The sequence below is a fragment of the Telmatherina bonti genome (assembly GCF_933228915.1).
Source record: "Telmatherina bonti genome assembly, chromosome: 2".
Classification (NCBI taxonomy): Eukaryota; Metazoa; Chordata; class Actinopteri; order Atheriniformes; family Telmatherinidae; genus Telmatherina; species Telmatherina bonti.
Genome location: NC_136620.1, coordinates 18,589,404 through 18,722,269, shown reverse-complemented (window position 1 = coordinate 18,722,269; position 132,866 = coordinate 18,589,404). Strand labels below are relative to the sequence as shown.

Below are 132,866 nucleotides of genomic sequence, written 5' to 3'. Positions count from 1 at the left end.
TTTTCCCTTTTCACAAACACTTTTCACTTGCCCCATTTTCTCTGATGTTCTCAGTTTAAACATTTTCAGTGTCCTCTAGATGACGGACAGACAGTAACTGTGTTTTCTGCAAATGTAATTCTTGCAAGTTCTGGCTTATATTTGACTGTTACAAACATATAGGTTTCTCTTTAGAAGTTCATCTCCAAGGCAGTGGGATGTAAAGAAGTTGTTACATGTGGTGTTATGCACCTCCAGGTGCCTTTCCAGTGTACACTTACACATTTTATGCATAGCTAGATTTTGAATCACAGGCTATCCATATTTTTAAGCAATACTTGGCAGGCTTGTTGGGCATGTACTGTTGGAAAGAAAAGCACTGCCTGAATGAAATAAGGGAAATAAGGCGCTCATCAACAATAACATGCAAACCAAGATTGTACAACAAACCCATTTATCCCATTTATCCCATACATCTGATCACAGCTGGCCTGTCTCTTTCATGTCAATTGCTCTGGTGTCGTGGTTGTCAAATCAGATGACTCAAGATTTTTTGTCAAATGTCTCCAGAGACATTGTTGCTGGAAAGATCTTCATTCCACAGACTTACAGTACAGGGGTGAGTAAGTCTATCCCCAAGACACACCTGAGTGTCTGTGTATGAATGTCTATTCTAAAGCATTAAAAACATAAATATGCAATAAAAATTCGGTACATTAAAGAGAAATGTTTTACTCTAATAAGCAACTTAACCACACTGAAGTGTCTGGGTCAAAATGACTCATAACATCATCTTTGTATACAAACACTGCACAGATGTTCGACTACACATCAAAGTCTCTGAATTTCCCTCAAAAGTTCATAACCCCAGAAGAGGAAAAGTCACAAATGTTTTACTATATTATTTAAAAAATATCTCCTTCACATCCTTATTGCAGTCAATTAATTAAATGCTCTAAAAAAAAAAATTTAAAAAAATGTATACATACATATATATATATATATATATATATATATATATATATATATATATATATATATATATATATATATATATATATATATATATATATACACTACTCACAAAAAGTTAGGGATATTTGGCTTTCAGGTGAAATTTATGGAAAATGCAATATGTTCATGCTACAGTGATATAATATCATAAAAGTAAGACATTTAAGTAGAAGGATGCACTACTGATTTCCTCATCTCAAAAAATTCATTCAACACAAAAGGTAACAACAATGGTAGTTACACCACAACAAAAAATTTGAACGTCTCAATATCTCGTCATGTGCCCTTGAGCATCAATTACAGCTTGACAACGACGTCTCATGCTGTTCACAAGGCAACTTATTGCCTGCTGAGGCATGGCATCCCACTCTTCTTGAAGGGCAGCCCTCAGGTCATTGAGGTTCTGGGGTGCAGGGTTTCGAGCCTCTACTCGATGGCTCAGCTGATCCCACAGGTTTTCAATGGGATTCAGGTCCGGAGAGAGTGCAGGCCATTCCATTTGAGGTACACCAGTCTCCAACAGCCGTTCCCTGATGATGCGGCCTCGATGAGCAGGAGCATTGTCGTCCATGCTTTGGTTTAGATGACTGCTCCATATCAAGATTTCTATCACAGGTTTCTGAAAGTAGATAAACCAGCCAGGGGCCAAAAGAACTGGCTACAATATAAACCTGTACATCCATCACGTCATACCACAAACAAATAGCCATAATCAACAAAGAAATGTATTTGCAGTTTACACTGTGAAGTAAAAAGTTACACTTTTGGCATGATATCTACTATTGGTGACACTGCTGTAACCCAAATTCATCAATAGTAAAAGTTCTAAAACTCTATTCAACCATGGCATAAAAGTCATTAAACTGATATAAAGGTGATGCTTGTTCAGTGATGTTAAAATGATGTAATCAGCTTTTTCTAAGACTTTAAGAAGCAATAAAACCTCTCATTTTTCTTTTCTTCATTCTCTATTTGTTATCTCTTTGCTCACTTTCTTTTACTACCACCATCGCATTAATATTTAAATTCGGCAACATGGTAATTAAAATTAAAAAATAAAGCAAGCAGTTCAGTTTAGATTTGTTACGAGCACCTGTGAAAGATCCAGGAGTGGTTACTGTGGACACACCTTCGACGGTTTTTTCTTATTGGTTCACAGAGTGCCATTCCGGGAGCAAGCCAGGAAAAAAAGGACACTGCTGCACTTCGGCTGGAGGGGGAAGCAGCTGTCTGTTTCTGGTGGTTGTCACCCTCAACTTGGGTTTTGTGTTGGACATTTTGCGTGATGTTTACTTTTATGGGATTCCTTTGAGACCTATGTCTGTGGTGAACTTTATTGTGAATTGATTTGGGATTCAGACTTCTGTTTTGTTTGTTTTCTTGTGGTCTTACCCTGGTTGGGTGTTTGGAACGCCCTGGGTCGGGTTCATCAGACCTCCCTATTCCATTCATGGGAACAGCTGCATCGACCATGTATTTAGAGTGTGCATTTGCAGTCCTTTTTTTTGTCTGTTCAACAACCAACTAGCATGTTGCTACATGCTTGGCTACATTGTGTCGGCTATAGGGGTATAAAATAAAATGCCTTCCTTTTGCATCCATGGTGTCCGCCGTACTTTGTTGCGCCAACCCTCATAACGGGTCGTAACAAGATTCTTTGCATATATGTGACTCATCTGATTTTTCAACGACTGAGGAGCACAAATCTATTTTTTGTTTTTAATCAAACCCAAGCCACTTTCTTATGTGGTCCTATATCAGATTTATAACCTATCTTTGGCAAAGTGACCGCAGTCTGAAAAGTCATGCTACGTTTCATCCAAGGTTTATGTCATTGTAAGACAGATCACAAATCTGCACCGGAGGATCGATTGACATCATAGGATTATATGCAAACAATGGAAAGAACAATGTTAGATCTTTTTTTTCTTTTTTAGCTTTGACAGCACATCAATCCCAAAACTGATACACATGCTACAATGTGTAGCATCCATTTTAACTTCTGTTAACGCAGCATGCTGCATGTGAGGTGTTTTCCTCTGTGCATGCATGTAACTTCGGGCACATGTAGCTATCACATAACACACAAGGCTCTTTATGTCATAATCTTACTGTTATGAGCTGATTTTAAGGTTGAGCGTTACACTCGGTTTATAATTAAGTGTAAGTCACACATATGAAACTTAAGAGCAAAGCAAACTAATTGTTATTTAAAAAAAAAAAAATGTCTAGCACAACCCAGATGGGCAACCCAACTGAGCCCAAAGAATAAGATTCGCTCATACCTGAATATACTGAATGACCAAGTTATTACATAAATGAATTTTTTCTTCCCTGATGGCACGCGCACAATGACAGTGTGAAGATTCATTCATTCATTCATTCATTCATTATCCTAACCACTTAATCCAATTCAGGGTCGTGGGGAAGCTGGAGTCTATCCCAGCAGTCTTTTGGGCAAAAGACAGGGTACACCCTGGACAGCTCACCAGGCCATCACAGGATTCATCAGACTCAAATAGTAAAAGAGTGGCTCAGGGAGCATGAGAAATAATTTTTACACATGGGTTGGCCATGACAGAGTCCAGAGCTGAACCCCATTGAGAATTTTTGGGATGAAGAATGCACAGTGGTTAGACTCTCATATCACTCAAAGATTGTGGTGAAAAATAAATGGAACTCTGGATGGAAATACAGCTTGTGACTTTGCAGAAGCTTATCAAAACAATGCCACAGTTCATGTGTATGGTAAACAAAACTGCTAGTGATCAACATTCCCCAGGATAATGCAGCAGAAAGATGGTTTAAAGTTTCTCCTGATTTTCTTTGTTATAGTTCCTGCATTCTTTATTAAAAGTAACTGCTACACTTTGTGAATACTCAAGAACTAAAAAAAGAGAAAAATGAAAACAAAAAAAACCCTTTCAGCTTGTTGTTTTTGTATCCGTACCAGTGCATGCAGTGTGCGTTTTTAAACCTAAATGTCACTTTACAGCTGCTGAGGGGGTTTTTAGAAGCTAAAGGGAAGTTAATTAAAATAAAATGAGCTGAAAGTGATTTTAGATGCAACTTCATTTCATCAACAACCATCTGAACACTTGTAGAAACTTAAAAAAATAAAGGGAATAATACTTCATTTGTATACTTGATTAATCTTTCCAGAGTCAAATCTAATTTATCTTCAAAAAGAAAGATTAGTGAGCCAGTTTGCATTCATCGCAAAATAATACAAGTGATTCTTGCAGTATATGTTATCTGCAGCTGTTTTCAGTGTGGAAATCTTCTCAATTCATTAAATACCTCCATCTCAGCTCAGAAAGCTGTGATCTAGGAAATTTAGCATAAAAAAACAGTACAATCTTAATGATGCTGTTGTATATAAGATGAAAGCTGCTATCTCTGTGCACATACAGTTAATATTTTCAGCTGCACAAGCATTGCTATGTATTTTTTTTTCTTTTCAATAATGTCTGCCTGTGGTGTTTTCCATCTCTGTCAAAATTTTTGAAACAGCACATCATTACATTTTTTTATACTTACTTTATCCATGACTGGATCATGAGGAATCAAGATCTTATTCTTTCTGGCAAGAGGTGATGTATAACCAGGTCATCAGTCCATCACAGGGCAGGTACACAGGTTGTTATTGTAATGGTATATTCAGAAGTTAAAAGAGCATTGCTTTTGACTGCATTCATAAAAAATTTAACAGTATGCTTCTATACAGGATGTGGGTGTTTATTTTTTTGTATCAGAACATCATTGTTCCCAAGCAATCTTTTTTTTCCTCCAATTCATAGCTCTCAAGTTTATTCCTCCGGCTGAGTGAGTGAGTTACAACAACTATCACAGGTTATATAAATTATGGCCAAATAAAATACTAAGCCTAATATGTTCAGTGCTTTGAGCCACACTCCAAAAGATCCCTGTAATCTCACATGCACCTCCCAGGGGGTAAAATACCACTTTGCCCCTTTAAAAAGTTTCTTGTGCTTGAATCTGATGTAAAGCTTTGAATTGGAGGCAACACAAGTTGATAGGTGCCGGCCAGGATTACATCACTTTCTATTTTCCATGAGTAGCGAACTCGTTGCCCCAGTGTTGGACTGATTCCAACAAGGGATCATCTGTGTCAAGCTGCCTGTTCCAATGCTTTATCCCTAACATAACCTACACCTTTTGTTAAACTTTAAAAGTCTTTCAGTGTGAATTAAAGGTCTGACAATAGAGCAGAAGTACATATATATATATATATATATATATATATATATATATATATATATATATATATATATATATATATATATATATTTATATGTGTGTGTGTATATGGATCAAAAATATAATTTCTTTGGAGCTGGTGATCTTAAACTTCTAATGAGCATTTTCCCCTCCAGTTTTACAAGTAGCTTGAGGTAAGCAAAATCTTTTCTCCTATTGTCCTCATTTTTTAATTGGTTAGTCTTTTCAGATTTAAATGATCAGTTTACACACACAGGAAACTGCAATCTTTTCCATTTCGGCCAAGTTCATTTACTGATTTTTTTATGTGTAATGCGCCAGTACATTTAAAACCATAAATACTTGGTACAAACATGTAAACGGCTAACCGTCATTCACTTAGCCAAACTGATAAAAGTGAAGTGCAATACCCATTTAGCTCCATAGCTCTGTTTTCACCTCCACCAACTGAGACAGGAGATTGACTTAAGCTGTTAAGACTTGGTCACAACATTATTTACAAGAAAATTCCAGGCAGCCCTGTGGAAGGATGGATTTGCCAACAGAGGTGAAGTAAATCTGTGTGACAGTGCCTTTCATATGAACCTAAACCTCCTAATTTAAGACATTGAATAATATTGGGTTGTTTTGATAGCAGTGACCTTTAAGGGAGATTGTTTATTAGCTATGGTATGTTGTACTGTTCAGTTTCTTGGAAAAAGAGTGCTTCACAAAAGATCATTAGTGTTCAGAAAGACAGAAATTGATTGCACAAACTTTTACTATGAAGACCATGAAAAGATGAAAACAAAACAACTGCAAAGTGATGTCATGGTGTCCATTTCCTCGCAATAAGGCAATATTTAAATTTTGATTTTAAACTTGCTAAAATAATAAAATTTGGGGAAAGTGGCATGTCGGTTAAACACAAACTCATAAAATCTGGCTGATTTGGCGTTTCTTAAATAGAGTGGGGGATTATATTTTGATTGACCATACAATGTACCATTGACCATCAATCTTGTAATATTGTTGAGAACAGCTTTTACTTTGTTTAGCAGGATTAAGCTCACCATTAGTGGTAAATTTTTGAGAGACCAAAAATGAAGGACCATTAATCATTCTAATCAAATTCCTGCATTATAGACTTAATAAAGTGTCCTCTTTCAGATATTTCCAGCGAATCACTTTATCTAATCACTCATGGCTCCAGAGGACTGAGATGCCTGTAATGCCTTTGATTTACCTGCCATTTTCCTCTGAATCACATGCTTGTGTGTCGACAGACTGACTACAAGATATCAGATATGGATCTTGTTCCAGGAAAAATTTCAACCTAATTATTTTTGCTGTGGATTCCTCAATAATTAGCCTACATTTTTTTTCCTCAGAATTAAAAACCTTGGTCTTTTTATACCTTCCTCAATTTGTTCAGAATTCTAAAATTAATGGTCATTTACTGAATATTAGAAAAAAAAAAAACTGTTATTTAATTGTCATGATCTTCCCTACAATACAGTAGTCACAGTGAAATGTTTGAATTTAGGCTAACTTCAATCATGAAGCAGAATTAAATTAGCATAATAAAAAAAAAAAACATTAAAGAAAGATTATGACATACTCAAAGTTTTTTAAAATGTGACATTTAAAAACATTATGCAGAAACTGTCTTCTTTGTTTCTGGTGTTTGTTTATGTGTGTGTGTGTGTCTGTGTGTGTGTGTGTGTGTGTGTGTGTGTGTGTGTGTGTGTGTGTGTGTGGGCATCTCTAAGATGTTATTTCATCTTAGAGATATCTCTCTGTGGTCCCTTTTCACTCAGTCATGTTGCCAATCAACCTAATAACTTTCAACATGTTGCTCTGGCTGTTTCTTGTTAGCTCAACTTACTTTTTTTTTTTTTTTTTTTTTTTTATTTAGCATTTTGTTTGTTGAGATTTTGTTGTCCTGCACCTAACCTTTCCTTGAATTTTTGCTGTCATTAAAGACAACCCACCAGGTACAAGCCTGCTGAGAATATGCTGAAAATGTGGCATGCCATACTTATAATTAATACTGTGATTTGGTTGAGAAATGAGAGGTGAGGAGACATCTTTTCCACAACATAGAAAAAACACCTCTATCTGAATGAGATTGTAAACCTTTCTGATTTGTTAAAAAATGAAAAGATGTGTTTTTCATTTTATAGAAGAGATGTTTATCCCTTTTAAACTAGTACCTCCCCCCACCCCAGAAAAAAAAGTGGGATTATTTACCATTTATAACCATGTAATATGTCAAAATCATTGTAGTGTAATGTTCTGCTTTCTAGTGTCCATGAAGTAAAAGAAAACAAGAATCAGAATGTGTTCAAAAGGATTTTGAGCAAAATGTTTACCATAAAGTAATTCCAGTGAATGTAATGTAATGTAACTGTATCATAAGTGTCACGCTGGGCTCTCATGGATTAAATTTAAAAAAAGTTCCTTCTCTAGTTGTGTTTCCATTACACTGAAAATTGTGCAACGACTAAATATTGCAATAAAAAAAACAATAAAGGAAACATTTACATTTCGAATGAAAGTGTCTAATTTCTCTGAAATGTTTTTAACTCCCTTGTGGTGGCTTTTCCAGATTTTTCAATATAGGAATATATTACAAAAGTGTAATAGAAACACTTCATTTCCGGTAAAGATGGCACAATGGAACAAAGAACAGCAAATTTTTGAGTTTCAGAAATGCAAGTGTGGGAGAAAATCTTCAAAAAGCCATAGCAAATTCTCTGCTGCAAGTAGAAAACTATGTTATGTGGCTACCTTGCATGAGCCACAATCCTCGGAAAATCTCATCAACCTAACGAGTATTTATGAGAACTGAGTCTATGCGCTAAACACTGTTCAATGGAAACACCTGCAAATACCTGAAATTATTTGCCAAAACCTACAAATATTGCTTTTATTAAGTAAAGAAAATGGAATTTAAATGTAGCTACTGTCCATATTCACATTCACCAATGCAGGGTTGCAGAAGCTGTCTTGAAGCAGTCCCCATTCCATCATGGAGAGACAATAGAATTTCACTACCCCTAAGTGACCCAGGGAAAATCCACACACTAGAATAATGGGGATACATACAACCTAGTCTAGGATCAAACCAGCAACTCTCTATGGTAGTACCACCACACAGTGGGCCCCAGAGTGAAAGATGAGGACATGTATATCAAAACAAAGAAAATATATCCTCCCTAAGCCATCATCTTATCATGGTGGAGGGGTTTGTGTGTCCCAAAGATCCTAGCAGCTATGTTGTCTGGGGCTTTATGCCACTGGTAAGGTCACCCATGGCAAACAGGTGTCTACGGGAGGGACCAGACCTAACACGGCTCATCGACCTCAATGATGACAACAAACCTGGGCATAAATGTTCCCTTGCTCGTACGTGGGTTACTGGGACCCCCTTCTGGAGCAAATCATGGGGGTGGGGTATGAGAGTGAGCGTCTAGTGGCTGGTCCTCTGCCCGTGGGGCCCGGTCGGGTTCAGCCCGAACAGGTGACATGGGCCCCACCTTGTGTGGGGTCACCATCTGAGGGAAGAGCCGTAGGGGTCGGGTGCAATGTGTGCTGGATCTACAAGCCAGAAGCACGAGGGACAACTTGGTGTTTTCAAGGATTCCAGAACAAGCAGATGAAGACCCCGAGACCATGGTTGAAAACTTCATCCAGATTCATCTAAAGCTCCCGGAAGAAACGGTGGGGAACATCGCCTTTCACATCGCCTTTCACAAAGGAAACCCGGAGCCGGCCGGCCACGGCCTATCGTATTGTTTGTTAACTACAAACAAAAGGAGCAGGTGAAGAGTCAGGGTCGTGAACTTCGGGCCTCCATTATGCAGTTAATGACCAGTTTCCAAGAGAAATGCTGGATCGGCGGGGAGTCCTGTTCCCCATCAGGAGGAAATTCATCGCCGAAGGAGCTTGCGCTGTCATCGCCGTGGATAAATTATTTATCAATAGACTGTTGTACCACGACCCAAACATCACTCCGTGGCTCTACTGACTTGTTGGTATGTTCCTTAATAATCTTAAATCTTAAATAAGTTATGCCATATTTGTAAAACTGTGGTTTCAAAATAATTATCAGTATTTTCTCTACCCGTCTCTGCTACACCGTTCTCGTCACGGATGTTTCTTTTACATTATCATCTACCTTTGGCACAGTCACTTTTTTCTCTTTTCACTTTTCTTTGTTTGAACCCTTTCACTTTTATCAGTAATGTCACCTACTTTTATATTGATACGTTTCATGGCGCATGCACAAGATTAAACATCGGACACAACGTTATGCATGATTGACACATACACACACAGTTAAGTATGAGGAAAGCACACATTTAGCAGACATTTAACGTGCAGATCCAGGTACCGCACACAGCTGACAGGCGCCTGGGGATGGCTGCCGATGGCCCCGGTCTCAGGGGTACTCCTGACGTGCCTCTTGCCTTTGTGTGGGAGGGGTCACACTGGCATGATCACCTTTTCCGGAACACGTTCCACTCTGCATGTTCTGCATGTGACACAGTCACCGAGTCGTCACGCAGTTTTATTCACTAACAGCAGCTACTTTTCTCATTTCTGTTTATTTCCCATTTTTATTTAACTTTTTAGATTCATAGTTTAGTTACTATGATCTAAAGTTGGCTTGTATGTGTATGTATATGTGTTAATACTGGCGAGTGCATATATGTTTGCATGTATGTGTGTGCGTGCATAGAGGTGTGTATATATCTATGTGTGTATGTGTGTGTATGTATGTGTGTATATGTATACATCTGTAGGTTGTTTTTTTCTTTTTGTTTTTGGGTTACTTTTTAGGTTTTTTTTCCTCTCCCTTTCCTCTCTGTTTATCTCTTTCACTTTTCTTATGAGGTGTTTTTTCTCCTTTCTCTTTCTTTCTTTTGTCTGTCCTCTCCGGTTCAGCAGTACAAATTCTACAATTCAAACAAGAATACAAAATAAATACAGAAATAAAATAAAAATTCAGAAAGTCAAGGGGATCATTATATCTATAAAGATTCCCTTGGCAGAGAAAATTTGCTCAGCAGAACACAGCATCCAGACCATCATTCTGCTTGCCTAAATGCTGGACAAGACAAAAAAATTAAAAAAATAAATAAATAAATCTGAGACTATGGTCCTCAGCCAGAATGGGGTGGATTGCCCTCTCCAAGTCGGGAGTGAATCCCTGCTTCAAGTGGAGTTTAAACATCTCGAGGTCTTGTTCACGAGTGAGGGAAGGATGGAGTGTGAGATCGACCGACTGATCGATGCGGTATCTGCAGTAATGCGGACTCTGAGGCAGTCTGTCGTGGTGAAGCCAGAAGGCGAAGCTCTCGATTAACCAGTCGATCTATGTTCTTACCCTCATCTATGGTCATGAGCTGTGGGTCCTGACCGAAAGAACGAGGTCTTGTATGCAGGCGGCTGAAATGAGACATTTTTTTTGTTGCACATGGTATAATTTAAGGCAAGTCAAGTTTATTTACATAGTATATTTCATGTATAACACTGCTTTACAAAAATAAAATATGCATGATGTAAAAATTCTGGTGTGAGGAATTAACAGTTGTTTTGTTTCCTCTATTTTTTCTTAATATCTGGGGATGTAAAATTAAGTAGTTTGCTGCAATTATTACCCCTTTAAGTTATCCTGTAAAGTCTTTGCTATGGCATGAAATTGAGCTTGTTTGAGAAAAATATAAAAATTATCTTTAACTGTATAAATAATAATAATAATAATAATAATAATAATAATAATAAGAAAAACTCATTTTGCAGAAGAGCAAATGTGAATGCCCTTTTTTTGCTTGATGATTGATACAATTGAATAACCATTCGGAGAAGTAGCACATATGTAACTTAAGTAAGGATTGTAACTAAGTATGTAACTTATTTTATTATGATAATGCACCGGGATTCAAACCCACCAACAAGTGAACAAGAGCCCATTTCTTTAACCACTACACCGGCACAGCTCTCCAATGTGCCATGGCAGAATCACTCAATTTTTTTATAATTAGAATGGGAATGTTTTTTTTTTCTTTTTTTTTTTATACTTCCTCCAGTGTGGAATCGGCAAAAGAGCTTAAGATTTAAATGTGTAAAGTAGCACACAAGATCTATTAGATATAGTTCAGCATAGGGAGAAGAAGTACAACCATCTGATATGATTTACAAAAATCCAGCACCTGAATTTGAACTCACTTCCTTGTGAATGAAAGGCAATTCATTTTATCACTACACCTCTTCTTCACACCTTGGCAGGAGCGCTAATATTTTTTGCCATTGGTATGGGATTGCCTTTGCCACCAGTGTGTAATCAGCAGAATTGTAAAAAGATGTGAAAGGTTGAACTGCTGTCAAGAAGCCAAAGATTATTTTATATAGTTTGTAAATACAACTAAAATTCTGAAGTCAGTAGTTAAACTACATTAATCATTGCAGTAAATCATTGCAGAAAACCATTGAGAACTGCTTGTGTAATCAGTTAGAGACTTTATTGTTCAACGTGAGCAATGTTGTTTCATGTGAAGCATTTTAACAACAAAACTGTAATATTTTACTGTCATTTCAGCAGTTTTTTCCAGCCTTGCATAAATGAAACTAAGGCAGGCATTTCTTAAGGATGTGCTTAGAGAAACTGGAATGGGAGGCTCAAGGAAAAATGCAGTGAGAATGACCTTCTGGCAAGCTTTCAAGATTAGAAACAATAGAGTCTCTCACTATGAAACCAATGCCTGACAGGTATCTTTTGTCACAGCTTTGCCAGACCAAATAAAGGCTGGACCCAGCACAATACTCCTAGAGGGAACCTACTCCTGGGAAGTGTATTTCAATTAAAGAAGCTATGTCAATACTTAGTGTAAACATTTAATGTATTATAAGAGCTGAGCAATATTCTGGACAGGAGCCATTGGGTGTGGGCAGCATGGTTCTGATGTTCCAGCAGACAAGTTGCTTTCCTTAACCACCCCTTGGGTTGGATATATAGCTTTTCTTTGAAGTTGGCCGACCACGTTTGGAGATGCCTTTTAGCTGCGGTTAACCAACCAGGTATTAAGAGACAAAGTTTGTTTTTGGCAGCCTTTTCTATTCCCTTTTCAATCTGGAGCAAGCAGTGCTATCGGTACAGAAGGCTGCTTGGTCACTGAGGGGGCTGCCATATAATATTGATGTCCCAAGATCAACATGAGATCACCAGTATTTTGAACTGCTTACATGCAGAATTAAAGCTCCCAGTGACATATTTCACCTGCCATTTTAGTCCTTTTCCCATCACTATAGAACTTGAACTTCTTGTTTCTAAATATGAATGTGACCTTCATGCCTGTGTAGTGGATTTTTTAGGTGGAATTCAGATCTAGTGATTTGGCCTGATCTGACCAGCATTGTTAAGTTTAAATCCTTATATAACCTAGATCCAAGTTTCCAACAGCCATATGCCTGGTTCTTTGGAGAGTTTTAGATTTGGGCTTGACCTTTTACCTGTTCCTCTGTCTGGAGAAGAAGCCTCTAAAACAGAAGAGTGACAAAAAATTCAACTGGAATAAATTTAGATGCAGCAGAATTTTCTGTGTCACTCAGAATGTCACAAGAAAAGAAAAAGTCACTGTTTTAAAGTGTTTAATGTGCTTGCAATTAATGCAGTGCTGTAGTAACTAGACTGAAAACTTTCAGCTTTGGTCATGCAGAGAAACCTGGATTCTTTGCAAATTGGATTTTCCAATTGAATCTGTTTCTGTTTTTATCAGTCATGTGTTCTTCTTGCAGTCTTTCCTTTTATGAGCACTCATCAGACTGATCTTTCTCATAATGTGTGTAACTGATTTATACAGTAATTCCACGGTCCTTTCCCAGACATCCAAGCAGTTATGACGTATTTGTTAGCACTCTGGAGCACCCATGGCCGACACACATTTTTTCATGTCATGTGGAAGTGTATGCAGTGAATTTCAGGTTGTTTGTAAATCTGAAATACATTTTTGTTTGCCACTTCGAGGCACATAAAATTAAACATAGTACTGATAGATCAGTAATAAAATGATGAACGCCAAAGTGCTCCTTCAATTCATCATCTTGTTATAGTTGTAGTTGTTGTAGCTGTATGGGCAGTCTAGCCCAGCAATGACTGCACAAACCTCTACATAGGAGAAACAAAATAACTAATTCAAAAGCACACAAGAACTGGCTTTTCAGGTGAAGATTTTTGTAAAGATTTTAGAGAAGAGTGAAAGAAGCCATCAATGTTAAATGGAAAAACCAACAATAATAATACAATCCTAAGAACCTACAACAACAACCTCAAGTGTAAATAGCCAAGCAATAATTTATAATCCGGGGACTCCTCACCAGTCCGTTAGGAACTGAAGCAGCCTCTTAGATAAGAGGCAAAATATTTTAAAGAGACAAAAAGAAGTCCAGTGCCTTGAATTCAAGATTTTAGGATTACCATGCTTGAAAATTATGGAGAGAAATTTGTGTCTTTATTATCCAATCAAAAATTTTAGATTTGAAACCAAAATGATTTTTGAGAGCAAAAAAAATTTTTTTGTTGAGATGGAAACAAATTAGGTTCCAAATAAAAAATATATATATTTGAGAAAGCATACTTCTCCATCCACCCCCGGGACCTTGCCGCCAAGGAGCTTTTTGAACACCACTTCAGCCCCAGAGATAGGAGAGTCCACCCCTGAGTCCCCCAGCTCTGCTTCCTCATCGGAAGACGTGTTGGTAGGATTGAGGAGGTCTTTGAAGTATTCCTTCCACCAACCCACAATGTCCCGAGTTGAGGTCAGCAGCTCCCCACCTCCACTGTACACAGTGTTGATGGAGCACTGCTTCCCCCTCCTGAGTCACGGGATGGTGGACCAGAATCGCCTCAAAGCCATCCGGAAGTCTTTCTAAATGCCTTGCCGAACTCCTCCCATGCCCGAGTTTTTGCCTCGGTGACAGCCGAAGCCGCATGCCACTTAGCCTGTTGGTGTACCCATCAGCTGCCTCCAGAGTCCCACAGGCCAAGAAGGCCCGATAGGACTCCTTCTTCAGCTTGACGGCATCCCTCACTGCTGGTGTCCACCAACGAGTCCTGGGATTACTGCCACGACAGGCACCAACGACCTTACAGCCACAGCTCCGGCTGGCCGCCTCAACAGTAGAGACATGGAACACAGCCCATTCGGACTCAATGTCCCCCGCCTCACTCAGGACATGTTCGAAGCTCTGCTGAAGGTGGGAGTTGAAGCTTGCTCTGACGGGGGACTCAGTCAGACGTTCCCAGCAGACCCTCACAATTGTTTGGGCCTGACAGATCTGACCAGCTTCCTCCCCCACCATCTGAGCCAACTCACCACCAGGTGGTGATCAGTTGACAGCTCCACCCTCCTCTTCACCCGAGTGTCCAAGGCATGTGGCCGCAGGTCCGACGATACAACTACAAAATCAATCATTGAACTGCGGCCCAGGGAATCCTGATGCCAGGTGTACATATGGACACTCTTATGTTGGAACATGGTGTTCGTTATGGACAATCCATGACGAGCACAGAAGTCCAATAACAAAACACCATTTGGGTTCAGAGGGGAGGGACCATGCCTCCCAATCACTCCCCTCCAGGTCTCACTGTCATTGCCCACGTGAGCATTGAAGTCCCTCAGCAGAACAATGGAGTCCCCAGAAGGAGCACCCTCCAGCACTCCCTCCAAGGACTCCAGAAAGCGTGGGTACTCTCGCTGTTTGGTGCATAAGCACAGACAACAGTCAGGACCTGTCCCACCGCCCGAAGGCGGAGGGAAACTACCCTCTCATCCACTGGGGTAAACCCCAACGTGCAGGCACTAAGCTGGGGACTGATGAGAATGCCCACACCTGCTCGGCGCCTCTCACCATGAGCAACTCCAGAGTGGAAGAAAGTCCAGCCCCTTTCGAGGGTACTGGTTCCAGAGCCCAAGCCATGCGTCAAGGTGAGTCCAACTATATCTAGCCGGAACCGCTCAACCGCGCGCACAAGCTCAGGCTCCTTCCCCACCAGAGAGTTGACATTCCACATCCCTAGAGCCAGCTTCTGCAGCCGGGATCGGACCGCCAGGGTCCCCGTCCCTTGCTGCCGCCCAGCTCACACTGCACCCGACCCCTATGACTCCTCCCGCAGATGGTGAGCCCACAGGAGGGAGTATGGTTACATGGTGTATTTTAATTTGGAATTAATAATTAGGAATTAAATTATTCAGAATTAACTTATTCTCTTATGAGTTTACATGAAGATAATAATTCCGAATGAATGTTTACATAAAACACATCCTCACTTAATTCCTCTTTAGAGCGGCAGGTTGGGAAGGGTTCTGATTGGACAGAGGGTACCCGTGACATATGACGTATACCGGAAATAAACAAAATTGGCTCCCTGCGTCTTGTCTTTTCCTTCGTAACTTGTAAAAACTACATATTAAATACCATTTTCGCCGCAATTTTTATTACAATTTTGAATTAGAATTTTGAATTACCAGCTCAACACGAGCAAATTACTTCACTTTTTGCACCAACCAAGAAGAAGAAGAACAGACCACCGAGCACGGGAGGTAAAACAACGTGCGTCATCGGGACAGGACAAGGTAACGAGCATGCGCAGAAGGACCAGAATTAACTTAGAGCGGCATTAAAGTTTACACGACAGAGGAATTAAATAGATCGGAAATTAAATGCGAATAAACAAGTCACTTACATTGGAATTAAGTTTAATTCCGAATAGAAATTAGTCTTAGGAATTAAATGTGTACATGGTCGTTTTTCATCAGTTTAAAGCAGATTTAACTTTTATTCGGAATTAAACAGGAATTAAAACTCCTATGTAAACGCATAGAATGCCACTCTAGGACTTTCACCCAGAGATTAACATTAGCTACCCCAACTCAAGACATTCAGGTTCGTCATACTAAAAGCGGCATAAGAAAAGTGTCCAATAAAAAATTTTTATTGGATAAAACAAGTTAAAAACCAATTAACTGAAAAAGTCTGAACTGAGCTTACCAGGGATGAGTGGGCTAAATCATGGTGGAGGAACCCAGCAAAATTCCTCCTGATGTAGCCTGATGGTAAAATAAAGACCCGAGTGTAAACGCTGCAATCGGTGAGGGCGAAGCAGAGAGCTTCAGCTCAATGGAGCAGGCAGTGCATCCGAAAAGCAAGCTCTTGTCACCACAGACCACAGCAATCCTCAAAGCAAAGTAAAGCAGCAGCAATCAGTGGGGTGATCAGCAGAGGGGCAGCTAGCCATAGCACTGCAGCAATAGGATTGGCTGACTGCAGGACCACTGTGCTTTTAAAACCTCTCAAATTCTTCCCAGGATGGCAGCTTTAACCTCACAGAGGGTCTCTCAAGCAGGAGGCAACACGACTTGCAGTGCTACCACAGGTGTCAGGCCAACTCAGCTCTGAAGCAGCGAGGAATCTCAGTGACAATCGGAAGTTGCCAGGTGTGTCCCAGAAGTGCCCGTCAGAAGCAGGCTCACCTGCTTAAATATGTTGCCCTCATCAGCTGATTAGCTGACAATGCAACCACCCATCTCATACTGCCAAACTTGCAATTAATCATTATTACACATAAAAAGACAGTATTCATACAGCAAATTTGCCAGTAAGCAATAACCCATAACAATGCTTCAAGAATTGCCATATAAGCTTAAAATGTGACGTGTTTGTTATTGATCATACCAAGCTGCAAACAGCCTGCTACAGCTGCTTCATGACAGCTGTCGGGGAGAGTGACTTTGAACTACTCCATTTAGAAATAATTTAATCACGAAATTTGTCATAATTGTGGGCGTGTCCTTTTGATTGACATGCACCTCATATCTCGCCGCAAGACGGTAGTGTAGCACAACTGCGCTTTTTAGCTGGTTAACAGACTGATTTAGCCCACCAATCTCCATTAGCTGGTTTGCTCCTGTTCGCTCTGGGTTAGCATGGTTAGCACTTAGCTACAGGCAGAGTGGACTTTAGATTATAATCATCCACCACCACGTTCACAGTCCCCCTCTCAGCTCAACTTCTTTGACCATTTTTGTATTTTCCAAGACTAGTGACAGCACCCTTGATGCTGCTAAGAACTGCCCAATGAGCTATATTTCAGTTCTTCAGAACTGTTACAGCAGCTCCATCCATCTTTTATATACAGTCTGTGAATGACACCAAAGGTACAAAAGCATATTTCCTTGGCAAAGTTCGGTTCAGAGTTCAATTTAGAAAATTTATTGTCATTGAACCAGTCAGCACAACAAAATTAATTCCAGTACAACCCATTCAAGACTTAGACATACAACATACATGTGACATAAACAGGATCAGGCAGACTGAGGAGCAGGCATGAAAGCGGCGCACCTTTTTATGTAAAATGAGGAAAAGATGACATGAGGAAGGATGAGTGGGTGTTGAAAAAAAGAAATGTCACTACACTTCACCTAAAGGGGGAAGGATAAAGATTAAACAAAAAAAAACCCACACATCTAAACATAAGCACAAATTCAGACAAAAAACAAAACACAAAATGGGATGGGGGGTGGGTCAGGTTTCCCAGACAGCCATGTGAGGTTGCAGCCAGCCAAGCAGCACGCCCATCCAACTCGCCATCCATGAATGGAGCGAGGGGCGAGGTCTGGAGAAGGCAGTGAAAGATAGGAGAGTGTGTCTGTAACAGTGGGTGTGAGTAGGCGTGAGTGGGCGTGGGAGTGATTTTTACAATGGCATTGTAATACCTTTGTTTCTGAACACCAGACAATAGGAATTTTAAATGTAAGAATTGAAACATATGAGAATTATCATAAATAAGGAAGATAAAGCACATTTTTGGTGAATTTAGTTTTCTGCTCTTACAAGGCACTTACATGCCCAATGTAAGTTTTTATTGTGGAAATAATGACTCAAATTTAGATTTTTAACAACACATGAGCACAGTGTTCCAATGAGAGTGGAGACACTGCTATATACTTCTATAGAAAGAATGGAATGTGGAAGTCACATGGTTCATGGAGCTGCCGATAGTTCCAAATACCAAGTTTCACCATTGACCGTCATTCAGTTTCAGTGTTTTGGAAGCATTTCCTCAGGTAAGTGGCTGATATCAGGACAGTTTTTGGCATTCTGAGTCATTAGCTAAATATTCTGCAACAAATTAAGTCAACTGTGTTATTTACTTGGGCCAGTTTAAGTTTATTAGTTGAGTAATTAACAAGCTAGTGGTAGTTGAAACTGCGGTTAGCTAGCAGGAGCCAGACTGTAGACGTCATCAGTAAATCTGTTTTTATAATGAATTTATTGCAGTTATTAGCTGTTGGTTGTTCGCATGGAAAGATTTTTTGTTGGATTTTAGATTCGTCCTTTGGTGATGGCAAAATTATCTAGCTTGGTTTTAATTCCTGGTTGTAAACTAGATATTATAATATTAACTACTTACATAACTTTTTTTTCTGAGACTAATGAGGTAATTTAGTTTAAGTTATACATCCATGAAGAGACACAGTCTCAGCAACAGCAGCATTAATGCAGAGACAGCCTGGTCCTGCTGGATATATGAGTTTAAAAAATAAATGAGAAATATTTGATAGCATCAATGTGTGTTTAATGTTTTTCACCTCCAGGTTTCCTCTGCCTGATGCAGCTGCAGTACTTATCCACAGTCTTTTCCATCTTCTGCATCAACATGAAAAACATAAATGTGTTGCTGCTCCAGAACCTCCAGTCACATCCTCAGAAAGCTTCCCAGTTCCTCCCAGCAGCCCCACATTGCTGTGATTACCTTCTCATCCAGTTTGCACACATTCTACATCTCTGTCAGACTCTACAAAAAAATTATACTGTATAAAATATTTTATTGTTTTCGGTTTGATTGAAAGTTGTGTTTTTTAAGATGTGACAAACTGATTTAATGTTAGTAACCATAAAATATTTCAGATTAATTTTATATTTTTGTTAATACTTTACATTAGTTTTCTGGCTAGAACAAAAGAAACAGGGTTACATATGTATTTATTCAATTTACATAATGAAAAGTGAAATATTAATCATATAATGATTTGATAATGTGTCCTCTATAATTAATTAGGTTAGATTAATCCAAAAAAATGATCTAGAAATTATTCCCAAGTCAATAATTAGAATAGTTATTGATACATAAATCCCAAATCGGCATTTAAAGCATCTGCATACACTTGACCTCCAAATCATTAAAACATCTTTAAAATGATTCATTGAGATCATCTCTGCCATTCAGCCCATTTCCCATGTGACACCAGAACAGAAAGACTGAATGGTTTCCATTGCTGGAGCATTTGGAGACAGCAAATCCTGGCAAGAAACATTATAATGGGTTTTGTTCTTGTTGTATAATACTGTATAAATGTGAAGGTAAGATCAAACAGGTGCTATCTCATTCCCATGCTAGCATGCAGAGAAAATCTGTTTTAAAGTGGAGGTTGGAACAGTGTTTCACCTTGTACAATAAAAGACACATTACAGGTATTGCAGTACCTTAAAAATATACATATATATACAAATATACGTAAACACACACACACACACACTCACACACACACACACACACACACACACACACACACACACACACACACACACACATATAAGTTTGGACACACCTTCTCACTCAGTGGTTTTTCTTTTTTTTCTTTTTTTTCTTTTCTTAATTGCAAAGTGCAATGTAAATTGTAAAATTATGTAGTGAACAAAAAAAGTGGTAATAAACCAGAATATCTTTTATATTTTAGATTCTTCAAAGTAACCACCTTTTGCTTTGGTGACAGCTTGGCACACTCATGACATTTTCTCAATCAGCTTCATAAGGCAGTCACTTTGAATGGCTTATCAATAGTCTCAAATGAGTTCCTGGAGGTGTTGAAAACTTGTTAGATGCTTTACCTTCACTTTCTGGTCCAAAACATCCCAAACCATCTCAAGTGAGTTAAGGTCAAGCGATTGTGGAAGCCAGGTTATCTTATGAGGCACTCCATCATTCTGTTTCTTGGTCAAACATCCCCTACACAGTCTGGAGGTGTATTTGGGATCATTGCCCTCTTGAAATACAAATGATGGTCCCACTAAGTTCAAACCAGATGGGATGGCATGTTGCTGAAGAATACTGTGGTAGCCATGCTGGTTAAGTGTTCTTTGGATGTTGACTAATTAATCAACTGTTTCACTAGCAAAGATCCCCCATACCCTACCACGTCTCCTCCTGCATGAACCTCTATTCTCCTTTTCTGCATCTGACAAAAACATGGTGAGTGTAACTAAAAATCTCAAATTTGAATTCATCAGACCAGAGCACAGATTTCCACTGATATGAGGTCATTCCTGATGTTTCTTGGTCCTAATTGGTCTCTTATTCTTATTTTTCTTTCTCAGAAGTGGCTTCTTTACAGCAATTTGACCATGGAGGCCGAATTTAGGCAGTCTCCTCTGAACAATTGATGTTGAAATGCATTACCATCTTGAATTCTGTTGAGCATTTATGTAGGCTCTTATCTGAGATGCTGTTTATTTGCGGTTTCTCGGATTGGGGACTCTGATGAACTTATCCTATGCAGCTGTGGTAACTCTTGGTCTTCCTGTACTGAGGAGGGCCTCATGAGAGCCAGTTTCAACATAGTGTTTGATGGTGTTTGTAACTACTCCAGAAAACACCTTCAAACTTATTGAAATTTTCCTGATGTTAAAATGTCAAAATGGGTAAAAAAAACAAAAAACAAACAGTAGATGCAGATAACATTAATACATAATTTTGCAGCCTAGTAATTCAGAGACACAGCACCAATAAACCATTATTTTTCAACATAAAAAGTAGTCGCAATACTAGCTTTGTTTATCTTTTTGCCACCCACAGACATTGCTGATGTGCAAGTAATGTGATCAAGGACAAAAGTTGAAAATGCTCAATAACTTCCTGTTATATCAGCTCTTATCTCACCTTACAAAGCAGGCATGCTGGAACAACAATACTTTGCAGTTTAATCACAAGGAAATCTCTTCTTGAGAATTGGGAAATTGTTCCTCATTCCTGTTATGTTATAAAACACTCAGCAGTTGAAAGTTTCAGGTATCATTCTGGATACCCTCCAGCAGAATGTTTTCTTTTCAAATTTAATTTTGACTGGGGACAGACATGTTTGATTGCAACAAGGCATACAAAAGAAAGAAGAAAAGTAGGTGAAAAAGCAATATTGCACAATGATATTAAAAACAGAATAACAGCACAGCAACACAACAGAATTGTACATGTTTGAATTTATTAAAAGTGCAAGAAAAAATTTTAATAATTCCCAGGAGTAAGTCATAATGTTTTTGTGTTTTTGTGTTTTTTTAAAGGAACTCAACATAAAAACATTGTAATTTGCATGTTTTACAAGTTTTTAAGCAGTATTGTATTTCTTTGTTACTCTTTAAGATTGATTTTGAGAACGATTAAAATAATTATCTAATTGAAAGTCTACACAAAGTGTAAAATAAAAGAGTGAAGTGAGGATTCAAATCATCAAAATAAATTCTGTTTTTAGCTCTTTTCTAGACAATTATTTAAAACATCAACATCAACAAAAATCAAGGAATAATTATTAATAAACAAATTAACGTACTATAACAAAAAGAATGAACATCAGTGTAGTTGCCTTTACAGTGGTTACAATGAGCAGGCAATCTTAGAGACAACAGCTTACGGGTGGTTTCAACCAGATTCTAGTCCACCATCTGGTGACTCATGTACAGTAGAGATGGAGGTCTGTTGACCTCAACTTGGTAAGTTAACTTGTTTGTCGGTGGAAGGAATACACCGAAGACCTCCTCCATGTTACTAACATGTCTTCTGATGAGGAAGCAGAGTTGGATTCTTCTATCTCGGGAGCTGAGGTTGTTGAGCTAGTTAAAAAGCTCTTAAGTGGCAAGGACCCAGGGGTGAATAATATTCACCCAGTTTCTTAAGGCCCTTGATGCCATGGCGCTGTCCTGGCTGACATGCCTTTGCAGCATTGTGTGGACAATGGGAACAGTGCCTCTCGAATGACTGGGTGTGGGGCAGTCCCATTCTTCAAAATGGGGACCAGAGGGTGCACTCCAACTACAGGGGAACCAAGCTCCTCAACCTCCCTGGTAAGGTCTATTCAGGGGTACTTGAAAGGCGGGTCCACCAGGCGGGTCTTGGGTTGAGGAGGAATAGTGTAGTTTTCGTCTTAGTTGTGTAACAGTGAACCAGCTCTGTACCCTCTCCAATGTCTTGGGAGTTTGCTCAACCTTGTGCTTTGGGGACTTGGAAAAGGCATGTTAAGGGGATCCAGTTTGGTGGGCTCAGGATTGGGTCTTTGTTCTTTGCAGATGATGCTGCAATTTGTGGCCAAGTGTGAAGCAGCTGTGATGTGGATCAGCACCTCCAAATCCAAGACCATTGTCCTCAAAGAGAAAAAGGTGGAAAGTCCTCTCTAGGTCAGGAATAAGGTCCTGCCCCAGGTGGAGGACCCCAAATATCTCAGGAACTTGTTCCCGAGTGAGGGGAGGATTTAGCATGATATTGATAGGCAGATCAGTGCAGTGTATTAAGTAATACATACTGTGCTGGTTTATTGAGGTCAAGGAGGAAGCAAGCAAGAAGGCAAAGCTCTCGTTTATCAGTCGATCTGCATTCCTACCCTCACTCATGATCATGAGCTGTGGCTGTGACTGAAAGAACATGACCATGAGTTTCCTGTGCAGGGTAGCCAGGCTGTCCTTGAGATATAGGGTGAGAAGCTTGGTTATCCAGTAGGAGCTCAGAGTACAGACGCTTCTACTGTCTGTACTACTGCATTGAGAAGAGCCAGTTGGGGTGGCCAAGGTATCTGATTAGGATGCCTCTAGGACGCCTCCCTGGTGAGGTTCACCTGGGCATGTCCCTGCAGGAGGAGACCCCGGGGAGGCAAGACCTAGAACATGCTAGAGGTATTATGTCTTTCAGCTGGCCTGGGAACACCTTGGGTTCCCCCACTTGAGCTGGTAAAGATGACTTGGGAGAGGGATGTCTGAGTCTTTGTCCCTATACTGCTGCCCCCACAATCTGATCCTGGATAAGCAGCAGAATGAATAGACGGAAGTGGATGGATGGGTTTTTTATTTGTTTGCTTGTTTAAGGCAACAGATATTTCAGAAACAACGTGGAAAACTATCTTCTAACACATCTGAATCACATCACACGATGAACAAACTTTTAGGCTGGTAACATTTTTGGTGCTGACCAACGTTTGACTAATTGTGACCCATAAAAAACATAAATGACACCTTCCGGCTCACTGGGCTAGATTAGTTCATTGGGGTGTGCCTTAGTGTAAAGCTGTATAAAGTAGCTTAGCCAGGAAGAAACTAACCTGCTCTACCTTTTGCTTTAATCTCTGATGTGTTGCTCTTGGAGACATACTGTAGTTCTCTTGCTCTTCTGGTTTACCTTCAGTCCCTCGTCATACACTAAATTATATATATATATATATATATATATATATATATATATATATATATATATATATATATATATATATAAAAAAGATTTCCAGCCCACTCTTTTCTGGTCTTCATGTATACAAGGGAATGTTTGCATATTTTCTATAGGCATCGAAACAGAAAAGTACAAATGAAAGACATCTGTTAACATGACAAAAAGATTTTTCTGAATACTCTTATTTTAAAAATTATTGGGAAATGTTCCTGATTAAAATTTATTGATTGTTATTAATTAATATTTATTAACTGCTCATACTAATTGCCCACAAAAAACAGCAGCATGTTATCTAATGAATTACTGATCTGGACTGTAAGGCATACTTTATTTTCCACCTTTGATAAGTCTTCTATGTATCCAAAACTTTCAGCTCAGATACAGTTGGCAAACAGTTTCAGTCACGTTTCCAAAGGATGATAAATCCTCGGCAGGTAATTCCCTGATAGACTTTCTTTAATGCCTCACGTTCAGAACATTGTGGCCGAGGGTGCCTCTTCACTTAATGAACACTCACATATGTCGATACAACACAATCCTGATTAGCTCTTGGTAATCCTGTTAGATTTGTGCCAAAGGAGTTACAAGGCTAGACAATCATCATCAATATCTCTGAGCGAATAGCCTGCTCTTTGAGTGGGTAAAAGTCTGGTTGTTAGACTTGGCATTTGCCCCAGTCACATGGCTTTTACATATAGTACTGTGTGTGACCCCATTTTCATATGCTGTGTCACCAAAGCTGTTGGTAACATATGTTAAACCAAATGTAACAGTTGTAGGTATATTATCATGGTTCACACAGTTGGCAAATAATAAAAAAAAAGAACAGTAATTCAACTGCAATCCTATCCCTGAGATGAAACCTATTCATCTATTTGTATTCAATGTACCTCTTGCTGGGCATGTACTTTGTTGTCTGTGTAATATTTTGGGAATTATTTAAGTCAGTGATGATAAGAACACTTTCTTCTTTGAATATTAAAGCTAAAAGTCCAATCAGGTGTATGGTTCCATTTGCTTAAAACTTAAGTTTTTTCTGCATTAGCCTACAGATGAACAAGTTTTCTCCTTTATTGTGTCTCTCGTCTTCTACTTCAGCAATTCTTGATGGAACACGTTATTTAAAAAAATCTGATTCTGAGCAGGGAAATGTGAATGCAGTCTTGGTCCTACAAAACTATTGCACCCCCAACTGTACAAAGTTCCCAGTCAAATACAAGTAGACTATCCTGGTGTGTGCAGCATGAGAGAATAATAAAATATACATCAATATAGACCCCCCACCCCCAGGAACTTGATTAATTTGGCTGTATTAGTGCATATGGCTCAATCTTTTTGAAAAAAAACATCTCTCTTCAAAAATGTTTTAATTCAGTTTTTATATATATATATATATATATATATATATATATATATATATATATATATATATATATATATATATATATATATATATATACATTTTCTATAAATTTCTATAAATGTTTATGTCAGTGAATGGTTACAAGAAGAGTGAAGCCTTGCATCCAACTTTCATATGGAGTCATTGCTTAGTAAAAAGAAATTACTGTGAAGATATTTTTTCATGCTTTGCACATCAGTTTAATGTCACACTTAAGGGTCTTTAAATATCAAAGTTTTGCTATGTTTACCCTTTGTTTTAAGCCTTTAAAAAACAAGGCAAGCTCAGACAGACAGTGCCATAAACACCACAAGGGATTACACTGGTGATCCCCCTGATCATCCAAAATTTCTTGAGGTATCTGAGAAAAGCCAGAGGGGCTAATCTTTATTGTAGGATGGTGTATAGATCTTTCTCTGAAGCCACAAAGAGGTTTTGAGGATCTTATTTATCAGTAAAAGATGAAGACAAAACATGAGTCATGTGTAAACTTCAAAGTTTGTTATTAAAGAAAAGGGTTGGAACTGTGAAACCATGCAGACACAGAGTATATGCTCGCATGTGTCATAGCTATATGAAACACACATGTCGATGTCAAACCCCTTGTTAAGGTCTCTTAGCTCCACTCCCTAAACCTCACCTTAGCCACCACCACTAAAAGCCTAATCTTAGCATTTACGGTAACCCAATTAACCTTCTCCTCAGCCAATATCCTGAGTGTAAAATAGGAGTGGACAATGTGTGGCATTCAGTCAGATTTCTGTCATGCTGGCATATTGGGACTACAGGCACATACTAAACATATTTGCTTACAAAACAGATGTAATATATGTATATATATATATGGTTTTCACGATTAACCCCAGAAGTGTTTTTGTGTTGTTTAATTCTTACTGCTGGGGAGTTGTACAAGGTCGGAATGGGGTTTTGGGTGGGCAGGGGCAGGTGGGAAGCTGCAGAAAAGTGTGTATGACTACAATTCTACGTCCTGGTCCCAACTCCGAGTTGTCAATTAAGCTGACTAACAAAAGAGTCCATGTTGCTTGAAAAAAGAGCGGCTCCATCTAACGTGGGATGGATGCCATCTCTCCAGTGACCTCCCTGCCTGTATGACCTCCCTACAACACCTGGGCATGCTCCTGATGAGGCGTTGGATGTTCTCCTTAGGGATCTCCTCCCAGACCTGGACTATGGTATCTGCCAACTCCTGGACAGTCTGTGGTGCAACTTGGCGTTGATGGATGGAGCGAGACATGATGTCCCAGATGTGCTCAATTGTCAATTGGATTCAGGTCTGGGGAACAGGCAGGCCAGTCCATAACATCAATGCCTTCGTCTTGCAGGAACTGCTGACACACTCCAGCCACATGAGGTCTAGCATTGCCTGCATTAGGAGGAACCGCACCAGCATATGGTCCCACAAGGGGTCCGAGGATCTCATCTTGGTACTGGCAATAAGGCTACTTCTGGCAAGCACATGGAGGGCTATGCGGCCCACCAAAGAAATGCCACTCCACACCATTACTGACACACTGCCACACCGGTCATGCTGGAGGATGTTGCAGGCAGCAGAACGTTCTCCACAGCGTCTCCATACTCTGTCACGTGCTCAGTGTGAACCTGCTTTCATCTGTGAAAAGCACAGGGCGCCAGTGGCGAATTTGCCAATCTTGGTTTTCTCTGGCAAATGCCAAACGTCCTGCATGGTGTTAGGCTGTAAGCACAACCCCCACCAGTGGATTTCAGACCCTCATACCACCCTCATGGAGTCAGTTTCTGACTGTTTGAGGAGACACATGCATGTTTGTGGCCTGCTGGAGCTCATTTTGCTGTGCCATCCTGGATGAGCTGCACTACCCGAGCCACTTGTGTAGTGGTTGTAGACTCCGTCTCTTGCTCCCACTAGAGTGACAGCACCACCAGCATTCAAAAGTGACCAAAACATCAGCCAAAAAGCATCGGAACTGAGAAGTGGACTGTGGTCACCATCTGCAGAACCATTCCTTTATTGGGTGTGTCTTGTCAATTGCCTATAAACCTGTTGTCTATTCCATTTGCACAACAGCATGTGAAATTGATTGTCAATCAGTGTTGCTTCCTAAGTGGACAGTTCGATTTCACTGAAGTGTGGTTGACTTGGAGTTACATTGTGTTGTTTAGGTGTTCCCTTTATTTTTTTGAGTAGTACATATATATACAGCAGGGGTAGGCAACTCCGGTCCTCGAGTGCCACAGTCCTGCAAATGTTAGGAGTTTCCTGCCAGCAACACACCTGATTCAAATCAATGGCTAATTAGCAGACTTGTGCAGTTTGATGTCAAGCTCTGCACAAGTCTGCTAGTTAGGTCTGATGTGTGCCAGGTGTGTTGCAGTAGAGAAACTCCTAACATTTGCAGGACTGTGGCACTCGGGGACCGGAGTTGCCTACCCCTGATATACAGTATATATATATATATATATATATATATATATATATATATATATATATATATATATATATATATATATATATATATATATATACATATATATATATACACATTTTCCACACAACTGGTCAGGAGCATGTTAGAAAATACAAGATATATTTCTTTATCCTTATTACCTCACAATATCTTATCACAAGTCTAATAACTGAATTGAACTTCACAACGAGCCAGAACTGACATAATGCCATGTGCTTCTAAAATTTTTCTATAATCTTAAATGATCTGAATTATTTCCACAAATCCATAAGGGTTGCATGGTAACGTGGTGGTTAGTGCTGTCATGTCACAGCAGTGAGATTATAGGCCTTTATTTTAGATGTACCCATGGATACCCCTGTAACCTCCCACAGTCCAAAAACACACATGGTGATTCTTCATGTATCCATGGAGTCAGTGTGCTTCGGTGGCTGTCTGATTTAGTAGAGGTTAACACAGATAGAAAAAAATCCAATTATGATGCTCTACATGAAAAACTTAATATTTTTGTTTACATGTCATTTTGCTCTTCTTTCTTACCAGTAATAAATTTATGACTGCCAAATTATAGCAGCATTATTTACCAGTCATATGAAGACATTAATTTCAGCTCTTTCAGTTAATTTTTAATGGATTTATAGTTGTAGACTTTTGAATAAAGAACATGCAAACATCTGTCACCAATCAGTGGTTATGCCGAAAAAGGGGACATATTTCGAAACATTTTTATCTGTTTAACTTTTCTCTTTATTGGTGAAATCTAATGGAGTACTTGGCCCTAAGTCAAAACCAAATTTTGCACAAATCTTTACAGCCAATTATGAGAAATAAACCTGTCGAGTTTGAAGTTGAAACAAAAAGTCTTTTATTATGAATGCTGAAAAACACTTTGAAACTGGTGTTTTTAATCTCAGCAATATTGCAGCAGTTTTATGAGAATGAAAGAATGGTGAATTTTCTCAGATTAAAAACAGATTAAAAAATGGGTGAAGATAATGGAAAACAAGTCCAAAAGATTTACATTATTAAATCAGAGAAACAACTGAGAATAGAACAGGCTCTTGAGACTTTGCTGCTTAGGCTCGTACTGATTAAGTACCTGATCCTGACAGATGTCATATGCAAAGAACATAATACATACCCTAAAACTTCTTCTGCATTGTGTTTTCTGTCCATGCAGTTATAATATTCCAACATGAAACATACACATATGATTTGCGTAATCATGCTGTAAAGATGGATTGGATAAGAACAAAGTTGTGACCAATGAAATAATCTTCTTTTAAAATACTGTATTAACTTTGCAGATTTTTTACTAAATGGAAGCTGCAACACTTTTTGCACGGAAAACAATACTTACTGTGAAGAATTATGCCAAAGACATAAAGATAAGGTATTCTGCAAGCAATTAATATGATCAGCTATTTACCTTAAAAGTAAAAATGCAGAGTATTGTTGGAAATGAAGTAATGAGGGCGTTTGGCATTGTGTATTCCTACTTGAGTGCTCAGAAACGGTAAGCAACATTTCAGGAATTAGTGAGGAATGAGTAACTGTTTTCCTGATGTTCAGCTGCTAGTTTTCATAATTATGACTTGATGAAGGAAACTCCTGCTGGCTGTATTTCCACTTTTTCACCAAATAAAAGAAATATTTCTAAAATTTCAACAAACTACAATTGCAATTTGAAGGTGTTTCCATTACGCATAAGCCACAATTCTTGTCAAATCTTACTACAAGGGTGACATTTTATGAGAATTGCAGTTTTTGCCAAGTTGCCAGGTTACCATGTATCATCTTTGCAAAGTTCTTTACTTGCTCAGAAGGATTTGCCAAAGCTTTTTAAAGCCCCTTCTCCATTATTTTCTCTTTTATTTAATTGTAAAACCCTGCATTTCACTGTTGTTTGTGCTGTTGTGAACTGGTCACATGACCCCCTACATCACATACAGGGATGTGTAAATACAGAAAGTGTGTTTTCATTACACTCTTGCAATATGCACTACCAGTCAAAAGTTTGGACACACTTTCCCATTAGAATAAATTTGAAAGCATGTCCAAACTTCTTACTTTGTATATACTTTGTCTTAAAATGTCCTACTATAAGACTTTAAAAACTTTTCAGCGAGGTTGAGAGGTTTTTTTAAATGGAGGTGGCTCCATTGTGATTTTTTTTAGTGATATTTTTTTTCACAGTTCTAGGTGTAATTAAACTACGGAAGATGATTCATAAATGTTCATATGATTATAGTCATATATTGGCTTTGTTACATGGCACTTTTGAAGCCATGCATACATGTAGCTGGATTTTTGTACTGCCGTCATTTAAAAAAACCATAAAAACCCCAAAAAAATCACACACATTTTACATGTGCATTGGTAAGCACATTGAGTAGGCAGCCATGCTTTTTCTGACTAGAAATGCCAATGTGATGCTAAAATATCTTTGTTTTGTAAAAAAAAACAAAACCCTGCCATGTGTGGACAAGGCCTTAGTTGGTAATCTAATAGTTAACAGTTGCTTACTAGTGTTTTCCTCACTGGGACCCTACACAGCAGAGCCTCGTGCTGCTCATTTCATGGAGTCAGCACTGCAGTGAGCACCTGTGTCATGGTGGGCTGGTACCAATTTTCCACTGTCCTAATGGGTAGTGGTGGGCGGCCCGGCCTACAATGGACTGGGTGGGTCTTGCGGTGGTGGCCTCTGCGGTTAATGTCCTGGTGTGGATAGATCGCCTGGTGTTGGGGCCTAATGTTTACCTGAAGGGTTGGATGAGAGTGTTTTATATGTTTTACCTATGTGAGTGTGTGTGAACACATGAGGGGATGTGTTCAACTTTCAGTAACTTATATGTTTTTGTCTGTTAAGTTTGCTTTAATTGCATAAAGCACATTGTGCTGCTTTTGTATGTAAACTGCTATAAAATAAATTTTGATTGATTTTATAGCAGTGATTGATTCTTTTGATTCATACTATACAGACTCCCTAATAGTAAATTACTATTATTAATAGTCTTGAAAAATGTCACTTGGGTGATTTTTCATGATTATGTTCTCCAATCCCTTGTAAACTATTCAAAATGCTGTGCTGCTCAATGAATGACAAATGAGGAAACTTTTAAATATGTACAGAATTTATTCAACAACAGCCCTTTTACTTAAACAGATTGGGGTTGTTTTCATGTACAGAACAAAAAAATGTGAAATTGTACATTAATTTATTCGTAAATTGTCTACACCACTTAGTCCAATCACAGAGAAGCTGGAGCCTATCCCAGCAATCATCAGGCAGACAAACCCTGTAGAGGTCACCAGTCCATCACGGTGCCCAAATTGTACATATCTTTAAAAGTGACAATAATTTTTACAAATATCAGATGTATACATCTGTATAATGAAGCATGGAGGCAACATTAAACATAAAGCTGTGAACTTGATAATATTATCAGAAAGGTATAGTTTTGTAGACATCACTTCATTAGGTTAATATGAACAGTTGCTTATCTTGTTCTGCACGTTGCTGTTGTTTATGAGGTAGTAATGATCCTACAGAAGATTACAAGTTTAAACTCGTAACCACTCAAGCAGTTAATGCATGTTATGAAAATGGAGAAAATAAACTGCTTTAGGAGATTTGTCCAAAAAAAATCTTTTTCACAAAAGCACCACTACTCTTGAGCTGTTACAAATGACAACTAATGCTGCTGCTTCTTGCTGTTTTATGTAAGATAAAGGTGTTTTTTAAGCTACCAGTCATGCAACACTTGGTTAGATTCTAACTGTAACTGGAGCAGCTATAAGAGTTTTACTCTTTCACTATACGAACAAAATACACACAAACAGACATTAAATTTCATTTATGTGCATGTACTGAACATGTTGTTTTTTTATTGTCTTCAAGTCTTATATTACAAATAATACAAAGGATCAAGCTGGTTCCACATAAGTGTCCCTGTGTTGGCAGTGACCGTCAAGTCTGATAATTGGGTTGAATCACAGTGAAAGGTTAATCACTTTAATCTGAACAGCAGCAGCTTGTGTTAGTTGTATGGGATTAAATAGTTTAGACTAAGTTCTGAAAAATCAATAAACTTGCATATTTAAGACTGACTAAACTCATTGAAAAAGTCAACATTGTCATAATAGTCACCTCACTGTGAGATTTTATTGCAAAACTAATAATGTAAAAGCAATGGCCTTTAAGTGCTCATGTTTAGGCCCGAGACTAATAAGCTAGAGTCAGTGTTGCCCAGGAAAGTACTTTTTTACATGGATGCTTCCTCTTTTTTAGACTTGTAAGAAGGGAGGAAGGGCAGGTATTGGAAACACTTGAATCTTTTTAAAAGAGGGCTGCAGAAAGGAATGTCGTAGCAAGAGAGATCACACAGATTTTTGCTTTCTTCTTGCACCTTGTCCTGCCAGCTTTTAATGCCTCTCTCTTTGTCGGTGCCTAGAAAAAAAAAAAAACAAGGGCCATAATTGAGGGGCTCATTTGATAATATCTAGCTGTTAATATTGGAATTTTCTTCATACCTGGAATGGTGTTATCCAAAATGAAACCAAAAAATCCACCGATGAACATATGTGTGGTGAAGAGTACTACAATCACTTGATCCAGCTCTTTTATTCCTTTCGAAGGGGAACAAGATTGAAAAAAGACGTGTTACCCTTATGCAACTTGTGAAACAACACAAAAACTATAAATCCCAAAGGCCAGAGGTCAGATGTAAGTTGAGCCTATTAAAACAGAGAAATCAAAAAAGTCTCACTCAAAACTAGCAGCAACTGTAAATCATGTTAGAGAGAGCAGCAGCCAATCCACTCACGATCTGGCTCTTATGTGTGTGTTGGATTTATTTCATACCCTGCCTGGCCCCAAAAAATTGCCACCATAAAAAGGGTCATTCCCTTATATTTCATTGAACCGCCTTTAGCTTTGATTACAACAATATTTGCTCTTGCGTTGTTTCAATAAGCTTCTGCAATTTATTTCTATCCCGTGTTGCATTCGTGTTTCACCCAGATCTTGTATTGATGATAAGAGACTTCAATCACTGTGCAAAGCCTTCTACGACACAGCCCAAAGATTCTCAGTTAGGTTCAGGTCTGGACTCTGTAGTAGCAAATCCATGTGTGAAAATGATGTCAAATGATATTGCTCATCTTAGACCTGACCGACTGCAGGAACCCCAAATTATAGCACTGCCTCTTCAGGCTTGAACTGTAGCCATTACACATATTGGTTGCATCTCTTCATCTGCCTCTCTTCTTACCCTGATGCACTCATCCCTCTGGAACAGGGTCAACCTGGACTCATCAGACCACATGGCCTTCTTCCATTGCTCCAAAGTCCAATCTTTATGTTCCCCCTAATAAACTGAAGCCCTGGTTAGCTTCAATGATTAGTGGGTTTTTTTATGCCTACACATCTGTTTAGTCCCAGTCCCCTAAATTCTCTTCATACTGTGCATGTGAAAATGTTCTAACTTTCACGATTAAACATATCGCTGAGTTTTACTGGTGGGTTTTTATTTGATTTTATTGAATGTTTATTCAGGGTTTTTTCCAACCATATTTCTTCCTGGAAAACGTCAGTTCCCCACTTTTCTTACAGTTTTTAATAACATGATAGACTGTTTTTAACTCAGTTTGAGTCATTTCTGCAATATCCTCAGGTATTTTTTTGGCATGGTACATTTTAATAATTCAATCCTTCTTAATGAGACTGACAACTTTAACCCCACCAAGTGATGGTTTAAGAAACAAGAAGCTACTCATAGCACCAGCTTAGGTTATATAACTTGTCACCAGTTGAAAGATTACTGCCATACCAGTAATGATCCAATAGTTGGCCTGTAATTATTAGCTTAGTTAAATCTAAGTAGCGACTTTTTGTTTGGCCAGGCAGTGTAGCTATGCTTTGCAGACTAGTTGACTCAGAGCTGTATATTGTATTGATGAGATGTATAAACCTCTGGTGTCTTTTTTTTGTTTTTCTTTTTCCAAGTGTTTGTGCAAGAATCCTTTTACGTCACCTTCATCCTGCCTTCTTTTTTTTTAACAATAAAACAAAAATTATTTTTTTCAAAATTCACATTTAAGTCCTCACTTACTGGCTGCTTTATGAAATGGTCATGTGACATCTGTGCAGTATGAGTAAAGACATATATTTTTCAAGATGTTCACATGACCCACAGTTTAGCACATGAGCTTTTAGCCCCCTATCACACTTCTTGGTGTAACCAATCCCTTTGATTGCACGTGTGCCTTTGAAAATTGAACATGAGTTGCAAACATTTTTCACCTATTTACTTTGGAAAGACAAGGCAAGTTCATTTATGTAGCACATTTCATTCACAAGACAAACCACTGTACTGTTCATAATTAAAATAAACAGATAAAAAAGACATTTGGGGTATTGCAAATTACACAAAATGATATGATGCAAACAGGAAATACATTACATCACTATTTTAAGTGATTATATCCTAGAAAATGAATAAAAAAAAAAAAATTCTAAAGTATATGCAAAAAAAAGTGTGTGTCTAGTTTTAGGAAGAACAAATAAAAAGGTTTAAAGAAGTGGTCTAAATTAAGTGAAGTTTGGACCAGACTTTAGGTTTTCTGCAAGTTAGTTCCTGATATTAGAAGCATGAAAATAAAATGCCGACTCTCCTTGTTTAGTTGTAACTCTCACTATGGAAAGCAGATGATCTTGGAGGACTCAGTGGCTCATATGGCGTCAGCAGATCAGATATGTATTTTGGCCCAGAGCAGTAAATTTTAAAATCCCTTATTTGCAGCACAGAAAGCCAGTGTAGAAATCTGAGAACCAAAGCAAAGTTTTCCATATTATTGGGCTTTACGAAGACAGCAGCCTTTGGTTTTATTGCTGTTTTCTGAATAATGAATGGGAAAAAAAAAACACACAGTAAAAGCTCCTTAACAGTATCCAAGCAAGCTAAAAACTGAATTAATGACTTGTCTTAGTTTTACACCACGTCTACTCTTTATGTTTAGCTTTACTTAAGATTCTCTTTCACCCGTGAAGTGTGTGTTTTCCATTGACTCTGACAGAATTGTAATAATGACGCATGTTCCAGGATGCAGTGGAAAATAGTGTAGGACACCATAGTGTGATGAAGTTGTAAAGTGTGCCTCTTTATAATTCTACAAAGGCTTAAAGACCACACTTAGCTTAATTTGATTTTTGCTGCACCATCAATGTGACCTTACTTTGCTTAAGGTGATCAGAAATTGCTTTTTGCTTTCGCCCTGTCTTTTTTAGATCTTAGATTGGTTAATATGGAAATCCTTCCGTGCACATAAATATACCAGACAGTTGTCTCTTATACGAAAAAAATCAAACTGATTCCTTTGAGACACAAAGCACAAAGGTTCAGCTAATTTATGTGGTGGAATACTTGCTGTATATACAGCAAAACAACAGTTGTTACACTGGGGCACCCATAGCACTCGCTTATTAACCAAATGGTCTACAGACTGAGTCCTAGCTTCCCTTGGCTGTTTTTCTTTATTGTATTTAAAACTAAGTTTGGCAAGATACCAAACACCACCATAAATGTGTTTATTGGTAAATGCATATGGTGTAGCACAAAGAAACCATAGAAATGCTATATGAATGCTAGTGTGATTGGGTGAAGGTGGCATTTGGTGCTTCAGTCTGCAATGGCCTCAATTCTTAGATTTTCAATTGGATGCATGCTTTCCCACCCAGTTACCACAAAATGTTTGAAATTTGTGCTGTTTTACACAGTAAAAATGAAAAAAAAAAGGAGAACATTTCTCCATTAGTTCTTTAATAGTAAGGCAACAATTGAGGTGTAAAGTGGACAAATTGAGGACCAAGGCAAGAGAAAACAGTGCTTCCATTATCCATTAAAAATTTCATAATCAATTCTTTTGAACCTCTCCCTGAGCCGTCACCTGGTGGCCGGGCCTTCGCCCATGGGGCCCGGTCGGGCTCAGCCCGAAAGGGTTACATGGGCCCCACCTCCCGTGGGCTCACCATCTGCGGGAGGAGCCGTAGGGGTCGGGTGCAATGTGAGCTGGGCGGCAGCAAGGGGCGGGGACCCTGGCAGTCCGATCCCCGGCTGCAGAAGCTGGCTCTAGGGACGTGGAACGTCACCTCTCTGGTGGGGAAGGAGCCTAAGCTTGTGCGCGAGGTTGAGCGGTTCCGACTAGATATAGTTGGACTCACCTCGACGCATGGCTTGGGCTCTAGAACCAGTACCCTTGAGAGGGGCTGGACCTTCTTCCACTCTGGAGTTGCTCATGGTGAGAGGCGCCGAGCAGGTGTGGGCATTCTCATCAGCCCCCAGCTTGGTGCCTGCACGTTGGGGTCTACCCCGGTGGATGAAAGGGTAGTTTCCCTCCGCCTCTGGGTGGGGGGACGGGCCCTGACTGTTGTCTGTGCTTATGCACCGAACAGCAGCTCAGAGTACCCACCCTTTCTGGGGTCCTTGGAGGGAGTGCTGGAGGGTGCTCCTTCTGGGGACTCCATTGTTCTGCTGGGGGACTTCAATGCTCACGTGGGCAATGACAGTGAGACCTGGAGGGGAGTGATTGGGAGGCATGGTCCCCCCCCTCTGAACCCAAATGGTGTTTTGTTATTGGACTTCTGTGCTCGTCATGGATTGTCTATAACGAACACCATGTTCCAGCATAAGAGTGTCCATATGTACACCTGGCATCAGGATTCCCTGGGCCACAGTTCAATGATCGACTTTGTAGTCGTATCGTCGGACCTGCGGCCATATGCCTTGGACACTCGGGTGAAGAGGGGGGCGGAGCTGTCAACTGATCACCACCTGGTGGTGAGTTGGCTCAGATGGTGGGGGAGGAAGCCGGTCAGAGCTGGCAGGCCCAAACGTGTTGTGAGGGTCTGCTGGGAACGTCTGGCTGAGTCCCCTGTCAGAGCGAGCTTCAACTCCCACCTTCAGCAGAGCTTCGAACATGTCCCGGGTGAGGCGGGGGACATTGAGTCCGAATGGGCTGTGTTCCGTGCCTCTATTGCTGAGGCGGCCAGCTGGAGCTGTGGCTGCAAGGTCGTTGGTGCCTGTCGTGGCGGTAATCCCAGGACTCGTTGGTGGACACCAGCAGTGAGGGATGCCGTCAAGCTGAAGAAGGAGTCCTATCGGGCCTTCTTGGCCTGTGGGACTCTGGAGGCAGCTGATGGGTACCGACGGGCTAAGCGGCATGTGGCTTCGGCCGTTGCCGAGGCAAAAACTCGGGCATGGGAGGAGTTCGGCGAGGCCATGGAGAAAGACTTCCAGACGGCTTCGAGGAGATTCTGGTCCATCATCCGGTGGCTCGGGGGGGGGAAGCAGTGCTCCATCAATACTGTGTACAGTGGAGATGGGGAGCTGCTGACCTCAACTCGGGATGTTGTGGGTCGGTGGAGGGAATACTTCGAAGACCTCCTCAATCCTACCAACACGTCTTCCCATGAGGGAGCAGAGCTGGTGGACTCAGGGGTGGACTCTCCTATCTCTGGGGCTGAAGTCGCTGAGGTGGTCAAAAAGCTCCTTGGCGGCAAGGCCCCGGGGGTGGTTGAGATCCGCCCGGAGTTCCTTAAGGCTCTGGATGCTATGGGGCTGTCCTGGCTGACACGCCTCTGCAGCATCGCGTGGACATCGGGGGCAGTACCGCTGGATTGGCAGACTGGGGTGGTGGTCCCCCTTTTTAAGAAGGGGGACCGGAGGGTGTGTTCCAATTACAGGGGAATCACACTCCTCAGCCTCCCTGGTAAGGTCTATTCAGGGGTCCTGGAGAGGAGGGTCCGCCGGATAGTCGAATCCCGGATTGAGGAGGAGCAGTGTGGTTTTTGTCCTGGTCGCGGAACAGTGGACCAGCTCTATACCCTCTCTGGGGTCCTGGAGGGGGCATGGGAGTTTGCCCAACCAGTCTACATGGGCTTTGTGGACCTGGAGAAGGCATTCGACCGTGTCCCCCGGGGGCTCCTGTGGGGGGTACTCCGGGAGTATGGGGTACCGGACCCCCTTGTACGAGCTGTCCGGTCCCTGTACGACAGGTGTCAGAGGTTGATCCGCATTGCCGGTAGTAAGTCGGATTCGTTTCCGGTGAGGGTTGGACTCCGCCAAGGCTGCCCTTTATCACCGATTCTGTTCATAACTTATATGGACAAAATTTCTAGGCGCAGCCGAGGGGTTGAGGGGATCCGACTTGGTGTCCTCAGGATTGGGTCCCTGCTTTTTGCGGATGACGTGGTCCTGTTGGCTTCATCTGGTCGTGATCTCCAGCTCTCGCTTGAGCGATTCGCGGCCGAGTGTGAAGCGGCTGGGATGGGAATCAGCACCTCAAAATCTGAGACCATGGTCCTCAGCCGGAATAGGGTGGATTGCCCTCTCTGGGTCGGGAGTCAGGTCCTGCCTCAAGTGGAGGAGTTTAAATATCTCGGGATCTTGTTCACGAGTGAGGGAAGGATGGAGCGTGAGATCGACAGACGGATCGGTGCGGCGTCTGGAGTAATGCGGGCTCTGCGCCGGTCTGTCGTGGTGAAGAAGGAGCTGAGCCAGAAGGCGAAGCTCTCGATTTATCAGTCGATCTACGTTCCTACCCTCACCTATGGTCATGAGCTGTGGGTCGTGACCGAAAGAACGAGATCTCGTATACAGGCGGCTGAAATGAGTTTCCTCCGCAGGGTGGCCGGGCTCTCCCTTAGAGATAGGGTGAGGAGCTCAGTCATCCGGGAGGGGCTCAGAGTAGAGCCGCTGCTCCTTCGCATCGAGAGGAACCAGTTGAGGTGGCTCGGGCATCTGGTCAGGATGCCTCCTGGACGCCTCCCTGGTGAGGTGTTCCAGGCATGTCCCTCGGGGAGGAGACCCCGGGGAAGACCCAGGACACGCTGGAGGGATTACATCTCTCGGCTGGCCTGGGAACGCCTCAGGATCCCCCCCGCAGAGTTGGCAAATGTGGCTGGGGAGAGGGAAGTCTGGGCTTCCCTGCTTAGGCTGCTGCCCCCGCGACCTGACCCCGGATAAGCGGCAGAAGATGGATGGATGGATGGATGGAATTCTTTTGAACAAATTGATTTTATTCCATGTAATTAGATTTAATAATTTCTTTAGGAACTTAAACTCTTGAGAGTACTGGACTATATGTCTAATGGACAAAAAATCGTAAAGTACCAAAGGTGCTGAAAGGCACTAAAATCCTGAAGTCCCTCTTTGACCTTTGGTTTCTAGTTTTTGGGCTTCTACTTCAATGTGGAAGTAATTTGAGGGGATGTTATCATAGTGGGTGTTTAAGGTTGAGAAAAAGAGATGTAAAAAGACAAAAAAAAGGACAAACTGCATTGCGCCGTGAAACTGAGTCTCACAGCGAAAAGCTTTTGGATTTTTGAGGGCAATTTTTCAATTCTGGAAGCGCCACAAACAAAATTCAATTAACCTCCATAGTGTTGGTGCAGGCAGTAATCTCAAAGATGGATGTCTCAGACCTTGCCAAGAAAAACTAAGTCTCACTCTGTGGGTAAATAAAACCAAGTGAACGAGAGGAAAATACTTTTTGTAACTTGGATGAACTGAAGCTTGAACCTAAAGCATTCCTCGTGGTGTAATAAGGACATTCTCCAAGTGTTATGTACAGGACCTTTGAATAGCCGTGGCTGATCAAGAAAAGATAAAAGTAGGACACAAAGAGACAAATTTGCAGGTCATTTCTGTCTAATTGGGTGGAAGGTCACATGGAGAACTGCTTAGCTGTTGCTATATAATCTTTAGGCATCTGTATAAGAAAGTCCACTGAAGTTAAAAACAACAGTGTAGGAAGGTTGCTTGGTGGCAGAGGGGAAGCCTTTGTAATCACCAGACCACTGAGACACTAATTTCCTGAGTCCAACTTGGCCTTTCATGTGGCATGTGTGATCACCAGCACATGGGAGAATACAGAGAGCCATTGAATATGTGAATGCCTGCATGTCCGATGCCCTGCTTTCATAATGCTCCTCAGGCAATAAACTGCCTAATGAAGTTGTATCGAATTGAATCAAGGCCTGCAAACAGCGCTGACGTAGTTTTACTCTGAGCACACTCTTGTTCAAATAACCCACCCCTAAGCACACACACACACACACACACACGCATACACACACACACACACACACACACACACACACACACACACACAAACATGCACATACATTTTCTTCCCAAAGAGGCAACAGTCAAAAGTTCAAGGCACCCACTGAGATGGTTGTAAGTACCACAGCCTGTACATGTAAGAATGTCTGGATGAGCTGCACTTTGTTTACAAAGAGCATTGACATGACTACTCTTGTGGGGAGTTATCAGCTGATTGTTGAGGCTGGAGAAAGACTCTGGAGCAAGAGTGCTTTATCTGATCCGGGCAGATTACAGCTACTGACATGGGGGCTAGCCAAGAGGATTGAGAGGTAAGCAGCCTAGACCTGAGAAAACCAGACAAGCCCTCATGCCCAGTGTTGAACTCAGGATTAGCACTTTCTTGGGAGACACTAGCATCACATGACTCCTAGGCTCAAGGTCTTATGTCTACAGAGAAGAGCTTTTTAATCTTAAGGATTGCTCTTTTGATGGTGCTTTCATAGGCGGCAGCCACAAAGACTCCACATAGGCAATCAATGTATCATGAAACGGAGAAAATCATCAGCTGACAGCCTATGATTGATTCCTCACTGTGTCTCAGATCTCTTATCGATCATACTTGATTAAGATTGTCTCATTTCGCTTATTGGATTAATGTTTCATGGCTGGATTAGACTAATTGGGTTCTACCTGTTGTGTATGACCACACAAGTGCATTATGTTTATGTAGATCAGAAGACAATTTTGTAGGAGGGGAAAATAATAATGCACTTCTGTGAATGTTATTCTACCCTCTCCCATGACAGTTTCCACCCTCTGTAGACAACCAAACAGCAGTGTATGAGTGAAGCAACTCATACATACCCCACAGCCACTGCCATTAGCTACCACTGGTTCACACAAACAACCCAGAGGTACCTGTAAACCAGGAATTAACCCAGATTAAACCCTCCATAAAGATTACAATTTTAACCTGTCACCTGAGGACTGTAATTCTCTCTATTTAACCTTTTTAACTTCTTTTGTCATGCAATTACTGGTTTAATTACCTTACAGATGAATTCCGGCGGTGCAGGGGGAATAACGGGGACATTTTAAAAGCTTGATATGAACATACATGTGTGTATACTCTGACCTCATTAAATGAACCACTTAGTCACAAATATAATCTTCTGTGTAATGTTGAATAACTGAAACATATAAAATTAAACTTACTCTGATGATTAAAAAAAACACATGGTCCTGTATTGGATGTTTTTACTGTAACAAGTTGTTTTTCTTTACTTTTTTTCTTTAAGCTTAAACATCCTTTTTTAACAGTCCCCAACAGTCAGCACACCCCTCTGGTGCTAACTGTACTTTCCCCAGGCAGTTACTGTCATGTGTAATAAAGGACAGCTTGTCTGAATTGTATTTTTAGTTATATTCTCGAAGGGTCTGACAACACTCATATAATTATACTTGAAATAATTACAAGACCCCTATCAGCCCTTTTGCCCCTACAGTGATTGCAAGCAAAACACCATGTGTCAATGTGAGGAGAAAAATAATCAGAGCAAGAACATTAAAGTCCCAACAGTGCTCTCTACAGCCTGAACTCCTCCATACAGTTAATTGAACCTGGCTGACGTGGGCTGACCAACTAAACTAAAACCTGAATGAATTATCTGTCCTAATCCTAATTTGTAAAAAAGAAAAGAAACGGAAAAAAAAAGAAAAAACAAAAGAATATTTGGACTTGATCAGGTAAGACCCTTAAAAAGTTGTCCGTGTCACTTGGAAATCTAGGCTAAAGACCAAAAGTAAAGTGTTTGCCATCTGGGCCTGAGGGATTTGGTAACACCTTGACCTTAAGAGCTTAGTCAGGCAAAACCACTGCCATCTTTTTAAGCATAATCAGTGGTTGGATACACAGGAGCACATAGCCTCACACTCCCTGTGGTCACAGTGTATCAGCCTGATATGAATATGTTATTGTTTAATGTAATTCACAGATCCCTCATTGTTGAGCAATCATTAACAAAGATGATGTTTCCGGGTTTGGGAATTTTACCCCCAAAGCAACAAACAAAACAGTTTCATGGGAGAAATGTATCTAAATAAATGGTCCCATACAAAATCCATTCAGCCATCACAGTGTTGACTGATGGTAGATGAGCTTTTCCAATGTGCAGAATTTTTCTTTGTAACAACATCTGATGTGGGTATGACTGTGCAAACACTTTAAAAAATGTTTTAATATCTCAACCAAGATACAACTTCTGCTCTTTAGCTTTATTTCTTTGATGCATGGTAATAAACCAGTTCTGCATTATGACAAACTCATACAAGTTATTTGCGCTGTCCAGGTATGTGCCACTGGTTACAGATGTGCACTGGAGTCTAACCCATTCCCATGAGATTATGTGTTTATTAAAGGATAAGTAAAGAAATTATATTAGCATGTCTGTGACAGCTAGCATTCCGGGAAGTTTTTTGTTTGTTTTGTTTTTTTTCTCTCTTTTTTTTTTTTTATTTCCTTGTTGTTGGGTCATTTAAATTGGACTGGGGTCTCTACATTGAACCTTTCATGTCCTCATCAAATTCTTCAACAACAAATTTGCCTGTTTTCATCTATCAGATTTAAAGGCATGCGATGCTACAGTCTTCCACGACTGCTGGTAAACCTTGGCTCGCCATGAATCGGCCAGCAGATGGGTTAAATGTATACAAGTTTGGCAATCTTTGCAGGAGCTGTGGGATCTGAGCCTTAAAACTGAGCTGTTATTCACAGAAATAAAATTGTATTTTCCAGTGCAAGTGCATTCACACCTCGGCACGTCTCAGCACAATTCCTTTTCTCCGTTTAAAAAAGAAATTGCTGGCTTCACTAACTTGTCCTTTGGTTTGAAATATGAGACAGCAGGTGGATGGAAAGGTAGAAAGAAAAATACACGATCACTACAAAACTGTACTGCTATGTAAATGCAATATGAGGAAAGTTTCCTTTTTGTGTTAAAAACTGCAGCTGCTGACCTCTAGTTCCAGATAAACTGTACAGCAAGCTTAACGTTTTTAGCACCTCAGGAAGTTGGTGGTTTAAGCACACGATTGACAAAAATGGCAACATGAAACTAGTTCAGAGTTTACCATTTTGCATTTATTGTACTTTTTGTACTGACCCTCAAACAAAAAAAAAAACTCTGTGAAAGTATGTTTAAGGTTTTTATTGTAATTATCAAGTAAGCTGCACATTTCCCTTTGATTTCAAGGCTCAGAATGACTGACTAGCTGGCATTAAAACGTATCTTTGACTTGTGCTAAAGCCATTTGTGTCTTTTATAATACTTCTCAAAATAGTTTATAAGATAATGAAGTGATGAATATCATTTTATGGGACTCACGAAAAGTTCTGGAGATTTTAAACCATTAAAAAAATAAATAAATAAATTTTAAAAAAAAAAAATATATATATATATATATATATATACAGTCAGCCGATCGCCATAATTTTTCCAAAAAGAAATAAAAAATATGGAATACCAAACTGACTGTATTGATACTGGCTGCTGTGGCATTCTTCTTTTTACAATTTATTTACAGTCATGCAAATTGACCTTAAATCTATACAAAGACAATTTGAAATCAGGTTAGTATTGGGTCTCATTTTCCATTTTGGATCCCCAAATGTAATCAAGATTTGACACGTGATTGCAAAGAGCTAGCTGTTAGCTGTTTTGTAATGTTCTATTAATTGTATAATCACAATTATCTACTATAATAGCATGTTTGTTTGATTGCCAAAGCATTTTTTCTTTGTTGTACTGGTGTGTGGAGAGTGTTTCCATTCCTTTAAAAAAAATATTTGTCTCTTATTCAGCTAAATGCTTGAGTTTGCTCATGGACCTGTATATGACTGGACAAAATTACCTGAATTATCTGAGCATAATCTTTTATACGAAGTGTACAAATTCTCTATATATTGAGAAAAAGAGATATCAAGTTTCCTTCATGACCACTGCTAGCACTGAATGCACCAGACCACCTCTTATGAAAGGAGATAATATTATCCAATAATTCCTGTCCAAATTGGTGACTACAAGATCCAGAAAAAAAAAGTAATCTTTTTAACAATTAAACTGTTAATCCTGTGTCAGTTACACATGTAGAAGAACAGTATCAAGTTCAAAGCTAATTATAGGCATGGAAGTGAGTCTAGTGTTTATCATACTGGCTCTGTTGCTGAATTTTTGAAGAATATTTTTGATCTAAATCTATTTATATTAGGAAATCTAATATCATTTATACATACTGTATCCTGGCCGAATCTCTGATGTAGCATCAGCCTATAAAAGCCAAAGCCAATTGAAAATAGCACACTTTCTATTGCACACTTTCATACACTTTCTAAGCACACTTTCTATTGCTTAGATACTGTAAAATAGCCAATGGATTTTGATTATAAGAAAATTGATGGAAAAACCCATGGATGTTACATTGGTGGGGTTGAGTGTGTTTTAACACTCACTTTCTGTTCTCACATCTTGAAAAACAAAAAATGCACAGTTTTGCCACAAACATGGCCGCTCTGTGATGTATCTTTTATCCCCTTCTACTCCTCTTGTGCCACCTCTCTTGTAGTTCATGTTCACCAGAAAGAAGTTATGGACTCAACCTAAAACTATAAAGTTTCTGCAGCTGCATTTACATGTTCATATTTGTAAATAAAGTTTTGTGTTCCTTAAAAAACAAAAAAAAAACAAAAGAACACCTGCCTGAGAAATTCAAGTATGAGAATGTGTAGAAAAAGATTTTCATGGCTGCAAAAAGGATGGGTATTTGAAAACAAAAATAGTGCTTTTAACGCACGGCCGCAGTGTGCATCATTGTAATCAGTGTACCAAGAAATTATGCACTGATAAACACTACACAATTATTTTGTTAATTTTTTAACACATTCATTTTGCTGTAATCAAATAATTAGAAAAGCATTAGAAGAGTGCAAACCTCCACCAAAGCGTTTAAAAAGATCCATGATCCAAACAGTGATCCAGATCACCACCAAAATTAAATCAGTTCTTCCTTTTCACATTTTCAACAGCTCCTGAAAATTTTACAAAAATCCATCCATAACTTTTGAGTTAAACAGACAAACAGATAAATGCTGGGGGAAACATAACCTCCTTGGCGGAGGTAATTAACACAGTCCGACCCCTGAGATATATGCAATGTTCAGTTGTCACTGGCAGATCCTGCCCTAGCTTACCGTCAAAGACTGAAACATGTAAAAAGTTAAAAGTAGCATAACATGATGTAAATTCTAATTTAGAAACCAGCTGGATTTGATAGTTAAAGTACTTAAAATTACACTTTAATTTAGGTCTGTTAAATTTTGGTCAGGAATATTTTCTATTTTATTTTATTTTTTTTTGATTGTCACACAAATGAATAAACCTAATCTTGAGTTTACCGTAGTCAAGTCTGTCATTTGAGTCAGAAATTCATGCAAATACAAAAAAAGTTGCTTTGGCTGCAATATATTAATACAAATGTGCTTGGAAAACATACACATCCCAGCAATAATTGTGCCAGGGTACACTTTGGGATAAGTGAAGACAAACAGCCATTCATGCTTACTCCATTACATTTGTGTTTTAAATCTTTTTTTTTTTTTTTTTTGCATTTGTGCATGAGTTAAAATTACCCGTGTCAATGATGCCAGGGTTGGAGTGGAACCAGGTAGGTAACACTAGACCGCTGAAGGTAGAGAAGCCAAGGATGAGGAGGTTGCGAGAAGAGTTTAGATCAACATACTGGAGAGAGAAAAAGGGACAGAGAAAATATGAAATACAAATTGTTGAAATTGGCTTATTGACTCTCAGATGCAAACCATTATTTTGTTGTTGTGTCTCAACTGGTTGCCTTTGCTGTTTTGGAACTTATTTAGAAATGTGATTAGAAATAATCTGGAAATCAAGAAATTACCCAAATTCTATTTTGGTTTGAGATTCACATTTACTCGATCATGACAGTTTAGTAAAGGCCAGAGTTGGGTCAAGCCAGGCTAGTATTGTGTGCTGAGAGGTTGATCTAATTGGAAAAAAAATAGACTTTTTCTGTCTCACTAAGGAAGATTGACCAAGATTATGAGACAAGGATAGATATGCACACATGCAAGTGCAAAGAAATCTGCCTTGCTTTGGCTTTCTATCTGTTCATTTGCTTTCGGGTCTCATTTATTTTCCCATTAGTCTTTCTAAAACCTGAAACTTGATACTGGACTTTTCTGTCCATACTTCTTATGTAAGCACTTTGTCATTCCAATCAATACCTTTGCATGCTGTATGTACTAAACAGTTTATCTCCCAAGACTATGACATTGAGTGATACTCAAGAGAGTTGTTTTTGTTCAGTACAAACTAAATATTTGTTAGAATGGGAAGTGAAAATAGTACAATATTTCAACCTTTTATAAAGACAGAAAGGAGCTCTTTAAAGGAAAAATATCTTGTTGGGGTGGGACTCCCCACACTACTGACTTACTGAATTCAGTGTTTTGCAAGAGCATAGGAAAGATTTCTGTGCTTTGACTATTACTTTCTAGCAAATACTCCCTGCTGCTTGTTTTTGTTATCGGCCAGTAAAAAAGCAGCATGCATGTTTTACACACAGCATGGCTTTGAACACAGCCAAACGGTTCAATTCTTTCGCAAATAAATCCAGCAAAAAGTTATTTGCAGTTTTTATTGGCTATTGGAGAACTACAGTATTTTCCAGTTTCAACAAATGTTTTGCCAGTTTTCTTCCAAATGTGTCTGTTGTGGAGGAGGAAAGATTAACATTGTGAAACTTAGGAAGCATGATATTAAAGTTCAATAAATCATTTAATTGTATTGTAGAAAATATTTTTTCTTCACCATTAGAAAGTATTTATCTTTCAGTCATATTAAACTAATTTGACAGTAGCCTAGTGAGATTTCTGAATGTTTACATCCATAGTAAAAGACATATTCTAATAATTTTAAACAAGTCAAATCTTTGTTGGTGGCTTGAAAGAGCAGTGCTACAAGTCAAGACATTTTTTCGTTTTACTGCTGTAAAAATGCTGCAATGTCTTGTTGCAGGACAAATGACAACATAAGACCCCAGATTACTTGGTAGTTTGCAGTTTGGCCCATTTCCTAGCATTAATGAAAAATAATAGAAAATCTTTATTATTAACAAACATATGTTGTATTTTAAGCATCGTCCCTTTTGAGCTAACGAGGGCCTTACTACATAGGTCTTTTAAGAATTATCCATTGACATTCATATAAGAACTTCTGTAAATATTAGTGGAAATCAAAGTACTCTGCTGGTCGCAGACAAGGTACAATGTAAAATGTAATAGCTGTCTTGACTTCCACGAGTAAGTTACCAGTACTGATGTGTGCTACTTCATAGGTTCTATAAAGTAAAATGTAACTGCACAGTGAAAAAGTGCATTGACATTTGTATTTACAGTAAAGATTACATCGCTTAAGCATCTCCCACTTGATTATTTTATTTTAAACATAGCTAACGGGGTTTAAGTAACTTTCACAATTGCAATGAACACCATAAAATGTAAATAGCAAAAATCATAAAAGACTGACGTGACATGCAACTATAACTTTTTGTCCTTTTAAGTCCAACTCCAGCAGATATTTAAAGGGTAATGCACCTTGAAAATGTATTTGTGGGATGTAAACAACTGTCATGTTTTTGCCACCCTGATCTCCTGGCGCTCATCATTGGTAACTCGATCCACCTGCTGGCTTCCTAATTGCCTCTGCTACCTCATTCAGTTCACCTGGTTTCCTCAGTTGGATTGATCCTCAGTTGCCGACCTTCTGCTTTATGCCCCTGGATTACCCTCCTTGCCTTGCCCTCGACGGACACTGCAACTTTTCGGATCTTCTGGTTACCGACCCTGCCTGTCTTTGGATCTCTGAGCCTTGTCGTTGCCTGGACGAGTATTTTGCCATCCTGTTTACCTCCCAGCTGTTGCCTGGTTTCTTCTGCAGACCATTCCCCCGGACTGATCTTCTGTTCATACTCCTCCACCAATAAACTGGTCATTTGTCCAGAACTCCCTGTGTGTGGCTGTATTAAGGATCCTCAGGGTAACTCATTACAAACAACATAATATTATTAAATTATTATACAAACCACATATATTGTGGTTAAAGTGTGTCATTTTAAAATTTCTTTTAAAGAAAATTGATTTAATGGGTAATTTTTTTAAATGCCCTCTACAGGGTAAAACCAGGTGCTGTTTTATGTGAGCTAAAGGTAATCTTGATTCTCTTTTATATGACAAAAAATACATATATTTTAAAAGAGCTTTTCAGAGTATATAGCTGCAAAGGGACTGATTTGCGTTTTAGGGGAGTATAAAAGCAACACTGGACTTAATTTTTTTTCATTCAGCACTTCCAACACTGGCATCAACTTAATGTGAGCGCAACAGTGCTAACTTCTCAGATTGATATGGTTTGGGCCCACCTTGTTCTTCCACTACTGTGTTGTGTAGCTGAAGGGATTCTGAAGGGGAAAAATCTTCCACCTTGAAGACCATTTTGTGATGTTACTGCTTTTTAAATCTGTTGTCTTTGATTTTCATCTTTCAAGTGGCCCCCCTCCATCTCTTGATCCCCCTAGACCTAACACCCCTGAACCTGTTTTTCTGGTATGTTTTCAAAATTTTGCAGTGCCTTGAACGATGTAAAAGGTAGCAGGTGCACTTACACTTCAACCCATTAAATATCGGAGTGCCACGCCCGATTTTATGGATTTTTTCATATAAAAGTTTGTACAATCTGTTGGACGTTTCATATTTCCATAATGGCATTCCATCGTGCACCTCCTGGTCTGTCAGTAGCATTGAAATATGGTATCAATGCAATGCTATGGTTTCAATGGAGATAGTGTGTTTCTGATAAAATGACATATAATAACTGCATCTGTTTGATATCTGTAAGAGACATGTCTTCTAAGACCTTAAAACACATGCATTAAAAAAAAAAAAAAATCTTTGCACAAGACTATCATCTTCTTCACAACCCGCTGGTTAAGGTATTAATCCTGTGAAAATCTATCTGCGTTCCATAAAATATCTCATTTTAAAACCTTTAAAAAAAAAAAAGGACCTCAATGTTTTTGGTTTTTTTTTTCCACCTCATTCAGTCTCAGCAGTTACCAATAATTTCCTAACTCAGCGCAGTACCATCTTTTGCCCACTCGCTCAGCTGGGCCCTTAGTTAGCAGCTAGTGGCTGTCACCTGCTCTAGATACTGCATGCTAGCCCCTAGCTAAATTCTTGTGCCAGTTCTTATTTGTCTCTTCTGGGCTATATTGTGAGAAGATTAAATGTAAATCTTTCTCAATGTAAAACTGCAAAAATCTCACAATTTTTAGTTCATATTCAAAACACTCAGTATCTCAGAATCAGTATCTGTGATACTGGTCAAGGCCAAAGGTCAAAACTGGTTACTCGTGATCTTGGGACCCTTAGGCAGAACTGCAATAAAATTGGGCATTGTTTTGTACTGTGCTCAGAAAGACCAGCTTCTCTGGGTCAAAGGTCATTAAAATGGTCTGAGGCAAAGTGGAAAATTGCATTGTGGTCACATGGATGAAAATTGGGAATTCCTTTTAAAAAGACATTAATGTCCTGTCCATACTGAAGAGGAAAGGGGCCACCTAGCTTCCAGGAGTTAAACCTGACTGCCTGGTAGCGTAGAGTCAGATCTGTTAGGCAGATATAATCCTGCATCGGACCAGAATGGCACATTTCCATCCCAAATCTCCAACAACTGCTCTTCCTCACTGCATTGTGAACTACTGGGGATGCTCCACAATGGTTCATCAGCATTTTCTCCATTTATTGAGACATGTTGCTGCCATTATGGTCAAAATAAACTAATATCCATTCATTAATTTCTTTAGTCTAATCACAGGTCACAGGGAAGCTAAAGCCTAACTCAGAAATCATCGGGTGAGAGGCAGGGTACAAACTGGACAGGTCAATTTAGCTAATATGTTCCATGTAATTGTAAAATGTCTCACATGCAACATTTGATATGCTCTTCATATTCTAGTTGGAATAAAATATGGAAAACCATTTCATTCTAATTTTATTCATATTGTACACAGTGTTCGCCCTTATTAACACAGTATTTTGGTAAGGCAAGGCAAGTTTACTTGTATAGCACCTTCATTTACAAGACAATTCAAATTGCAAAAAGTATTCTTGGTATTGGGGCTGCCTGAAAGTTCCATTCTCTTTCTCTTTATTTCTTGTTCTCTTTAGACTTTTATTGTCTTTTCATTTGCTAGTTTTTATGCTTCAATTTCTTGTTTTCTAGCACACCCACTTTCATTTTATGTCTGGAAAATACAAGCCAGGATCATTATATCCCATATACCAGGTGCTTTACATCATAAAGCATTCACTCAAATAAAGTATGTCACAATAGTTCCTGTGTTTACCTGGAGGTTTGATATCCCCACAGCTGCAATCATTCCAAACATAACAAGGAACATGCCTCCGATCACAGGATCTGGGATGGTAATAAAAACTGCTCCGAACTTCCCAAAGATCCCCAGAAGAATCATCAGAATTCCAGTTGTCTGGAGGACCAATCTGCTGCCAACCTAGCAAGGAAAGATCTGGTTAGATAGGATAAACGAAATATTTCTCACCAGATGAATGTAATTTTGACTAAGGGCAGGGTATGAGGAAACAAATGGCTGGACAGCTGTGAAACTTTGGTTTTTACATGGATCTAGACATTAGCAACCTACACCAATAACCTAGAGCACTTAAATGATAGAAAACATGGACTAAGAAGTCTCTAATGAACTGTCTTTTTTTTGCATCATAAGATCAACCAAATGTGTGTGTTTATTTGAAGAAAAGATGGCAGTAGATATGCAAGTGAGTTTTTTTTGCATGCCTGAGTACAGCCCAATCAGAACATGTTGGTTTTCAGCACGCTTCATTCTTAACCGCCTGGAGGAACTCCAATACAGCCTGGAGGAACTCCAATACAGCCTGGAGGAACTCCAATACAGCCTGGAGGAACTCCAATACAGCCTGGAGGAACTCCAATATAGCCTGGAGGAACTCCAATATAGCCTGGAGGAACTCCAATATAGCTAAAAATGGTTTGCTCAGATTCATGCTTTGTTCTTTGATGTTTGTTTGTTTGGTTTGATTTAACTGACACACTATAACTGACTTTGCTGAGTTGTCACTTTCTTTCCAACTTGTTTAATAACATTTTCCTAAGTAGAATAAAAGTACTGGTTTCCCCGCTTGCTGTGACCAGCAATAAATTACTAGTTGCCTTTTTAGGTTTATACTAAACCTTGTTAACATCATTGTTAAAGTGATCTGGTTACACATGTTTTGTTATTTAGTATAGTCTTAAGATCTTATCTGTAAAAATAGGACATTCCGATTGGTGCTAATTATCATTTGATACAGGTAAAGCAACCTAGAATCATTTGTTTTTTTTAAATAAAGGCTTCATATTATTTAGATTTTTTAAGTCACTTTGGTTTACTTATTGAATGAATTAATGGGAAAATTGCCAAACAAGCTCAGACAAATCCAACTCATTGTACTGTCTGTTCCAAAACAATACACAAAGTTGGCAGAAGGAAAAGACTAATGGATTATCTAAAGCTCCAGAGCTAGATAGTAATACTGAAGACTTATAGTAGATATTAGACCTACCTTTTACACAGTGTAAAGGAATGGTGAGTGTGTGGTGAATAGCAACGTTTTTGCTCTAATGTGGTCAAAGATTAAAAGGACTGTCAGACTAATAGGGATTACTTCTGTATGCAAGTGTCATTGTGTACCTTTGTAATTCCAAGCGCAGCAATGTTCTGGCTGTAGGAGGTGGTTCCATTGCCCGTTCCCCACAGTGCAGCTAGAACGCAACCGATGCCCTCCACGGCAATCCCTCGGTTGATGGCATGAGTTGGAGGAGGAGGGGCACCAGACAACCGTGCACAAGCATAATAGTCGCCAATTGATTCCATGGTAGATGCCAAGACCCCTGCCATCATACCCAACACTGAAGACAAACTCACTGTGGGTAAACCCCACTGGCCTTTGGAGAGAGTACAAAGCAAACGTAAAAACTGTACTCTTGAAATAACAGATCTTGGTAGCACAATGATTGAATGCTCAGTATTTTCCTTTGGCTGAAGTCTTGGCAGGCTGCCACCTTGTGACTGAGGAAGCAAAGAAGACTGGTTTGTAAAGCATGAGAGATACATTTATTGCTCAAACCACTGAGAGATTTATATACAGGCAGCTATACAACATCAGCCAGATCCCTGCTGACTTTTCTCAATCCTTTATACAAATGTTTGAATAGTTCCAAACACCCTGTCAGGGTTTGCTTTTTTAATATATTGTAAGATTCTAATTTATTGTACTCCCCAGCAATCACAGCAGAAAAATATTAATTCACCAGCTGAATGTGAGATGCTAACCGTAGTCCATGAAAGTGACTCAGTTTGTTCTAAAATTTGACTGTTTTTGCCAAAATGAGAATGAAGGTTTTCAGTTACAGCATGGTGAATAACTATTTCCACAAAAAGTTTTCTTCTGCACAATGTAGATACAAGTAGAATAAAAAGATAGAAAAATGTAATCCTTTCTTTGTTTGTTTGTAATGTTTTTAAAGAAATATACTGTATAAAACGTTTAAAGTCCTTCTGCATTTTGCCAACCACCCTTCCCTCTCCAGTGAAGTAAAGGAAAAGAAATTAGGAAAATATTATAGGAGCAATTATATATTTTTTTGCAAATGCATGGGCTCTAAGAGGTTGTAGTACCATCATCTGTTAAACCTTAAAAATCTATCAAGAGGTATAATGGATTTACAGCTGTATCTACACTTTGTTCAGCATATTTTCCTAGACTAAATTAGAGATTACACTAAATGAAACTAAACTAAACGTTTTAAAAAAGAAAAGGCTACTATGTAGCCCTAAAACCTTGAGTTCTCCTGCACTGTGTGCACAGATATACATTTACTTACATTGTTAAACATTGCTGTTTTGTGGTTGAATTTTCCTCGATTTGACTTTGCAAGTGATCGCCAGTCAGGATCAATAAAAATTTCTTTCGCAATACGTTTCTTTGCTGTCTTTGCTGGCTTGATGAGGATCAGTATTTCTACCCTTCTGAAACCAACTAAAATTCTTCCCATGTTCTGTCTTGGGCATGGTTGTTTAACACACGAAACTGTTCACTGCTGCAGTTTAGGTTAAATAATTTGCTGACATCTAAAATATTTTTCATTTCTGCGAAACCTTTCTGAAAAGAAACTCTTACCTATATTTTTAGTTAAATCCAAGGAGTGACTCTTTTGAATCAGTTAAATTGCCTTCAAACCTATGTAGTCCAAGTTGTTTTTTATTAGTACAAAGTCATTCTAACCAAAAACACTCCTTCTGTTTAAACAATGATTTCTGGTTCACCGTTTATTTTGTTTTATTAATTTAAAATTCTGTTTTATTCATGAATAAAACCGGAAGAACGTCTCTACATATAAATGTGAAAATGCAAATCAGTGGAAGGAAAATCTCCCCTTTTGAAAGAATGCATTTTTTAAAATTCTAACCCTAAGTATATATGACAGGCAAGCTATTAACATCCAGTCAATGTGCATTTAAAAGCTGGCACAAGCAGACGTCAGAATATTCTACAAAGATAACATTCAACATGACAGCATCCTTTGATGCACGTACAGTATCACATCATCAGAGGTTGATGATGCAGATACTCATGGTTTTGGAATGTGTGGCCCTGATGCGGCACATTTCTAAGTCTTAAAAAGTCACGCAATGACACCGAAATTGGCTAAACTTGTTCTGTAAACTTTAAATGGTTTAACCCTTTATTACCAGTATCAATGTCAAACTGTTGTCTTTACAGTTAAAAGATTTCACAAAATGAATACTACAACATAGGGAAACTAAAAGATGAATAAGGTTCTCATTACCCTTTTTTGTTCTTAATGTTCCTAATGTATACTTACAATACAAAAGTGTAAAGGACATTGCAAACAGACAATTTAACACGGAGTGAGTTGGGCTTACTTTTATATATTTTTTATTCATTGTCATAGCCGTTATAGTTCTAATTGCAGATTGATCCCTGGTTCATATGCAAATTCCAGGTGAAACAATGAAATAGCCACAAAGCTGATATATTTGAGAAATAAAAACAATGACATCCAGCTTACCATGCAAGCAAATTTCCCAAACAGACAGATAGTTTAACAGGCATATGTATTTAATATTTTGCCTTAGGTGAAAAATAAGTTTTTATTGACATATTGTACCTATATTCCTATGACAAAATGAAAACCCCAGACCTATAAAGGCATTAAAAGGAATGGTTTTGAAATTAAATGATCAAAAGTTATCGAATTTTCTTACAGCAGCATGTGTCTTTGAAACATTCTCAATGCGCACATTCTGCATTGTTAATGGGTAAAGTCAACTAATGGCTCCAAGGCCTCTTGACTTGATTTTGTTGTAAAAATGTGTAATTTATCACCACCATCATCATGTAGATACCCACAAAGAATGCCAGCCAACAAACAAGCCAGCCTTGTCCTTTGCCATGCAGAAGTATATTAGCAAATATAAATATTGCGAGAGGTTGCGCATGATAACTCCAGTCATGCGTGTTTGTACATACTTATTTATTTATTTTCTATATTGCTTAGTTAAATTCAAGGCTGTGAGTGTAAAGATTTATATTAAACTTCATCCCTTTCCATTTAAGTTTTTGTGTGATTGCACTTACCTGGATAAGGCACGTGGAACCATGGGGAGTTTGTTACAGCATCCAAGCTTATGTCCGTCCTTGCTGAGTAACCATATTGATCAGACTTCGAAGGCAGGACATTGGAGATGGTCAGTAAAAAGCAGAGCAGCCAGCCTCCACACATCCCAAACAGAGCCTAGATGTTGTTATCAGACAGACAGTATGTTGGTAAAGTTTACAGTTCAACCACTTCAGAAAATCTTTTGAAAAACTCTTTAAAAACTAGATGGGTATTTGCTCAGAAAAACCTCACTGAGGATGTCGAATGAAGTAAAACTTACTCACATACTTTACTTCCAACAGTTCCTGTCAGTTATTTATTTCTTTGCAGAGGCCAGAGAAGGTCCAGATAAAACCAATAAGTCGATACCTCTGGCGCAACCACACCACACGGTAAGAATCATCTGAAGCACGTAGCTTGTTTTTTTCAAAGAAACTCCTACATCCCTCATCAACCTAAACGCTTGAAGATGTTGATGATGTCATAACCCTGTCAATTCTACACTTTAAATACACTGCCATTTGTGGTACTGCTTTGCACTTACACTGGGTGTGCTGCATATGGGTACAATATGCTGAAGACAATGTTGTATAGTTCTGATTGCATTTTAAAGGGGTTATGTGGGGGGAAAAAAAATCTGTGTTTAAGTAAGCATTGATCATACACAGGCTTCTTGAAAAAGACGCCCGAATTTCAACCCCCCCCCCCCCCCCCTTGAAAAAAAAGAAGTTGGCAAAAAGCATCAAATTATTCCCTTGACTTCCATTTTATCTGTGGGATCCAAGAAGAATCTTATGATGTGATTTAAATGGAAATAATGTGATACATTATTGCTGCTGCCATACCACATACAGTATGTGGCCTCATCTTTTCATCCTATAATATCTGGTTTCATTCTGTTAAACAATAAAGAGAAACACTTTATGCTTTTCATTGCATAAATTGATGACATTACATATGCTGACAGTTTTTTGTTTTCTTTTTTTTTCTAAATTTTCCTTTACCATCAAGAGACCAGTCAGGCTTTGTTGTTGGTTAGACTGAGTATTGCCTGTTTTTTGTCAGCACCCCAATCTGTTGATTTATAATTAATTCATCCTTCAAAGGGCTAAAACATTATCACACGCAACCAGTAAAAGGGACAAACCAGAGAATAAGAAAAGGAACAAGAAGACGATGACAGAAACTGTCAAATAAAAAGTACCAGAAGAAAACATTGTGTTTTGTTTTGTTTTTTTCTTCTACTTCTGGTGTTTTCGGACAGTTGTAAATGACATTATAGCAGTAAATTTCCACTACCCACTGGTGTCAAAACATGGAAGTGAACTCCAAAATCAACACTGTTCACTCGTGGATGAACTGACTTGACGACTCTGGCAAAACACATGAAAGTTTGAGAGCAGCAATGTTTTAAAACATTTGAAACAGACATCCACATTTATGCACGTAAGGGAGCAGAAATCGGCCTGAGCTTTTTCTTTTACGATCGGAAAATGTGTTTGTGTCCATTTTAATTTACCCATTAGGGTTACGGTTTGGATCATTTACCATTTTGCAGATGGTGGTTTTTTACAACTATGAAAAGAAATGCAAACGTAAAAAACATATTACCATTTACCTCATTGGCATCATTTTAAAACAGAATTTTTTATGTTCACATTATATTAAATATGTTGTGATGCTTCGGGTCAGGGAGATTTTTACTAGGGTGTGAAAATACAGTCAACTTCTTTTGAAAAAGCCACAACATTATCATAGCAAAGTGACTTATAAGTCCTGCTTTTGCTTTTGTCTCCTTGTGCATCTGCTGCATAGACTGACTGATCCCACATGTGTGAGGTTTTGTTGCCAAGTACTTGCTCAACGGGAAATTTGTGGGGGTTTTTTCAACGCACCTGAAGAAAACTTTTGCTCTGATTCCAATCTACATAAATATATTCAAGTGAACTGAAATGGTTTAAAGGTGCCTGGACAAGAGGATGTAGTTTCTAATGTGAAATGCCAAACATCCTATCATTCAACAGCTTTTATTCTGAACAAGTTGTTCAGCTGATGCCAATAATCTGGATCAAGCGTGATCAATCTGTTCATGAACAAAATCTAGTGCAATGGAGTAACAAGATAATGAATACAGAGTAACAAGATTACTGACTTTATAACCTAAAAACACAACAAACAAAAAGAAAAAAACATAAAAAACAAAGCAGACAAAAACATCTGTTTACAGTATTGTTTACAATAAAGAATATATCTGTTACTGCAGTAACAGGCCAGTAACTACTTTCTTTAAAATGTGTGTGTGTGTGCGTAAAAATAGTCAATTTATTTCAAGAGCTTAACATAATCAGCATTTAATGCACAACTAACTTCTTCCATTCATCAACAACCGACACACATGTAGGATTTGAATGCAAACAGAGCTATCTGAGCAGAGATTTGCAGATGTCCCTCATTCGTCGCTTCCCGAGAGAACATCAAAACATTCCAAAACCCACTGAAAGGTACAACCTAATCTCTCTAGCAAGTCCTAGATGTAACGGAAAGTCGACCGTTGAAACATGTGTAAACCGGTCTAGCTTTCTTTTAATTTAGCAGTAGAGCAATTCTAGTATGAGCCCATATGTGATACCCAAACTTCTCACTTTATCTGTCTAGGGAGCTGTGTAAGAGCTCAAGTAACCATGAAGAAAAACAACTTTTAGCTGCTTGTATTCACAGACTTGGTCTTTGATTCACTGTAAAGAGCTCAAGATCATCGATGAGCTTTGCAGACTGACTGGTAAATTGACAGTTTTTGCCTTTTGGTTCATCTCTTTGTTGCTACAGAGGCATCATTATCACTTTCAACAACAGCCTAGATCTCCCTGTCAACTTTAACATCCAGTTGACTGGGTCTTCCTGAGAACTGATCACCATCAGAAGGTGCTGAAATGTACAGTGTACAATAAAAGTGAAGACATTCACCTGATTTAGTTATTTGCAATAAACTGAATGGGCATTATCAAGCGTTATCAGGCCATTTCCATGGGACAATAGGGCTCTTTTCTGCCTCCTATAGCAGGTAGAGTAAGTCGATCATCTAATCTCATCAGTATTAACATCACTGGAAGTCTCCTGATACAAAAATCCAAGAAGTCTTATCTTTTTGCTCTTCCTGTTGACTGCTCACATTTCAATTATAAATGTCACGTGAAAGGTATAGGCTAGAACAGCTTACTGAAATCCATATATTTATGTTTTAACATCATAGACCATTGAGATATGGAATAATTGACAGTTTGGGTGTACATTCTTTTAGAAATATAAAGAAAGTTTTTGTTTTTAGACTTTATAGTTCTTGAAGAGATATTCTTATCCACAGACAGAGTCCCTGGAGTCCTATCACCAAAATAGGGAATATTGCACAAAACCCAACATGGTACATGTAACAATATTGCACAGAACACAACAACTCAGCAGGGCCTCTTGTTTAAGGCAGCTGTGACTATGGACAATAGACCTGAGCCAAAACAAACCCTTCTGCACTGACAGTATCCTTTAACTACACTCTGAGGGCAACGGGGAGAGGAATGTATGTAGCATGTGTAGAATCTTTTTCTACTGAGACTGCAGTCCGTGTGGCAACTTTACTGTTGCGATCAAAGAGGCTGGATGTGTCAAGACCAGTGACTTTTTACAGTTTTGCTGCTAATAAGATGAGGCTTGTATTCAACAGAGTCTGTTATAAAAAACAGGTGGAAAAGTACAGTAGAATGGACTGGATGATGCATTGGTACCATGACAGGACTGACGCTATCTACAGTCGCAAAACTTGAAAAGGTCTTTTTTTAATACAAGCATAAATATCTAAATAACATCTTTATAATTTATCGAAATATGTCATATAGTAGAACTCATTTGGCTTTATTAGATATTTGATTTATGTAACAGATATATCTTGTCGTAACATAGGTTAATCTTGTTCGAAAGACCGGAAGAAGTACTTTGATGGTGCTGATTTGCTTTCACCTGCATAGTGCTGCCATGGAGAATTGTAGTTTTTACATGATAGGAACATTTTGAGTTGCATTTAAAGTTGCAGATACTAAATAACAACATACCGGTTAAATTAAGTTACAAGAAAATTAAATGATCGATAGATAGATAGATAGATAGATAGATCGATAGATCGATCGAACGATAGTGTTACCCTGTCTCTCAGCTGTTTTTTGAAGTAAACAAAAAAAAAAATATATATTTTTTTTTAGTATGTTACCAGGTGCAAGTGCCAAGCAGGTTCAAAAAGCCGCATCAGTGCAGTACTTTTTGTGATTTTTAAAAAAAATCTATGTAATTATTTACTTGAGAAGTAAGTCAGTCATTCAGTCCCAGTCCACTGGGAAATGTCCTGCTAATCCAAAGGGCTAAAAAGGGTTAAAACAATACCCAACAAGCACTTTGAATTGGATTAAAGACTAATGTATGCAACCTTTACATTAGCAACTCACAGAGAAAAGCTTGAAGAGTGGATATTGGAAGACTTTCCACTTCTTGTCCTTGTACGCAATCATTGGGACATCAACTTTGCTGAGGTATTGGGAGAACAGGAGGATCAGGCAAACTGTTCTGTGGAACAAAAGGAAAAGACCAAATTAGTCACATGGGTCCAGTTTATACCTGGATATACCACAACAATCACAAAGACAGAGGTATTAATTCCCCTAGGATGTAGAAGGTCCATACTGAATTGGACTATACTCAGCTAAATTATATAAAGAAATTCAACTGAATTGGACTTAAACTGGAGTTAATTGGATTCAACTGGATTATAAATGGAGGAAACTAAACCATTGTCAAATTAGTCTAGAGTCAAATTATAATGTCTCAATAAGATGATATGAGACAACTTGGAATAAGACACACCAAAATAAAAAAAGGTATTCTGATTATCTAATTGAAAGTGAGCAAATCATGTTATATGGCATCTGCAAAGTGACATTATCTTAAGCTTTAGCTTTATGGTACCATTACCACTGAAGTTTCACAGACTGACCCACACTGCAGGCAGCTGCACTCATTGCCACCACAATCAACACAGAACATAGTGGCTTTGGGTGAAGATAAAACATTTTGGGAGCAAAGAGGATCATGTTTCAAAAGATGATCAAGGCTTTAGATAGGTAGAAACACTATAATGGCATACGGGGTGCATAAGAGTCAACCAGCAAGACAATGCAACACCATACGTGTACATGATCAGATTAAGCCTTATAACATTTAGAAGGGAATAAGAAGTATCTAGCTTACACCTTTATATCATAACATAAGTGTATCTTATTCAGACTAAGGTTGATAGTGAGGACATTACTGTGATTGTAATAAAAAACAGTATTCTATTGGCAGAGGGATGTATAAAAGGGGACAGGTGTGGGATTGCAAGGCGGGACTGGGAAGGAGAATGTGACTGGTAATAGGTCACAAGCAGTTTGGGCTGCGCCACTCTGATGGAAACTTGAGAAAGGACTGGTGCTGGCAACAGGAAGGAACAGCGATGATGTGGAAATGACTATGGCGGCGAAAGCCCGAGGAAGATGGCAGGCAGTGATGCAGATTGGAGCAAGTGGTGCTGCGAGGATCACCAGCTTGGTCAAGACAGATGACACAACACTAATTAACAGTTAAATTTGAAGGAAAGTTGGCATTTCTAGCTGTAGTGTGTATGTGTGGGCTGGCAGCCCCTACATAATGAGTGTCTTAGCCCTCCTCTACTGTGTTTCCCCCCACAGCAACTGTGCAGCTGAGACTGAGGCAGGCAGTGGTGTGTACACTGGGGTGCTTCGAAATGGACATGCCCCCATCTTATCTGCAGCAGATACTCCCCTACGAAAAGCTGAACTACCCAAGGCTGGCCCCACCTTTAAAGTTAGCATGGAACAACTTTTAAATGATCATTTTGAGGGAGAGACAGTTTTTATTTAGTGACTTTGAATAAAAAGAACCTCTATTCCCCTGACTTATTAGCTACGTTTACATGAGAGTTTTAATTCCTGTTTAATTCCGAATAAAAGTTAATTCTGCCTTAAATTGATGAAAAACAACCATGTAAACAGTTAATTCCTAATACAATTTTCTATTCGGAATTAAACTTAATTCCAATGTAAGTGCCTGGTTTATTCACATTTTAATTCCAAACTATTTAATTCATCCGTCATGTAAACCTTAATAATTCCGCTCTAAATTAATTCCGGTCGTTCTGAGCATGCTCGTTACCTCTTCCTGTCCCGATGACGGGTGTTGTTTTGCCTCCTGTGTTTGGTGGTCTATCTTTCTTTGCCTTCTCAGTTGCTGCAAAAGGTGACGTAGTATACTCATGTTGAGCTGGTACTTCCCATTTATAATAAAAATGGTGTCAAAACCGGTTCTTATGATGTAGGTTTTACAAGTTATGACTGAAAAGACGAGAAGCAGGGAGCTAACTTTATTTCCGTTATACGTCAGACGTCATGTGCTCCCTCTGTCCAATTAGAACTTTTCCCAACCTGCCGCTCTAAAGAGAAATGTAGTGAAGACGCGTTTCATGTAAATCCATTTGGCATTATTATTTTCATGTAAACTCGTAAGAGAATACGTAAATTCCAAATTATTTAATTCCGAATTTAAAAAGAACATCATGTAACCGTAACCAATCTGGCATCTTATTTCTTTAGCAGTGGGTACCGGGCTGGAATAAAAAGAACCCTGTGTGATATCTCTTTCAAACATTTGCATATATCATATCTCCCATAGTTCTTTGTGTCTTTTACGTTGACACAGTTAAGTCAGTTCATCCTACAGTGGACAGTGCTGAGTTCTGAGTTCACGTCCATGTTTTTACCGCAGTTGACAGCAGTAATGCACTGCTAAGTTGTTTACAATCACTGAAAAACACAAGAAGAATAAAACCACAATATTTATTTCTGGTAACTTCTGCTCCATTGAGTGCTTCTTATTGGTAGATTTCTGCATCATATTCCTTTCTGTTCTTCTCTAGTTTTTTCATTTCACTGTTTTCATGTCAAATACACAACTCAGCACTGCCTCCAAAATTTACATTTGCACTGCTCCATTTTCAAGAGGGTATTGGCTGCAGACTGGAGAATGAGGCGAGGCTGGATATTAGATGGGGCTGGATGTCCAACCCCGCCCTCTCAACATTTTGAACCCTCACCCTTTCTCCTTAACCCTAACTCTAACCCGATAACCACACCCATTACCAGTCTAACCATGCCCATTCAATATCCAGCCCCGTTCCATTCTTTTTTTCTTGTGTCTTGTACAGCATTTAAGTAAGTGCCCCGCCCCATTCTCCAGGCTGCAGACGGGGGTTATTGGCATTGTCTACATCAAGTGATTGATAGCTGAGGTCCTTGAAGTTAGACTGTGCATAAGCTTCGAAGGAGACGGACCAAACTGTCTTCTGTCTGTATATCTGTCTTCTGTGTTGAGCATAAAAAGGCTTTTAAAGGGAACTACAGGAATTCAAAATTCTTGTTGTCATTACTGTTCAGGTCCTTGTTTAAATGGAACAACAGAAATGTAAAATAAGCTTTTACAACATCTGAGATATTAAACAGGTTGTCAAAAACTGGGAATTAATATAAAAATTAAAGTGCACTTAACCAGCATCTTTTCAACAGAATTCTGCAGAAAAATGACAACCCATCTGGTTTATCCTCAATCTGACCAGCATTCATTTTATTACGAGACTACTGAATGCATACTGAGGAACTAAAAGCTAGTAACAGAGTGCTGCATTGGATAACCTATCCTCCACAATCACCTGATGTATTGGGATGTGTTGGAATGCAGCTTGGAGGAAAAGCAGCCAACAAGCAATAAGCATTTTTTGCTAAAGATCTTGTATTACTTTCTGAAGATTGAAAAACTGCTGCCATCACTCGATAATGCAGACTAATATCATTACTTATATACAGTATATATATATATATATATATATATATATATATATATATATATATATATATATATATATATATATATATATATGAGAGAGAGAGAGAGAGAGAGACTTTTTAGTGCTTTGTAGAGTTACTGCTTGACTTCTCCCACACTGCCTGCGTTTCCGTCTGATGGAATTACACACCTGTCCCTCATGCCCTCATCAAGCTTTCCAGATTAAAAACCCAGTGGTTGCAGCCACTTGTTAGCTCCATAGTAGTAATTTTTGTGCTACTGAGCCCACAATGGCCTTCATTGCTTGGATTTGTCCTTTTTTTCTTTTGGGGGAATTAACCATTCTTGTATTGGATCCCCCCTTGAGTCCTTCATGTGATCTAAGTCATAACATGATCTTAAAAACAAAACTATGTGGGAGGTACATTATTGATGGCATAAATAAACTTGGCTAAGGTACTTCGTGAAATGCTGCCAAAACTGTATTTTCACCTTGTGTTTGTGTACATACAACTTGTGCCCATATAATCAATGATATCCCATAGTGTTCATTATAATATAACTAAGGTGTTTTCTAACTTGTTGCTTGTATTTTTAAAGAACACATTTCCATAAATTAAAATTTTAATCACAAGTATGATAGCTGAGAAATGAACATTGTGACAATATATGTTCAAATGCTGAGTTTCTTTAAAGATTCACAAATGCTATCATGATGATTTAGAGACTTCCTCTTTTCCCGTCTGATGTTTTAGACGGGTCGCTGCTTTGTGTGCAAGCGGAGTTGAATTACAAGATGCATGCACACCTGTGGGATATTATGCTTAGAGTCTGAGGCTGGTGGGGCACCGAGGCTAAGAGGGACGTGACTGATTACTGTCATCAGGAGGTGGATGTGCTGGACCTTTTAAAAACCACAAGCATTACTTTAAGTAATGACATTAGTCTGCATTATCGAGTGATGGCAGCAGTAAATGAAGACAGATTTCATGGGGTCGGTCAGGACAGACACTAAGGTAAATGATAACAGGAAAGATTTTTTGGAACATTGAGTTACACTAAAAGCAGTTGTGTAAATTAGGTAGATTTACACGCTGGACATTACCACTTCGATGAAGAGTAAATTACTTAGAAAATAGGCAAACAAATGATAACTGAATTGGATGAATAGTGACATGACAATTAGATTTTGTTGACATGTTAACAGGAGAGATGGAGTGTAAAGGGTTTCTTTCTCTAGGAATATTTTTTTTTTTTTATGTTTTAAGTGTCTTATTTTGTTAAAAGGCTGGTTAGAAACCTGTTAATATTGCTGATAGTAAAACCTGCCTTGTGCCCAAACTGGTGGATCTTCAAAAATGTAGAGAACATTATCTTGGCTCACTTTGAGACCCTTAAAGCCAAGAGATCATGTCTGGAAAGCCAAGAGATCATGTCTGGAATACCACAGCCTATCTGAGAAGGGCTGCTGACCATGTGCATCATGTCAGTTTACTATCCTGTAATGGCTACTTCCTGCAAGAGAATTATCCAGGAGAACACTTTTGGGATGCACTATAGGCCAGGGGGTTGAAAGCATGAATAAGCAGCCATTTATTTCAAACTGGAGCAGAGCCACACAACCATTGCAAAAATAAAATGCTGGACATCAGTGACAAATAAACTATAAAAACGTGAGACAAATATCACACAGCCAAGCTGAGAGACTGATCAGGAGAATAAAAGTAAAGCGCTTAGTGAGGTAAGGTGAGGCAGGCTATTTAAGCATTTAAAACCAAATAAAATCATTTTAAAATGAACTGTAAAATGCACAGGACCCAGTGGAGTGAAGCCAGAATGGTTGTAATATGATCACTCTTACGTGCTCCATGAGAAACATATGTTATGAATTACGAGCTTTTTTTTAAAGAGAAAAAGGAAAGTTTGACCTGCTGTGGTTTTCCTGCTAAGTGTTAGAGGCATGAACATGCATGGACAGGTGAACAAAATTCATTTGAGAGACAGGGATTGAGGGAGTCGTGTTCTGTGTTCTAAGTAATATATACAGAACCCTTATGTTGGTCTGTGTAAACATTTGTGAGCTTTTAGTATAATATCTGATTGCAGATAAAGACAGAATTGTAGGTTGTGTGAACAGTCACTTTCTTAAGTCTGGTCATAACAATGTAACTGAAACTTCTTACTGTCACCACCACTGACCCATCATCCACCATTTAGCGCCCTCCTTTACGCTGATCGTTTCGTTTTCTGACTAGTTCAGGAGTCTAAAGAACAATATAGTTTCAACAGTTGGCAGTCCATCTTCTCTTAAGCATAAGTGAAACAAAATGTAAGATTTTCAGAAGACGCCCAGCACAGATGTAGCGCTCTCAGAAAACCTTCTTTCTGGATGATTCAGTTAAAAGTAACCTGGGCACCTGACTTGCCAGTTCCATATTCTTGGATATGCGCATCAGCAATCTAGGACCATTTATTTTTACAACCTTCTTTCATCAGCTCACTTAATGGTTAAAATGTCAATCTTTTCTACAGTTTACCTTGGGGACATTATGTCTTGAAATGCTTTAAAGAGTCTTCTCCTTAAGCTGAATATTATCTACCATATATCGTACTTCTTTTACAAGTTCTACTTTTAATACCCATTTCTATGATCTGCATTCTCTTATTAACTTTATTACCTGGCGTGATGACCATAACCACATACAGATTCATTTGTGTCAATTTATTTATAATACCTCATTTTCCAAAACCCATTCTTACCTCATTATGTATAATGGAGATTGTAATTTGTGCTCCAGTAAGTAAACTAACTTAGTCTTTCCAAAAAAAAAATAAATAAAACATACATTCTTTTGCCCTTTCTCATGCCAATTTGCAGCTTCTAATCGCTGGAACAAGTAACAACAGAATGATTGAGACCAGTTACACTAGAAATTCAATGCGAGTCATTCATTCCATTTTCTTCTTTTACAAACTTGTTTTAAAAGCTTGTCTGTGATAGCTGCTCTCAGTATTTATTGCTTCTCAATTAATACCAAAACAATGATTTTGGAATCATTGTTTTTATTGCACAGTTGTTGTTTTTTTTGTTTTTTTTACTTTTTCAAAATGTGCACATTGCATGTAAACTTCTGTCAGAGTGAACATACTGTTGCCTCTGCCCAAGGTCGTCATTGTTAATGAGAACTGGCTCTCAATTGACCTTTGTGATAAAATAAAGGTTAAATAAAAATTAAAATTAAAAACGAACTATTCTGGAGACTTGTGGTTGAACAACTTAATGAAACACTCACAGAGCAGCTATCCCCCAGTGACCTCCGCATTTCTTTCCAGCCTCAATGAACAGCGACAGGCCGATGAGGTTGATGGTTGGAGCAATAGCCAGAGGCCCGATGAATTTGAGAACAAGGCCTACCAGTCCTGAAAAGCCCAGGACAATCTGGAGCAGGGAGGACACCAGGATGGCTCCCTGGATCTGCGGAATACAAAACAAGAGACACTTCATTAAAACCCAATCCCCAATGATGTCTACAGTTGTCTACAGTTACACATGCCTCATTTTCTCTACCGTTTTAATGTTTATGTTTCACCTTAAATATTTCACTTTACAACTAGCAGTCGCACTATTGGGCAAAGGACCGTGGATTTCCTTCTCAGACAAATGCAGAACTAAGTAGAGTAAGTCATTTGAAAAAAAAAAAAGGTTCGGACCATTTTTCAAATGTAAATAAAAATAAGTTGCTAATGTCATGAAAGTTTCTCTTTATTTCACGAAAAACAGGACACAGAAATGATACGTTCCTAGTTTTAATTACAAATATGAGCTCATCTTAAACTTGATGGCAGAAGAAAAAAAACTTTGGACAGATTCATTTTTACCGTTGCATCTCTTCATTCTTGTTTTTTTTTTTTTTTTTTTTTTTTTAAAGACATTCCATTAACATCTGGGAAGTGAAGAGACCAGCTGCTGGACTTCAGGAGAAAAATTCTGTCCAGTTCCTGTTTGATATATGATTATATGAGTCTGCTGCTCAACAGCCCTGGGTCTTTTTGTCATATTGTGCTTTTCATTATGTGTCAAATGTTTTCATCTGGTGAAGAAAATTCCAGCACCCAGACGCTTCTACTTTAATGGCATATTAAAGCACCTTTCTATATGTGCAAGTGTCAAGTTCCACAAGTACTAATACAGCACTATGCAATCAGAGATGTAGGCTTTTTAAAATCCATTACAAACTGGGTGGTCCCTTTACTCTTTAGTTGAGAGGATGCAGTATCCCCAATTTCGAGAAAGAAAATTTTAAATTTCACCCTGTGATGGACAGGCGACCTGTCCAGGGTGTACCCTGCCTCTCCCCTAATAATTGCCGGGATAGGCTCCAGCATCCTGCAACCCTGAATTGGACTAAGCAGTTGAGAAAATATTTGAAAATTCAAATTTCACGTCATCTAGTTGGTCAAAGTTAGTTTACATAATCTTGGCAGGATTTCTCGATCACGCTCACATTATAGTTTATCTTTACATTATAGAGTTTTACTTTTATGTTAACAGAAGGGGATTTCTGGAAGGAAAATCTTTATTTTCTTTTTTGTCACACAGATTAGAAAGAAAAAGTTTTAGTTTTTTATATGTTTCGGTTTTAGAATTCTTAGTAGATGGTTGGATCTTAATAGTGTTTCTGAAAGTGTTCCTTATCAGATGCATTGCCTTTCCTGATGGTCATGTTTATAAATGCAGATCCACTCCTTAACCTAAAGATCATAAGCATCCAGAAATGATAAATGACGGTGTTCTTTACCCACAGATTTGTCTCTATTATCTTGGAAACTTTGGATAAAATTCTGCATTGTAAATGAAACAAATATTCAAAGTAATTGTTATTTTCACATTACTGCTCTTTTGTATGAATTGAACAGTGAATCTGAGAATGTATGGTTGATCTTTCTCTCTGCGTTGACCCCTGTGATGGACTAAAACCTTTTTAATCAATGGCAGCCTGAACAGAATCTATCCCAACTTTAATCATGATGAAGTGGGAACAGAAGATGGATAGACGGATTGTTCTGTAGAGATGTGGCACTTTTCTCCAGTTCAAAATGTGCTAACATTGTTCCTTTAATTACTTTTTTTAAATTTATTTATTGTTACTTGTATTCTTTTATTACTACCATTTAATCTTTTTTTTTTTTTTTTTAAATTGAACTTGTACTTGTACTTTTGATAAATTTGTTGAATAACTATATCAAAACACCAGATAGCATAAAAGGGCAATAATGGTAGTTATTTCCCTTTTACATGTAGTATGAGCTTAACTGTCTTCAGAGTGCACTGTAAAATTGATTGTATTTTATTTGAAAAAAGATGAGGTATATGATATACCTCATGATGCATTTTACATGAAGTATATGGTATATCCTAAATCATTATTTCATTTGGCTGCTGTTGCTAAATTAGTTTTTTGTTGCTGTTGTTGTTGCCTCAGAAAAAAAGTAAAACTCACAACTTTGCAAAGTTTCAGATTATAACATGACCATGAATGAATGGATAGATGAATGGAATGTGGGAAGAATGCATGGATAAAAAAATTGTCTGAAAGTCTTGATACAAGTAAACCTTTCTTTATTTTTTTTTATATTCTTTTTTTTCCCATTCTTGAAAGCTACATATGTCATGAGAATCAGTTTTTTGCGCCTTTTCTTTTCTTATGGCAATATAAACAAAGACATCCTTGGCAAGAGGCCCACGTGCCAGGTTGTTGGGCAAAAAAGGTGCTTCAAATATGAGCAAAACTCTTTCACTCTGCTTGTAGCTGCATCAATTCACGGCAACAGATGGATTTATGATTTAAAGCCTGGTGCTTTTATTCGCTCAAAAATAGCAGACTTCAGTGTAAATAAACACTATATGGTAGTAAATCTTGCTGAACAGATATTTTTTCTTGATGTCTATCATACAAAAATGGTAAATCATTACCCACACAGAGAACCAGTGCTCCGTCCATACTTCGGTATTTCCCTGTGAAAGGTTCCCAAAAATGTGATTCCTGTTAAGGCCACGGTTGAAAATCAACTGTGACTGAAAATATAATGTTTCTTGACACAGGAGGAAAAATATGAGCAGATATATAAGGCTGCAGTAGTTGACCCGTTGAGCAGATGATTCCCGAACATTTTTGCAGATCCGCCTTTCACACAGCTCTGTAATCAGCACAGTGTTTCTGCTCAGTGAGACTTTAGTTCTATTAAAATAAAAAGTTATCTTTGTTTTCCATTTCAACTAATCAATTAGTCAAGTAGTTGTAAACATTCCAACATACAATACAGTACAGTGGTTTTTTAGTTAGTGAAATGTTTCATCAATATTTGTCCTTTTATTTTATTTGAATTTTATTTGTAATTTTAATTATTGTCAAGTTCATGGGTCATCCTCTAGCCCGTGTTGATATTTAACTGACCTCACGTATCCGTGACATCCAGACCTCATCAGAGTTTTCCACCTGCAGTGGGCCGGTGCCATTCTGTAGCTGCATGGACAGCATCACTGGGGCATTTGGGTCAGGACACTTCCATTTGGGCAGGGCAAGAATGGCAAGAGTCGGAGTAATAAAACTGAAGGTTCCACCCTGGAGGATTGGTAACCTGCAAATCAGTAAAGCAGTAAGTGTAAGACCTTACCAGCACAAAGCAAGTTACAAAAGCAAGACTCATCATTATTTCCCAGTGACAGAGAGTAACTGAAGGTAATATTTCAGAAAGTATTATTAATGACAAAAAGAAATTCTAAAGAATAATTAAAGGGGTCTAAATGAAAAGGAGTGTTGGTGGAGATAGGGAGATGTCCCTGTTAGACTGTGTTTATAGACAGAAATATTTTCTGTGTAGCACACACACATGTGATGTGTTTGAATTATTTGTCTGATTCATACAAAACACTGTGTACAACTGTTTGAAGTGTGCAGTAAACAAAAAAGCTGGGGTAGGTAATGTTGGGGAACAAGCAAGATGTGAAAGTGACACCCTGTCTTGGCTCCTCCCATTCTGGTTTTGCTCCTTAGGTGATCCAAGGCTTCTTACCTCCTCCAAGGAGGTCATGTTTTTACCTGCATTTATCTGTTTCTGTTCAAGATAACTCAAAAAGTTATGGACAGATTTTAATTCAATTTTCAGCAGTTGTTTGAAATGAAATCCTTCCTGCATTTTCTCAGCCGTGAAGAAGCTTACAAAACATAAGAAATTAACAACTTTAATTTGGCCCGAACCTTTTGATTGGTCAGAGTTTTAACAGATTTACACTAAACTGAGGGGTCCAACTATATTTCTTATTGTTCGTGATTACAAAATGTATAGACTACTATCAGGATAAGGAACCATCTGCACCCACAAGCCATCTCGTGGCCATCTGCAGTTATGGAAACTAATATGAATACCAGCGTGCTATGTTACAATTTGAAATTAGAAATTAGAAATCATCAACTTTGGTTGACATTCAACTTTTTTTTTTTTTTCCTTTTACAGTATGTCTTAAAAAAATGTAGAAATCTGGTGTCTAAAGGGTTAACATGCTTATTATTCAATGTCAAGTGATTGCTTGGATCCCAGGTTTGGTCTCCTAGGCTTCTGCTGAAAGATGTAGGTTGAGAAGTCAACAAAAGCTCTTTAGCTCTTTGCACAGTGAAGACAGATGTGTATGTGGAGCTCTGTACTGTTTCCCTCACAGACACGGAGTGAAAAAAGTGAAGCATAAGATCAATGCATCCTTTCACAGACATTACAATCACACATTCTTCAGGATTTTACATCATTAACACAGCAAAAGTAAAGATACAAAATGAGTCATGTGCACCCTTGGGGGCACAAGTCTCATAACCTAGAACCAAGGCTGGCTGACAGCTCCACCCCCAACAAGGCAGCACATGTAGGAGGACAGAGATGTACGGTCAGATGATCCTCTGTAAATTGAAATTCAAATGCTTCCTCTTTATCAGCGGTGTCAACTATTCAGGGCAAAGGTGAAAATGCTAATAAACTTGAGCGTACAGGAAACGTTGTCATGTGAGACATTCCTTCAGTTTGCACCTGCTCTTCATGAGAAAATGATTAACAGCCTTATCACAAATATGCACAGCCACCCACACGTCCAGTAAGCAATGCATTCCACAAGATGGAACGTGCAAATGCATTATTTTTCCTTACATGTATTTTTTCTTTTTGTATGTATGTGTGTCTTATTGGGAGTGCTTGTGGGTAAATAATATGTGGTTAGGTGCTCTCGTTCGTGCGTCAGAAGTGACTTACCTGGTCCCGACAGCTGTTTGCAGCAGTGTGCATAGCCCTGACACAAAAAAGATGGTGGAAATGAGCTGGCTTTTGGCAACATTGTTGTCGCCTATGCAGAGAGGCTCGGCAAGAATCAGCGGGACTGCAATGATGCCACCAAACGCAAGTATGTAATGCTGTGGATAGAGGACAAAATCAGAGATTATTTGAAGGGCTGAAATGCACTTTCTTTGAACCATATGTATGGCACTGACTGCTTTCTTTGTTGTGTACTATTTTGTTTAACAAGATTTAAAACTGCTATTTTGAGCTATATGATGCAATAAGTACAAGGTGAAAGTGTCAAATAGAGACTTATTAGCCACATAAAAATACCTGATGCAAAATGTTCAGTGAAACTCAATTTACAGCAGAAATTACAAAACAAAGAAAGACGGTGTCCTCTGTACACTCTCAAAAATAGAGGTACAAGATAGGGACATTTCTGTACCTATAGGTACATTTTAAAGAAATGTTCTCTCAAAAGTACAATACTGGTCTTTAAGAGACCAGAAGCACACCTTCAGAGTATGAAAAAGGGTTCAAAGTGACATGAAGTACAAATTTGTACCATTTTAACCATAAGGGTACCTACAGCATTGAAAAATGTTTGTTGTGACAAAAACTATTGCTAGCAGCAGTGCTTTAAGTGGGCCGCTATGCAGCGGTACGCAGTACCGGCACTTTTAAATTCTATCCTTTTGCGTACCAGGACTATTTTTTACAGCGTATGGTGCATACTGGGACTTTTACCAGCTTTTCTTCAGCAATCAGTATACCCCCCTACAACTTCACCACATATTACAACTGATATTTGATGATTTTATTATTTATTTTTCATTTTTAAAACGTCGCCTCAAAAGAAATGTATTGTTAAGACCGGTTTAGATGCACAACACTTGCTGTAGCCCACAATGTCAGTGTTTTGAGTTTTTGAAGATTATTTCTAGATTAAAGATAAGATAATATTGCTAAGTGGCATGGACCAGGCCTAATGCTGTGAAAAATATAAAAAACATAACTTGATAAGGTACAAAAATAGACCAGAACTGAAGGGTACAGAAATGTCTCTCAAAAGAATACACCCCCAGCGACAAGCATTTGTACCTTTTTAGGTACAAGCTGGTACCTCTATTTTTGAGTGTGTGTCTATCAGAAGCTAAGTTACCTGATGCTCATCGTGGCAGGTCAAAATGTCAGGTTGACTAATGAAAAGAATCCACACTGCAGTCTCTCAGTTTCATTTGAGGCATGTAAATGCTTTAAATGAAATATAATACAAAGCAATGCAGACACACTTTCTGGCTCACACCAACGAGTCCTCCAGCAGGAAAACATTGTGTCACAATCCAACAAATGAAATCTGTTATCCTCTGCAGTGTCAACAAGTCTCTCAAAGTATGAAAGTAAACAAACCATGGTTTCAGAAAAATCTATCTGGGATAAAAATAGGCGTAAACAAGAAACTTTTTTTTACATCTTATAGATCTTCGGCTCAGATTTACTGCCATGCCTGTGTGGACATATGTGCTGAAAAGGGTGAGAGTGTTAGTGGTAAAGATTCCCATTGATCCAAAAGAGTTTGGAGAAAGGGAAAGAAAAATCAAAGACAGATGTTGACAGGCCACAGCAGATTTATGGGGGTACTTTCAAGCCTACCACTCCCACAAGTCAAAGGGAGATGTCTTTTCTGACACAGGAAACAGACTGGAGGATTCCTCGTGGAAGACTATGATTGACTCACATCCTGACACAAGTTTCCTTTTTTAGCGGTGCAATCTCTATTGTGTTAGCTTGAAAGTACAGGAAAGGGGACCTTCATGCAGGAGATGTTTCAGTTCACTGTGGAAGTACAGCACAAAGCCTCTAGCTTATTTTACTGAGTTTAAAAGTCTTCACTGCAAATACAGTGTAGACTGCAGTTTTAATGAAAAAAACCCAAAAAACATTAAGTATAAAGAGTTACCTAGCATGAGAAGAAGACAAAAATCCACTGAGATTTTTACATAAACAACAGACAAAGTCTCCAATTCCTCTTTCTAAATTACCCAGACACATGAAAGAAGTTACTAAAAGTACTGCCTAGTTACTTTATTAGATTACCAAGCTCTATTATAAGAGACATTATTTGATTCTGTCAATTACAAAACTATGAGCATTATCCTTAAACAGAAGCATGTGCAAAGCATGTGGTTCCTGGAAATAAATCAAAACTGTTGAGATAAGAAAATAAGGTGAACTCTTTTTCAAAGTTTAGCTTGTCCATTTTGTTAATAGCTGACTAAAGCTTAAGCTAATGCATAGTGGGATGCTGAAGGTAACTGTAGAGCCCACAGAAGAATCAGGTTCGAAAATGCCATCAAATCTATGGATGAGACAAGCTGATAATCCCCATATAACATTCCTGTCAACATTCAGATGAGGTGGCTGAAGAATGGACTGGATTTCCTCTGGAATTATCACATGCTATTTCGGGATGTGATTTAGTATAATAAATATGTATTAAGTTCAAGTTTCCAGGCTTTTGTTCTGACTCTGATGTGATCCAGATAACATGGAAATGTGGTCCTTGGACTTTGTTAACCCATCTGGGAATTACAGCTCATCCCTTTGGTTGACTCCTCCTCTTTTCTTTTCTTTTTTTTATGCCCCTTGTACCCCCCAGCTCTCACTCTCCACCATTCCCCCATCGACACCCCCCACACCTCCCCACACTCCCACCCAACCCCTGTGAAAAATGCAACCCTGTGTTAACAGACCTTCATATGTTCATTGCTGACATCTATCTGGTTTTCATTTCAAAGTTTCTGGATCTTTTCTTCTTTTCAGCACCGATGCTGAATTCTTTGGTTCTTGCTTGCTAATATGACAGATGCTGGTTAGATTTAAAATCTGCAGCGATCTTAGGAAACCTTACCTCATGACAATAGTACTTCCAGTTTCATGGATTTAAGATATTTTAAAAGTCCTAATTACAAATACAGAATTGTCTTTCTTTTTATCTGTAAAAGTCCAGAGAAAGGGAAATAGTCCCATTCAAGTGTTTATATGTGAAATACTTAAAACAAAGTTTACGGGAATACATTTATAGAACTTGATGATTTTAAACAACGTATGCTCAGTACCTGAATTCTGAACATACTACTCCTTCAAGTGTTGATACTGGTTTTTTCGAAGCATGTTCAATTAGACACAGTGGGATGACAAAAATAAAAATGTGCTATAAAGTGCACTGTAAAAAATAAAAAGTCTACTGTAAGGCCATCTTTGTGATGTGGAAATTAAGTTGTTACAGCTGCAAAGTAATCTGACCCAAATGGCTGCAGAAAGAACACAGTATCCTCAGGTGGATGATAAACATCTCTTCAGTTTCTTGTAGAGACATTTAATAAAGTCTCTGAAGACAGTTCTTCTCATCTTTGTCAAGTTGAGAAGATCCAGAGCACCGGTCCAGATCATGAGAACCTTCTAAAGTGGCATTACTGGGAGCATCCTGAAGTTCTGCACTACCATGAGGTGCAGCACATAACAACATTCCACCGTTCGACACTGCAGCACATTGTGAGAGCAGCTGAGAGGACTGTCAGTGCATCTCTGCCCACTCTTTAAGATTTCTGTGACACCTTACCCACAAGCCACTCTGGATTGTTGGCAGTTACACCCACCCATGTCACAGCTCCTTTAACCTCTTGCCTTTAGACCGGAGATTCTGTGAAGATTCCAGTCCAGAACCAGCAGAATGAAAGATGGCTTCATGGATCAGGCTTACACTCTGGACTCTCCACTTCCAACCACACAAATTACATTAAACCATCAGCAATCAGTATTCTGAATTTAGTGGTGCACCTGGTCTTTGCACTAGACTAACTCCGTTCCTCTAGGGCTGCAATCCTGCAATTGTTTGGAGTGTCCCTGCTGCACGACACATAACTCAAAACATAATGACTAATTAGCAGCCTAGGGCAGATTTTAAAGCTGGGGTAGGTAATCTTGCTCATTTTTTTTTTTTTTTTTTACTCTGTGTGAAGTGGTTCCTCATCCTGATAGTAGTCTGTACATTTTGTAATCACGAACAATAAGAAATATAGTTAGAACCCTCAGTTTACTGTAAATCTGTAAAACTCTGACCAATTAAAAGGTTCGGGCCAGATTAAAGTTGTTAATTTCTTATGTTTTGTAAGCTTCTTCACGGCTGAGAAAATGCAGGAAGAATTTCTCCGACTCAGTCTTATGTGTGTCAAGTGTGTTGCAGCAGGGAAACTCCAAACACTTGCAGGACTTTGGCCCTCGAGGACCAGAGTTGCCCACCCCTGCACTACACACGTAACAGTATGTTGTGTTTCCTCTGCTCTTTAATCATCATGTATTCTATTTATTCTTCATTTTATTTCCTTTTTTTTTTTAGCTCGCCTTTTCCTGTTAAGTTATTGTGTACATGTTTATTTGGCAGCACCTTTAGAGAACAGCCATTTCCATTTTCTATATGGACTTGGGCAGATGGTGAACTGACAATACAAGAACTTGACTGAGCATTTTTCCATAAAAGTCAGTTGCCTCATATGGCAGCAGCATAGACCTCTAATGTGAAAGCAGTGGGCCCCACAAAAACAACAGAGAGTCTGGGTTGTTCAACCACTGTAATTTTGCATGAACATTAACAGTAAGAATTTGACTTTGAAAAACTGGTTAGCTGCTTCTAAAACTTTTATTGCAGATGCGCAAGATTTGTTTATGTGGTTTCAACCCGACATATCTAATAAGTCCCGATAAGTCTATAATGCTGAGTGGAAACACATGAACAGGACCACTGTGGCAAAGCCTGATGTACAAATGCAGCGGACCACCCATTGCAGAAACAAAACCACAAAGCAAGACATTTTCTGCCCCATGTGGCACTTCTCAACAAAGTAAGATGGCTCCATGATGCCAACAATTTTGATAATATAGTGCAAGTATCCATTTCCACAGGCTGAAACTGAAGCCAATGAAGATGTACCTTAGTTAAAATACCACTGAGGCCCGCACTCTTAAACATTTCAGACACATATTCAAAAAATAACCTGCTTGTATCATAAAACACTTATAAGTTCCTTGCCTTCTGCATTCTTCTCTCTAACTCTTCCGTCATTCTTCGCACAAGCATGACTTTTGCTTAACTTGCCTCCTCCCCATCACCAACTCTTCCTAGTACCTCAAGGGCCTCATCAGAAGTTTCTGTTAACTTCTATATCTCCTTATCCAACACTAGCTAATAGATCAGAGATGGGCAACTTAGGCTCTGGAAGTTCACTATCCTTCAGGTTTCAGTAGTTCCCTACTTTAACAAACCTGATTCAAATTAATGGGTCATTGTGAAGAACCTGACAACGAGCTATGGATTCATTTATTTTGAATCTGTTGTATTAGAGCAGAAACACATCTACAACCTTAAGGGCCCACCCCTGGACTGCATGGGGGTCTTTTCTTATAATGCCTCTAAAATATGCCTCTCTTCCACCCTTTTAATATTTGTAATCCTCAATTTCTTTCATAGTCTCCATCTCTGCTTTTGAAGACCATTACTTAAGTGTTTGATTCAGCTGTTATCTCTTCTGATATGTTTCTTCCTTTAACTTTAGAATTATCATTAAGCACATTATTCATCAGACAGATGTTCATATCCAAATAAGTTTACATGTGAGGAACCTTTGTATGCAGTGTGGGCTTGCTTGCTAGTATCTTCCCCAGTACCACTTTGGTGTGTGAACTAAGCAAGTTGGGAATCTAATCTGCAACCTTTTGACTGACTAATTTCTGAGGTACAGCCTAACTTTATTGAAAAGTAATTATTCTTATTGTGGTCATTTGTCATTTTTCCTAACCATATATCTATTTACTTGTGCAGTCTCTGGTGTCATCACTTGTGCTTTATAATTTCCAAATGTTCTTTCATCGTATGAACATTCCTCATGTCTTGGTTACATCCCAGATACCACAATTGCTCTGGTTTAGTTCTGGCTCGCTCTGTGTACTTACACTCAAACCACATACTGCAAAAATGACAACCCTTTGGTTGCCCACATCTGATTTGCCAGAGGTGGCCCACACATGGCCCAGCACAAGGCCAGTTGGAGAACTAGCAGTCCTGTGCACTCCCGGAACAGTCTCAGCGGTGGTACAAGCTGTCTATATCTTAATTAAGCCAAGTAATAATGATATGTGCCGTATTAAGATCAGATTAAACATTTTCTTAATAACATTACACCCACTTATTGTCAATATCTGCTTATTCCAGTGCAGGATCGCAATGTATCACAAGGCCAACACAGACAAACAAATAATTACTTATACTCCTAGAGGGAATTTTGGAAGACCTTCTAACCTAAAGAAAATGTTTGGAATTTGGGAGGAAACCAGAGTACGTGGAGTTACATGTGCAGAAAGGAATGCAATTTCCTGCAGAGATTTGAACCAAGAAAGGTCTTGTAGTGAGGCAACAGTACTCATAACCACACCACTTTGTAGCCCCATAACAATAAGTATGAAACTAAAATAGCTGAAAATCAATTAATAAATAAAAGAAATATAAATGATGCCTGTTCATATGGGACAGATATTGGATAAATCAGAGCAACTGCAGTCCGACAACTTTTGCCATGCCTCCATAAAAACATTACCAAATTTGCCACACCTAGCCAGCATCCTGTTGATACAGCAGTTGCCATGTCAGTACACTGGCAGCAGTTCCAGCTTAATGCCAGATCTGGCCCAGACCAGCCTGCTGCGTGGGAATTATTGATATTTTGTGTTCCTCCTCACGCTATGACATGATGGCTCTTGGATTAAAAAAAAAAGTCTTTCTATATCTCACCAACATTGCTCTTACTGGTTTTAATATTTAGCCTCATTATGCTATTCATTCACATGATAGCACATATGCTGTACAACAATTGTGTTGATGCTGATGTGTTTAGGTTAAGGTTTCTAATACAAACTTTAGCTTGGTTTCTTTTCCAGATTCATTCCACTCTCCAGTGGGTTTCAAAAGAAGAGTTCAAGTGGTTGTTGTGTCTGCTGAGCTATAATACTGGGGAAAAAAATCTTCCAAGGAAGTTTACGTGACTTCTTTTTTTCCCTTGAACAACAGGTTCTCCCCATTTTAGACATATTTCTGGGTTTCTAAGCAAGTTAAATAGTAACGGTAAGATACTGAGACAGCAGCCTTGTTTGTGGTGTGCTACAAAGCACAATTGTGCAGCCATATGACTGCACATTCATTTCCTGCATGATACACATTTTTAGGAAATATTTTACTGATAAATGGAGCGAATAACTACTAAAATTATTAGTCCATTATTAGCAGTTGGTGGTTTCCTTCAAAAGTGATCTCTGCCTGAACAAACTCCAGCAATAACTTCTGTTGTTAATGACGAGGCATGCCGTCAAAGCTTTATGTTAGCACCATGCCTTTAAAATGCTGAGAATTACATAATTTTATATGGATAATGTCAAAAATTGTTAAGTGAACCTGCAGTGCTGCCTCATAAGTGCAGCAACAGTACTCTGTTGTCAGACATCTGCCCTGCATGTGAACACAGCATGCAGAGTGCAGTAACTGGGAGAGAGGTGGAGCCTAATTAAACTTTGTTAGGTAAGCCCACAGAAGAGGAAAACTTTGACAGCATCTGACAAGCTTATTGCATGTGGAGTTTTGAGAGAGGAAAGATACCGGCTGATAAGTTGCTTTAGATTTTACATGTTGACTAGACGTTCCAATGAAGACCATTGGTCTTTCACCATTGGTACCACCACACTGCAAACTCTGCAATCTGTGAAAAGCAATACTTTAAAGCTATTATGCATCATAGCATAGCATGCATACCATTGAAAGAAGGATCATCTTCTGCAATAATGTACACTCAATGACATATTTGACAATGTTTTTTATAGGTTGCGCTGCAAGTTGCATTGCCTTCTGCTTACGAGTCCTCTGTGAGGTTAATGCTGCCATTCTGGTATGTAAATCCTATGTTGTGGGCTTGTATGGAACACTTACATAACTGTTCTGTTTCTAGGGGGAAATCAAAGACCTTTTATCAGCACAGTGGTCCTGCAGGCAGTCGATTCATGCTGCTGCAGCATGCACTGGAAGTGCTACGGCTAACTGCTGCTCTGTTGATCACCCCATCGATTGGTGTTGCATTGCTTTTCTTTGCTTGATTTTTAAGGATTACTCTGCTTTATATTGTTTGTTCTACAGGTACATTACCTGCTCCACCGCGCTGGAATGCTCGCTGCTTCGCCCTCACCGCTGCAGCGTTTTCATTTTTACCGTAAAGCTGCAAAGATTGTATATTGGATGTGACGCCTTAGCCTTCCAGAGCCTCGCATTTAAACTAAGACAGTTTAGTACATTTGTGCTGTTCTCTCTTTTTTAACAACTGTATTTTTGTTTTTAAATGTTTTAACATTGTACATATATATATATATATATATATATATATATATATATATATATATATATATATATTTTTTTTTTTTTTTTTTTTTATTTTATTTTATTTTTTTTTTAATTTTTATTTATTTTTTTAAATTTTATTTTATTTTTTTTATTTATTTATTTTTTCTATTTATTTATTTATTTATTTTTTATTTTTTTATTTTTTCCTGGGACTGTGGTCAGGGAGCCGGTCACGGCAGTGGTGCTCCCTCGGTGTTGGACTTCTTTTTGTGAGATTACCCACTCCCTGTTTTGCATGATTATCACAAGTGTTTGTGTTGTGTGTTTCAAATAGTAATCAGACACTTGTCTCATGCCTCTTTTAGTATAACAAACCTGAACGTCTTGAGTTGGGGTAGCTAATGTTAATCTCTGGGTTAAAGTCCTAGAGTGACATTGTCAGTGAACTCTTGTATTTACATATACCCCTATGTCTTGCCACACACAATGTCACTATTTTAACAAATAAAAGTAAGTTGTAAATTTAACTTTGGATTTATCTAAATGAAGGACTCAGCCAGAACATTATATTTATGGAGCAAATTGGACTTTGAAAGCATAAAACCAAGCACGATTTTAGTGTGGGGTTGGGCAATTGGCATATGACTTTTGTAGGTACATAAAGGGGGTCCTCAAAGAACATAGGAACCACTGTCATTTATCATTCAGAAGGACTTATTGGTTTATAAAACATTCCAAAAAATTTTAATTTGTGTCAGGAGCACTTTAAATGTAATGGAAATCCCAGAAATGGGATATGAAAATAAGAAATCTGGATTGCCATTTGAATTCAGGGATTTTTTAAAGTGTTCTTCAGTATTGAGAGACAGGGATAATTTTGCCACTAGAGCTTCTAACAAAAAAATAATGTCCACAATTGTAGGCAAAAAAACTGCAATGACTTGGCCATAGTCTTGCGTCCAGTTTTAAGTGTTAAATATGGCAGTTTTACATTTCTAAATCCAATTTCATTTCTTGAAGGCATTTACCTGCACACTTTCAATGTGTGCCTTCAAAAATATGTGCCATTAAAAATTATCTGAATATTTCCTCCATCGCTGTTTTCACTTTGGTTTGGTTTGACTGGACCAACAAGAACAGAAGGCAGAAGAAATCTGAGAATGTCTCACTGTGAAAGTGTCTTAATCGCCGATTCGTGACACTTTAGAGGTTATTACCCCAGTATAGAGCCTTGCTCTTTATCTGCCTCCCTAACTTTTAAGTCTTTGAATTATCCTTATAAAAACAAATTACTTGTATGTCCAAACACCTCTCACAAGATTGTCATGAAAGATTGAGTCACAAAGCAATAACTATAAATCTAATCTTAAGGCCCTCAAAAACAGATGCAGCGGTGCATTCCAGACATGTTGGCGGCCTGTCTGCAATCAAACAGAGTGGCGTGACTGAACTGCCCAACTTACTCCAGGTGAAGTCAGTTTCCCAGGTGATGTTCTAACACACGAGGCTAAAGGGCAATGAAATTAGGGATAAACAGAATGTCTGCTGAAGGTGATGGATGGTCATCCATTTATTTCTTGCAGACGTTGACTTGCAAGTGATCTGTGGGAGCATATTTACCTGGTTAGTTGTGAAAATGGTAAACGTGAGAGCATTTTATAAAGATCGTTAATAACTGTTATTGTTGCAGTTGTTGTTCAGTAGCTGAAACAATGAGCTAATCAATTAAAGCTTGGCACTTATAACTCAGTTATGGTACTGGTGAATGTTGTATGAGCCATTTTGGTTTAGATTATGGCAAGTCTCCTGTGAGCCATGTGTGGATTATGGATTATGGCAATTATTCTGTGGACAAGAAGTAGCCCTAATACAGGAAGCCTTCCTTATGGCAGTTTTCTTGTGGGTCAGATATGGTGGTCATGCGCTTGAGTATTCAGAGCTACACTCACATTTGACCAATGCTATAGGCCATGACTGCATTTGAGCCAAACACATTTTGCTATCAGGATAGATTGTATGGTACAGTGTGTGGTGTCCTGCATATGGCTCCATATGATGCTTGTACTCAGTGGATGAAGCAAGGCTCCAGATTTTATAAGTAGATCATAAATAGAAACTAGAGGGTTAATAAGTAGATAGGTTTGCCCTGTTATAAACTGCTTGCATCTTGTACCCATAAGTGCATCATATGCAGTCAGCATTCAGGATGGCAAATGACCGAAAAAAAGAAAAGAACAAGAAGAAAACGCCTTGTAGAGAGAAAGAGAGAGAGTGATAAAGAAAGAGAAAAACGTACAAACATATGCATATACATGCATATATACACACATACGCACCCGCCTATATATACACATACACACAGATCATTAGGACTCTAACCATATGAGCGTTGCTCCCTGTACTTGATCACTACTTGAAAATGTGGGCTAGACAGGAGTACCAGCCCACATAAAAGGCCTATTTGGATTTAAATGCATGAATAGAAAACTTGTGGGGCCAGCTTAAGAGCAAGTGTAATGCCATTTATTCAGATTAGTGATGTCTATTGATCTTTGAGAATACAGAAAAAAGTGACATGAATGTGAAACAAGTTTCCTTAACACAAGAACTGCCAAGCGGGTCATTTTTACTTCCTTGGCTCTTCAAACACTGTTAAAATAAAATCCCTATTTCTCCAAATTCATCACTTTTCCTGAAATGGGTCCAGTGAACTTAGAGTGAATTTTGGTGAGTGTGTGATTGCAACAAACCTGAGCATAAATATCTAGAACCGCCAACGGGGTAATTTCTACCGCCTAATTAAATGCATTGTTTTCATCTGCCACTCCCGGTTGCTTCGTAACGCACGTGAGTTTGACAGCTGTCAAAGAGTGAGTAAGAGGGTTTTATGATCGCTGAATTTGAGAAATGGATAAATACAAGAGATATATGAATGCCAAAGAAGCTTGGTTATTATTTCAAAAACTGAGTGATGGAGAACTAGCTTTGGATGACGGTGGAGGATTCTGACAAGATGGTGGAGGAATCCGTGGCTGGAGAAAGTGATGATCCGTCTCTTTTACCTGATAACGGATCATCTTGTGAGTAGGAGGAGCTGATCACACATTGCCACAATCACACGTCGTGTTTGTATGCGAGTGAATGAAAAATAAGTTGAAGAGTAGCGTTTATTTATCTTACTGTAAAATAATTAGAATATTGAGATATGATATTTTGTTATTTAATATGTTTTTTACTGTTTAGCTAGTTTTTTTCTCTTTTTTTAAAGTCTCAATTGTAACTATTAACATAATTAATGGAATGGGGTGGTAAAAATTACCCTTCACTGCGGTTCTAGGAGTATTGGAATGTTGGCGGTTCTAGAGTGAAGCATAAAAAAGACATGTTAAAAAAGACAAAAGACATGTTGCGTCTATTGTGTCATATCCTATCCAACCCTATCAAAGTTAATTGGAATGTATTCCATATGGTGTCTAATTTATAATCATTTTCTTACATATATGTATAGCCTTGTACACTGAGGTGACTGGGTTAAAAACCCTTACACCTCATTTATGCTGAATGTTAAATGTGTATGTGCATATGCTGGATGTGACTGTTTTATAAAGCATAAATAAATATTAAACTTTGGCTTTTCCATCCATTTTCTTAACCACTTGGTCCAATAAGGTTTGCAAGGAAGCTGGAGCCTGTGCCAGTAAACATTGAGTGAAAGGCAGGGACACCCTGGACAGGTTGCCAGTCCATCACAGAGCCAATAAAGAGAGACAAATAACCACTTACACTTTCACTGCTGGGGAGAATTCATAGCGACTGATTAACCTAACATGCATGTTTTTGGATGGTGGGAGGATCTGGGGAAAAGCTATGCATGAAGAGGACATGTAACTCTTCACAGAAAGACCACTGTTGCAACATTTTATAGCACAGTGCCAAACAAGACAATAATTAATTTACCTGGAAGCCAAGCAGAATGCAGAGGTACCATGGTGGCTTGTCGTTGAGGGAGTAAACCAAATCTACACCATTGTCCACTGTTTCTTCCAGAGTTTCCTCAGTGTTTGGCTCCTCAATGTCAATCCCCAAGCGTGGTTGTTCATCATTACCCTTGTAAAGAAATACAGCAAATGTGAAAGTGCCATCAACTAAAAATCAAGTAGATTAATATTTAAAAAGGGAAAACACAATTAAAAAATGTATGTTTACAAAAAAATAGAAAAGAAAAAATGTTTAAGTTTTTCCATTCTGGTGCTGGTGTATAAAATCCACAGATTCCGTCATCATTTGTGTGTGTTGATCATAAACTGTATATAAAGAGATGGACGGAGCTTCTGTGACATCACCCATAGGTTTCTGAAGAGCTGAATTGAAGCCCGGTGGGCGGTTCCTACCGTCGCCATGTTGGCAGCGTCATGCGCGTCGTCTCACCCGGAAAATACGAATATGGTCAAAGAGGTGGAGCTGAGAGGGCAGCCGTGAGCGTCATGGTGGATGATTGACATCAAGCAAACTCCGAGCTTTCTGTAGCTAGAAGCTAACCGAGCTAACCCCGAGATAACGGGAGCTAACCAGCTAACAGAGGCAACTGGGCTAAAACTAAGTCACGTTGTTAACCGGCTAAAAACCGCAGTTGTTCTACATTCCTCTTACTTGAAGCCGGAGATTGGTATCTATCAATCAAAAGGACATGCCCCTAAATTTGCCAAACTTCAAGATTAATTTACTTTAAAACGGGCGAGTTTGAAAAAAATTCCCTCCCCCCAGTTGTCATGAAGGTAAACCTGACCTATAAACCAAAAATGAGTTTTTGAACCAGGCTGTAAACATGTTTATTTCTGCTGTGAAGTTGGCCTTTTTTACATGGAAGTCTATGGGGATTTGTTCAGCCCCTAGTGGATGAAGGGGGAACTGCAGTTTTATGCAGTTTAGGCTTCACTTTTAACCGCTGGCGGTTGCTGCTTGGTGTTGATAGATGGACCTTAATATATTTAGTGGTGTCCTCTGAAACTAAATGCCATTCTATTTTTTTTTTTTTTTTTTTATTACTTTCCCTTTAATTTATTATTTTGACAGCCTTGTTTATGCATGTACTCGACCACATATTGTAAGTGGCAACATATAGATGATATAAATATTTTTACATTGACTACATCAGATCTTAGGAAGGAATGCATGAATGTGTGTATATGTCAGTTTTGAAAGGGGGGTGGCAGTTATATTGACTAAGTCAAGGTGTGTCAGTTCCAAAGACACTAATTCACTCCGTTTTTAGTCATGGAAAATTTGGTTCTTTTTACTGACTTCAATCTCTAAAGATTGAAGTCTTCAATCTCTAAAGATTGAAGTCTGTCTTTGCAAAATATGAGTCACTGAAACTGTGACTAATATAGAAGAGGATCTTGGTATGTTCCCAAAATTCTATCATCCAAACAAGTCTATTTTGTAGTTGCCATAGGTTCTGTTTCTCCATATTCCCACATAATAATTCAGATATGTCAAAATAATTGAAGAATAAAGAAGATTAAGTACTTTTTTTAATCCAAATCATGAACTGATTTAGCTAATACTGAAATATTTTTTGCTGTATTTGTTTGTATATATATTCTAGATGTGGCCAGGATTAACGATTACACCAAAAAATTTATGATCATACTCTTTAATTACACCCTATATTTTCACATGTATTTCATTAGTTGTACTACAGTTTCTACATAACATAAATTGAAGTTAAAAAGACTAAACATCTGGTACTTTGGCTACAAACTGTTCAGAGGTGGGGGACATACTCAAAGAGTTCGAACAAAGTTTGATACAGCTAAAGACATCTACCCGTCAAATGTAATCAATTTTGTAATTAATGCTATTATCCCATGTAATGCAAAATATGTGTTTTTTTTGTCTTGATTTAATACTGCTGCTTCTTCCTTGTAACATTGTGTTCTCACTGTAATAATAGTCCACATCTTTAACCTCACCAAAACATGACAGAGTGTGGGAAGTGGATAGAAGCAGAATTTATCAGATCAAGGAGAATTATGTAAAACTTTTATTTTTGTGTAAGGTTATTACATTTCAGGGAAAGGTTTTCCTAAAATTGATGCATTCTGGAAGCGCGCTCCATCTAAAATACACCTGGTGCGTGTTTTTAGTGGAGAGCTGCGATGAGGCACTTCTGGGATGCACGTAACACAGACTGTAACATATCCGGTGTAAATCAAACTGTTGAACAGGCTTCAAACATCATCATACTGCTGGCCAACAGTAATTTGAAATGGAATGCAGCCCATTTACAGCAGAAAGCAGAAAATAGGATTGGAATGTACCATGCATGTAGCAGCATCCAAAGCGACCAAATAAGCAACCATTTTCACTACACCTGAGAGAATCTTTACAAATGAAAACAAAAATACCGTTTTAATTTTTTTTATATTCAATAAACTCATTTGTTTATCTTCAAATATAAACATTTTGATTATTGTTCGTTTGCTCATAGTAACAGTTTAAATCGGCCTACTTAATTATCCATAATTTTTCTCGAAGTACACCATAACGTTGAGGATGTGAGGTCAGGCACCAAAGATGTTAAAACTCAAAAACCTCCCAGATGAGGAGGTTCATGTAAAAGCCATAAAATCTATAATAAATCTCACTCATTATAACTGTGAAGCCTGCACTATGTACTTAATCATGGGGGTGTGGCAAGGGTTAGTTAGAAGGCTTTCTGGATGCCTCTCTGGTAATGTGTTTGCAGCCCAACGGAGAGGAGTTTCTGAGGAATACCATGGGCAGCTCGAGGGATGGCATATGGAAACGCGGAAGGATTCCCAAATTTGTGGGAGTTTCATGTAAATCTGTTTAGTTACTCAGTATATCCAAAAATTATGAAAAATGGGTACGCTGAGAGTCTGCACATAGCACTCAGGGACCTTGCACCTCATAGAAGGGCTTCAATAAGCTGAGGCAAATGCTCCACAGCAATTGGAAAACCCTGAAACATGCGACATGGCTACCTAGCAAAGCTGCTTACATAAGATTTGACAAGCACTGCGGCTCATGCGCTAAACGTCTTTCAATGGAAACACCTAGAAATCGCAATTGTACTTTGTCAAGTTTTAGAAATATCACTTTTATTTTACAAAAAACTGTGATGTCAAGGGAACTATCTGTACTAGGATCAACTCCTCAGAGTGGACATGAAACTCTTCCCGAACAAGATGATTGACAGCTTCGATGCAAAGAAACTAAAGAAAGAAAAGCATAAGGAAACATACTAACGGTGTGTTCAGACCAAAAGCGTTTTTGACATTCTCGACGCTGGTCACATGGAAACCTGCCGCTCTTGACACTCAAAACACATTTGGTCTGAACACACCGTGACACAAGAAAAGATAAAATGTATCGGGAAAATATAAAGAAATATATGGAGAAATTAAGGGAAGAGATAAGTTAAAGAATGAAGTCATGTGAATTTATATTAAGATATTCATATTATTTGTCTATATATTTCCTCATTTATTTCCTTATTCTTTTCCAGAAATATTCTTTTTTTATGGCACTTTTATTATTCCATAGAATCCTGCAGCTGGGATAAGTTCTAGCATTCATACGACCATGAACTGGTATAAGCTGACAGAGACACCGGATGGATAGAGTTTCAAAGTCTTTCTGAAAACAAAACTTTTTCCACATTGCCCCAGTAAATATTAAATGACCCTTGGCCAACGGAAGACAAAGGCTGTATTTCAGGATCATGTTCACAATTGGCTTGTTTTTAGCTTGACAGCGCTTTAAGCTGCATTTCTGGATGACACACGGATGTCTCCAGATTTACATTTAAATGACATGACTTGTTGACCTCCAGATGATGTCTTTATGGGACCAAAATAAAAGGTTCTTAAGACTTTGCATCTGGACATTGCAAAGCCTACAGTAAAAAGTTATGGCAAAAACAGATACATCAACATTGTCAGAGCTGTTCTGGATGTCAGTTTTATGACACTTTATGGTACACACGCCCAAATCCTCTCTTACACATAACATTACATGTAGGAATAGACTGGGGGCAATTTGTTGGTACCACATTGACAGCATGCAAAATGGCTAACCTGTGTAATGATACAAGTACCCTCCAATTACAGTCTAACATACATTAAACTTGATATTTTCTTAAATATCCACCCCAAGCATGTATTGTCACCTCATGCATGCTCAGGATGGGGGACTGGATGGAAGTCAAGATTCAATGGAGTCTTCCTCCAGTTTTTCCTTCAGAGTTTTCCTTAACTAGCCTAATATTATAAACTGGCTTGAATTGAGCTGAGATTATATTATTATGAATATTCATTCATTCATTCATTTTCTGAACTGCTTAATCCAATTCAGGGTCGCAGGGAAGCTGGAGCCTATCCCAGCTGGCTTTGGGTGACAGGCAGGGTACACCCTGGACAGCTTGCCAGTCCATCGCAGGGCCACACAGAGACGAACAACCATTGACCCTCACACTCACTCCTATGGGCAATTTAGAGTGACCAATTAACCTATCATGCATGTCTTTGGACAGTGGGAGGAAGCCGGAGAACCCAGAGAGAACCCACGCATACACAGGGAGAACACGCAAACTCCACACAGAAAGCCCACCATCCGAACCTCACCCCAGCCAAGTATCGAACCGTTGACCTTCTTGCTGTGGTGCAGCTGTGGTACAGCTGTGGCATTAGATGCTATGCAGTACTGTGGCTTTGGTAAAGTAAGCACAGCATCTCAGCACAAACACATACTAATTGTTGTCCATGGTGGTGGAAGGTTGATGATGTGGGCTTGTTGAACAAGAATGGAAATATAAATTTGTCATATTTCCATGTAATGGTTTTAAACTGAATAATTGGAATAATATATACTGCACTGTATCACCATATAGTGAAAGTATTGGCTATATTGATTGTGGATGTTGCATATTAAGTTTTTCTATTTTTAGTTTCAATTCACCCATTTTTCTTAATGTGCTTGATATCTTTAGCCCTATGGCATATCTGTCTAAGTTATGTTTTAAGGTTTTCATGAAGTATAATATACATTATACATTAGGAACATATCTTTGGTAAAAGATTTGATGTCTCAGCAGTACCTAAAAAAAACAAGTTTATAATTTCATCTTTGTAGGGCGGTCCAGTGCGGTGACAGTCTCAACTTTGCACTCTATTGGCTGCTGGACATGGGACCCTCTTGATCTACCCCTGATCCTTGTAGGGAGTACAATCACATTTGCATGATCACTCAACCAAACTCACCCCTTATGTTAAATACACATGTGATGGGGTCAAAAGCATGTTTTTTTTTAAATGGGATTGTTTTATTGCATGTGCTTTTAACTTATTGCTGTGCCACTACTAACCCCCCCTCTGGAGGCCAACTCCACCCTAATTGTACAAATGTTCTTAATATCATTTGGATTTTACCTGGATAAATAATGATAAAATTAAATAATATCATGCGATGATTCAATATTCAGATCATATTTAATCCTGTAGGCCTAGTGAACGATAATTGAAAATTGCGTCCTGCATTTTTGTAAATGACAAATGAATTTTTTAACGTCTCGTGGTATTAAGCTTGTCATGTTGATCTTCTTCTCTGGCGTCTCCATCACTGTGCACGGTGCACTCAAGGTGGTAGACTGTGATGGCACTTCTCTTTAGGGTTACTCATCATATATATAAACAAATGGAAAATTCTTTGCTTAAGAGGATGTGTCAGATTATGATTGATCATAATATACCAATGATAACACATATGTAAATGCAGACATTTAGTTGGATGTAAACAATTAAAATTACACAATGTCCATATTAGACCAGCTTAAGACCATGTGTCTTTCTTTTCCCTTTTTTTTTTTTTTTTTAATGTATGTTAAAACATGGTCATATAATGTTTTAGAGTCTGTATGTTATCACCAGTCTGTCTTGACCCTGGCTGGACTCTCTTGCCAACTCCAAGCTAGTTTTTACGTAATTTATTTATCCTAATAGTGTTGGTTACCTTCATCTGCCTCCCCCATGTTTTTGCTTGTTCACTTGCATCAGTTAGAGTGAAAGTCTGCACTGACAAACAGGCTTCTTGTTGGTAAGAACTGGCAGCAGCCTATGTTACAGCTGTTTTGTGTCGTGTGGAATTGATTTGCTTTGTGTATGGATGTGGTGTATGTGAAGTTTAAAAGGAAAAGCTTAGGATTATTGAGGCTGTTCTTTCTCAATTTTTTATAGCACTGATAGTCAAGAAGCCATTTGCAAAAAAAAAAAAAAAAATTGAATAAGAGTAAATTAAACATTCAATAAATCAGTCAAACTTCACCTGAGCTTTTCTTGCAGAAGATTTGCAACGCTGTGTTTTTAGTTGAGTTGAACAATAAAGGTCAACACCACCAGCTGCCCCGTGTTATTATTTGCCATTTTGCAGTTGTGCACGACTGGCTGACTGACAACATGACTGTTCATGCGGCATTCACTGAAAGTTACATTATCCCTGCGATGCATGAATTATTAAACATCGCCACATTTTCTTCACACACAGCATTTACACTGACATCACAGTATTGATTTATTAAAATTATGATCATATTTCAATTTCTATTTTTTTTTTTTCCATTTTTCTATTCTGTAAAATATGTATAAAACCATACATTTATATATCTATGCTGTGATAGTATAATTGTCTTTTTTTCTTTCCCTGTTTATCATTAAGGCAAACTTGGTATTTATACTGTATACCTACTCTATGCCACATGAGTTTTTCCTGTGCAACAAGCCTGTTGAAGAAACTGTATTTATTTCTGTTGATCCAGTATTATTTATGTAAAGAACCACTGGAAGTCAAGAGCTAGCAAGACATGTTTTGCATGTTTCAAAATTCTGTACTCAGGTTCAAAAGAAATGTTAAAAACCATTTTTATAATGTAATTTACAGAAAGAAGCTTCCAAAGTTGAGGCGGAGGTCCTGTAACGTTTTCCATCTGTTTTCTCTTTAAGGGAAACCCAGACATAATATTTTAGATTTATTCATTGTATACAGAGCAGAGGAGATTCTGTTGGAATGGGACTTTTTACTTCACTTTGTTGCTTACATTGTTATGTTGGCATGAAAACACAGAAATAAATACAAGTTAAATCACATGTTCATGCGATTTGACACAATTATCATTTTTGTTGAATTACTTTAAAACATATTAATGTTGATGTGATTCTTTTTCTGTCAATGTACACACCAACAAAATCTAAAATCACGAAGGCCTTGGAACAACGTGACTCTTATAGTCATTAAAAGAAACTTTTGTCCTCAAAGTATCTAAGTCTCAGAAGTACCCTCCACCTGCCCATGAGAACCCAATATTAAGTAGAAGCCGTATTTCTGCCCTTCTGCATTACTGTAACTTCAACATTTTTGTTTTTGCCACAGACAAGCACCCGACAGACCCATGAGATCAACACATGCCTTGTGCCCCCAACTGTGTCAACAGGACTAATGGTTTGTTCACAAAATGGGAAGCTGTATTTATACTTGTGCATCGCCTGCATGATGAAACTCCAGCTTATTAGTCTGACATGATGTTTAAACACATTTTCAGTCTAACAGGGAAAATGATGTGCAAGACAACCTCACTTACACACTCTTAGCACACTGTAACAAAAACTCACATGTACAGGTGCAAATATATTCTTCTGTAAACTATAATTAACCCAACAGGTGCTGGTCTCTCTATCATAATTTGAGTCACTTAAACGTGTATGAGGACATCCATGCAGAGCACATATTCCATTGCAAAGACACAGCAGCTTGTCACACAAATCATTCATTAAATTATTTATGTTTTTGCCTCTCAGCCCTTTAAGGTCCTGGTCTGCCATTTTGTTAGTTTGCAGTGACTTTGATGAATTTCTTAAATAATTGTAGAAATAAACCTGTCTGAGCCACCTCCACCAACTGGTTTGGGTATGTAAAACTGAAACTAAGTGTTTGCTATAACACTTCATCCATTCTACTGTTCTGGCCTTCTTGTTAGTGTGAAAGTTAAAGGGTTAAAGTACTTCTAGCTGCAAGAAAATCTTCAAAATCATGAAAAACTTTCAGTTTCTCCTCCTGCTTCAGTCTGCACATAGTTTTGTTTGACTGCAGGATTTTTATTTAGTTGCATCTGCTTTTTTCTACTCATATCTACTGCATTTTTAACACCAACATTTTCAGCTCATTCAGGAGAAACAACTATTCCTTTTTCATATATCTGTCAAGATATTAAACTTTCTTTGTAAAAAGATTAATTTTTTAAATATATTTAAGCTTCCACCTTTAACTTAGATTTTAGTTGAACTGTGTCTGTTCTGCATTTTTTACCCTGGACTACTTTAATTCCCCATGTCACCAACAATATTGTAGCTTCGACTTTCTCCTTTTTTTGAATGATTAAATAAACATTTTGAAAATCTTAAAACACTATCCTTATGCTTTTGCTTTAAAACTCTGGAATTGTTTCTGCAAAGGTTTCTGCAGGACGTGTTCAGCTGTTTTTCCACAAGGCTTCTGTAACTAGACTCTCCAGCATGCATTCAGCCTACAATTTCCACACTGCTGGTTTGCAAGCAACCATTTTCATTCATGTTACTTGTCGCATGCTACAGCTCAACTTCAGGAATAAATTTAGAAACATGGTCTTACATGACTTCTGCTCATCAGCCACAATCAGTAAATGACCTGATTTGACAGAAAATTGTGGGCATTTTCAGCCTCCCGTAAGACTTTAATGTTCAGAAATTGTAAGCAACACTTTCTCAATATTTGCTTCAAATGTTGTGCAACATGTGCATCTATTTTACAAAAATGTCATGGTTTGCAGGTTCCATCTTCTGTTGCTGTCTCTTCGTTTCTGGTCCTTTGATGTTTTATGAGTCATGTTTTATTTTGTAGAACTTTATTTTATTACATCTGCTTCCTGTTTTTTTTAACCAGGCCTTCTGTATATGCTGCAGGTTTGCCTTCATCCATTGCCAGCTCAATGTTTGTTAGCTGGGTTGTCTAGTAGTTTGCTGTTATATCTTTTGTTTAACAAACCGTCAGACTACCTCCACCCGCCTCTCCTGCTTCAGTCCTGCAGTTGGGTCCCTGTTCTTCATTTCTAGCTTTCACATTCCTAAATTCCAAATTACTTAGTGAAGCTGTTCCTGCAGCTCCAAGAGGGCTACAAGGCTCCCACAGACACCTTCATGCTGCCATAAACCATGCAGCGCCAGATCTGGTGGAGAAGTGGTCACTATTCAGGGGAACCAGATTGGTGATCTGGAGACCTCCACCTGGAGGTCCTGGCCTCCTACTCATCCTAAAAGGAGGAGGGGGGTAGGGGTTGCTGCTCTGCCATGTATAGTTTATGTTCCTGAGGGAGGGTGCTCCACATTGCCTTCCTGGGTACTGTCATGATCTGCTGGTTTTATGTTTTGCTGCTGGTTTATAGTCTTTTATTAATGTGAATGCCCATGGGGCATTTTCCTCCTCCTCCTACACTCCTCCTACACTGTTCAAGTCACTTCAACCATTCACAACTTAAACCCTGCAGCTCCTTCAGGAATAGTGTGCTATGACTTTTGTCATTTCAAATCTTTTTAGTTTTTGAGATATTTCGCATTTTGCAAAAATTAATTCGGCCTTGTGATTGGATGAAAGTCTTTCAAACCCACTGTCCATTGGACGTTGCAAAAATTCAGCTCTGCGATTGGTCAGTTTTTGCATAATGAGCTGAAAACTGCTTCAACAGGGTTTCGGAGCTCTGCACCAGTTTGCAGTGTTCATCAAGTTCCCGTCCCCATTGTCTTTCCTGCAAAATGTTTGGCGCGTTACTCCTCCTACACCTTTTGCCTCACTTCAACTATTCAAATATCAAACTGTTCAGCTCATTCAGGAGACATGTGCTATGACTTTTGGTCTTTCTAACATGTAAACTTTTCAAGTTATTCACATTTTTGCCAAATGTTAAAATCCTCTACAGTTATTGGACAAAACGGAAGTCAGCTCAGCGTTTGGTCAATTTTGTGCACCAGTACACAGGTACACATACAAGGCATGGGTTCAAATGCAGCATTTAATATGCATTTCTCTTGTCATTTGTTAGCTGTTGCTTGTGTGATAGCATGCAGTTCTGCAGGCTGCTCAATGTGAACTATTGCTCTCAGCTACACACTTCAAGGAGCAAAGGAATTTATTTAAACATGAAGGATTTGTTCCAAAAATGCTCCCTGCAATATTTCAACACTTTCATAAATCTTAAACACGTTAAAAAAGTTTTTCACATTGAACAGTCTTTCACATCATTACTGGAGTTTAGTTGAACCTTGCACATGTTTTTGCAATTCCGCTAATTACACCCTGCTGGAAGTTTTAAAAAGGCATGTCCATCCCAATTGGAAAAAATTTTACTGAGCAACTGAGAGTACTAGTGGTGTAGTGAGTAAGCCAGTGTGCTTCAATATCAAAGTTCATAAGTTCAATCCCAGTGTGGGGCAGTTAAAAAATGTCAGTTGTGCCTTTTTTATTTTTCAATTTCTTATACTTATATAAGTATATATACTTATACTTATGCAATTTCATTTCAGTCATTCAGTATAGTTCAATAAATGGGCATTCACAGTTGCTATTATTTCAATAATAGCTGTTTCTAGTTTTTTTTTTTTTTTTTTTTTTTTGTTTCCTGTTTTACTCTGTAGAGTATTTTAACTCTTGTGTATTCTGTTTGCTGTGCTTCCTGTTCCCAGCTTCTGGTCCGTAATAGTCACACCTGCTTCTTGTTTTATAGCCAGTCCCTTTTCATATCTGCTTCAGGTTTTCCTTTCTTGACCTTGCCTCTGGTGTTTCTGTCTTGCATTTGGGTCCCACTTCCTCACATCCAGCTTCAATGCTCTTTGATGAATACACAGTGATGACGGAATAGTAAAAAGTAGACGAGATAATAAATATTCAAATTTTGCTGAAATGAAGGAATACTTTCAACACTGCTTCTGAAATCCATCGATCCAACCTTTGTCAACGTTACATCCGCTTATTTCAATGCAGAGTATTGAGGCTTTTGATATCAAGAATTTAAAGTCAAATTTTCTCTTTACTTGCATATATATTTTTGTATCTTTAATAAATAATCTTTTGGGGATTGCACAACATTCTCTATGAATGTCTTATGTAATGCACATTCGAGCCAGCATCTGCAGGGTGAGGCTGGCTGTCAGTTAGCTCTTCACACAAAAGCGGACACCTTATGTTGAACATCTCGTCGTCACATCAGTATCACACAAGGATCCAAACGACTCAGAGTGCAGAACTGCAGAGCCATATGCTCTACATTTCCTGCACGTGTTTAATGGATCCTCATATTACAGGCTCTCAGCAGGTAGCGCACGCTGACTCTGGCTTAGGATATAATATGATTGTCTGCCTCCATCTAGTGGCTGCATGCACACCAACCAAGGCGCATCAGTGAGTTTGCAGAGATCACTGCACAGTTTTTTTTTTCTTGATTTTAATACAGTGTCCCTGAATTCTTACATATTATGGTGTTGTATTTATTGCTGATATTACAGAGACAGCACTCTCATAATTTTGGATAATCTACAAACATTATCACTTGGCCAGCAACAATATTCTCTGCAATGTGGATCCGGTCATTATGACAATGACCATATCGACAATAATTGTGATCACATTAGTTCTTCCAGAAAAAGCATGCTCAATAAAGAATCAATTTCTGCCTTTAACTTGCTAAAAAGACATAATTGCAGACATTTTTGCCTACTATGAAGTAATTATAAAGTCAGTATTAATAAAGACAAGAGTATTTCATTTGAACAGTTGCTAAAAGTTGCTTTACTCTTTAAGTTAGTTGCATCATTTAGACTGAAACTATAGTTGCGTTTTCAACATCTTTGTTCATTTAGTCAACACACTCAAAAATAGAGGTACCAGCTTGTACCTAAAAAGGTACAAATGCTTGTCGCTGGGGGTGTACTCTTTTGAGAGACATTTCTGTACCCTTCAGTTCTGGTCTATTTTTGTACCTTATCAAGTTCAACCTCACCTTATCAAGTTATGTTTTTTATGTTTTCACAGGATTAGGCCTGGTCCATGCAACTTAGCAATATTATCTTATCTTTAATCTAGAAATAATCTTCAAAAGCTCAAAATACTGACCAGCCATACACTTAGTTTGCAGCATCTGACCTTCATTGTCTGGTGTAGTAAATGACTGTTAAGTAGTACTACTGTCATCACTCAACTCTGCTCTAGTTTGTAACATTACAGCCATTAACATTACATTTTTCAATGCTGCAGGTACCCTTATGGTTAAAATGGTACAAATTTGTACTTTATGTCACTTTGAATCCTTTTTCGTACTCTGAAGGTGTGCTTCTGGTCTCTTAAAGACCAGTATTGTACTTTTGAGAGAACATTTCTTTAAAATGTACCTATAGGTACAGAAATGTCCTTATCTTGTACCTCTATTTTTGAGAGTGAAGATGAAACTATATGCAATGATGTTTCTAAGTGCTTTCTGCAGTTAGATCTAACACATTTAAGCTGATAGGTTTTTTGTTTAAAGAGAAAGTTGGAATTGTTTGCTATGAAGCAGAAAGCATTTAACTGTCTCAGGGATGAAGGAACACTCCAGCATAATTTGATATTCAAGGTAGATGTACCTCAAAATCGTCAAAATAACAGACAAATGAATGGCAGGGTGGCTGGACAGACGGATGGACGGACGGAAACAGATTATGTGTGGCTAATCATCACTAAATCTGGCCAGCGTGATTGTTCAGTGCACAGCATCATGTGCTGTAATATGTGCTTTCCAGCCATGACTGCATGAATGGGTGTGTTTGGTGTGAGAAAATCAGCTAGTTGCATGAATGATGTTAAAAAGAAAAGTTTTCCCAAGTCCAGAGTCTCTAAAACACACAGACGGAAACGGCAGAACTAGTTCAAGACAAGTTGTTGGCTGTTGTTTGGGGTGATTGATAAACCACTTCAGTTGTTTTGTTGATAGAGCTTTCATGATGTCAACGGGCGATGGCACTCCTAAGAAATACGATGCGTGTATTTGCAAAGGAAGCCGCAGGAATCAGTCTTGTGTCAGGAAGTGTACTTTGTACTTGGCGAGTTCACTGAACCTGAACACTCAACTCTGCCACTGCTGTTGCTTCAGCTTCTCTTCTTACCCCAGCATCACAAACTCTTTAAGTTCTTGCTTCATATAATTTTTGGAAAAGCGAATCTCTCCAAGCTGAACAGCAGAGTGAAACTTATTGGGAAATTACACAGATAATCACAGAAATATTTGTCATATTTACGAACGTTAGAAAAACTTTTTTTTACTGGATTATTTTATTCCAGTAACCCAAAGTCTAAATTGCTGAAATGATCATGTTTTTAATTTTGCATCTTACATAATGCAAATGAACAAAGAAAAAGCACAGAGGTGCAGGATCTGAGCTGCTGCATCAGAGGACAGAAAACCTCGCTGATGCGTGAAAGCCAAGAACATACCCTGCCTGATATGTGAAACCCAGCATGGACCAGTACCACCTAACTCCCTCCGGATGGCAAACAAAAGGCTTCTTGTGTAAAATGAAGGCAAAATAGCAAATTTCCTGCAAGCTGAACGATAGGGAGAAAAGACTTTTGTGTTTCACTGTACTTTACAAATCATATAGTTTTGCTTTAAATAAAATATATCTTGTAAGTTCACTGGCATTGGTAAATCACATTGTTGTAGACATTTTCTCATTGTTTTAATCTGTTATTCTGTGTGAATGCCAGAATTATTCTTTAATTTAAATTAAATCAATTTAATATTTCTATATTCATGTATTTGAATTTCTGACACTTAAATACAATCTTACTTGAGAATGTGAAGCGGTTTAATTTACTGCCCAACTCTGAGTGAATCTGGGATAATATTTAAACTCAGGACAAAAAGACAGATACATGGATTTACATGTAGACATAGCTCACTGATGAATAGCATAAAAAACAATGCAGCCTTATTTCTACCTTTTTTCTGTAAAGAAAGAGCTCTTGTGAAACATGTTGACAAATGAATTATGAAAACTGAATCTGGATGCCAAAGTTGGCAGACTCACGTTAATTAATTAAGTCTATAATCGCTAATTCAACATATCTGAACTGAATACAGGAAGTTTTATTGTCGAGCTTTTCTATACATGTGTCAGGTGGCGTACAATACACGGCTCAGCGTGATAAATGGGACGTCCTGCCTTTACATGTCAGCATGCTGACAGACTGACCTGCTCACCCGTCTGCAGAAGTCTTTGTTTTATGTTCCTGCTTTCCAGATTCTTCTTCAAATTTGGTCAGTAGGGACAAATAAAAAAAGAGGAAAAACATCGACCCTGGAGTCAGCTGTGAACACTTGCAAACCCCATGCAGTCTGGTGTTTTTAACATTCACACATAAACACACACTGTGTATGCGTCTGACATAACATGAACTTTAATTTATTGTCTGGAGACCTAACTCTCACCTTTAACAGTAAATTCAACCTGCCAGAGTTTTAATCTTTGTCCTTCCCTAAAGCCTAATATTGCGATGATTTACAATATTAACACTTTCTTCTGTCCCCATGAGGAAAACAAGTCCTCATGCGAGTGTGTAAACAGGATTACCTGCCCAAACTCTGGCCTGTTTTGGTTTACTTAAATTTCTGCTTTGAGATAAAGGTTTTACTATCTCTGATTAAAGCCTGAAGGTCTTTTTGCATAACTAAATATATCTGAAACCACATTCTGAACCATGCAGCCAAATCTCCTGTAAAAGCTCGTGTTTTGTAAAACACGTGCACAGTTTGGTAACTTTACATTCCATAGTGGCTTATATTCAGCTCTTAGCTGCAAGCTGAACTGTACCCACTCTTTCCTTGTTGTTCTTGAAATATTTTGGAAAAACTCCTGATTTTTGTCATCCCAGAGCCAAAGAATCACTTACCCCAAATGCTGGATTGAGCCCCAGCTCTATCTTGTCCTCTGTGGTGAGATGCATTCTGGTAAACAAAGCAAGGTGGTATATCTCTGCTTCTGTGGGCCTCTTAGGAACACAGGAGGTGCACAAGGCGAGAGTACGAGACTGACTGACCGCAGATGTAAGAGGGACCCCGTGTCACCAGGGAAACGTGGTAGTATCAGAGCTAAAAGAGAGCGGCTTGATAATTTTGAAATCTCCTCTCCCAGCCTGAAATGTTTCTGCTGCGCTGGTAAGCAAATGAAAGCTTTAGTTACTCTGACTTGTGGTCATGTGTCTGCTGAAGTGTGACGGTGGATCTAAAGAGGATTGAAGCACGTTTGTCACATGCATATCACAAACTCTTCTACTCTTACAGGCTGCTGTCATGAATGGTTGTACGATTTCATATTTTTAAAAAATGCACAGATATTCATACATACCCCTGCAAAATTCTAAGCCAATCAGTGACCACGTCATTGCAAGTCGTGTTGTCTGCAGAGCTGATCTGGTGCCAAAGCAACAACACCAAAGGCTGAAAAAGAGGAAAGTGTTTTAATATCTTTATCATAATTTCAGTGATTTAGTTTTGGTACAAAATATAGGAGTTTCATTGTCTATTTTTTTTTTTTTTGTGTGTGTGTGTGTGTGTTGGTGTATTTTTTTTTACGTACTCAGACCATTTTGAAAGACACTTGACCTAACAACTAAATTTAGTAATAACAAGATTAGGACACTGAATAATAACTGAATTGCTGCATTAATGGGCTCCTGACTCGCTTTCACTCAATTGACCCAACATCATCAGTGGACATCAGTCCATTCATACGGGACCGTGGGACTGTTATTTATACAGATCACTAATTGGCAGCATCGATACAATAAGATCTTAAATCCAGTCTCCAAGTAGACCTGAGATCCTCAGCATGATGGTGCATTGAAATAGATTGTGTCTATAAATAAATGAGAGCCAATAAAACTTTAATAATTTGGCCAAGAATATGTCACAATTGTGACTTAAAATGTGTGCAGATTAAATCTTGAACAATTTTGAACAATTACTATTTAAAAAAGATCATCAATATGAAATTATACAGGTCTGTAAAGAACACATCTCAAATTAAACTCTGCTGTAATTTATTTAATCAAAATAGACTTGCATTGAAACCCCAGCAAGACTGAAACTATATTTTGTCTAGTTTAAAACCTATTGTCTTCTGTAAACGGTTTTTACATTCCATTTTCACTTAAAGGAATACCGTGTAACTTTTTACCACACCATCGGCCTAAAGTGATTGATTATGGATGATTTCTGGGGTCAATGTAAAGTGCTTGATGCGTGTTGATGCTCTAACCCTGAGGATCTACTGAACGCCGAAGCACCGCCTTCGCAGCTGATACCGACAACACTTGTAAAAAGGACTGGTTTTACCACATGCACTGCGGTGCATTTCTAAAGTATCTCAGAAGCGCCACCGCTTTCCGCTTCTCTAAAATATGCGTCGGTGCCGCTTTGCAATCTCATCAATCTGGAGCAGAGCGGATTGTTCAGACAGGACATCAGCTGATGAAAACCAAAGTGGATCTCTTGGATTTTAAAGACTACATGTCTGCTTTGGATGCACTGGTTGTACTCTGAAACATCAACATTTCTTTATTACAGGTGGCACTGGCACCAAGCCGTAGGTGCGAGACGGTTTCACTTAATGACAGTGTGGAAAATGCGTATTAATATAGGTGGAGGAAAGCGGCGCCATTTTGTAACCTATTGTTTTGACACCACAAATCCCTACTATAAACCAAAAAAAAAAGGACCACTGGCATTTGAGACATGGTCAAACTAGTTTATTGTTCACTTTATTGTTCAAGCAGTTTTATAAAACATTTTAAGTAGGCCTACACCAGCTATGATGCACAATTACGCAATCCTCGTGTGAACCGCAACACAGACGTTCCGCTCTAAACTCTGCTGGTGAAATTGGGTGTCGGACGGAAAGGTCTTCGCACCAGCTCCGCACCGCTTCCACAATTCTTCCTCGTTCACTGGATCCCCGGAGTGAGAGTGCTGCTCTCTTCAGAAACCAGACATTGTAGCATCACAGGAGCGGGTCTGCCTCTTATAGGATCATGTGGCCTGGAGCGTTTTGCTTTACAGCTCACCTTCTTTAAACAGAGAGGGCTGTGTTTCGTGCTACTTTTTCCTTTGAATGCAAATTTATCATGGCTGAATGAAGTAAGAGGGTTATAACGGTGTATAAGGAGGCCAGAAATAGAAAATGGGAAAAGGGTCACTCCAGAGGAAAGACATGTGTCCACCATGGCAAAGAATAAGGTGGACACTTGTTAGAGTCTGACAAAAGAACAGTAATAAAAGAACCCGCTCAGTTCGCCTCAGTATTATTAGACTGGTAAGTTAGCTCTTTTCCAATGTCTGTACTTTTTCATAATTTTCAGCCAGTCTTTATTCAAAACAATGGAAGAGCCTAATGATCTGCAGAACATTCATTCATTATCTTAACCACTTAGTTCGATTAAGGAAGCCGGAGCCTATCCCAGCAGTCTTTGGGTAAAAGGCAGGGTACACCCTGGACGGCTCACCAGTGCACCGCAGGATCTGCAGAACATTGCAATATATATCTTTGTTTTTATTTTGCTGTGTTAAGGATGCAGGACAGGAGAGAAGCAGAGTGAAAAAAGGAGACTCAGCCTGTTTCTTCCAACTCTCGCAGATCTGAGATTACTAGCTAACAAAATAGATGAACCTGAGGTGCTAACGAAGTTTAAAAGAATATATGGAAATCAGTCTTATGCACTTTACAGAGACATGGCGGCATTAACACTTCCCAGGTTCTAATGCATCTGTGCTGCAAAACTTTGCAAGCGGACTACAACAACAAAAACAGAAAAAAGCTAAAAGCCGGTGGAATTGCTAGTCACATCGAACTGTTTGCTGTGAGTTTTCACCATATTATTCACACCAAAGGGATTTCCTGTGTTGTTCTGGTAGCAGCGTTGCATGTGGCGAAGCGGTTAGCACTGTGTCACAGCAAAAAGGTCACGTGTTTGAGCCTCGGCTGGGGGAAGGTGTGTGGGTTGTCCTGCTTCCTCCCATCATCCAACAACATGAATGCTATTTTAGTTCAATGTTTCTCAAATTCAGTCCTCAGGCCCCCTTGCCCTGCATGTTTTAGACATGTTCCCCCTCCAAATCACCTGTTAATGAGCCCTTCATTTCATTCAGGTGTGTTAAGGTAGGGTTGCCTATAAAACATGCTGGGCAGGGGGTCCTGAGGACCTGCATTGGGAAACACTGGCTTAATTCGTTACTCTACAGTGTCCCTAGGAGTGAGTCAGTGTGTATGGTCGTTTGTCTCTCTGTGCCAGCCCTGCAATGGACTGGTGTACCCATCCTCTCACCCAATGATAACTGGGATAGGTTTTAGTTTCCCCGTGACCCTTAATTGGGATTAAGTGGTTAAGACAATGAATGGATAGATTCAGGTAGTGGTATATACTACCTGGTATTGCTGCAGATGCATCTTATGATGTAATCAGCTAAAGGCTCCAAAAGTAGCATCTTAATACTAATCAGTAATGCAACTTTACCGGCATTTCAACAATTTGTTAGTTGCTCCACCAGAGAAAATAAGATGCAATGTTAGAAATCTATATAGCTGTTTTGCACTGCCTTGTTAGAGGAGAGATCAGATCATAATCTGGTTCTGCTCACCTTCAGCTACAAGCCAGTCTTTCAGCGGCAATCAGTCCTCACACAGGCTGTTAAAACCTGGTCTAATGAAGCTGAAGATGTTCTGAGAGGACTGTTTGAGGCTACGGACCGGAATGTCCTCTGTGAACTGCATTGAGTGGTCATCAGTGCCATGACTGAGTGTAACAGATTAGATCAGCTTGCCTATGGACAGCTTCGTCCCAACAAGAACAGTGAAATGCTTTGCCATTAACAACCCCTGGATCACTAATGACCTGAAAAAGCAGCTAAGCATTCAAAAGAAAGCCTTCAGAGAGGGAGATGTGGAGTTATTGAAGAAAGCACAAAAACAACACAAATCAAAGATAAAGACATGCAAGAAGGACAACAGGACAAAGAAAGTCATCAAAGACAGAACAACGTGAGGGCTCTTTGGTCAGGATTAAAAAAGATCACTTCAATCTAAAGGAGGATCGCTCTGATGGAAGTCTGAACAGAGCTAATAAGCTGATAGGTTTGTTTTACCCCTTGCCTCCCGCCCAACAGACCACATACCCTTTACGGTTCAAGCTGACTGCTGTCGTCTGCAATCTCACTTATCCATATATACAACTTGCTCAGTCAAAAATGTATTCAAGTTAAGGCACTAAAGTAGTTACTTTTACAAATAATTGAGTATTCAAATATGCATTTATCTAAAAATACTTAAGTATTCAAAAGTATTAGTTGTATTTCAACCATGAGTTATTGCATTAAACCAATTCCGTTATAAAGGTTAATCTCAAATATTCATTCATCCATCTATCCATCCATCCATCGTTAGACATGACACAAGGGTCCAATTAAATTTATCTTTTATTTTTCTGTACTGCGTAGTCCAGCTTAGAGTTTTAGGGAATCAAGAGACCATCCCAACATCTAGCACACAAGAGGTAGGGTACAGCCTAGACAGGTCACCAGTCCATCACATGGTCAACACAGTGAAACAAACAACTTTTCAGACTTACAATTATTTCTACTGAGAATTTAAAGTGATCAATTAACCTAGCATGTATATCTTTCAATAGTGGGAAAAAGCAGGATTACCTAGAGACAACCCACGTTTCCACAAGGAAAACATACAAACTTTATACAGAAAGTCTTCTGCAAACAGCACATCTGGGGAACGGTGGGCCAGTCCATAACATCAATGCCTTCGTGTTGCAGGAACTGCTGACACACTCCAGTCACATGAGGCCTGGCGTTGTCTTGCATTAGGAGGAACCTAGGGCCAACCGCACCAGCATATGGTCCCACAAGGGGTCTGAGGATCTCATCTTGGTAGCTAATGGCAGTCAGGCTATCTCTGGTGAGCACATGGAGGGCTGTGTGGCCCTCCAAAAAAATGCCACCCAACACCATTACTGACCCACTGCCAAACCGGTCATGCTGGAGGATGTTGCAGGCAGCAGAATGCTCTCCAGACTCTGTCACATCTGTCACATGCGCTCAGTGTGAACCAGCTTTCATCTGTGACGAGCACAGGGCGCCATTGGTGAATTTGCCAATCTTGGTGTTCTCTGGCAAATGCCAAAACGTCCTGCACGGTGTTGGGCTGTAAGTACAACCCCCACCTGTGGACGTCGGGTCCTCATACCACCCTCATGGAGTCTGTTTCTGACTGTTTGAGCAGACACATGCACATTTGTGGCCTGCTGGAGATCATTTTGCAGAGCTCTGGCAGTGCTCCTCTTGTTCCTCCTTTCACAAAGAAGGAGGTAGCGGTCCTGCTGCTGAGTTGTTGCCCTCCCATGGCCTCCTCCACATCTCCGGATGTACTGGCCCGTCACCTGGTAGCACCTCCATGCTCTGGACACTGACACTGACAGACACAGCAAACCTTCTTGCCACAGCTGGCATTGATGTGCCATCCTGGATGAGCTGCACTACCTGAGCCACTTGTGTGGGTTGTAGAGTCCATCTCATGCTACCACTAGAGTGAAAGCATCGCCAGCATTCAAAAGTGATCAAAACATCAGCCAGAAAGCATCAGAACTGAGAAGTGGTCTGTGGTCACCACCTGCAGAACCACTCCTTTATTGGGTTGTCTTGCCAATTGCCGTCAATTTCCACCTGTTGTCTATTCCATTTGCACAACAGCATGTGGAATTGATTGTCAATCAGTGTTGCTTCCTAAGTGGACTGTTCCATTTCACAGAAGTGTGGTTGACTTGGAGTTACATTGTGTTGTTTAGGTGTTCCCTTTATTTTTTTGAGCAGTGTATGACTCCTTTGTGTCCTTAGCAACAGTGTTGTGTTAAATGACATAAAACTAAGTAGCATGAGTAGTTTCATTCAGATAACAGTTACTTTTAGTATTATTGTGTTGACATTGGACTTATAGCACATAACACAGTTAAGAAAAGAAAGTTTAGTACACACAACTCTCACAGTGAAACGTTTAGTAAAACATGTTGTCATTTACCTCAAGTAGTCAAAAGGATTTGATAGACATAAAACAAATGTGTTGATAATGGATCATAACTTGGACAAAATATGAGCCCTTGTGATTTTCCAAACAACATGCGTTGACTGTGTATGTAACACATGTTCAAACAAGTGACCAGCATGTGCTACTGTAAGAGCTTAAATCTCTCATTGGGAAGCAGTTGGAGGTAATGCAGTGTTCTGCCAAAGAAAAGTTAAACAAAAGAGGATGAGCTGGACAACTGGAGAAAAAGTCAGGATGAAAAATAACCACAAAAACATGCAGTAATTTTGGTATTATCCTCATGTCAGTAAAGCTTTCGGAGATGAAAGATGTAAAATAAGCACTGGATTCAACCAGAATGTCACATTCAAACATGCAAATCTAATTAAATCTAATCAAATTTGATTTAAATTGCCCTTTTTCCTGCCAAAGGCAACACAAAGTACCTTACATGATAAAAAACAATTCATGCATAATAAAACAAGCCTACACACCGACGTAAGCAACATCTATTAAAAAAAAAAACAACACACCGATTAATCTTTCTCTCACTCCCAGTCACACAAACATCAACACACATGCTCAAACAGAGCAGTTGCAAGCCTGAGAACCACCCAGTACACAGATACAGCAGATATGAGAAGATGACGAGGCGATCTGAAGAAAAGCACAGGTGCAGCTAAAGGGCAAGATAGATGTCACCCCGGAGTTCTAACAGGTACTACTTTCTAAATGTATGATATTTTGAGTATTTTCCATTTGTCTGCTGGTTTTGGGCAGAAAATAAAACAGTCTTAAAACTACTGCTTCCTGTTTTATTCAAATGTGCAGTAATAATGAAATAAACATAAGCAATACAATAAAAAATAGAAAAATTACAGCATCAGCCAGTTGGCATTAAGTATTCACAGCACTGGGAATAAAACAGTGTGTGGATAAGATGGACAATAACACCAGACAGACAGACAGACAGACAGATAGATAGATAGATAGATAGAGTGACAGACAGATAGATAGAGTGACAGACAGATAGATAGAGTGTATGTGCCTGTATTGTTCAGGTACCAGAGGACCTCTGAGGCCGTGAGGGCTCATAATTTAATAACAGATCATCTACATAAAAAAGCCCAAGACCATTCAGACCTTTGTGAAGGAAGCAACTGTGTGATACTATCATGCCAGTATGGAAAAAAACTCTGAGGAATGTTTCCAAAATCTTGTTTAATCTATGCCACCAAGAATTTAGGCAGTTCTCGTAACAAGGACCTTATAAAATGGTCAATTATATTGATGACAATGAGAAATGTGTGTTCGATGTGAATGTTTTATGTTGTCTGAGGTTTTTGGCAGATTTATGTGACAGACTATAAAGTATTTACAAAAACATGGGTTTGAACCAAGATATTGCTAAAGCTTCGTTCTTCAAAAGCAGAACTACAGATTTATGAACAATTTCAGTTTTTTATCCCAGTTTCCAAAAAGGAATCTGTTCCTGTCCACATTTTAAAATAAAGTGTGGTGTAATGGTTACAGTTGTTGTTATTCCTGCCAAGTAAATTGGTTGTCTACAAGTCAGCTTCCTGGATTTATCCCTGCATATGAGTATTATCATATTAATGGCAGAGTAAATGTTTATTTTCATGAGAGCTCATTTTATGTTCATGGTGAAGGGTTCTGGAGTACAAACCAAAGTCAGAATTTTTCCAAACTGTCATTTAATAAAAGTAATAAAGTAATGTTCTCATAATCTTTGTGTATGTGTGTGAATGTTAAAGCTCCTCTGCTAAACTTGGCATATTTTTTTCTTTTAGTGCTCCATAACAAAAGCTAATTAAGTATGCCTAATGCATCCTGTCTCTTCTCCAAGGTCTGTGATTACGGAGATGGGATTATATAAGCTTATGCTTCCACCCACTCCTTTTGAATGTTTTGTGGGTTTTTTTTTCTTCAATTTTTGGGCATAGGTTTTATTTATTTATTTATTTTTTTTTTACATGTGTCATTATGTTCAAATAAACTTTCTAAAACCAAAACCTAAAGATCCCCTTGATTATCTAAATTTTTATTTAATTCGATTGTTTATTTTTAATAAATGTGTGTTTTACTGAATATACATAATACTGCTGAACCTGACCAGAGGGGACAGAAAAAGGAGGGAAAGAGAATAAATTTTGCGCCTTAAGGTTTTCTCATTCCTTTCCCTGTTTCTTTCAATAATGTTTTCTAGCATTTGTTTACCAAATCAGCTCACCCGGTCGTCTCACCCGGAAAATACAAATATGGGCAAAGAGGTGGAGCTGAGAGGGGGCTGTGAGTGTCATGGGGGATGATTGACACCAAGTGAACTCTGAGCTTTCTGTAGTTAAGAGCTAACCTGGAGATAACAGGAGCTGACCAGCTAACGGAGGTAAGCGGGCTAAAACTAAGTCACGTTGTTAACTGGCTAAAAACTGCAGTTGTTTTACGTTCTTCTGACTTAAAGCAGTAGATTGGGTACCTGTCAATCAAAAGAACACGCCCCTAAATATGCCCAACTTCGAGATTAAATTACTTTTAAACGGGCGAGTTAGACAGAAATTCACTCCCCCAACAGTTGTCATGAAGTTAAACCCGACCTATTAAACCGAAAATGGATTTTTGAACCAGGCTGTAAATATGTTTGTTTCTGCCATGAAGTTGGCCTTTTTAACATGGGAGTTTATGGGGATTTGCTCTGTTTTGCTGCCAGCCCCTAGTGGATGAAGGAGGAACTGCAGTTTTATGCACTTCCTCATAGGCTTCACTTTTAACCGCCAGAGGTGGCCGCTTGGCCAGAACGCAAAGTATAGCTCTAACATAGTACCTCAAGCTTGAAAAAAAAGTTGTGAAGTCTAATTTCTCAGATGAGGCATGATGCAGGGAGAGAACAGCCTCAGGAATGCACGTAATGAATGTGAGTCTGCCATCAAAACAACCCAGAAGCACAGAGGAGATGGGAAGTTTTTTAATGTTGCTTCCAGTACTAAGTTTTATTCCCATTGATCAAATTGATCTGTTTGCTTTGCCCTCAAAGCAAATCTTAATGGAAGGTATAATTGTGCAGTCCTTTAGAAATCAACAATGCAGACTATTGATCCAAATCTTTTCAGCTGGTGATAAATACAAACCAGGAAGGTCCAATGATGGCCAACAGCAACTGACATGATCTGGATGAAGTACCATAAATGTTGGCTTTGCAAAGAAAAGTACATCTTAATACTCTGTGACTTGAACCTATGCTTTGTTTTACAATGTATACTCTGTCCACACAAGTTATTTGTGTTTTAAAACAAAAACTAAATAAGAAATAAAGAATAATTATCTAAAAAAAAACAAAAAAACATTAATGGCCCTTCTAATTCAAACTGCAAAAATCTGCCCGATGCTTTGTCACAACATAACTTTCAGGTTTTAGTAATTGTGCTCTAGTTATTGCTGTGTCTTAGTTTCAAGTTTCAACTTTATTTATTTAGACATGTATCATATTCTGTGTAAGATTAATCAATTACGGTTGAGCCTTGTGAAATGGGTCTAAAACAGCCATGAAAGGCAAAAAATACAGGCCCCCAAAACAGACATAAAAGTCCATACATGAAATACATTAATACATTATTATATGCATTTAATCTTTAATTTATCCAAGTATAGTAACCGTAACACTACCTAAAAATATATAATGTATCTTGTTAAATATAACAGCAATATTTAGCATTAAGAACAATATTTTACTCAGTAAGTTTTAGAAGTCCATACTTAAATTGAAGGATCTAATTGATCATTGAGCCTGACCCATGATATAACTTATATGACTTTCTCCTGTAATAATACTTTCTCTTGGTAACTCAAATATATTTATTACATAAAGTAATTAAAATGAAGTTCAAAAAGGCTAAAGATTTTCAAGAAGACAATGCCTCAGTTTGTAAAGCAAACCAGCATGTTTAGATAATTTAGATGTTAGTCGATACGTTTTCTGAAGTTTAAATTTTTATCAGTATGTATATCTAAAAATCTGATAAATTCCGTCATAGCTCTGCCATTTCTATTAATCTGTACATGTTCAGTCTCAGGCAGAGCCATAAAAAGTTTGAAGCTGCTTGGCAAGACGACTTCTTGCCTTTTAACAAACCAAGTCTGAAGGTAAAAACTGAATAGTTCTTTTTCTAATCATTTAGTAGGTCCAATGCACCATGTAGAGCGACTCAAAGGAGACGGCAGCTGGCGACCGCGTGCTTTGTACACACTGCTCGACAGGAAGCTGAATAATGAACGATGAAAGTGTTCACTGTTCTGACATATATATGGTTCTCATGATCCTGTTTATTTGTTTACAAGCACCTATATTATCAACACAAAGAGACTTTTGGTCATAGTGTCTATTTGTCTCTTATTTGGCACTATGAATAACATTTTATGTTACTTTACACTGTTCCCATGTTCACAGAGCCCAGAAATAATGGCTGTCACAGTCAGCAGGAAACACTAACTTGACTAAACCTGATAATGTAATGAGTTAAATCGTCTCTTTTTATACAGTAAATAGAAATGTTCCTTCAATAGGTGGCTCCTGCTCAACTTTTCCACAACGTTGCTGCCAAGTTGCCACACAACAGGTGTGTAAAGGGATTTAAAATAGTGCCGCATGGACTAAAAGGATGTTTTTTTTGTACATTTAGCCTCCAAGTTCACATTGTATAAGAGAGCTGTAGTGTGCATCACATTATAAATCCAAAGCAGCAGGACTGTTTCCCCTATTATAAGAAAAATTACCCTTGGTGTCATTGTGTTGTTGTTCAAAGAGAATTTACGCTACAGCTCGTAAGACATTAAATCTTTCAAATAATGCAGAAACTGAAATCAAACCTGTTTTTATTTATTTATTGGATGAAATAAACTTTTCTAGATCACCAAGAAACATTAGCATTATAAATTGTTGCTTAACACCACCAAACAATCAGAGAGCTCTGCCAGAGACAGTGACCAATGAAACATGTGAAAAGAATGGATCACGGCTTAAGTTCCAAGCTCTGATGAGCCATGAATGCTGGTGATGCTCCAGACAAAAGACGTTCACACAGCAACCCGTGACCTGTGTGCAAACAAGTGACCAGCATGTGCTACTGTAACAACTTCCATCAGCTCCATTGATACAACTGGGAGTACCTTGGGTCTGACGGCTTCGTGAAAAGTCCCAGGAAAAATGTCAGGGTAGCTAATGTGCTGCCATGCATCTATAACAGGAGTAGTCATTCGTCCTTCTCCTACCAACGGTTCACACGAGGTTTCAGTGCTAGCTCAGGTGACCCAGAACTATTCTTTAGTTAAGCTGTTACAGGGCCTGGCTGATGGGCCACATCCTGTGATGCACTGACTGCATCTACTTTACTCCGTCAGTATTCATGCATCTATGCTATGAAGTTTATCTGTTTTCGGCTTTTAGTTCAGATTTCTGCTTTCCCTGCACTTTCCTGCAGGTACCTCTGGATCTGGAGCGGTGGTATCTGGCCTGACCATCTGTATATGTTGCTTGAATCTCTCTTAAGTCATTTATTTTTTCTGTGAATTGAAACCTGAATTGGTTCTTTTGGCCTAGTCACAGCAGATGGCTACTCTGTCTTTATCAGAAGTTTTCTTTTTTTTTTTTTTTTTTTTTTTTTCATTTGTTTCTTCCCACAGTCACCATGCGGTTCTCAGAAGGGATACAGGTTTATCTATGCACAATGCCCTGAGATGAATTCTGTTGTAAAATAGTTTGATAAACTCAAACTATCAACGGTGCATCTGAAGGATAAACTAGCTTAGCAGGTGCCTGACAAGAGGCAGAAGCTCTTTGAAACACCTGGCCTGGGGTTCACCTTGGGTTGTGGTTCAAGCCCTTGGCTACATGCCATCACACCTTACTCTTTCTCTGACCCATATTCTTTGAGAAACTTTCAAATAAAGCTCAATAGTGACCAAATACCCTTAAAAATATAGATAATAAATAAAATCACTGAACTGGTTTATTGCTTGAATTGTACTTTATATATTTTATATTTTGCATGGCTTTTTTTCCCCAAGTTTCTGCCCCCTAAGTTTGAGAATAAAAGCTGGTAGAATTTTATAAAACTGGATGAACATGAGCAGTCTTGTCTTGCTTTAATCATTTCCCTCTTTCTTTCCCCTCCTCTGCTGATAATATCCTCTCACATTTATCTGCTAAATTAGTCATGGTGCATGTTCAGAACACTCAGTGTGTTGATATCCAGTCCTATCATGTGACAGCAGTCCTCAGCAGTTTAGTGATATGCCGTCCCAAATCAAGACCTTGGCAATATTGTGATTGGTCACTGATCAAATGACTAGATGCCTTTACCCTTCTGAGCTCTGTTCCCCCTTTTTAACCCTTTACGCAGAGATTGCACATGCATAATAAGCTGAGTAAACTATCATAAAATATCACATAAACTAAAGTATATCTGAGTACTTTTGGAGTTATGATAATCTTGTGGGATTTGCTGAAATATATAGATATCAGTATATGTGTTAATGGTGAGAAATAAATATAGATGGCACATAGAAAAAATTTAAAAAATAATAAGCTTTGCCTGAAAAACTACTTTCATGAGAAAAATTAATATCTCTTTGGAATGACGCAGCTGTAGTTCTAAATCTCCATCAAGTCACACTACAGCATGTGAATATCATCCCAGCAAAGACCAACTCTGATATACTGAAGCGAAATCAGATGGCTATTAGTATAGACCAAGGGTCTTAAACTTCAGTCCTTCAGGGTTGCAATCTGGCAGCTTTCCATTATTTCCCTGGTCCAACACACCTGACTGAATTTAATGGGATGATGTAAAAAAGTTGACAAGAATTTTGATCCATTTGATTTAGTTCAGGTGTGTTGGATCAGGGAAACAATGGAAACCTGCTGGATTGAGGTCCTCAAGGACTGGAGTTTGAGACACCCTTGGGGTATACAGTTTAGAAAAGCTCTTTAAACTAATTGCCCGTTTGCATCCCCTAAGTGTTAAAAAGTTTTTATAAGATAATAAAATAAAAATAAAATATAAACTTTTTTATGACTGTATTTTCATTTTATGGTGCTTTTGAGGCTAATACTTTTAATTTAGACTTTGAATATTTAATAATATACCATAATAATATACTATACTATATTTCAGCGGTGGTTCTGACTTCCTGATAAGATAGTAACAGCAGATTTTCACTAAAGCTGAGTCAAAAAAAATGTATTTATGAGGTCAGGATAGTTAGAATCATCTTCTCCAGTGATAATTCAGACAAACTTTTCATGTCCTAACCACCACACGATTCAGCAACAATGCAGTAAATTTGTAATAACTAATCATTAGTTTTTCTGTACTTATTATCTCAATGTACTTACCAAATTACCACATTAATTGTACTTATTCTACACGATAAAAATCTTCCTGCTACCCTCCAGTAATACGATTTTGCCTACTGGTGCTAATATTTCTTTATTTATATTATTTTATTATTATTATTATTATTATTATTATTATTATTATTATTATTATTATTATTTATTATATTATTTATATTATTTTTATTACTTTTTAAAACTTGGCATAGATTTTATACTGATACTATTTCACCAGTGGTAAATAAAATATAAATGGAAACCCCTTTTTACCCGTCAACATTATTGTTTACCTGGCCAGAAGTCCATTTCATTATATCTTTACTGTTAAAAAACAAAACAAAACAAACAAAAAAAACCAACAACAACCAAATGAACTGAGATACCACAGAGGGAGTTACCACAGCTGCAACTTTATGGATTTCCAGCAGATGGTGACACAACCAAAGCATCATCTTGCCGAGTGTCTGAAGAGGGGAAAAAAGGCTGCCTTAGTTTTTCTTTTTTTTTTTCCTTTTTCGTTTTTTAAACTTTTGTATAAAATTAAAAAAAAGAAAGAAAAAAAGAAAAAATCTAAAACATGCGTTTAGTTGATAAAAAAAAACAGTGCCGTTCACATGCGTGATGAGGATTCAACACTGTAACACTGCAGAAAGCTCAGAAAACTCAATAACATAATATGACCCCTTTAATGAACAGTACCAATGTGGAAAATTACAATCAGTTGCAAACAAACAGCGTAGATTTTTCCGTTTTGATGTGCTAGTGTTTGAACATAATGCTACTCAAGCTCAGAAACATGAGGTCAAGTTGTGTAGAATTTTTCTGTCTACTTTCGTATTAAACAAGAGAGTAACTGTTTTCATGTTGCTGAAACACACCCACATTTTGGGGAGGTTATTAAATGCAAACTATGGTTGCGTATGAAGGTAGCTCCATGTTTCTGGACAACTGCAGAGGTACCAAAAAGATTATTTTGCTTAATCATTGAACAAATGTATCAACACAAAGAGCCTTTAACTTTTCTAGCTACTTTTTCACTTTCCGAAGCAGTTGTCATAACTACTCAGAACCTCTGCCTGTGATGAAATAGTTGCTCGTCACCCAGCCTTCTCCAGGTGGATTTAAAATGGGATAATTTCCATCTCCTCCTGTATAAAAACATGCATATACAGTACACCTTTCCTTTCTTTTAATTTATTTTTCCATTGCATATCAGCCAGACATGTAAAACCATGTCATGATAACCCCTTTAACATATTGACATTAATGATTTTAACACTGATTCTTCTGCAGCATGCTTTCTTCTTCTACTCACTTTACAATTCACAGAAATTTAGATTCTGAAGTTTCCATGGAATCAAACTTTGCAACCTTGGACTGGATCTTTCTGCCTTTGGTTATCAGTAAACCAACTTTCTCACCTCAACTCTTTTTTTTTTTATCAAAGATAATACATAAGATTTTTTGCAAGTATAAAATGTTCAGAAGAAATGTGAAAATCTTCTAACTTATTCAATCATCATTTGAAACCAAGCAAACACACACTGAATAGTTAGAGCTAGTCAGAGACATGTGGCCAGTGGGTAAACTGATTTTTGCTCACTGTTTTGAACTTCTTTCATCTTTATTTTATGTAAAATCATTTTTAAACTTTCAGTGTGCTTCAACACACAACAAACAAACAACTCACCACTGACGCAATTAAGTGCATGGAATCATCAGAACAATCGATTTAACTCCTACAGCGACACACATGCGCTTCCTGACTCCTGCACTGACCTCTTAACTTTGTGTTTGTGCATGTCAACAAAAATGGCCTGTGGCTTTGGTGGGTTAGACTGACCCAGTTTTAGGCAATTACAAAACATTAACTTACTTTAAATGACGTCATGTATGAACACAATCACAGATAAATGGTTCCACTTCCTGGGACCAGCTCCATCAACTTTCCAAAAAAAAAGCTGGAACACTGTTTGAAACATAGGTAGAAACAAAATTCACTGACTTCCAAATCACACAGGCCAATATTTCACTCAACATAAGAAGCATCGTATGTAATAATTCCAAATTTTATGGAAAAAACATTATTGCTTCCTAAATTGTATCTTTTTATTATTATTATTATTGTGATAGGATGTGTATTAACAAATCAACAAAAATAATAAAGAATGATTTATACATTATACTGACATACACAAGGTAAGTGGGGGAGCAAAACATGACACAAAGACGATGGGCATGCGACTGAAAGAGAAAACTGCATACAACATACACATAAGATGAAAAATAAATAAATATATAATAAAAAAAATAAATAAAAATATTGCGGAAAAGAAAAACAAAACACAAAAAAGGACAAATAAATAAGTAGAATTATTGAGATATTGTAAGTAATAAAGAACAATATCAGTGGTTATAATAATTCCAGCAGAGATGTTATGATTACTAATCCTCCAACGTTTATATTATATGTAGGATATTTTAATCATACCATCAATTATAAACAACCCCTCAATATTATTACTTTCCATATAAAAGACTATGTCTGAACTGTAAAGGTAGATCGGTGCAACTTCCACTCAAAACAAAAACAAAGTTATACAATATCCACATAGCTGATTGTGTTGCTATATTTTCTTTCTGTGTGACTAGCAAACGTGAAAACTTATATATCTGCAAACAAATAGATCAAGATGGTGGAAATGCATCAAATACATTTCACCACCTGCAGCATAACCAGCTCTGTCCAACAAAGTAAAGGTACATGTTCAGTAACTTGGTTAAATGACATTAATATTTATCCAATAAATCCTTAAAATGAACTGAATTTTAATTTCTTGCATGATTCAGGTTGGGGTTTCACTGCATCATGATAGGTTCAGTGGTATGTACAGAGCATCGCATTAAACCGATGAGAAAAAACTAAATGTATCTTTGTTGACTGATAGTTTTACTGTTTAACAGTGACTGACTCACAGTGAAGTTAATGCCTTTCAGCCATCAGAATGCAACGGTCTGTCGAAGACATTTAATTACATATTTATCGTTTATTCATTTTTACTGTTCCCGTACCATTTAGTCTCAAACAGCAGCTTTCTCTGCAGTTTCAAAAGCAATGTTCAAAAACAAGGCTCCTGGTAGAAGTTCTGTTTTCTCTGAGAGAAATCCTGAGTTAATGTGTAGAATTTGTTCTAGTGGATTTGTTTGGAGAGGGACTTTTTGGTTACCTTACTTGAATTCAAAAGAATATGTTCACATCAAATGATAGAAATCAATCAAACTGAAATGCTTGTAAGAAGGGTTTCCATGATTTTACATATTTATGGTGTTGTGAAATAATTAACTCACAATTATGGATGTAAAATCATGGTTATTTCTTTGAAAATCTACAATTGTGACATCTTAAACCTAGAATTACATAGAATGGGATTTACAGCAGACTCAAACTGTTCATTTTGCCTCCACAAAAAGCCTTGGCACTTTGGTTCATGATGTGTGGAATTGTCCAAATAGGGAACACTTACACAATAACACACAAGCTCTGGGACAAAACACTGGATACATCCTCAACTTGGATAAAAGCTTGAACATTAACACAAAAGTAATAACTTGAAAGATACCAATTTGTTCTTTAGGGGACCAAGAACTCCTGCTGTGGGACTTTAGTAATTCTGTCTTTCCTGGAAAGAAGAATTACAGCCTTTCACATAAAACTTTTAAATATAAAATCCTGCACATGAGTTGAATAACCACCTAGAAAAAAAAACGACTAAGGAGAAGAACAAAAATCCATTTCAGTTTTGTTTTTATCGAGACACTGGGTTATTTGAACAAAAATGACCCCAGTTCTGACAGAAAACCAGTTATTTCAGTTTATCCTGTTGTCAAAAATATGCTGTAGCTTTACAGTCTATGACTGCAAATTGTCAGATGGCATCATATCCTAAGGCAGTGTTCTGTCATCTGGTTTTCACATGACAAGTCAGGAGTGATGATTAGTGGATGTAAGTGTAAGCCTGAGTCACATTTTCATATCTGTTTAATAATGTTTTTTTAACACAAATTCCTAACCAATTCTAACTAACTAATTCATTTTATCTAATTATTAGCTAAAATCCAGTGGCTAATGCCTGGTATGGAAATTCTAACTTAATACATTCATTTTTAGGTATAGTAACATACCCTGGGCTGCACAGTGGCATAGTGGTTAGCACGGTGGCCTCACAGCAAGAAGGTTGCGGGGCTCATCCTCAGCTGGGGCGAGGTTTGGACAGTGGCCTTTCTGTGTGGAGTTTGCATGTTCATGTTGTATGCGTCAGTTCTCTCCAGGTTCTCCATCTTCCTCTCAACATCCAAAGACATGCATGTTAGGTTAATTCAGTGTTTCTCAAATCCAGTCCTCAGGCCCCCCTGCCATGCTTGTTTTAGACATGATCCTCCTCCAAAGCACCTGAGTCAGATTATTGAACTTCAAGTTCATTGCAGCCTGTTAACGAACCCTTTATTTCATTCAGGTGTGTTAAGGTACACTCTCAAAAATAGAGGTACAAGATAAGGACATTTCTGTACCTATAGGTACATTTTAAAGAAATGTTCTCTCAAAAGTACAATACTGGTCTTTAAGAGACCAGAAGCACACCTTCAGAGTACGAAAAAGGGTTCAAAGTGACATAAAGTAAAAATTTGTACCATTTCGACCATAAGGGTACCTGCAGCATTGAAAAATGTAATGTTAATGGCTGTAATGTTACAAACTAGAGCAGAGCTGAGTGATGACAGTAGTACTACTTAACAGTCATTTACTACACCAGACAATGAAGGTCAGATGCTGCAAACTAAGTGTATGGCTGGTCAGTATTTTGAGTTTTTGAAGATTATTTCTAGATTGAAGATAACATATTATTGCTAAGTGGCATGGACCAAGACTAATCCTGTGAAAACATAAAAAACATAACTTGATAAGGTGAGGTTGAACTTGATAAGGTACAAAAATAGACCAGAACTGAAGGGTACAGAAATGTCTCTCAAAAGAGTACACCCCCAGCGACAAGCATTTGTACCTTTTTAGGTACAAGCTGGTACCTCTATTTTTGAGTGTGTAGGGTTGCCTATAAAACATGCAAGGCAGGGGGTCCTGAGGACCAGAACTGAGAAAACTTGGTTAATTGGTTTCTGTAAATTGCCCATAGGAATAAGTGTGGGCATGACTGGTTGTTTGTCTCTGTGTGGCCCTGTGATGGACTGGCGAGCTGTCCAGGGTGTACCCTACCTTTCACCCAAAGACTGCTGGGATAGGCTCCAGCTTCCCCGCAACCCTTAATCAGACGAAGTGATTAGGATAATGAATGAAATACCCTTCCTGAAACTGAAAAGAAAAGTAGATTTTTTGTTTGCTCTTTTTTGTTCTTTAGGCTTATACACTAAGCATAAAGTACACTAAAGTGTCGTTATTTTTGTTTATCAATATGAAAAAATCCTGTGGATGTCAAAAATATTTTTGCGCAAGGTCATTTATTGGCATTGGCATCTACAATCCTAATGCCAACAGCTCCTTTCCAAAGACAGAATAGGGGACATGTAGTCCAGTTCACTAGCCTAGAGAGACGTTAGCTTCTTCAATGCTAATGCACATCAGGGTACGTATCTCAGCTGCGTTAAGCTTCACAGATGTTCCCTTTATGTAAATAAATAGATACAGCAATGTCAAACTTTTTCAAACGTCACCAACTACATTACGTTTCATCGCTGACATTGGAATGGTTGTGAGGCAATACAACTAGGACAGTGCAGAGTTCACTTTCAAATTCAGATGCCAATTTTAGACAATCAAAAAAATAACAACCATAGACGAGATCATGATATTATATAATGTTAGAAAGACATTTGATCCAAATGAACAACGTCTTCTGCACCTGCCTGTTAATGAGCCATTGATTTGGGTCTGGTGTGTTGCACCAGGGAAACACCAAACCTGCAGAATGGTAGCTTTTCAGGACCCTGACCTATACAATGCAACACTGTCCCCTGCATTTCCAGTGGTACTGTTCTCTTCGTTAGGTCTGATTATCCACAAACAGACAGAAATAGACACAAAACTAAATCAAAAGCTGTATAGAAGTCTTTGTCCATGTGTGAATGCATATATTTTAAGCATAAATTAGGCTTTAGGTGCAGGAATTCACTTTCCAAAATCAACCACTCAGTTGACTACTGCTATAAGAATGTAGCCACCACTGTACTTAATAGTCTTATTTTGGGACCATTTTACTAAAGCATTGAGAAAGATCCATGGTTTAATGCCTTCTGTACCTAAAAACTGTAATTGTGTTCAGCTTCAAGAGGCCTATTAAAACGCACCATGTTTAAGTGAGAAAAGGCCATGCAGGGGGACTAAATGCATGGAATGATTAGATAAGTGGAGGCTGGAGGGCAAAGAGGAGGCTGGACCAGCAGCAAAAAGGCATAAACTGACCTGGTTGAGCTTCTTTGGTGAACTACAATAAACTTTCAACAAGCTGCAGAACTTATCTAAAAAGTTACTTTCAAACACTGAAACTCTCTACAAAGAGAGTGTGCTGTAACGCTACACAGAGGACGCCCTTGTTTTTCTCCATCTGTGAATGAGCATGCCTGTTTTCTCCAATGATGGCATGCTTTCTCTTTCCATGTGAGCTCTCTAGTCTTCCCTTCTCCCCCCCCCCCTTTTCATCCAGCTGCTGTTTTTTTTGTGAATGAGCACTGACACCATCATCATCCCACACCACTGCTGTTGCCATGATATGAGGCAAACTGAAACATCCGGTCCTCTGCAGACTATCGTGCATTGACCACACACACACACACACACACACTCGCACTGCATCCATTCATATCAGGATTACGGCATTTAATCTGCACAGCAACAAGCCCCAGATGCTGTTGCAATGCTGAGCTAATGGGTTAGGGGATGGAGAGAAACAAGAGGGGAAAGTATCAAGAAAGGTAGAGGAAGGAAATGTCAGCACAGAGGCAGGCGGGGGACCATGCAGTTAAATTTACCCAGAAATAGAGGAAGTGAGGGCTGCAGGGAGAAAGAGGCAAGATGAAGAATGGCTGCGCATCCATTCATAATTTTGTCCTCATTCATATTGCTTTTCAGCCTGGAGGAAAATGTAATCACCCCGTTACGTAACCAAGGGGGGGAGGGAGGAAAAGCATTGGGAGGATTGAAGGGGGAGGGGTAAAAGCCAGTGAGGTCAGGTGAAAGAGGGTGGGGATGCAAGAAAAATGTGGGAAAGAAAAAGCTGCTCTAATCCTGTGTTTTTTCTGTTGGCCCTGACATCACTATAAGAATGGGAATTATGTCATTTGACAGTGTTGTAGGATATAAATGATGCATACAGTATGAATCTTATGCAGATAGATGCATAGTTCTAAGAAACATCCTGCTGAGATGTGTTTAACTACCTTTTCATTATGTAGTGCTTTTATGTTCCCATTGGTAGATACAATAACAGCTTATATGAACAATATTATCTATTGAGCTCAAATTTAGAGACAGCTTGTCAGAAGATGAGCTGCATTAAGATCATGTGCAATTACATAAGACAAACTATTCAAAGGAAATTTCCAAGCCGTTAAGAAATTCAGTGTGTGTGTGTGTTACCCAAATAAAAAACTCACTTTCGAAGTCGAACGTTAACTTTATTTAACTGACGCTATGTTTACCACATCTACACAGACCCACTTCCTTCCGACACACCTTCTGTTTTATACCTTCAGAATAAAATAAGACTTCTACTCATTTCACAATAATACATATGTAACAATGAAACATGTACTAACCAAAATACAGTTACTGTATTTTAAACTTATCAAACTCACTGTCTTTCAAAGAACAAAACAATTATATTTAAGAATGAGTTTCTAACACAATTAGTGGATTTTAAACTTAACATGTCTGTATGTTTTTGAAGTAACTTTGCTTTAAAGGGCAAACAATGAAATGTCAATATCAACTTGCAGTATAAAAACTGCTGGAATAAGACCTAATATCTGATTAAACAAGAGTTAAAGTCAAGAAAAACTGTGAAGAAAGGCCATCCATCCATTTTCTTAAATGCTTTTTCCAGTTAAGGGTCACGCAGAAGCTGGAGTCTTTCCCAGCAGTCATTGGGTGAGAGGTAGGGTACACCCTGGACAGGTCAACACAGAGAGGAAAGCAACCATTCACACTCACATTTGCTCCTAAAGGGACAATTTAGAGTAACCAATTAACCTAACATGCATGTTATTGGATGGTGGGAGGAAGGCGGAGTACCCGGAGAGAAGCCACACATACACAGGGAGAACATGGTGACAAAAGACATATAACTCAAACTGGGACAAAGTGTGCTGATGTACAGGCTTTAAACTGGTGGGGGTTTTTTTCAGGAAATATCTTAAAAACTCTAAACCCTGCAGGATCTGCTGACCAGTCACTGTTCTTCCTTTCATGCCTGCAGAAAATCCATCTATAGAAGTACGGCATGATGTGACCTAACAAGGCTGACAAGTTTCTCCACTGACATAAATACACCTACATCTGTCTAGGTTTTTTTTGCAGTCTGTGTCCCACGCTTGGGTTTCAGTTAAAACGAAAGTGTGAACCTAGAAGAGCCACATTTTTCTCCAAGGTTGTCTGTTTTCTGGGATCTAAATCAAATGTGTAACATGTTATGTCCAAAATAGCACAGAAAAGCAGCCCATCAGCTCATTTCATCATGTTTTTTTATTTTTATTTTTTATTTTTTTTGTCTTGTCCAGCATTTAAGCAAGCAGACTGATGTTCTGGATGCTGTGTTCTGCTGAGCAAATTTATTTTGCCAAGGGGAACTTTTGTAGATGTAATGATCCCCTTGTATTTCTTGATTCTTATTTTATTTTTCAATTTGTTTTGGATAATAGCTTGTATTACAGAGTTTATGCTGCTGGACCCGACCAGAAAGGACAGGAAAGGGGCAGAAAGAGAACAGAAAAGAGAACATAAAAAAAAAAAAAAAAAAAAAAAAGAAAGAGATCAATGCATACATGTATATGCACATACATACCCACCTACATATATATGTATATACACTCGCACATACATTATATATATACATACATACATACATATACACATACATACACATGCATACACACACATGTACACATACATGCATACATAAAGATAGATATACATACATACATATACACATACATACACACACATATATATATATATACATATATACACATATACATACTCACATACATACACATACATATACACATACACATACACACACATACACATACATATACATACATACACATTCATTTCATCATGTTAAATATGCACCTCTACTTACATCACCTTTTTTTTAGCCTTTCTTCTGTACATCAGCAGTGAGCAGGTGTGTGACATAGAAAATTCCAGCAACATTTAATGGCTCAGTAAATCTAATTGTTTCAAACCTTCACCCCAATGAGTATAGGTCTTTCAACTGGTTGCAACTTTGAAATCACCAATATAGAGTTTCTCAATCGGGAAAGAGTGATAACTTGTGTATGTATATTTTCAAAACTACGCCTCTTTGTAGTTTACATCATTTTTGCTTTATCCTGTTTGACCCAGAATAATGTTTTTCCATGTACAGCATAAAAAAAGGAAAGAGGAAAGTTGTTGCTAAGTGTCACCCAAAGCCCCACTTTCAGTTTTGGAACAGAAAGTTTGACAGTGGGGAGAGAAATAAAAGAATAAAAATTCATTGAATCAAGTGATGAATCATGCTGTGATGACTAACGCCTTGCATAACCCAGTCTGAGAATCCTTGCTCGTCAGCAAGCACCCACTAAAGGGATGTTTTGTAAGCCACCCACTGAGCCTTCCTCAAAATCCACTCCTGCAGACATACTCGCACCATTTGATACCTCACATGTAAACATGGCAAGTGTAACACCAAATCTATACAGGTGTAGTATCGCAAAAAGGGCTTTCTGGGCAATCTTTGGGTCTTTGGTAATGCAGGATACTTTTAGGGACTGTGGGAAGTTAGAGATTTTAGGAGCACTTGAATTTCAAAATGCATTTATTTGCATGTTAAACAATGAATATATAATAAATTCAAGGTGTAAAAATATACGTTGGTTTGCATTTCAGCTAATATTGCAAAGGTGAAAGCATTGTGTGGCCATACTGATTAAAGTTTGCATGATCTGTCAGAACTTTCTGACAAATATTTCCTACTTTGGATTCGATGTTGAACTGATGCTACTGGCAATGATTGATGCATTAAGCCGAATTCAGAGGAGGTACATTTGGCTCAACAATACCACAAATTATTCATATATTTAGACTCAGCCATAAGCCGTATTGACATGCAGTTGAATGTAAAAAAAAAAAAAAAAAAAAAAAAGTTAACATATTTTTTTTTTTTTTTTTACATCACAAATAGGTAACTAATAGGAAAGGAATTTATTCATCGTAGGAGGGCAAAAAATGTTTATTTTATTCTTTTTAAATATGTGCAGTCTTTTGTTTGTCTGATTGTGTCATAAAATGAAATGTAAATTAATGTACACAAAACTTTTGCAATTGTAAATCGTAAAGACAAATTGCTTGCTTCATATTTCAAACACATTGTACAGCCAAACTGTTAGTCACTCTCAGTGACTATTAGTCAGTAACTAAACGATATGTAGTCAGAAAAAGCTAATATTTTGTTTAAATTAAAATAGTCTAGCCAAGCGTTTTGTAAATTACAGCTTTCGCATGGTGTGTAAAATTGACAGCAAAAGCAGGAAATAACAAAAGGAAAAACTTTAAGAGTTTAAAAAAAAAAAAAAAAAAATTAAAACTCCCAGAAGAGTCTGAAGTTAAACAACTTTCATGTAAAAGCTACTGTAGCATTAAACGTCTCACTGATTATGACTGTAAAGCTTGTATAATATATTTTATTACAGTGGGAGGAGCGACATGTGGTTATGCCTCCAGGATGTCACCCTGATGGGGTATTCCAGGCATGTTCCCATGGCTACAGAGAAGTCTCAGGATGTGCTGAAGGGACTGCTTTGCTTGGCTGGCATGGGAAAGACTCGGGATCCCCCTGGATAAACTGAATGAAGTGGAACAAACTGGAAGACATGGCTGAGAAAAGGGAAAGCAGGCTTTCCTGTTTTGCATGGCACTCCAAGAAAATGGACGAGTGCATGAATTCACACACACACACACACACGCCCCCACACACACAGATCCTTATAAGCAAGCAAGGCTTTATTTAGAGAATGTATAAAAAGGGGGAAATTGCTGTTGAACGCATTTGTTTGCAGACTAAAGCTATAAAATAATGACATTGTGGACCCAGCAAAAAAAAAAAACCCAACTTTTTTTAAAATTTGTATCAATTTCAGTAAATTTTCTAAATGTACATTTCTTTGCCATCAGGAGTGTGAAAAGCAGGGAAGAAATGATGCGTGGGCTGCGGGTATTTTCTGCAGTGTTCCTTCTCTTGGCTTCCCCTATTTGAAAGCAATGGCCTACATATGATTGTGACTCCCCTTCTGCAACCCACCCAAACACGTATATTCCTTTTACGTCATACTGCAGAACCATCCAAACTTGGGTTGGATTTTGCTGTTCCGGCCAACCAAAATAAATGGCCTATAAAAGCTGATGAGTCAGAGAACCCCACTACCAACAGCTAACTCTTCCTCCTCTGTTTCTCTCTCCCTCTACATAACTTGTCCATTATAATGTTTCCTGAGCACTGTCTCTTCTCATTTCCACTTTTTTTTTTTATGAGAGCTTGATCTCTTCTGCTCATTTTGTTCTTATATCCATCCATCCACATTTTTTGGCACTGGCCTTCCTTCTTTGATAGTCTGAGGCTTTGCATTTCATATGAATTTTTATTTTGCATTCTGTTAGCAACTTATTGCATCATCAGATAACATTTAGTATAATTATATTTTTAAGGATATTACAATAGAATAAATAATAAAAGTCATTTGTTTATTGGACCTTTCCGTCTGGATGCTCTGCATCATCCTACATAACTCAACATGAATCTTCATTTCCATTTGAGGTGATATTTACTATACCAACCAAAAATTTGGAAATGCCTGCATATGCTAAATAAACATTATAATTATGTTGGTTTTTTTTTACATAAAATGTGTCCATATCTTATGAGGTACCTTACTGCAGTGTGTCACAGAAGCATGGCAGTTGGTATAACTAGTAATACACATGGTGAAAATGAAAGATCCCGTTTACCATCTCTAGAAATCTTGATTGAACACTCCTGCTAGGTTGCTTTCTGGGGATTAGATGTTTGCATTTTGGTATTTTGTGCGACTGGAACTGACAAGAGGCTTTTCTGTTCAATCACAGAAGGATTTGGTAATGGTTTCTCCCTTACTATGAACAACAATGTCAGTTACCAGGAAGATAGGGAACATACAGAAGATTACTGTGTGCATATGGCCAATGGCTTTTTTCAATTCACATGTTTCCAAGAAAGATGGACTGAGGTTTATTGTAATTTCAGCAACTTGCACTTTGTGGTAAGAGTGCTTACTGCACATATTGTGCTTTTGCCATCTAGTAACTACCATAAACTGTATGTAATCTCCAGCCTGTGCCGCAGATTAAGGCTCATGTTTAAGACTGTTTGTGTTCTTTTACTGCTGATATAAGTCTGCATCTGTCAAAATGATTTATTCCATTCAAACAAAATGCATTTGTAGCTGATGAAAAATGGTTGTTTTAATCATAGTAATTTAGTGTTATGAGCATTCTGCAAACCTGTTATATTTTCTGCTGTCAAGTTGCTATTTTATAATTGCCAGACTATCCGTTTGTTCAGTACCGTTACCAAGGTTCCTCGTAACCTGTTGTAGTGTGTGAAGCAATACAAATCCCCACCGACCTGCTTACAGGAGGCGGCGAGAGGCCACGCCACTGTTTGCATTAGCTCTGCCGTCATCCTCAGGTGCATGTTAAGATCCTCAGGTGTTGTTTCTGAATGTGTCCTATTGTCCTGGATTGCACTTTAATTAGAGCTAAATATGAGTGACTGTATTCAAGGAAAGGAAAATTTTCAATTGATAGTGAAATACTCTTTGCGTGTGAAAAAGGAAACTCGACCTAGAGAAGAGACATTTTCTTTCTTTGTATATTATTTTAGCATATTTTAATGTAGCTTCTGTTAAGATTTGGCTTATATGATATTATTAAAAGTGTTTTGATGGCTTCTTAGTCACTCTTTTTATTTTATTGTAAATTTGTGATTTTTTCAAGGAAAAAAAAAGGAAACTATTGTATGGGAGGAGAAGAGACACCGTGCCACTGTCTTAACTGTGCCCCTCATGCCATCTGCAGAATAAATGTGCAGATACTGATCCCTGGTATGGCGTTAAGTCTGTGAGCAACCATTCTCTGCCGTTACACATGCAAACACACATCCCTATCAGTATAACTGTTTTAGGGTCCATGTATACAACATAGATCCAATTTTGAATTGTTCCGCATTGAAAAAAGTCTGCACATGCATACATAGTGTGAAGAATGGGTTGAGACACACCCAGTAACTGGATTCCCCGCCAGATAATAGTCAAGATCCTTCCCCACATAGGAATCAAGGGTCTCAGCACACCGTTGTCAATAAAAATGGGTAAAACAATTTGAAACCCTGCACTGATGCTAATGACTCTCAGCTGGCACTGCTTTGAATCTCCTCATCATATCTCCCTCCTTTATGCTCCTTAGCATAAACCAAACCGGTATTGGGGAATAACTTTACAACTGAGCTTCTCAGAGGGGGAGCTACCTTTAAAGGCAATGTTGAAAATGTGTTGTCTTCTTGCATGGATGCAATCACAGAATAAAATCCAAGTTAAAGCTGTTGGACTCCATTGTTAGGTGTGATAATATTCATTAACAGAATCCATCTGGGTAAAGCCACCCTGAGGACGTATCCAATAAGGCAGAAACAATTCCATTTCTCTTGACTGCCTGCAGAAAAGCAGGAAGTATAAGTAATATTACATTCAAGACAAAATTTTTATTTGAAATAGAAATGGTTAATTTGGGTGTAGCACAGACAAATAAGAAATAACAACAATAACTACAAAAAAAAAAAAAAAAAAAAATCTTTAACTACATGCATTGAACTGCAGATCAGAGTGCCCTCCCTTTCTGGAGTCCTTGGATGGAATCTTGGAGAACACTCCTTCTGAGGACTCCTACTGAGAACATAAAATAGTAAGATCAGACAGTCCAGACTTCAGGACACTCTAGACGACAATTTGATGATTGACCTTTCAGTCGTATCATTAGACCTGTGACCACATGTCTTGAAGATTGAAGTTAAGAGATGGGCAGAGCTGTCAACGGATCACCAGTTGGCTTAGATGATTGGGGAGGATGCCGGTCAGGTCTAGCAGGCCCCATTATATTGTGATGATCTGCGATCCTCTGACAGAGACCCTGTCAGGGACAGGGACATCAGGGACAGTGCATCTGGAATGATAGACTAGATCCTTTGCCCTCAGCCTCACTGGCAATATCTAAACAGGCATCTTGGAGGGTAAGGGTCTATTGCAGGGGTGTCCACCTCCAGTGTTTGAGGGCCACAATCCTGCAGCTTTTGTTTGTGTCCCTATTCCAACACACCTGATTTAAATTAAATGTCTCTCCTCAACAGTTACTCCCAATCATGTTGACCAATAAATCTAGCACATGGTTGTTTCCTGCTGAAACACCCATAAACTGCAGGATAGTGGACCTGCAGGACTAACATATGAGAGTACAGGAGTACTGGATTCCCTCATACAAGCTGTCCAATCCCTGTACGACAGGAATGAGAGCTCGGTCCACATTGCTGGGAGTAAGTTGGAATTGTGTGAAGTGCAGTGAGGCTTAAACGCTGCCAAGGCTGCCCTTATTCATTGATTCTGTTTACAGAATCAGAAATTCACATGTCTGCCATGTAGTGGTGTAAAGTGGTAGCAGGTCTAAAATCTTTTTATGGAGATATGGCCTGGTGCTTGTTGCAATTTTGCAACTTTTGCTCTTAAAGGGTTAAAACGAGTAGTTGGCTCAAATTTTCCACTGACAGCTGCTCAGTTACCAGTGTAGACTTGTCATCGATCAGTTCAGTGGCTGGCTTTGGGACGGACATTGTTTACTGCTATGAATAGGTTTTTCTTGGTTTTTAAGGGTCTTGTATCAGGCTCTTTTAATACACCTTTTAATTTTTCATTTGGACTATTCCATTACATTTAGTCTGTGTGGAAAACGACTGTGAAATCTGGATATTCCCTTACAGATGGACTTGTGAAAAGTAGACTGAATTATATGAAACAACAACTCATCACTGTTCAGTCACTATGTTCCCATTACACATTCACTGACACACCAACATAGTAATTTATGAAATACAGCAGACAGTGATAATGAACACACATGTAAGTGGGAGCTCATACACCCAAATCACATCTGCAGTTTCATGACCTCTCACCAGAAATCACATGCACGGGTGAAGTGACAGGTAGGCAGGATGTGTCTCTGTTTCAGAAAGCTCAAAAAATAACAAATAAGCATTAAAAGAGCTGACAAGGGACACTAAAATGAACATGTTTTTAACCCCCTAGCATACCTGCCTAAGTCATATTTTCATGTTTTATAAGCAATGCTGCACAGTCAGTCAGCAATATCAGGACGATTTTTTTTTTCAAAATTTGATTTAGGCAGTCATGACATGAATCTAATGATATCACCGTTTTGACTTTTCATGAGCTGTGAATGTAGAAGGGACATGAGACATGAGAGGGATTCAGCTTGCTCCCCCCAATAAATACACACATTTACCCACACACACTGCACATTTAACAGATTGAGCCAATGTCTTGATGCCCTTCTTTTGGCCTCTATACTTGTTTTTTTTTTTTTTTTTAAATCACATTTGCTCTCCTTTATCTAATCTGTGGTCATTTTCTACATCTGTTTTAGGCATTTAACAAATTAACAGCTCAAATTGCAGTGAAAGCAAAAATTGTGCAGAAAAATGAATATGCTCTCAGCCTAAACATGACAAAAATCCCATCTCACATATCTGAGTAGGGATGTTAGTCACATAAGACAAAAATTATATGGTTATGGGGGGCTAGTTTTAAGTTTACTTTGTTCTTTGTGGGTTCAGTAATGAATTTGAAGTAGGAAATAACTGTGTTCCAGACATCAGCTACTGCCCAACCTAACCAGAAGTCCCAGAGGCTGGCTAAAGCATTTCATCATCTCTGTCTTCACTAAACATTGTGTCCCATTTACACATTGTCTTTAGTTTTCACACCTTTCTGTTTCCCACATACAAACCAGCCAATTCAGACAGAAATGTTTTCAGGTTTCATCTTTGCTTGGATGCAAAATATATTTTATTCATATTTGACAGCAGTCCCAGTTAGTGGGGATAACACATAAGATATTACATGGCAGCTTTGGTCAAGAGCTCTCACAGTTTGCTCCACAATAATAGCCCCTTTTGTTGTTAAATTGTGGAATGGTGGGTTACATATCAGAGTTGGGCGAAGGGGAGAGGGTCTATGAAAGAGAATGGAGAGTTCATTCCAGTCTTTTTCCTGCTCTCAGGTGTGTTTCACCAGGAAGAAGTGACCTTTGACTGGTGGGAAATCATGTTAGGTGAGGATGAATGATCTTGGAGTGGTTGCTGAGACAAAACAGACCAAGCAGAAGTTATGCCTATAAGCTGAATGGATTATGTGTCACAATTATGAACTTGAATATTTAACAACGACTCTATAGTTTCCCAGTCACCTACAAGCCATGACTGGAAGAAAAGGAGTGCAAACTGGTGTTTTAGTCAGACCAAGTATATTTATTTATCTCATTTAAAACATTTCATCTACTTAAGTTTTATTTTATTCTAATGATAAAAACATCAGCAATTGTGTTTTTGTGTATCACGACCTAGTCTAAGTTTAAGCCAGTTGGTCCATGGTTTAGTCACTTTTGGTTTTTAAGTTTCAATTAACAGGCTATGATCTGCTCTACATGTACATCTTAAGGCCTCAAACTCCATTCTGAAAATAGTTCAACTGCATCAAACTCCCACACAAAGACAAGTAAATGAATGTATGCTCATTTGCGAGTTTGAGTATTGTCAAGTGGAAATAAAAAGGTTGTATTCACAATCATAAATATATTTATTTAAATTTAAAATGGTGCTGATTGCACAGTCAGGATCTCAATATGTGAAAAACAATTAAAAAAAATTTTTAAAAAAAAGCTTAATTTTAATTTGTGTTTTGGGGCGTGAATTTTCCCAAATTCAAGTACTTTCCCACAGTAGATGCCAAGTTACGGGACAAAGACATAAAAAAATAAAGTACAGTTCATGGTTATTCAGAAACGACATGGTTTGTCAGTTTAGAAAACTTTCCGCTTCGTTATTAGTGTGCATTCATTCAACAAATAAATCATTGTGATGGAGATTTATCGACTCCAGTTGGTTTTAAATTCCAACCAGGACAGTGATGTATTTTTGCTTCAGATAAACTCACATAAACTATCCACTGTTTTGAGAATATTCAGTAAAATAAAGGAACCATGTCTTTCAAATGGCTTTTTTTACAAGCTGTTAGGGAAATAATTTAAAAATGTTATATTACATATTCTGTGGTCTAAACACAGCAAACCTGTGCTGTGTGTTTATTATCGTTGCACTTTTTAGCAATCCGCTTTCCACTTCACAGCTTCAAAACAAATAGAAGTATCCAAAGTAAGCATGCAAGATAACCAACCCATACTGAAACATCTGAAATATTGATGGGAAAATGAGCACATGAATATTTATATGAAAGGAAGGGAACAGCATGAACATCAAAGACAAGCCCATCTATTATTGCACTCTTTGTTTGCTCATTCTTCAATCTGACATCTACTTTCATGAAGTCACGAAATCATATTTAGAGCGTTTATGCCGTCATCCATCCTGAACTCACAGCTTGAGGCAGAAACACAAGATATGAATTCTTAATGAGGTTTTTCAGAAAAAATGTTATTTGGTGCTTACCGCCAAACATAACCATCTTCCTTTTTTTTAAACTTTAAAACATTGTATGGCCTGTTGGTTATTATAGGCTTGTAATCTATTTAATCTGTCATGGAAATAGTTTGTCCAGCACTTTGGTTTTCTTAATAATAAAACTTATCCTTGGGTCAGTTAGTGTGAAATTGAAGCTCTCTCTTATTAATCTGCATTGACCTTTTTCGTATATTTTAGATAGCTTTAGCAGAGCAGGACACTCATGGTACATTTCTTATTTAACCAAAAACACCAAACAAGTTACAATATGTTAAAGACTTAAAAATAACTTTTGGCAGGATGGGTATCACACCACCGGCTCTGACAAGTGCCTAAAAACAAAGCAATTTCCTTCCATGTGTGATGGCTGTGTCTACAGCCACACATAGGTGGTATTAGTTTTTATCAATTTGCATCACACATACACTTCATTTTGTTCAACCAGGATTTAATTTACAGACCAATATTATTTCTGTTAGACATAATATTTGTCTAACAAATATTTATGTTTATGTTGTGATGGTATGATTTATTCATTTGTTTGTTTTTTTTCCCATTGAGTTTCAGTAGCTCCAGTCCTTTGGCTGTAGACTAGCAAGTGGCCCCGGGCTGGAGCCAGCTAATTGGACCAGACCAGTTGCAGAAATGGAGGGGGGAATTTTTGTGTGTCATCCCCTTTTTAAGTTTCCCTTTGTGGGGTCATTTGTTAGGTCAGTTTGTCTAATTTTGTTTGCTTGAGTTTGTTACTTCTGTTATAAGTCATTTATGTAATGTTGTGAAGATGTTTGACCCACATGCAAAATCAAGCAATCCTGGAGAATTAGAAAAAGTTTTATTGGAGAATGATGGGGGTGTAGTTCCGGGAGATCCGAAGGCTGATTTCTCTGTAATGATAGATATATGAGTGGCGGAATGATGAAAAGATATCTTGGGAAGTGATGATTTTCCTACTTGTTTGGAGTTGTAGAGAATCTGGGTAGTGTCAGGTGATCCGGGAAGACTGGTGTTGATAGTAGGAGCCAACTGAGGGTTTTTTTCCGTTGGAGGGCGGACAGGCTGCACCAAGATAATTACCAGATCCAGAGGACAGCCAGTGAAAGAAGTTTCCAAGTTGGTGGTTATTGCAGAAGTGACTGCTGGAGATGAATGCCGCAGGGAGAAATCTTGGGGAGGAATCCAAGATGTTGGCTTCTGGAAAAAACAAAGATTCTTAATGGTTCACGAAATTGCAAGTGTATGCAAGAAAACACTGCAGGGCTTAGGTTTTACTACAAGGAAGGTAGTCAGCTCCAGATATAGTGTTGGGGAGTTGATCACAGATCCTCCACAGGTGTGCAGGCCAGCAGATTGTTTCTTCGTTTTTTTGGGGGGTAATAATAAAATCTCCTATTTTTGAGCTTTGAACCGGTGTCTGACTATTTCTTCACTGCTTGGCCCAGCACACCATGCCAAAGCTGAGTGACAGAACAGCAGAAGCAGTGTAAAAATTTGGTATGTCTCGATGTTATATTTAGGAGTTAACATTAAATTACAGTAGGAAAAAATGCCACTATATGACTGTTTATTGACACTGTGAAGGAAAATCAAAGTCCATAACTTTTTTTTTTTTGTTTTTTTTTTAACACTGAAATGGTTGTGACCATCTCGCATTTACCAAACAGTGACATATGAATTTGACCAAATTTCAACCAACATCACCACAGTTGCATTTAAACTTTAGGAAACTTAGCTTATATTCTATGGTTCATATTTCATTGTTTATTTGCTTCTTAACACCAACAAAATGCTTCCTACACATCCAATAGCTCTCCATCGGCTTCCAGTTATCATGGCAAAATCCTTTTTAGTCAGCGGTTCCAGATCAGCAGGCGCTCTGTAAAATGAAATCCTATCATTGGAACATCCAAAAGTACACCCGTAATGTACCTTTTTTTTTTTTTACGCATAAAACCACCTGTGTGCCAGAGGCAGTAGCAGTACACCTGCTTTGTTTGTGTTTTTGACACCCATGAACGTTGCTGACGTTGCATGCCATGTGATCAGAGACAAAAGCTGAGAATAGTCTATATCATTTACTGTATCTCTTTTCCCACTTCTCTTGAGCAACATCATTATGTCTTCACTCTAGGCAAGTCCTGTCACATGGTTTAATGCCTCCAGGGGCATTTAACTATAAACCCAGCATGCACTGCACTGTATTCTATACCAATCTGGATTAAAAGATATCATTGTGAGAAGAATATTTCTGATTAGTACAAGAAGTAGTGTATGCTGCCTTCTGAGAGTAAGGACTGCCATTGACAAACATTTTGTGTCCAAAGTTCGCTAAAGACAATTTTCTGACAGTAATGTGGACATAGGCTGATCACCATACAGTGTATAACCCATGCTAGCTCAAGCAAAATGAAAGTTTAGTAGAGTGAGATTTTGATCAACCTTTGGCTTCAGCAATGATTGGTCCAGATTAATAAAGTGTGGCAACATGCAGACAATCCCAGCCAGGTGATGGAACATGTTAATTTACATTGAGCTGTAAAATATGTCATCTGGTAATATTATGAAAATGAAGAAAAATTAAACATGATAACAGATGGCACAGGGATTAATATCTTTAAATGAACATCAAACCAGCAAACATGTTCATACATACTTTAATAACCAGGCCAAATTACTGTCCATCAGTTGATAATACCTGCTTTGTCTTAAATCGACACTTTGAAGTGTTTCCATCATAATCTATGCTGACACCAAGCATTAATTGTAGAGCAGTCCATTGTGTGCCATTTGAATGGCACCTGAGTGTTGGTGACAATCAAACTAAGCCAAGTTGCTGTCACTGTTATTGAACACATG

General features: G+C 38.4%; 1 protein-coding gene across 1 annotated transcript; it reads right to left on the bottom strand.

Moving 5' to 3' along the window:
* Positions 1-31,893: 31,893 nt before the first annotated feature.
* LOC306768341 (solute carrier family 23 member 2) lies at positions 31,894-101,934 on the bottom strand (the record flags this gene model as incomplete). Its single annotated transcript, XM_079256652.1, has 13 exons — positions 31,894-32,078; positions 32,162-32,257; positions 45,419-45,527; positions 50,227-50,391; positions 51,607-51,860; positions 54,578-54,734; positions 59,087-59,204; positions 65,825-66,006; positions 68,987-69,170; positions 70,827-70,984; positions 83,245-83,394; positions 98,311-98,409; positions 101,929-101,934. 13 exons carry the CDS (start codon positions 101,932-101,934, stop codon positions 31,894-31,896), a joined length of 1,863 nt encoding a protein of 620 aa, XP_079112778.1.
* Between the last annotated feature and the right edge of the window lie 30,932 nt (positions 101,935-132,866).